General features: G+C 41.7%; 2 protein-coding genes across 5 annotated transcripts; both read right to left on the bottom strand.

Annotated features, from left to right (window-relative positions):
- Positions 1-27,878: 27,878 nt before the first annotated feature.
- On the bottom strand, positions 27,879-54,882 carry gspt1l (G1 to S phase transition 1, like). The gene is made up of 14 exons (XM_034237669.1): positions 54,447-54,882; positions 52,992-53,036; positions 40,378-40,629; positions 36,007-36,040; positions 35,812-35,889; positions 35,362-35,542; positions 33,716-33,870; positions 32,228-32,368; positions 32,048-32,141; positions 31,533-31,613; positions 31,237-31,410; positions 30,936-31,025; positions 30,592-30,760; positions 27,879-28,514 (listed from the first exon to the last, which is right to left on the bottom strand). Exons 1-14 carry the CDS (start codon positions 54,637-54,639, stop codon positions 28,462-28,464), a joined length of 1,740 nt encoding a protein of 579 aa, XP_034093560.1. The 5' UTR covers positions 54,640-54,882; the 3' UTR covers positions 27,879-28,461.
- A 366-nt stretch (positions 54,883-55,248) lies between these two features.
- On the bottom strand, positions 55,249-142,451 carry pdxdc1 (pyridoxal-dependent decarboxylase domain containing 1). 4 transcript variants are annotated; one of them, XM_034237664.1, is made up of 23 exons: positions 142,180-142,451; positions 123,247-123,365; positions 123,068-123,133; positions 101,406-101,483; positions 100,732-100,881; positions 99,686-99,875; positions 98,911-98,979; positions 98,740-98,818; positions 98,520-98,604; positions 94,340-94,388; positions 92,017-92,118; positions 90,746-90,871; positions 90,543-90,593; positions 87,476-87,536; positions 81,935-82,005; positions 81,512-81,617; positions 81,248-81,422; positions 79,465-79,583; positions 79,240-79,361; positions 78,329-78,421; positions 73,808-73,904; positions 63,105-63,203; positions 55,249-60,082 (listed from the first exon to the last, which is right to left on the bottom strand). In XM_034237664.1, exons 2-23 carry the CDS (start codon positions 123,321-123,323, stop codon positions 59,799-59,801), a joined length of 2,349 nt encoding a protein of 782 aa, XP_034093555.1. In that variant the 5' UTR covers positions 123,324-123,365; positions 142,180-142,451; the 3' UTR covers positions 55,249-59,798. The 4 variants fall into 4 exon arrangements, with proteins under 4 accessions (XP_034093555.1, XP_034093556.1, XP_034093558.1 ...); XM_034237665.1 differs by having other exon boundaries at positions 100,732-100,878; XM_034237667.1 differs by lacking the exons at positions 123,068-123,133; positions 123,247-123,365 and having other exon boundaries at positions 142,180-142,450.
- Between the last annotated feature and the right edge of the window lie 1,728 nt (positions 142,452-144,179).

Here is a 144,179-nt window from a genome sequence, read left to right as displayed (position 1 = left end):
ACACAATACACCATACAGAGCACTCTGCAACAGTACTCCGGGCTCAATTCCTACCACCGTGTGATATACGTACCACGACAGCCAGTCAGGAAGAGAGCACAGAGCATAAGAATGTTACAGTATTTATACACATAAGCGGGGAGGAGTTTGGCCGGTTTTACTTCTGGGCGAACCCTAGGCAATGAGTCAGCAGTTTGTTGATTCCATCTCCTTACAGTGTGTGTGTGTGTGCGTGTGCGTGTGCGTGTGTGTGTGTGTGTGTGTGTGTGTGTGTGTGTGTGTGTGTGTGTGTGTGTGTGTGTACCCTTAGGCAGTCCCACAGTCATGCTTTGGAGTCATATCATTTTCACAGACAGAGGACTCTTTAACAGAACGCACACTCATCTTATCATGTAGCTTATCACACAACAGTCATATGTTTTTCTTTATGAAAGCCATACTTGTTGGGGTTTAACAGTCATCATCTCATGACCTCCTCAGGACCAGCTAACCAACAAAGCTTAACTGTTCCCATACCCTAAGGCCATCTCTGAACTTCCCTTCCACTCCGAAGTCAGCTCACCCAGAATCAGAAGGACCATTGTCTCTCTAATTGTGTGTGACCCAATCGTCTCCTGCTCTTTAGGAGTCTTGAAATGAACGCACATACATGTCTCTCACAAACTAACACTTAACGGGTAATCTTTTCACTCAAAACAGAAATCACAAGTAATTCTGCATTTGACCTACTTACAGATAGCCAAAAAACCACCCTTTTGATTACACATAAAAGTGGAAGAAAAAGACTATTGCGCTAATCTACTTTTAAGAAAAAGGGAACATTGTTTCAGGAATCTATAAAAAACCTCTCTATATTTAAGAGGAAAAATGTACTGTTCCTTCAACTATTAACACACAGGAATGTATAAAACCACACATATATTAGTGATAACATGATGCAACACACCTCTTATATATGGGTGACATTAAAATGAATATACCAAAAATACGCTGTATCAAACTTTCACTTCAAACTTTCAAGTTACTTCAATTTTCCCTCACTTGCTACACAATGTTTTATACTCAATAACATTTTGACACGTTTTCACATAAAACACATTTACTGTAGCAGACACAAGGATGTACACAGGACAGAGGAGTTCATGGTGGAAGAAAGAACACTCAAACAATATAACAGAGAAGTTATCTTAATAAAGGATAAACACATCCTAATAGTTCAAAACGTTTTGGTGACCTTGTTTTGAGGGGGCAGGTCAGGCAGGGGCTTTGTGATCTCAGCATTTCTACAATCTTAAACTATGGCTGATTGGCCCACCAAACAGAAAACAGTTTGAAAGATTCAAACTAAAACCTGGAGGCAGACGCAGGTTGAGATATCCTGAGCTTTAGTCCCTGCTGTGGGTCAAGCCTCCTACACTCACACAATGTCCATTCTGTCCTAAAGTGTGAGCACACAGTTTTTAAAGCAGATCATGGGTCCTGTCAGTTCCCTATCAGTGCTGCCGGAGCTCCACTTGCAGTCCCTTCCCACGGCTGACTCTGGCTCTGTTTGAGCACGGGGATCCAGACCAGGCCGGTGACCAGGAACATGAGACCCACAGAGAGGAGGAGGGGGCCCAGCAGGTAGGGGACGCTGGCCGTCTGAGTGAAGTAGAGCAGGGACAGGGCGGTGCCGGAGCCAAACAGCAGCGCGCCCACACCGATGGCCAGGATGGGCCTGGAGTAGAGGAGCCAGCAGGAGGGAGCCTGCTGAGGGTGGAGCGGGGTGGAGGCCTCGGTGTCGCCCCCATCCTGGCAGGATGGATCCATGGTGGATATGGTTGAAGCTATGGAGAGCATGGGCCCACTGGAGGGCTGATGAGACGCACCCCCCCTGAGCTCACAGTCTGATGGGCACAGAACAGGATCATTACTTTTCCATGCCATGAAGACTCTCAGTCCACAGCCTATTGGGTAATGAGAACTTAAATGTCATAATGTATAGTTTAACATGAGTATTACAAATCTTTATCAATTTATTTTTGTACTAAAAGTTGGTCAGTCAGTCTTACACATTGCGCTAGACTCCAAGAGCCTCGATTTAGTACACATTCATATTCCTCTCAGTATGAATTTAATAATCTTTGTATATGCTTTGCCTCTTCTACAACACAGCAAATGTTAGCATGCTAGCACACATAAGGTCATAATAATTAACCTCAAATTAGCATGACATTGTCCTTGTTTGCATGTTAGCTTGCGCACATTAGCATCTAGCTCTAAACACCTTTGAGGTGAAGCCTGGTTAAAAAGGAGGTTAGATATACCCCAACCAGAAGCCCTGGATGACGAAGGAGGTCAGAGCTCTCCTCAAGGGACGAAACATCGCCTTCAGGTCTGGTGATAGTGCTCAATACAGTGCAGCTAAAGCCAACCTGAAGAGAGGCATCAGGGATGCCAAAGCAGCCTACAAGGCGGGTGTGGCAAGGTATACAGCACATCACCAACTACAAGAACAATAACAGCACAACGGTTGACGGGGACGCCTCACTGGCAGAGGAACTTCATTGTTTCTTTGCTCGTTTTGAGGTCAATGCAGTAGAGACGGATACAACAACCTCACCAGCATCCAACAGTCACACCCTCACTGTGCAGGAGCATGATGTGAGGCGTGTGCTCAGAGCGGTGAGCCCGAGGAAAGCTGCAGGCCCTGATGGCATGACGGGAAGGGTGTTGAAGGAGTGTGCAGACCAACTTACGGAGGTCTTCACAAAGATCTTCAACCTGTCACTCTCCAAATCCATCATCCCTTCGTGCCTGAAATCTGCCACAATCATCCCTCTGCCGAAAAAAAACATCATCTCCAGCCTCAACGACTACCGTCCGGTAGCACTCACACCGCTCATCATGAAGTGTTTCGAGAGGCTGGTCCTGCAGCACATCAAAACCATTCTCCCACCCACCTTCGACCCAAATCAGTTTGCGTATAGAGCAAATAGGTCTACAGAGGATGCCATCGCCACTGTTCTTCACAGTGCACTGTCCTTCACAGTGCACTGTCCCACCTTGAACACCAGGGGAGCTATGTGAGGATGCTCTTTGTTGATTACAGTTCTGCCTTTAATACAGTCATCCCGGGCAGATTGGTTTCCAAGCTATCTGACCTAGGATTTTCCCCAAACATCTGCCAATGGATTAAGGATTCCTAACTAACCGCCCCCAGACAGTGAGAATAGGCCCTCACCTCTCCTCCACCCTCACACTCAGCACCGGTTCACCACAAGGCTGTGTGCTGAGCCCCATGCTCTACTCCCTGTACACCTATGACTGTGCCCCCACTCACCCCACCAACACCATCGTCAAGTTCGCGGACGACACAACCGTGGTTGGACTGATCACAAGAGGAGATGAGTCAGCCTACAGGGATGAAGTCCAGAGACTGGCGGTGTGGTGTTCAGATAATAACCTTGTTCTGAACTCCATAAAAACAAAATAACTCATTATAGACTTCAGGAAAAACAGCACAACACCAGATCCACTGTACATCAACGGCAACTATGTGGAAAGGGTTCCCGCCTTCAGGTTCCTCGGCACACACATTGCTGAAGATCTATCCTGGTCTATCAACACCACAACATCTGTGAAAAAGGCCCAGCAGCGACTCCACTTCCTGAGGATCCTCAGGAAAAACAACCTGGAGGAGAAGCTTCTGGTGTCTTTCTACCGCTGCTCCATAGAGAGTGTGCTGGCATATTGCCTAACCACGTGGTGTGCCAGCTGCTCAGAAAAGGACAGGAAAGCCCTTCAGAGGGTCATCAACACAGCCCAGAAGATTATCGGCTGCTCACTGTTCAGCCAACGTTGCCTCAACAGAGCAGGCAAAATAATTGCAGACTCTTCACACCCTGGACACTTCCTGTTTGCTCTTCTGCCCTCCGGTAGACGCTATAGGTCAATTCAATCAAGGACAAACCGACTGAAAAACTGTTTCTACCCCAGAGCCATACGAGAACTGAACATCGTCAAACGCTGAACTGAACAGTTACAACTTGCAACTGCACTACTTTTTAATAGTTTTATTAATTTATTAACTGATCGACATCAGAGATGCCAAATATCATCCCTGTGTTTTTATATTGTAAACTGTATTTAAATTATGTGCGGGCATGTATGCATGTTGGTATGGATGTGTGAGCATATTATGTGTGTATATGTTTATATAGATATATATTTGTTCGTATTATGTGGAAATGCACTGCGAGGATTGCCTTTTTAAATGTCGTTGTACCTGGTGCGATGACAATAAAATAATTCTCAAACATCAGGAAAAGATGCAGGATTTTTAGGAGTTTAGTGTTCAGTTGTGGACACATTCTGCTCCTGTTAGTCAGGGCTGCAGGATGGTGTAGGATTGATGGCAATGTGACTTTATGGAGCTGGAGGTGATGAAACATGGCGGCCCTGTATCCAGCTGAAGGCAGCACAACTAGCTCAGACAAAACATACAAAAACTGAAGGACTATATTTGAATGAATCTCCAGTGGAATGGATTCCCCGGATTTACCGGACCTACTGCTAACAGCCAGACAACACAACAAGATTAACACTCAGCTACAGAGGACCTCAGTCAGTGCTCCTGGGCAGCATTCATCTGTAAATAATGTGATATAAACATCTAAGCATACACTAAAGAAATCACTATAATTAAGAGTATTATGTCAACAGATTTCACATAAGGTTAGTAGAAAGCAATAATATTAAATTGAACTCATTAATAAACCTACGTTTAATTTAAACCTAATAGTATTGCTTTTAACTAACCTAATACAGTTATTTGAAATGTGTCGTCATAATAAACGTTTCAGCTTTTTTAGTGTGGAATATACACACACCGCATGACATCTATCGCCAAAATAAGATTCAACTACTTGTCACAGAGATTTGTCAAAACTCTAACTGAACAGATTGAAAACGTCACTAAAGAAAAAACATCTTGGAACTGTAACTTAAAGCTTTCCCGGCAAAAGATATGATCAGCGTTCATTTGTGTACCCCATACAGCAGGAGAATAAGAAAGAGCGTTCCTGTACGATCTATACATGGACAGTTCTACACCGGCCTCACTCTGACTCCTCAGGGGCTCAGAGAAGGCTGCTTTAGAGTGAGGGTCCTGATGACTTCCTGTTACACATGGATAGAACAGAGCCCTCACCCTCTGCACAATACAGGGAGATCTAACCACAGCTGGATACACACAATACTGTTTGGTAGGATACATTTATTGTTTCTTTCTTTTCATAGGATGTGTTGGCAATAAGAACAACACAGAAAGATGGCACACTTATCTAATTATTAAAAGCACAGAAAATATAAAGTACTTTCAAACTTTAGGATACAGTTTTCTTTCCTGGTTGATGAGAACATTACTTTTCAGTAAACCTGTCTGTAAATCGGAATGGAAAACAGTCGCCAGTCCTAAACCATATCAAATATCACAATTCACATAAAACAATGAGGATCTCAGTCGAACAGCCACAGAACAAAAGATCAACTATACATGAAGGAAAAGATAGTGAAATATTAGTGTCCAGCTTACCCAGAGCCTTGCTGTGTGTCTCCCTGTTGGACCAGCGCTGACTGACTGCTGTCAGCTGCTCCATCACAGCCCCCCCCTCCACACTCATAGCTTTACACTGTTAGCCCTTTCTGCTCTCCAGCACTGAAGGATTAGTGATATCCTCATATAATATAATGTAGAAAAATAATACAATTTTGTGATCGTTTGAGAAAAAAAGATAATGTCATTAATCCTACTGAAGGGAGCAGTAATGCATGGCAACCATGGACGGTACCGGGGTACTTCAGCCTCCCCAGGAAACAGGCAGGAGGAGAGGCAAAGATGGGTCATTTTCTCATTCCTGAAACTTCTGATTTGATCGAATAAATTAATGATCAAATTAAAACAATCCCTGTCTGAAACCAGAGCCCAGTCTGCTCTGATTGGTTAGCTGGCCGGCTCTGTTATGATCGGTCAAATCGCTTAGATATCCTGCCCTTTAGCCTATCACGTACAATGTGTTGGAGCGTTAGCCAAAAGAAGCACAAGTGTTACATAGTGATGTCATTATTTTAAGTAAAAGTGGAGGGAGTGTGTGTGAGACAGGGATTGTAGCTTTTGCAGACCATCTACATACACCAAAACCTATTGAACACACTACAGGAAAGGTAAAGCTGCTGGATGGGGCCAGGGAAAGGGAGGTTTGGGGCCCTCTACTGGAAGCTTCCTCCGTGACCCGACTCTGGAGAGGAGGTGGATGATGGCCTGATGGAAGTTAACACTATCTATAACACTCACTTCTCTTTTTGGAATGTTGTATCATTTGAACTAATGGAGGACTGAGATTTCAGCAAATGATTATAATTTTTAACATACTTGAGTTTAGAGTAGTTAAAGAGGGAAAACGTCACTTTAAATGAACTGCTGACATAAAACGTGAAGCAGGGACAAAGACATGGATTTTTGTGTGAAACGCTGGTTCAATCTTTAGCTTGTGTAACTTTTTTTTTCATTTATAAAATGTTTACCTGCAAAGGAATGTACTAAATACCTGCAGCTGCCGGATATATGAGGTGAAGTAAAAATATATGATTGTCTAAAATGCACTGCAAAAGAATGCGAAGGAGATACTACAATGCTATATACTCAGTGGCGACTGGTCATTAGGGGCAGGTGGGGCACAGCATCAGCATCAGCAGCATTACAAATAAGGATTACAAAAAAATGCAAAAAAAATATATAAAATATATTTTAAGATCATGTTTAATCATCTGATTCGTCTGTACATTGCTGTTTTAGTCTGTGTTCTTGTAATTAGTGTCTACAGTGTGTGCTTATTGAGCTGTTTAGAGCCATGTGGGACAAAACCCGATCCTGCCCCTCCCTCTCACTGTCTAAGTGAACGGTGACTGTAAAAACTACACTGCGCATGCTCAGAGTATTTTCCTATTTAATGTGTGTGGCAAAAAAATAATGACCATAGAGGACCGCAGTGACGCGTCCTAAAACCCGGAAGTAAACTTCTTCCGGTTCCTTCGTGAAAAACGCAATGCAAATTCTCCATAGGATTTTGGAAAATAGCTCGAAATAAGGTCTGTGGTTGACACACATTTAAGAGAGGGATCACGTTTTGTTCAGCCGGATAATCTCCACATGTCTACCCTACTTTTATCATTTATTTTTTAATCATAAATCTAGTCACCAGAAGCAAAATGCTAACGTTATGCTATAAACGAACTACAAGCCAGTACGGCAGCAGGGTCGCACGACTTCAACGTCACGCCAACTTAAGATCGTTTCAACTGACTTGCACTGAAACTGCACTTTGAACACTTTAAATATATTAACATTTTAAACTGTATACCCCGTTTATCTAGGCCCTTTTTGTTTTATGTATACATGTCACACTGTGGGAAACGATATTTCGATATTTCTGGATGTATAACACATGTAGAATTTTTGACAATAAAGCTGACTTTGTCTTCCGCACGCTTGCATATTTTAACAAAGCTTTTCATTTTAGCCACACTGAATTTAACTAGAAGTGATGGCTGTGTCAATGACCAGTCTGATATCGTTTTACAAAGATGACAAGAAGAGTGTAGATAGAGGAGAGAACCACTACAAGTCAGGACACGTACAGCAGTGCAGCCTAGATGAAGGTGTGCTTACCGGTGTTGTCAGGGCTAGCATGAGGGACAAGGTTTATAGTGTCGGTGAGTAGTGATAGCAAGAGTACCGTTAAGCTAGAGTTCATTTATTCACATTTGTGACATTAATTCCCATCAACAAATCCATTTTATGTGTCACATGAAATCTTTATTACAAATATTACACACCAGAAAACAGAAATATCCATGAAATAAACATACAGTAGGCTATAAACAATTAAAGGGATAATTGGGAAGGCATTACAAATGTAAATATATTTTAAATAATAAAACAATCCCACCACCACAGGTATCTACAGGAGAAGAGGGAATTCTCTCCACAAAATGTGAATGCCCAAGTGGAGAATGGAAATGCAGTCATGCGGCTGCATTAGCCATCTTTGCCATCCACAATTTCAGCTGCACTGACACCCCCTGTCAGTGGAAGAAGCCAAAGGCAGCTAAACGTACACATTCAGTGGAGGAGCTATTTCCTCCAACCAATAACTCATTCAACCCGCTGACAAGAGAGCCCACCTCCGAAAATCGTGACTGGCTGAGGGATAGACTCTGGGGCAGGTTCTCAGGAATTTCTTGGCTTCTCTCCCCCGAGCCAGAAGAGGAACACTACAGCTTGGAAACACTTACTGTTCCTGAAATTCTCAAATCTGTTGGGCATCAGGGACCTGAGGCAATTGTGGCAAGCATGGCATTGTCTGAGGAGCAACAGAGGGCAATTCAGGTGGCTACCACTGGTCAACAAACCAACCCAAACTGGCATTTGTTCAGGAAAGGAAGGTTGACTGCCAGCAACTTTGGAGCTGTCCTGAGGTCAAAGCGTGTGACTGCTTCCCTTATTGCCAGGGTGCTAGGGCAACAACAGGCCCTTGATGGTGTTTTGTCTGTACAGTGGGGGACTATGAATGAATGTGAGGGTGTCAGGGCATTCACCACTGCAACCTAGATGCAGGTCCATGAGTCAGGTTTGTGGCTCTCCCAATCAGGAGTCTTGGGGGCATCTCCAGATGGTCTGGTAGGGTCTTCCGCTGTGCTGGAGGTAAAGTGTCCCTACGGAGCCAGGGAAATGACAATTAGTGAAGCATTGCAAATCAAGGGCTTCTGTGTCAGTAAGGAGGGAGAAACATTCAGCCTGCGTGAGGAGCATCCTTACTGGCACCAAGTGCAAGGTCAGCTTCACCTCACTTCAAGAAAGAAGAAGAAATTACAAAAATTGTGAATCGTTTTTAATTTACATTTACTCTCCTTTGCAATGTTGTGGTTGTTAGAGTGTTAGGCTTCCTGTCAGCTCGTCTGTTGGGAAGAATATCAAATATTAGTTTCATGGAAGTCACACCGTCACATATAAGAGCATTAATTAGACGCTCGAGATTTGTCAACGGGGGGGGGGTTACGGAAACAGTGGGGTTTTATGGAATGCCATTTAAGCCAAAATTAAATAAATAAATAAATACATAAATAATTAAATAAATATATATATATATAAATATGCCTATGAAATAAATTCTGAAATAAATAAATGAGGCAATAAATATGTATACATGTACATTTAAATACACATTTATTTATTTCATGGGACTTTTATTTCATAATGACACATTTATTTATTTCAAGAGACTTTTATTTCATAATGACACATTTATTTATTTCAGGTGATTTGTATTTCATAATGACGCATTTATTTATTTCAGGTGACTTGTATTTCATGATGAGACATTTCCATTCCTTATATGCAAATGAACGGGGCGTGGTTAGCTCACAGATCCAGAGACCCAGACCAAAGCAACAGCACCACACTGACTACTCGAGAAAAGGAAGAAAATGGAGGAGAAGGACTATAAGGCAAACTACTAAATTGTCAGTCAGACATCGCATGTAATCTGATACTCTAAATTTCACCCGCCAGAAATGTTCGCTTCTTCGGTGTAAATTGTCCGTTGGCAAACCAGTTGACTTCTTCTTCTCTCGGTTTTTTGGCGGATTGCAAACAACTTTAAGGTGCATACCGCCAGTGTGAATCATCATATCATTCCATCTCTTAACTCATGGACGTATCTATGATCTAATCCAAAAATAAATAAATAAAAAACATAATAAATAAAACAACAATCTATGATCTTTCCTGACCTAATGTTAGATAATTTTACCTACCCCAGTTTCACTAAAGGTAAACAGTGCTTTTCTGGTAGCTCTTTCTCCCTCTCCTTTTGTTCCCAAAATACCAACCACACTCCATTCCCTCTCTGCCTCTAAAACGTTATCCTTTAGTTTTTCTCTTTCAGCTTTATAGATGTTCCACATTTTCTTTAACTCCACAGTTCCTACACTTGTCACTGTTACTTTTCCCCATGACATGCAGCGTACCATTCAATGCTGTGTGATTTATTCTGAGTCTAGCTATCATCATTTCCTCCCTTCTGTTTCTTTCTTTATAAATATTTGTCTGCTGGCATAACGCAGTGTGCGAAAAAGTACACGTCCCACCGTCCGGGACGTGTTATTTACAATATCGGACAAGTAGATCTTTGTCCGGCGGACAAGTGACGTTTATCGCCCTGATTTATTGACAAATTATTGATACATTCAGTTTACAAAAGGCAGAACTCATTCACAAATTGTACGTGTCCGCCATTGTTCGTTTAGAAATGTTAGTTTCGGTTCTGTTTGTCGATCCCTAAGGAAATGCATCTCACCGCTTTCTGTACAGTTAGACGGGGGCGGGGCGGGAAGTGTAGCACAGTGGCAGGGTTGGGAAGCAAAACTCGGTTCCGAGTAGGAACAAATAACAATTGTCCGGTACCGGGATTAATAAGAGTTGTGAGGACAGGAGGCGAGGCTGCACGGTGCAGCTCTCTCTCTCTATGCTCTGTATCAGCTGATCGCTGCACGGTGCAGCTCAGCGTCTCTCTCTCTCTTTCTACACACAGCGGATCCGCTGCCCGTTTAACAGCCTCATCTTTGTCAAACTTTCTAATGTTCTTTCTCTAACACGTAATGAAGGTTATTAATCGTTTTAGCTCCTGTGTTGTTAATATTGACCGCCATTTCCTTTATGAAGTAAAGCAGCCTCCCTGTCTGTGTCCTCGCGCTGTCCTCACATCCCCGGACCCCCAGACACGGAGGAGCACAGGGATGTCAGTATTGTTTATGAAGCAGGGTATAGAAAGTACATTATTGAAATGAAAATACTATTTATTTACTTTTACAAACAGTGAGCAGCTGCAGCATGTGTATTGCAGGACATGTGTAAGCGTGCAAGCGTCTTTGAGTTGTAGAAAAGCGCTAGGCCTATAGGCTATACATCTAATGTATTATTATTATTATCAGGTTATGTCCTATGTGTTGGACATGTGTGGTTGGACTCTGTCTCACAGGCAGGTTGCAGTGTAACATCAGAGGAGACTGGGCCAATTGTACATACTCAAACTGCACCACTTAGAACTAACTAAACAATGCAGAGATTATTTTTATATAATTGTATTCAATAACCATAAGAAATTAAACAGTATGAAGTGATTTGTAAATAGGAATACAGATTTGACTTAATGTTTTCATAAATATATTTTTCTCCCAGTTTGACTTATTTTTACCCTCTCAAAGAACCGGAATCGAGAACCGAAAATAACCGGAATGGAAAATCAGAACCGGAATCGTTAAAATCCAAACGATATCAGACCAGAGAAGAACCAGTTAAGCACCAGAAAAGCACAGGAATGGTTCTTGAAACCGGTTTGGTTGTATTGGCAGTTTGCAAACCACTTAAGAGTACTGGAGTGTGAAACAAAAGCTATGAGTCAGTGTTGTGGTGCTGTTGCTTTGCATATAAGAAATGGAAATGTCTCATCATGAAATACAAGTCACCTGAATAATAAGTGTCGTCCATTCTAGAAATAAATAAATGCGTCATTATGAAATACGAGTCTCTTGAAATAAATAAATGCGTCATTATGAAATACAAGTCATCTGAAATAAATAAATATGTCATTATGAAATACGAGTCTCTTGAAATAAATAAATGTGTCATTATGAAATACAAGTCTCTTGAAATAAATAAATGTGTCATTATGAAATACAAGTCTCTTGAAATAAATAAATGTGTCATTATGAAATAAAAGTCCCATGAAATAAATAAATGTGTATTTAAATGTACATGTATACATATTTATTGCCTCATTTATTTATTTCAGAATTTATTTCATAGGCATATTTATATATATATATGTATTAATTTAATAATTTATGTATTTATTTATTTATTTAATTTTGGCTTAAATGGCATTCCATACTGCAGGGGTTGGGTTTTCAGCATGTCAACTTTTTCACTCTTGTGGGGAAATTGCAGGATTGGCACAGCGTTACAAATGTGCCACAAAACCAACCAATGGATGTACATATAATAAGACCGTCAACAGGCTAAACTCTATGGAATGCCATTTAAGCCTAAATTAAATAAATAAATAAATACATCAATTATTAAATAAATACATATATATATATATATATATATATAGATTTTTTGAAATACTAACATAAAATACACATTCTGGTACTCTCTTGAGAAGAAAAATAAATACATCTATTACTACACGACATATTTAAAAAAAAAATGAATGCCATTTTAGTTTTGTGTTACTTTGTTCTGAAAGCTGAACCTGCTGCTCCTCACAGAGAGAAGAGGGAAGAGGCTGTGAATGACTTTACATTGTGGATAAGGGTGGATAGCCCCCATTGTTCTGTGTGTCAAAATGAAAGACAGCCCACACACCTATCAATCATCAAACCGTGGAGTCTTATTTCATTACGTGTTGATTTCTATCAACACGTAATGTTGTATCGATGTATATAGAGCTATACTACCGCAAAAGTATTCTCCGTCGGGACTTCCTGCAACAACACCACGCCGTTATCTTGATTCTGATTGGCCAGAAGAAGACATTATCAAAGATGTTCTATTGAGAAGACGATCACTACGTGACAAAAGTTTTCAAAACCCTTTCTAGTCTTCGGCATTTCTAGACAAGTGGCTACTGAAATCAATCTTACTAACTGCTGTCTGTGCAATTTACTCCGCGCGAGTTGGCAGACTTTATTTAGCTTACTTTAACATCATTTTTCATGGTGGGGCTAAGCCATTTCTTGGTATGGCTGTAGCCTACCCCAGTATACCCTGGCGCCGCCACTGCACCTAATAAAACAATTAAAATGTTGTATTCAGCCCTGATTTAAACAGCGAGCTCAAATCTTGGATGGGCGGGCCCAAATCCTGGATGGGCGGGCCCGGCCCCATGGGGCCTGCCCATGACGCCGGGTCTGTCTTATGTTGCGGTCTTTTCAGCAGCGCCATCTCTAAAACGGCGATACAGTCACTACCCATCATTTACATTTCACCGTGACATGGACAAAAATGTAACGTCAGCTTACCTCATGGCACGAATCCAGACTCTCCTTTGGAAAACATTGGCCGGGAAACGATAGAACAAGCACGTTTCATGCAAAGACCTGTGGCTGCAACCCGGAGCAAAGCAACAAACCATTGCGTAGCTAACTAGTAGCGCTAGCTTTAGCTAACGTTAGCTAATGAAACGAACTGCAGAGTAAGATTGGAAAACACTGGTAATTAATTGTTCTATAATTTGTAAAACTACGGTGTTAAAAACGACAATTTCAAAAATACAGATTCTAATGGTCAGATATAGATATACAGATAGTAAAGATAGGCAGGTACTTGCTTTCAAGCAGAACACAGGGGAAAACAAACTTAGCGGGAATGTTTACGTGTTAGGCGTAATGACGTACAACGGCCTCGACAATTTCTGTAGTCCTATTCAGCCACTCGGTAACAACCATCGTTTTTCAGACACGTAAACTCTTCAAAAATCACCAGTGGGGTCACTGCTGATGTATTTAATGCCGTAGAACAAAACGTGATTTATCTCTTACATTTGTGTCAACCACAGGTCCTTATTTCAAGCAATTTTCCAAAACCCTATGGAGAAAATGCATTGCTTTTTGACGAAGGAACCGGAAGTGCTAAAAATGTTAACTTACTTCCGGATTTTAGGACTGCGGTTCTCTATAGAGCTCAAGCCCCCAGGAAGTGCGCCGGACTCAGATGAAAATATTCGTGCTGGCCAAACGGCGGTACTACACTTCCGTTTGGTTGCCAGGCCCGGAAACACTTTTTCCCATTGACTTACATGGGAAAAGAGTGGTCTGTAAATCGTTGGATAATTTTTTTTAAACTAAATAAACTACCCAGTATGAACACTTGTATAGCCCTTATTAAAAACATTCGTTCCTCAAGTTGTAATAATGTGCTAATAACGTTATTCTGAGAGTTATTTCCCTCTGCATTATGAACGCGCATCTAACCCACGGGACCGCGCTGCCCGCCACGTTCATGTTACGTGTTCAGCACTACATGCGTTTATCTTTACCCATGGATGCCCAATAACAACGGACCCATATCGCCTTACTGCCATCCCACGGAGCTGTAATAATGGATATATTGCACATGTTTGCTGTAATTCATCATTTGTAAAATATTATACTACATGGGCTATATGATTAAATCTTGTACCGTAAATGTTGTATTAAATAAAGTTAATATTACCGACGTTAGATTAACGTCCCGGTAGCTTATTATTGCACTAAGAAGTTTATTGCACTGTATATATATACAGTGCAATAATTCTTTCATGCTAAATGAAGCTCTGTTGGATATGTTACAGCGTAATATAAGTACATAATGATTGATTTGCTAGCTGCTAACTGCCGCCTCGTTAATATCAAATCCATCATTATATTATACCATACTATATACCAGGGGTAGGCAAGTAAGTTTGGCCTTGGGCCAATTTTTTGCTGAGCCACAAGATGGCGGGCCAGAACATAATCAAAGCCTAATTCAAGGAATTGATTTTGGTAAGAGGGCGCAGCGCCCGTTCCCCGGTTCAGAAAAAACTCTGATATCGCTGATAACCCTCCCCATCAACACTCTGATGCGCAGTCAGATCCGCTGATTGGTTCACTGATTATATAGGCGCCCAATCCAGAGCCTCTGGCTAGACCCGCTCAAAGGGAGGCTCGTCCTCTCTAGCCCCATTTCAGTCCCAAAGCCAGGGCTATTATCTGTATTTAAACAGACTTATCTTTTAAATTGAGGTGTATTTATTGTTCTCTTCAAAGTTTATTTTTCTCTGAAATGTTAGGGAGGATGGTCCTCCCTTTCCTCAATGGACGAGCCTCCACTGAGTAAAGTAGAGTTAAGTAGCAGTGTTATTTAACATACTTTTATTCTGATAAGTATTGTCAAGTTCTCTGGGTTTTTGGCATTTATTTGAGTGTTTGCCCACATTTGAGAGGCTTGAGGGACAACTGGAATCCTTTTTCCTTTTCTTTATTTCAACTTTTCAAGGACACATTAGAATTATTTCAGGTTGAAAACCTTTAAAAAATACCAAAGGACAAAATAAATCAATTACAGCAGTTTTGCTTTGCAATTTAATATATTATAACCTAAATTAATCAGTAACCAAGTATTTTACTCAAACTCAATGTATTTAATAGTTAAATAAGTACTTTAATTTACCTGGTTCCCCACAACCACACATTTGCCTTATGTGACCCGCTCTATCGAAATCAGTCGGAAGTCGCAACGGCTCATTTAAAAAATAAACGTGGATTTGCGTAAAAAAATAGTTTTTCGGGGTTCGGGTGTTTTGTTTGATTTTAAAATAAACAAAGTCTTGGCTTTCAGAATATGAAACTTTTATTTCCAAAATCACACAATAAATACATGTTTGAAGCTTGTAAAGGGAAGATGACAGCTCTCCCTTCGCCATTCTGCTCTTCCACAGCGCCGCTTCCTCCCCTCCAACACACTCTCACTCCATAAGCGTCCAGGAGCGACGTTTGGTCAGGGTCCCGTGGCGTGCAGTTGTGACGCTCCTAGGCTCTTTCAGCTTCATAAAGGGACGCAAATAGCTTTCAACTGATTGCAATGTATTCCCATCTGCGGCGGGATTTGACGCTCATGGAAGCACGGCATTCGTTTGTGTCGGCTGCCCTTAAAGGCAATGTGAGCCTCCATTCCCATTGGATAACGGAGAATTGTACACCCGGAAGTAAGTATTCCCCTTACTGTCGATTGATTTTACAGTGATATCTGCACTACTCATCGACTAAAAAACACCAGATTATCCTTGTTAATTACACAACATTGATTGGTTTAAATTGTGTGCAATGCTTTTGTATTTTTCCCCTTCGATTCGGAGAAACACTATTATAATAATATAATATAACAATATAAACAATAAACATATTTTTTCGGAGTAAAGGATGGCAGAAGACACTACACGACCCAGAATCCCCAGCTACCATTTAGGACTACACCATGTGCTCTGTTTGACAAACCCCGTTTTTTTTTCACCATTCATTCCAATGGCTGGCGTATGTCACGTGATCTTCAAATTTCTCCCTGCAGAAAAAAAAAACATTGCCAAACTTCGTTTTATTCTCAGTGGAAAATGCCTATTTTAAAGTTAGTTTGGCCATTAAAATGCGTTTTGATGTAATTTGATGCGAGAAATACGAGTTGTTATTTCAGATTATGTGTGCAGTGGATGTACATGATCTTTAGTTTGCTAGTTATTACGAAGATTACTTCAGGAAATTGTGTCCATAGAACGTTTTCATTGTTACCAAGGTGGTTGCTAAGGACGCTGCTATCGGTATTATTTCTGTTATGTTTTGTAACTGTTTAATGGTGTAATCTTTATTGCTACCCCCTTCCCCGTCAATGTATAGTGTTGGTCCACAGCGCAAACGTATTAGTTTAACAAAATCCGCATCTAAAGATACGTTATTTTCCCCTGTGCAATTCCAGTCTCACATCTCACAGCACATCGTCATTAACAAATACCGGAAACAGACCGAAAACACTTAAAAAAAAAATAATAGTACTTTATTCCGAGTGTGCTTGCTTTTCTCTTTGGAAGTCATCACATAACGGCATTGTAATACACGGTTCGGCTGCATTAAATATTACATATCTGCCGTAGTTCTGTATTTATAGAGCCCTGATGAGAAGACTTCTAGACAAACATGAGGAACTGAAAACGTGACGTGGATCATAAATATATCAGCCATTAAACAACATCTTACATTTATTTTCACACAATACGTCTCCTTGCAGTATCAACACTAATTCGGCTGACTTTTATATTTGATCCAATTGGTAGATAGGCTGTATTTACACCATAAAGGTGCACAGCTGATATAAAGGGACACCTAGTGGTTAAAGCATGTTATTGAATTTCATTATTTTTATTATTAGATATTAATAGAATCCCTATAAAGTATATTCATTACTCGTTATTCTCTACTAATAGTTAATTAAAGACTGTATATGACTATTTTGCACATCCCTTTCAAGATTTTCTAAGGTTTATTGACATATCATATTCACAAACGGTGTAGTTATGCAATGAATGAAAAACTTGGGTCGCAGGTTCCTCAATAGTGCATTACAAGACATCTATCAATATGTGTGTATACCTCCAGCAATGTTAACTATGTTAAAGCACTTATTTTAACTGATATTATACATATGTATTATACTCTTATAAGATGTATGTAGATATTTCATCTCCGGCCTTGTCAGGTATTGAACAATCAATAAATAAAGAACACAGAATTGTTGAATATAAAACACAGAATTTGTGTGATTATACTAAATGATTTACAAATAAACACCACTGCATATTTACAACTGTTACACATGCTGATGTAACGCAAATGTTTCCAACTTGGGATCAATAAATTATATCTTATCTTAAGCTATCGATGGCTACTGCCATATTTGCTAAATTTGCCTCTGAACCTTGACAAGTGCATGTTTCAGGCTCATCAATTAATGTAATGTAATGTCATGTTATCTATTAACAACAGAAGGGGTCACAAACATAAGACCAGCTGTTAAATAAAGCTCTTCTGACCTTAGCTGTCATGTGGGTATATATTAATGCTGCCCATTATGGGCACAAGCCATTTTCACATTTGTATTAATTACACCTGCCTGGTCTTCAACCTTCCTAAATTCTCCCACACCACGCCGCTCCTCCGCTGCCTTCACTGGCTTCCGATAACTGCTGGAATCCACTTCAAGACAATGGTACTTGCGTACCATGCTGCGAATGGATCTGGCCCTTCCTACATCCAGGACATGGTTAAACCGTACACCCCAGCACGTGCACTCCGCTCTGCATCAACCAAACGGCTCGCTGCACCCTCGCTGCGAAGGGGACCCAAGTTCCCATCAGCAAAAACACGTGGGTTTGCTATCCTAGCTCCAAAATGGTGGAATGAGCTCCCCATTGACATCAGGACAGCAGATAGCTTACACACCTTCCGGCGCAGACTGAAAACTCATCTCTTTCGACTCCACTTCGAGCAATAGAACTATTAACAAAGCACTTATATACTAATAAAGGGCTGGCTTACCTAAAGCCAGTTGAGTAGCACTTGAAATGTTTTTGCTCTATGAAGCCTGATGTACTTATATGATTCTGTTTTCTTCAAGTTTGTATTTTGTTGGTCGAACGCACTTATTGTAAGTCGCTTTGGATAAAAGCGTCAGCTAAATGCAATGTAATGTAATGCAATTATATGTTTTAAATGTGAGTGTTTCCTATCCCCTAAACCTCCAGGGATGTACACAGTTTAATACTGGCAACTTCTTATTATGGGAAATACAAAAACGTCTTTTAAAACTACAACTCCCAGTAGAGACGTGCCATAGATAGAGAACATGTTGCGAAACACAATAGCCAGCATGTGTAGTTCTGGGGACGGGGTGGGGGAGGGGGGGACGCGGTGGACCCGTTCAAATCCAGTTTTGGACAGTCTGCCGTGATTCCATCCCATTTCAAGTGCTGTTCGACGCTCGGCGTAACCCTCGGAGCACACTCTCCAATCACAGAGCTTGAGGACTATCACAGGGTTTGTCCAAGCGCCCAGGAAGTGCGCCGGACTCAGATGAAAATATTCGTGGTGGCCTAACGGCGGTACTACACTTCCGTTTGGTTGCCAGGCCTATATATATATATATATACAGTTCAATAATTCTTTCATGCTAAATGAAGCTCTGTTGCTTGGATATCACTAGATCCTGTTACAGCGTAATATAAGTACATAACGATTGATGTGCACATTAGCATAATTACTAGTTAGCCGCTAGCTGCTAACTGCCGCCTCGTTAATATCAAATCCATCATGAACGTGCGGTGCTGTTACGTGTACGCAAATTGACGTGCTTGATCTGAACGAGCATTTTGGTTAAAGTTGTGCATGCGCTATGAGCGCACATACGGGTACTTCTCAGGCATGCCGGGTAATCTGTGACGTTTCACTCTCTCAAAAGTTGGGCCATTTTATCATCATGCGCTAATGAGCAACTCTCATAGGAATGAATGAGGCCCCGCCTCCCACGCTGTATCCAGTTCTTATTATACATCCATGGGTTTGTCAAGCGAAGCGGAGAGAATACTTACTTCCGGCTGTAATATTCTCTAAAGGAAATGAGCTGCTCCGACCCTCGGTCCTGACGGACTCCAAGTTGTGTTTATTAATCAAACAAATAAATAAACACAAGGATAATAATGTGTTATTGTTGAGTAAATGGAGAATTGCACAGGGGAAAATAATGTAGGCTATCTATGCCACAATTTTAGATGCAGATTTTGTTAAACTAATACGTTTGCGCTGTGGACCAACACTATACATTGACGGGGAAGGGGGTAGCAATAAAGATAACACCATTAAACAGTTACACAACATAACAGAAATAATATCGATAGCAGCGTCCCTAGCAACAAGTAACAAGTAGTTAATAATAATAAAAGACATTAAGAAAAAGGCATTTTAAACAGTCATTAAAAAGCAACACAATCTACCTGCATTGCATTACTCTAAACGTGTAATAACTTGCTTTAACCAGTAGGTGGTTTGGGTTAAAAAGCTGTCAAGTTGACAGTGTTAAAGGTGACATGTCATGCTTTTCCGGTTAGTACCCGTCCCCTTGTGTGTTATGAAGGTTTTTATGCATGTAAACGGTCTGCAGAGTCAAAACCCTCAAAGTACACCCTGTAGCGAGTAAAACTCTAAAACAGAAAATACCTCCCCAAAACGCCTCGTTGGAGATACGTCACTGTCCATTTGATTCTTCCTGGTACATCATGACGTCATGTCGTCCCCGAAACGAAATGGACCAATCCGTGGAGCCGTTACGTTACGTCCGCGGAGCCGTTACGTTAAGCCCCCGCTGATTGGTCCAAATTGACCAATCCACGGACTTCCTCACACACTCAGTGCAGGCAGCTCTGCTGATCTCTCCTCCCTGGCTGCAGGCTGATAACAGACAGTTGGGATCGCGGCGAAATTCTCTCTGCAGACCCATTCTCTCTGCAGACCCATTCTCTCTGCAGACCCATTCTCTCTGCAGACCCATTCTCTCTGCAGACCCATTCTCTCTGCAGACCCATTCTCACAGCGTTTATCAACCTTTTTCTTACTCAATATCAAGCCACACGTCTTGTTTTTACTTCGGCTGTGACTTTGTGTGTGCTCAGGGTGAGTTTGGCTGTGTTTCGCTGTGTATCGCTAAACAAGGAAATCACACCTCCACGGAGCTCAGCGCGATTCACAACGTCCCGACTGGTCCCGACCAATCGGAGCACACTGGGCTCACAGGGAGGGGGGGGCAAGAGCTGCAACGAGCCGTTTAGTGGAGAGAGTGAATACTGCTATTCAGCAGTATTCACTCTCTCCACTAAACGGCTCGTTCATACTTTACAGAGATGCTGTATGCGAAACCAATGTGAGTTTGGAAAATTGCACAGGATAAATCTATTCTAGTAGACCTCAACAATGGAATTATGATCAGTGGAAATGGCCATGACATGGAACCTTTAACAAAATCAAATATACTGCTGTTTCTGGTTTAGTTTACGACGGATATATTTAGTTATTGTTTTGATATTTGTAACACAAAAGCGATGGAAAAAACCCACAGCAACACTGAAAAGATGGTCTTAACATGACCCAGCGGTCTAGTAGTTAATAAAAAACAATAATATCAAAACAAAATATTACTACTAACTTTATTGTGAAATTCAAACTGACCGGTAAAAGAATAGTTTCCGGTCTATTCTGAGCCCGATCTCTGTAGAGAAATAAAAATAAAGAACTACGACAGATGTGTAATATTTAATGCAGCCGAACCTGTGATGACTTTCAAAGAGTAAAGCAAGCACTGCTGAATAAAGTATGATTTTATCTTTTACGAATGGAATGCAGTTGGAGGTCAACCAATCACAGAGCTTGAGAACTAATCACGGGGTTTGTCCTATTATACATCCATGGGTTTGTCAAACAGAGCACATGGTGTAGTCCTAAACGATAGCTGGGGATTCTGGGTAGTGTAGTGTCTTCTGCCATCCTTTACTCCGAAAAAATATTTGTTTCTCCGAATCGAAGGGGGAAAATACAAAAGCATTGCACACAATTTAAACCAATCAATGTTGTGTAATTAACAAGGATAATCTGGTGTTTTTTAGTCGATGAGTAGTGCAGATATCACTGTAAAATCAATCGACAGTAAGGGGAATACTTACTTCCGGGTGTACAATTCTCCGTTATCCAATGGGAATGGACGCTCACATTGCCTTTAAGGGCAGCCGACACAAACGAATGCCGTGCTTCCATGAGCGTCAAATCCCGCCGCAGATGGGAATACATTGCAATCAGTTGAAAGCTATTTGCGTCCCTTTATGAAGCTGAAGGAGCCTAGGAGCGTCACAACTGCACGCCACGGGACCCTGACCAAACGTCGCTCCTGGACGATTATGGAGTGAGAGTGTGTTGTCCCCTCCCATAATCATTTTTCAATAAATGATTACACAAACAACAAACAACATAATTATTACATTCAAATAAACTACTTGTAGTAGATGAAGTACATTATTCAAAAGTTTACATTAACTTTGGATAATAAAACGGGAGAAACGGATCCTCCCTCTCTCCCTCTCTCCCTCTCTCCTGAGTCCTGACAGCCCGTCAGTTTCTCATGCAGCACGCTAAACAGTGGGTGGGGCTTCAGGTGATTATGCAGCAGCTGATCTGATCTCTCTCTCTGTCCGGTTACACTTCACTTATATCCATATCGATCAGATCCAGCTCTCCTGATCGGCCTTTATAGAGAGCACAGATCAAACTATTAAGAGTGAATATCAGCCGATAATGACATGGCGGCTGATCGATCGGCGCTTCCCTAATTATTACCAGACATGTTGACCAGCAGGTTTTTGAATTTACCGGTTTTTAATTAATTTTACCAGATAAAAAACGGTAATTACCGGCTAACGGAAACTCTGATGTGCGACTGTCGGTCCTATGTTGTAAAAAAACCAACAACAAAAAAACTCCAAATAATATTTTATTTTTGATTCTCAAAATTATGGGCCAAATAGTATTGCTGGCGGGCCAACAATGGCTCGCGGGCCGCCTGTTGCCGACCCATGCTATATACTATTATTATACAGCCATGGCCATAGGCCATAACCAGGGAACCCATGCGCAGCTTACTTCCGGGCTTTAGGATGCGTCACTGCAGCTCTCTCCTCTCCTCTTCACACACCACACTTTTCGCGGCACACGTACTTACAGCCAATGTTTTTAATAAGGGATATACAAGTGTTCATACTGGGTTGTTTATTTAGTTTAAAAAAAATTATTCAACGAGTTACAGACCACTCTTTCCCAATGTAAGTCAATGGGAAAAAGTGTTTCCGGGCCCAGCAACCTAAAGGAAGTGTAGTACCGCCGTTTGGCCACAACGAATATTCTCATCAGACTCCGGCGCACTTCCTGGGGGCTTGCCTATGGCCTATACATCCATGGTTATGGCTAGAAAGGATCCGTCTTGTGTAAATATGACATCACGTACTCGTTGTAACTCTTGTTGGAGCGGCTCGGAAACACATCTACAGCAGTAACATGATGCAACATACACATTAATGCAGCAGGATAATAGTAAAACACTGAAAGGGAACATTCTATTGCACCAGGAGCTATCTTGGGACTTTTACTGCGACAACGTTGACTTGCCTGTGAATAAAAAATAAACCATAGTGTTGGTGATCTACAGTGTTGTCATTCTTCTTTGAACAGCAAGACCGTAACACCCTATTTCAACAATCACACTCCCTGTAATTGACATCATTAATAGATAGTTTAGCTTCTCACCATCATTTGCTGTGGCCCACTGATGTTAACGATCGTAACTGAAAGTAGTGATGACAATTTGACACTGAAGCTTCGAACGGAGCTTCAGCCCTGGACTTCCTATTTCATAGAAGCAGTGCTTCGAAGCTTGCTTCAAATCACATGACATATGACGTCAGAAGCAGCAACTGCTTCAAATCACGTGACATGTGACGTCCGAAGCAGCAACTGCTTCATTGCCTGAATGAATCACTACTGGTTTGCGGTCCATTTACGCGATTCAATGCACTGCCTCGTCTCGATTCTGACAGGTGACAGGTTGAAACAGTTTCGAATTTGAGCGCTTCAACATTTCATGACCGCTCTAAACAATGCGCAATGTGTGGGTTGTCGTAGTTGAGTTGTATTTGAATTGTAGTATCATTATAGAGCAAGCCAGGAAGAAAGATAGGTTGTTCTGGCTCGGGAAACACTTTGAAATGTGGAGAAGTTCTGAACAAAAAGACAATTATCAGTAATATAAAAACAGCTCAATAGTTTAAGGAATAGATAGCCCAGTGGGTCGAGCCGGCGGCCCGAATGCGGCGATGTCCTCCGCGCAGCTGGTTCAAAGCCTGGAATGGATGTACTTTTAATCATTGCTTTTCAACTTTAATACTTTAATAACTGATAAAAGGCCCTCTCCGCCCAAAAACATGTCTAGCACTCTCTAGTCTCTTCTCAATAACCCAATACACACAATTATCAATCTTTAATTGCAAATAGAACATGATATTCAGTCTTAGTGTGTGTGTGCATCGAATATTTTTCAAGGCAAAGATACGTTAAACCCACTGCAGCCTTGCACTTCGCCAGGAGAGGTCGCTGTAACTGAAGCTTCGAGAAATGAACCTATTTCCGACACAATTGTCCAAGTGGTTCGACGCTTCATTCAAAGCTTCATTTTGCCATCACTAACTGAAAGGCTGCCTGCCAAACGTAAACATTCAGCCACGTGACTTGCAAACTCTCGCGAGAGTTTTACACTAGACGGATCCTTTCTAGCCATAACCGGCTTCCCTCGACAAAAAAGCAATGAGATTTCTCCATAGGATTTTAGAAAATAGCTGGAAATAAGCTCTGTGGGAAACGTACCTGTTAAATAAATGCACGTTTTGTTCAGCCGGATAATATCCACATGTCTACCCTACTTTTATCATTTTCGAATCATAAATCTATCGATAAGATTTATGATAGACTTTTTAAACTACAAGAAGATAAGGAGGACTTTTACAAAAAAGTAATAGAGATTTTAGTCCAGAAGGATAGGCAAATGGACTTCATCTTCAAGGTAAGACCGCAATTTTATTGAAAATAGGGATCTTACTAAGAGAGAACAATTCAATATTTAAATGATACAATTACATGTTTTGGGTATCCTTCTGTTGAACTGTCTGTTTAAAATTAATTGAAGCATCAGACTAAAAAAGCTTTTGAAAATAATATTACATTTTGATTTATGTCAAAATATAATATTTGTAAACCTGAAGAGTCAGTGCCAGTGCCTCACCAGCCATGAACCTCACTGCAGAAGCTTATATATAGACATCTAAGTTTGGTGTGCCCCACCACTTTTGTACATATAGAAACACCACTGTACATACTAGATACTGATGTTAACTGAAAAGAGCAAAAGATGCAAAAGCTAAGAAAACTGTAAAAGTCCTAATAAGAAAACAAAAAATCATTGTCCAGTTAACGTGATTGTTAATTGATAACAAAACAGAGAAACCAAAAGACACATCATTTTGAAATGGAGAACATTTACAGAAACATTAAATCAGGGATGCAGTGTGGAGTAGCTTTAAATGTAGCCTCTATCATTGACCAAAAGTCCATGGAAAACTAATGACTGATGTAAGGTTCCTTTCAATTCTATTATATCTCCGCTGCATTCACCTTCCTTTCAAAATAACTTTGATTTAAGCACACTCAGTGCTGAACTGTCGGTAAAGTCACTTCAAATGTGCATCATAAATGTTGGTCTGGATAAAGTGCAGGGGCCTCATTTATAAAGGGATATACGCAGGGCTGCACATAACTGGTGCGCAGGTGCGCATCCGCAGAGAGAGAGAGAGAGAGAGAGAGAGAGAGAGAGAGAGAGAAGAGAAGAGAAGAGAAAAGAGAAAAGAGAGAAGAGAGAGAGAGAGAGAGAGAAAGATATTTGCGAGTTGCATATGAACGAACTCAGGGTCGGCCCGTAGCATTGGCGTTATAGATGTTCGCCTAGGGCGCCAGATCCGGGGAGGCGCTGCGCTGGCAGCTCTGGGAGGGAAAAACTATTTTTTGACCATTGGGGCTCATCCTAATTTTCGGCCTTGATGTAACAACATTCACAATTAAGTAAATGTAACACCCTTTTCACCCCGGTTACACGTTTCATTTGCCCTGTACGATGGGCGCTGTAAGTGATGAAAATGGGGGATGTTGGCTTATCTGGCGCCCGCAGCTCACAGCCAAAGTGCGAGTGAGCGTGGGATCGAGGGACGGTGCACCGGTACCGGTGCTGTTGTTATTAGCATCTGGTGCTAGCTGCTCTAACGGATATAAGAAGAAGATGTTTCTACAATAATGTGGAGGGAGAGTCCTCTCCAGTCAGACTGAGAGGCTGATAACTACAGCTCAGTGAGGTAAAGGACTCTGAGTGTTTAGATAGTTCACTTTAGTCTAAGTTCAAACGGTTTAGTCACAATTTATGTAAACACATATTTCCAAGGCACTCCTTTATAATTATTGGGATAAACAGGTTTGAAATCATTCCAATGTATACTATATGACAGTAACCAAAAATATCCTTTAAAACTGGAAAGATAAACAAAATGCATAAATAAATAAATGTTAAGGTAAAATAAGATATGAATGAACAACAACAATAAAATAAGTTACATTCATTTGTTATTGGCTATGGGTTATTGGTTATGTTCACATACTTATTTGATTACATCCACTTGTCTAAGATGACAACAGAGACTTTCGACCCAAACCCAGCTGTTGACTTGTGGATGCAAGCAGCTAATCACAGACTCAACCAGAGAGAAAGAAGTAGGCCTACATCATCAGCTACCATGTCTGACAGAGAGGAAGACAGTGAGGAGAACAGTCAGGAGGGTAGTGATGACAGCTTGTAGGATTACTGGTCGTGCTAATGTTGTCTTGTGTTCACCTCTGCATGTGTGTTCTGTGTTCACCTCTGCATGTGTGTTCTGTGTTCACCTCTGCATGTGTGTTCAGTGCCGTGTGTCTGGCAAATAAAGACCCCCTCAAAAGTTACGGTTTATTTCATTTTAAGGATGAGCACCAAGCAACATCTCCAGGTGCTCCTTTGAGAACCAGGGCAAAAAAGTTATGTGCACCCCTGGATATACGCTCAAAAAATGGCGTACGCCAGTTTCTACGCAATGTTTGCGATTTATAAAAAACTAACTTGATGGGAAAATGTGCGGTCCTCCACGCAAACTCTAACCCATGCGTACGCACTAAGCACAACAACGGGAGAGACGAGAAACTGCGACACCGTTGGCAGAAGGAAGAATGGAGAGAAATATGTGGAAAAAATACCATAAATAAAATGTTATCTCATTTATCATATATGAAGAATTCATTTTCACAAATTCATTAAAGCCAATCTTAAAATGATTAAACAAACGCCTGTTTGAGACTCCTCAGTGCACACAAACACATAACTTGGAGAAATAAATACGGAAATGTTATTGATCACCTCATCACCCCTCGATTATGTTCTCTTGTTAAGAAATGTATTCTCATAAATGATGCGGTAAACAGGATAGAATTACTTTAAACTGATGCCCTTTTGCATTTCTATAGGTTGTATAGATACGAGCATGGTTTTATACATTACATGTTACTTGTTGTTAGACGCTTTTATCCAAAGCGACTTAAATACTCAATACTGTGGGCAATCCCCACAGGAGCAATTTGGAGTGAAGGGTCTCAGGGACACAACGACATGCTGACTGCAGTGGGGTTTGAACCTGTGACCATCTGACCATCTGACCCCAGACCAAGGCTCTATCCACTGCGCCACACGCCTTTATATACTATCATGTTGAATCATGGTTGAGATGCACAGGCTGCAGTGGAGACGCTGATCAACAGCTAGAACACAATCCACCAAATACAAACAAATAATTCAGATCCAGTCGTCATGACTCCACTCCGGAGGGATTCCCCGATCATTTCTTAGTTTCTCATCAAGGGGGGGTCTCCAGTCCCCGGCCGGTACAAACACACTGCCTGAGGAAGGTTAGGCTATGTATATTTTATTCGTCATTAAAAGGTCCCATGTCATGCTTTTCCGGTTATCACCCGTCCCCTTGTGTTATGAAGGTTTGTCTGCATGTAAACGGTCTGCAGAGTCAAAACCCTCAAAGTACACCCTGTAGGGAGTAAAACTCAGAACAGGCAAATATGGGCATTACGTAAAGCTGCGCCGCATTTCGAGTTGATTGTGATTTATAAAGGGAAACCGGCGTAGGACGTGCCGTACGCATGTTCTATGCAGTTTTATAAATCGGAAAATGTCTGCGTATTTATTTGCTTTGTACTACGTAAGCAACCTTCCTACGTGAACCCTACGCAAGGCTTTATAAATGAGGCCCCAGACCTTTGCCAACTATCAACTGATGAGCCCATCGGCTCATAAATATATTACAATTTAAAGTAGCTGAAAAATGGTTTATAAAACATTTCCCCATGTTCCCGGACAGTGTTTAAATATAAAATAATCAAATGGACTGTTTGGAGCTTCGTGATTTGTGGTAAATGTGAACATTTGAAAGTGAGATATATGAAACAGCCACTGGACAGTGCTCTGAAAATGAACACACTCCGTCTTTCCCAATTTATTATTTTATTGTCATAGTTTGCTTTAATAACATTTGAACACGCTCAAGCACACTGCCAGAACGCCACGAGAAACCAAAAGGTGGGTAAAAGCAAAGGGAGACATGTACACCCAGGACACATTTTGGTTTCAACTGGTCAAGTTCTTTCAAGTGAAATATTTTGCAAATTACTTCTGAAAATCATCCTTTATATTCCGAGCAGAAGCCTGGTCCACATCTGTTTACAGATATAACTCCCGCCATTTCTCATTGTCATTCATGAAAGCAAGAAAAAAAGTGGAAGAAAAAAACAATCATGTAATGATGAGTAGACCAGAGTAGGGGGGCTAACCCAGGAATGGCATAGCTGAGCTCTCAATATGAGAAAGCTGACTCGTGTGGACTTCATCTTGGTGCGTCATTTGCTTAAAAACTGGTTCTTTTTCACATGAGTTTTTTTCAGAAGCTGTTCTTCGACACACAGAAGGGGGGGCGGTACAGGAGGGTGCCGTCGCCGCTGACAACTGTGTGGGCGGGTTTGAGCAGGCTCTGCCCATTCCTTCTCTCCAGGATCTCAGGCAGCGCTGTGTGTTCAATCGCGCTCCGCTACCAGCTTCAGAACCTTACCGATGGCGATGGTCTTACCTGAGACACAAACAAACAAAGTCATATACCTCTCTCTTATCAATCCCATCAAGTATATTCCAACTAGGGTTGCAAAGGGGCGGAACATTTCCAGTACATTTCCATGGGAAGTTAAGCTGGGGAATTTTGGAAATATTCCATATTGTAAACTTTCCATGGGAATTATGGGAACTAACTGGGAATTGAGGGTAAAGTAATCTAATTGTATCATATCCAAGCATAAATATAAACATTTTGTTTTGTCATAAGAAAACATCCATGCAAAATGATTCATTAAAAAACATGACATTTCAACAGATTTATTTCTAAGTAGAACAGAACTAGTTTTAATTATTTTATTGAATAATCATTTGTTTAATTGAAGACCAAAAACATGAATGTTGACTTAAATATTACTTCTAGAAATCACCTGTGCATGTGATGGAGTGCCTGTAGGGGGTGTGGTCTCACTAGCCATGCAGTGAGGAATGGCATGGATATTCAAGTGTACTTGAATGGCATCTGTTTGTTTAAGTCAAGATTATGCTAAAATATACTTTCCCCAACTAGATTTAAAGTGGACCTATCATGCTATATTTGAAAAATATATTCTGGGCCATACCTATATAAAACATGTCTGTGAAGTTTTTTTCTTCAAAATACCAAACAGATCATGCATTTGAGCCATGCCTCATTTCGCTCCATTTGCTCTTTTCCAGCACTGTTTTTGTAGGGGCTGAATCTGTGACATTGCTTGAATGCAAATGAGCTGCAGCTGACCACGCCCCCCTGCAGGAGAGGGGGGCGTGGTCAGAAATCAGCTGCTGGGCTCTCAGAAGAGTGGGAGGAAAAGAGAGGCTCCGTCCTCCGTGTATTATTATATCGAGTCGTTGCTCAATAAATAACAAAGAAGACCTTTGACCGGCACTTTTCTAATTTTGTCCGGAAGATTTAAACTTTAACGGACATGTTGACCGGCTGAAACTCTGCCGCACGGTCCCCTCGTTCCTTGGAAGAGGCGGAGAGGTGGGTGTTTGTCATCTGCTGGTGGACTACCGGAGAGAATTACAACAGGAGTAAACGCTTGCCTCGGGTAGGGAGACAAAGAGCCACAGCGGAGAATAAACAGAAGGGCAACCATGGCAACCATGCGCGGGAATTCTTCTTCGCTGCTTTTGTGGCAGACTACAGCACCACTTACAGGCCTGGCATATGTACTACAGCGTCTCCAGCGCTTTCGAGCGGCCTCGTGTGAACGGACACTATTCCGGGCTGACGTCAGCTCGGATGGAATCTGTATCCGCTCGTTGTAGCCCCGTTTTTAAAAGATTTGGGTACGAAGGAAAAGAGAGGGTTTTATTTTCTGACGCTGCTTGAGTTCCCTGACGCACCGGGACACATGTTGATGTATAAAAGACATCACAAAGTGCATTTTGCATGATAGGTCCCCTTTAAGTTCCCTATGAAGAGCCAACCTTCAATTTAGAAAATTCCCAGTTTATTCCCATGGAAAGTTTCCATCTTTGAAAATTACCAGAATTTTGCAACCCTAATTCCAACTTCCCCAAGAGACAAGAGAAATTATCCAACTTAAAATGATATAATCTTCATTTGCTGTCCGAACACAAATATCAGTTTTTGCCGTTAAGTGGATTTATAGTTACATTTCATTTTAGTATGCATGTATGCTGAATTTTACAAAGTATATTGAGCGTCTTTGCACCAAAAAGGGAATGAACTAAGTTCATTCGCCCTAAAAAACTTAACTATATTATATTTGTGGTTATTTGTTTGATGACTGCTGTAAATATCATTACGAATGTTTCCTAATAATGGCAGCTAGGGTATGATTATTCTAGTTAGCAGCAGAGCTTAATTAATGTATCATAATTGTTGCTTAATTAGCAACAATTTTGATTACATTATATTTAAGTCATTTATCAAACATACACCAGAGAGTCTTAGTGACACTTTTCTATATCTCTATTTTTGGGAGTTAAGGACTAGAGACAGTTGGAGACACCGCACTGGGCCCTGTGAAATGTGACCCTGAAGTGTAACTCCACCGGCCCCCAACACCTGTGTGCAGACGCTGTACCTTCGTCTCGTAGGGTGAAGCGTCCCATCTGAGGAAAGTCTTTGAAGGTCTCGAGGCAGATGGTCCCTGCAGTGCGCAGACGGGCGATGCAGACTTGGTCCTGTTTGACGAATCGTGGTCGTGTCTTACTCTTGTCTCCTGTCTTCTTGTCTACCATACAGATTAAGGCCTGCACACAGGAGGAACAGATTATCAGCATATGCTCAGGTTAAACAACCATCCAAACAAAACATCACACTGCTACAATCCTAGCAACATGCTAAATGTGTTCAAATGCCTCTAACCAATCCTTGTCCCTGATCAGGTTCAGTCACCATGGAGGGGCACAGTTAGGTCAGACTTACTGTAATTTGCACTTCTTCAATGCAGGTGTGAATGTGAAGCACGGCGTTGTAACCCGGACAGATGATGGATTTGTGTTCAATGATGACGATCTGTAAGGTAGAAAAACATTCTTTAACTTTATAAAGCTTGCACCAGCTGAGTTTAATGATATGAAAGCCTAACAGTGTTGTGAAGTCATGTGACTGTGATGTAGTCTCTTTATAGCCCGATATAAATCTTTATATGGTGTTAATGTGTGGAGATTACCCTGCTCAACAAAATGTGTACGTTTTGAGTCTCTAGAGCTGCTCGGACACTGACCTGAGCGTCGAAGGTGCGCCCGGAGTGGCACAGGTTCTCGGCGTTACACAGGATGAAGCCGGGCAGGATCTCCTCCTCCTCGATGCCCTTCAGCCGCAGCTTCAGGTTTTCCCCCGGCTCGGCGTCGTCCGTCTCCACGTCATCTGACAGGAGACTCAACACCTCCACCGTATGCTGCAGGCACAAACATGGTGGAAGATAAATGGTCATGTTTTACATCAGAGTAGGAGGAGTTTGGATTTTGGCATCTTTCTCAGCTCGATGTGATGGAAGCAGAGGCTTGTGGGATATCTCACCCTGTTTGGCATCATGACGAGCTGCTGTGCTTTACTGATGCAGCCCGACTCCAGTTTGCCCAGAATCACAGTGCCCATGTCCTGAGGAGACAGAAGGGAGAAGAGTGTTACAGAGAGGAAACTTGCTTTACATCACAGACGGGAAGTGAGTTTGCTACAGAGCTCAGTCACAGGAGCAGTGTTGGTGGTGTTAACCGAATATTTTCCGTCTATGACGGATTTATTTGAACAATGACGAAAAAATCTGAAAGCAGTCTGTCATTTTAACAGATTAGAACAAACCCAGAACAGCGCCAAAGTTTCCCCGCAGCGAGGCTCGGGTGTTATTTCGTGTTATGCATGCCCGTCAAAAAGGAAATTATATAGTTTCCAAACCTAACTTTGTCGTACAAATCATTGAAATGTCTGAGTTTATGCTTTACGCTGTGCGCGCTCCCGCGAGGTGCAGTGGGCATGCATAAAATGGCGCTACAGTTCATGAGCTTTGGGTGCTGGTGCTTCCTCCTCCTCCTTACCTTGTATTTGTCTACGATGGGCAACCTGACTGGCCCATCAGTGGATCTGTTAAAACTTGGCAAACTGTCCAATTGTGGAATGAATGGTAACCCTCTGAAAAACATCAGATATAAAAAGTAGTTAGTAAAAAAAACCTTCAGTCAATAAAGTAAGATTTCCAAAGTAGAGAGTGGACTCACGTGTACCAGGAGCACATGTCAGTGGGCTCCTTCAGGTTGGCCCCTGTGAGTCCAGAGCACGGCATGAAGTGAATGTCTTTTTTTGGGTTGAAGCCCACCTTCTTCAAAAATGGCACTAGTTTCTCCTTACACTCCTCATATCTGAGGGAGCAACAACAGGGGTCATGTCAACATCGTCACAGGAAGAGAACACAGAGGGCAACACACTGTCTGTCTGTGTGTGTGTGTGTGTGTGTGACATAGATCCAGAGTAACTGTCAACACTTCTCCATATGGCCGTGAGCATACAAAATGGGGGAAAAATATTAGAGCACCTCTAGAGTGGTGCAGGAATGAGTCATAAATGTCAGAAGTGAGTTAGCATTTTACCACTTCCCATTCCCATTGCTTTAAGTTGAGGGGAAACTTGCGATGCATGCTGTAGCGACGCGTCGACGACTTCAAAATATCGTCGACGACATATTTCCGCGTCGACGCGTCGCTACACACACGTGGGTCACCCAAAGCAACAAGCAGTTCGCAATCGCACTTCAAACACAATGGAGACTGAAACGGCTACCACCTCCTCCTCACAGGATTGCGCACGAAGCCCCCAAACGAAAACATCTCGCCCTAGGTCTTCAAAAGCATGGGAATATTTTAAAGTTAGTCCAAAACGCAAAGATATTTATATCTCACTGAGACTGCTGCATAGCCTAGCAGAAGCAGCAGCTAGCTGTGGTGGCTACCATTAGCAGCTAGCATTTGCTCTCCGATTTTTACATAAAATGGAATTATGGATTATAAATTCAATCATTTTTGTATACATAGACGTTAAAAACCTATGGATTAACCGATTCAGCCGCGTTCTTTCTCATTTTAATGCCATTGAACACGTCTTTTGATCAGATTACGGCGGTGAGACGATCTCCAGAGAAGCTCTGTGAAGGTACGTGTTGTGATGACTGTATTTGCTTCCCCTGTCGCGAGTCCGGATCACTCAGTGATGATACTATATACCTACATAATCTGTGGAGTCTCAGCTTTAATCGGATATATTGTATGTGCAGCTACGATAAGTAATAAGGGTACTTTTATCTTGAGTTCTGTGCCAATGTCCGTTAGCATTTTTCGCTCAGGGGTCATTTAGATGCTTCTTATGAGACTTGTGTTTTGTTTTGGTAAACATGGTTTGTATCGTCAGTTAGCTGAGATTATTTCCGTTAATCTGGTATAACACATTAATAGGTTCTTAAATATTAAGATCCCCTGAGACACAGTATCGTGAACATTTTTTTTTTTACATTACGTTTTTTTTACATTACGTTTTTTATGAATTGAACAACAGAAAAATAATCGTTAGATTAGTCGACTAATCGATCAAATAATCGCCCGATTAATCGGTTTCAAAATAATCGTTTCCCCCCAGCACTAATGGTTAGCCTAAAACCCCAATAAAATCATGAACTAAGAGCTACTTGAGAAATGTGATTTTCTCAATGTGCCCACCTCTCCAGGCTCCAGTTGACTGTTGGGTCGTCCATTTTATTCACCAGTACGATCAGGTGCTTGACCCCGGCCGTTTTGGCCAACATGGCGTGCTCCCGCGTCTGCCCACCCTTCTCAAAACCAGTTTCAAACTCTCCTTTCCTGGCAGAGATCACCTGAGGGACAACACATTCATTTGGTTAGTGGTTCTGTTTACAGTGCAGCATGGAGATAATCAAACTGCATGTATGTGACTCTTTTTTTCAGTTATTTATCTCAGCAGCTTTATTTGTCACACACTAAACACGATAGATTCAGTGATAAACTACATGAGGTACAGGATCAGTGTACAAACCAAAAACAATCCTTATTATGGAATCATGGATTTCATTTTTCAAGAGTGCAGGGCTCGACAGTAACAGTTGCCAGGTTGCCAACCATTCAGAAAACATGTCAACCACTTCTTGGCCTTTGGTTGCCATCAGTGGCAACCAGTTTCTAACATAAAGAAATAAGGACAGCAAACAGCTAAATGTGCACCCCAAAATAGATAAATGTTAATTATTTGTTGTATTAAGAGTGATATTTAATTATTGTTGTGACCAGTCGGAACCTGATACTTAAGTTGCACGTGCATTGGTGTGATTACGGAGCCAGAAAGCGATGCACGTTTACTAGTGTGTTTGTTTTACAAAAAATGGCGAAGCAAATGAAGTTGTTTGACTGTGGGGTAAAAAGTTCAGCCCACCCGTCAACATCTCAAACGAATGTTCAAAGTGATTCAACTGATAAAGCGCAAGATGAACCCGAACGAAAAGCAAAGAGGAATGTTGTGCATTCACTTCTGGTAAAAGTTCCTTCAAAATAAGAGTCCCGATCTTATTACTACCAAAATAAAAGTGCAAAACGAAACTTTACCATAGGAAAATATTGGCATACAAATATAATCACTTCTATAAAAAGGTAACACATGTTAAATATAGTTAGATATATTAAAGGTAATTTACAGCATTAATAATTAATATCTAATTCTTAACTGTGAATGGTTTTCATTTATTTAACATTAGAAATGTATTCTGGCCAATCCAAGACTTCAATGCTGAAGGGCCAATGGATCTATGGTGGGGATCAGCACAAAGATCAAGAAAACCCACATTTGAAAGGGAGACAACTGTATAGTATCTTAATTATTTAAAATATAAGGTGACTAAAAATGGCAACCGTATATTCAGTTTTGGAAACCAAAAGCTGATGCCTGGTTGCTAGCCTGGCAACCACTTTTAAAGGTTAGCGTTGAGCCCTGGAGTGTCAATTAAACAGTGAAGGCTGATGTCATTGATGGTTGAATTGTGTGTCTATTTGAATGTTCCTGCTGAAAGGAATTGTGGGACAGTTGTATCTACTTTTCTTTGGTAATGTTGCTCCAGAGTTTCCCATGCTAAAGGAGATGAGAAAGGAAGCAGAAAATGTGCTTCAATGCTTCCTTTATCATCTCCTGCACCACTCTGTAGTGCTGTTATATTTATCATTCAGAGAATTTGAACAGCTCTCATAATGGATGAACCTTCAATGACTATTCAACCGCAGCCCAACACTCCTGGGTAGAAAAAGGCTACAAGCCAGGTTTTGCTGTGATGTTCCAACATGTGGTCCTCCTGTGAACTCACCAGAACAGCAAGGTCGGCCTGTGACGCTCCTCCAATCATGTTGGGGACAAAGCTTTTGTGGCCTGGAGCGTCTAGGATGGTAAAGTGCTTTTTGTCTGTCTCAAAGTACGCTCGGCCGACCTCCACCGTCTTGCCTTTGTCCCTCTCCTCTTGGTTGGTGTCTAAAGCCCAGGACAGATACCTTGGAGACAGAAAAGTGATTTGGTCACATGTGGGAAACCTGAGATGATTTCTAAAGTTTGTCATGTACACAATATTATGGATATATCTATGATAAAAACCAAAGATGAGCTAACATCTAGCTGTACACATGGCTGAAAAATAACAATTAACAATCAAATCTTAAGTATACCTAGTTGGCGTTCATTTGTTATTTCAGAATAGAGTATATTTCCATGTTGAAGAAACAATACAAGAGCCTGATAGTTCAGACAGCAGGGAGCCACTCACCAGGTTTCCCTGTTCTTCTCCTTGGCTTCTCTCTCGTACTTCTCCAAGGTTCTCTTTTCTACCATGCCTGTCAGATACCTGTGAGAGGAGGACAACAGAGAAATGTACAAAAGGTCAAAGCTCTGTTGTGTTGAAAGAAACTCTGCTTAATATAAGAAAAGACGATGAACCAAAAAAAGGAAGACCACGACTCACATGATTTGTCCGCCAATGGTGGACTTGCCAGCATCTGTAGAAGAACAAGCAGAGCGGGTTTAGAGGACATACACTGGGACATTAGATATGATAAGCTTTGGTCTCACGGCCAGAGGCGGCGTTCGTTGTGGCCGGGGATTTTAACACCGCTAACATGAAGAAGGTCCTGCTGAAGTACTAACAGCATATCAGCTGCCCGATGCGCGGGGGAAATATACTGGACTATGTTTATTCCCCTTTTCGACATGGATGGGCTCTCCCTCGCCCTCCCTTCGGCAAATCAAACCACATCTCACTGCTGCTGCCTGCTTACAGGCAGAAACTTAAACAGGATAGACCGGTAACAAAAGGCGCTTTCACACCGGAGCAGGTGCCAGTGGGCGTCCACCCCGAGAGCGGAGGGGGAATTTTGACGTGAGCCGTTCCTTATAGATACTGTCTTTTTACGTTAGTGAGCCGGATCATTTGATCGGCTCTCTTAAAGCACTGACTCTTCATGTTACTACAGTTTACCACGGAGCCTCAGTCTCGCAGCTGCGAGGCTCTGGTGCTCCACTAGCACCGCTCATCGCGAGGAGTACAGGAAATCTAGGTATGAACTCCGGAGTGCTATCAGCAATGCAAAGAGACAATACAAAGCAGTGTTTCCCCTACCATTGTCTCGGCGGGGCGCTGCGCCCTGCCAACGGAGCCCCGCGCCCCGCCTGAAATTCAAGGTGTTTTTTTATTTAAAATATATATATATATATATTAGGGCTGTCAGTCGATTAAAATATTTAATCGCATGATTGTCCACAGTTAATCGCAAATTAATCGCACATTTTTGATCTGTTCTAAATGTACCTTAGAGGAATATTTTTCAAGTTTGTAATACTCTTATCAACATATGAGTGGACAAATATGCTTTATGCAAATGTTCACTATCATTTGAACAATGACACATATTTTCATGAATATTAAACACAACAACCTGGAACCTCTCTCATACAATAATACAATACAAATGGTGTGTGTGTGTGTGATGGATCGGTGGAGCTATGTGCAACTCAAGGCATATGCTCGAACGGGAGCTGCCTGGACCAGGGTCGGCGTCATGGGGGGTTATTCGCGGGCCATGCCCCCCCAAATGAGTCACTGTGCCCCCCCCCCCAATGCAGGGCAGGCAAGCCTTGCCACTTTTTTTTTTTTTAATCATATCAGTGAAAACGTTTCCACTAAAGGTTTTTTGTGTGAAATACGTCAGAAATAAAGAATACAAATAAAAAACACAGCCTGAGGTGTGCTCACTGCTGCTCTCTGTTTGGTGTGTTGCTTGACCAATGACCCCCGACCTTTGTTTTGTTATCATTACGTGGCTGTGTGTTTAGATGAAAGCCCAGTGGCGATCTGTTCATCTGTTATACTGATTATACAGTAAAGCCATCGAAAATAATATGATATACAGTACAGTACAAGTAGCCTACTTCTGAGTATCTGTGTTTCATTCAAGCTCGGCTCTGTGTGTGTGTGGCACGATCGCATTTTGTGAGTGCGCGAGAGGGAACGTGGAATGTTGATGTTAGCATCTGGTTAGCTAGCTATGCTAACATATATAAAGAGCTGTTTCTACACCAAGGTGGAGGAGAGTCCTCTCCTGTCAGACTGAGAGGATCGTATAACCTCAGCTCAGTGAGGTAAGGACTCTCTCAGTGCTTAGATAGTTCCCTTTAGTGTAAGTTATCTCAGTGGGTCTCAAACGGTTTGGTCACCATTTATGTAAACAAGTATTTGCGAGGAATACCTTTATATGATCATATCGTTATTAAAGAATAAGAGAATAAATGAAAAACGGGTATGAAATACTATAGGACAGTAACACAAGAATACAGTTTAAAAGGGGAATGATTAGTAAAATATCCATAAAGAAAAAGTAAATCTGTGTACAGTTCTGTTTCATATGGATGCTGAGAGATGTAGACTATCCATAGATCTCTTCATTTAGCTCTCAAAGTGCACCAGATTGATGCATTTAACTTCAATATTTAAAAAATAATCTTCCCGGGGGAGCATGCCCCCAGACCCTCCTAGAGGAGGTTAGGTCCACACCCACCTAAAACATGTTCACATGGATAAGATACTAAATACATCTGCACCCTTTTTATATGGTGGCCTATGTCCATATGTTTCTGTTTTGGTGGTCGTGCCACAACCGTGCATGCATGCACAAGTCATAGGTGCGCTATACAATAGACTTTACAGCATGTTGTTTGAAGTTGCGTTGGTGTTTGTGTGTTGGTTGTTGACGGCAGTGTGTGCCCCCCCTTTGTAAATGATTGCCCCCCCATTCGATTTGTTCTAGAGCCGACCCTGGCCTGGACGCTGCAATCATGTTGCGCACTATCCGTGCTGACTTTTCGTACAATGTCCCACTGTCTGGCTTCCTGCATAAAATCAAGTGCTCGGCGCAGTTGTGGCGAAATGTCGCTCCTCTGTTTTCATTTAAACAGCTCCTTATATCCGTTAGCGCAGCTAGCTAGCACCAGATGCTAACAACAACAATGCACGTAAGGTCTCTCGCTCGGGCCACACATAAACACACCCTCCCGGTCCTCCAGATGGCCAGTCGGTGCCTGCCGGTGAGCGTGGAAGTGTGGTCTGCCACAAGCGGGCGGCAGGAGCGGGGCTGTCAGCATCAGCTTGTAGATGGTATTTTAAACTTGATGCGCTCTGAAACTACGGGGCGGCGGAGGAAAAAAAATACACATGCGTTAATCGCGTTAAAATAATTAGTGGCGGTAATTTTTTTTGCGTTAACGCGTTAACTTGACAGCCCTAATATATATATATATATATAGCACCAAATTGCAACTGAAGTAATCTATCTATGGTCACTTTTCACATTGAATATGTGCTCTTTTATTAAATAAACTAAAAGCCTATGTTATTTATCCAATGTATGTGCATGTTTCAGTGTCCACTGCTTTGCGTATTCACGTTCTCCCTCCGCTCCCCCACCCCCCCACACACACACACGAATACACACACTCACAATCAGAGACAAGAGCGGAGGAAAGGAGGAGAACAACAAAGTGTAAAAAAGTCAAACAAATCTGCATTATTGCCCCGAGCTCTGCTGTCTGCCCGTTTGTGTCCCCCCAGTTTCAAATTAGTTTATTATTATTTGTTAACCTCAAGCCGTTATCGTCACGGGAGAAGGAAACACAGCCTGCCCAGGTGGACGCGCGCGAACGCGACAACGAACGTAGCGTGCGCATTCTAAAAAGAGCTCACAGATGGTGAGCAGGTACCGCAGTTTTGAACTACAGTATTGCATTTGACAGAAAACAACAATGAAACGCCAGCAGAAGAATAGTCTACTGAGTTGGGTGAAAAAAAAGACAGGAGATGTGAGTTGGTTTATTCAGTAAATTAGCTCAGGGTAATTGGATGTTCTGTCTACACCTGTTGATGTGAGGCTAATGCAGGATTTGCTAGCTTGATGCTACCGGCATTTAGCGGCAGTGACTCAACAAATTGTCTCTTAAAATGTATCGTCAGCAATGTATGACAAGCAGACTGCTTGTTTAATGTTAGACTCACACCAATAGCTCAATATGATCATAACACGATTGCTTTCATATCAGAGATCAGATGAGGTGGAGCTGCCTCCAGCAATAGAGGATGAGGCAGAGAAGCAGCAGCGCAGGGTTGCAGCAGGTATGTTATATGCTGTAGTCAGGTGATTTCAATGTATCAATGAAAGGAAGAAGTGTATGCTACATGATAAGAAGGGAATACAGTTTGAATAAAAGCAATACACTACAGTGTAACACTGCCTGAGACACAGTTTCGTGGAAAGAAAACCCGCAGCCCCCTCCACAGGGGGCTCTCGGGCTAAACAGGTTAAGTGAAAATGACACGTTTTAAGCAAAATTAAAAAGAAAAAGAAATATATCCAGTTGTTCACTGACTGTTTGCACGCAGACACATAAAGTGATGCAATAACCAAAGCGCAATCTCAAATGATATTCCTTTAAAATATTTCATGATGAATTAGTACTTGCTTGTTTTACCAATTTAAAAAAAATTGAAATATTGTCGTTATTGTATGTCATGATATATCAATATAAGATTTCATGAATATATGATTTTATTGAAAAACCAAACGTTATGAGTGACTGCAGAGAGTGATGTAAATGTTTTCAACATGCCTTTAGCAGGTAAAAAGAAGAAATATATCCACCGCAATTAGACAAAAGGCTAGACATTTGTGTTAGTTAGGCCGCCCATCTCTAAAGCAAAGATTGCATTTCATTTGTTATTTTAATCATCCATCGTTATAGCCTGAATTATTGCCCCCCCTCACTTCAGTGGAGCGGTGTATGGACTGACCTACGTGTCCGATGAACACAACGTTGACGTGTTCTTTCTTCGGGGCGTCGGGCTGTGTGGGGGGGACTTTGGGTGCTGGTGCTTCCTCCTCCTCCTCAATGATCTCCGGAGCGACCTCCTCCGTCACAGCCTCTTCCGAAGGGCCCCGGTTCCCACAGGAGTCGCCTCCCGGCTCCTCCTCATTTGGCTCCGCCTCTTTCTGGTCCCACGGCTCCTCTGTGGTCCTCTCTGAGTCCCCGTTTTCCAAAGGAGCTGCAAAGTCAAACACAACATTTAAAACCTGTTTGAGAGCTACCTAAAACGACTCAGCAGAGTTCAATATACATAAACCTCATGTTTTACACTTTTTAAATGATCAAAGAAGAATTATACAAACACAGATCTGAATATCAATAATAAAAGCAGTGGATTTTGATCTTAGGGGTTTACAAATGATAATATCCTAATTAATACACAGAAGTTAGAAGAATCCTTTTTATAGTGAAAATTGTTAAATGTGCTCCTGAATTTAAAACAAAAAACAGTGGTGCGTCTCTTAGAGCAGGGGTTCCCAAACTTTTCAGCCCCCGACCCTCAAAATAACAGTGCCAGAGACTGGCGACCCCCACACCACGTGAATTGTCAATAGTAATAAAAAGAACAGTGTTTCCCATACATCGACATACAAACCCCACAGATCCTCAACTCTGGTGTGTCTCACTCATTAGGACGAGACACGGCAGGCAAAAACATAGTTTTTCATGCACTGGTCAATTTTAAGATTTTGTGCTATATTGATTCCATAAGATGTTTTATTTCAGGCTTTTGGAAGGAAAATGTACAAAATACACATTTAGGTGTTTATTTTACTATAGTTTGTCTATTTGCGTGAGCAAAGTTAGCATTCTAACGTAACATAAAGTACCGCGACCACTGTTTTGACCATGTGATCAGAGGTATCGCTGGAAAGCTCCGTCTCTCCTGCACAATCTCATCGGATCCAAATATGGTAATTTCCTTTGTATCAGCAACCAATCGTGAAAGTACAAAGGGGTCTTAAACCAAGAAACGAAATCTCATTGGCTGGTGTCAATTTCTGACAACGTGATTCCTTCAGATGCGTCACGTGGTGTGCTAAAACACTTCCTGGTTTAGCTTTCGCTGGAAATTTAAATCTAAAAATGGCAAAAGAACAGCGGAAAAAACGTTCACAGAGAAGACGACAACAATTGTCACTTGCACGAAGCAAGGTTATAAACAAATGACCCCGAACATGAAATACCTTCACATTATTGCCTCTGCATTGGATTATTATCGGATAGGGTAATCACTTCATAATTAACTATGTCTGAATGCAGAAGTCTAGGGCAAATAATTGCAAGTCTCTTCAGTGCGCATGTCACAAAATGAGATGCATTGTGGGACGTGTTGTTTATTTGCAATGTGCTTCTGTAAAACGGCATGTAACCGTATAATAAACATATTATATTCTTTGCAAGCTCTTATAAAATGAAGTCGCGGGCCAGATTTGGCCACCGGGCCTTGAGTTTGACACCCCTTCATTAGATGATAATTCATCAACCTTTTTATTTGAGTAAATCAGTCAAACACATAAACAAAGGCCAAATATATATTTTAAAAAAAACACAAGCGAGAAAGTTACTCTAATATTGAATCCAATCAAGTCCCATCCAATTAACAAAAAAATCCAACACTCTGTCCTGAAGACAGAACCCAGAGTAACCACTAGGGACGGGTATCGTTAGGATTGTATCGATACCGCTATATAATAACTGTATAACTTACATTAGCCTCTCAGAAGCAGACAAAAATAAATAAAATAACTTAAAGGGGCCTGGCTTATCGGTATTTTTCGATACTCTTATCGATACTTTTCAATAATTTGGTGCTCAAAATGATAGACATGAATACAAGATGTGAAGATGAAACTGTCATTTTATTGTAATTTTCTTGCAGAAATAACTGTATAACTTACATTAGCCTCTTAGAAGCAGACAAAAATAAATAAAATAACTTAAAGGGGCCTGGCTCGCCCTATCATGCTTTTTGGGATTTTCCCTCAGACAGAGGATGAAAATAGGCATTTACATTTTTTTTTTATATAACATTTGTACATCAGTTACATCTTCATCCAGACATTTCAAACTGACAACCTAGCTCGACAAGAGATCCTTAAATCATTGTCCTACAGCAGAGGTGCCCAGTACGTCGACTGCGGGGGAAATGCTGGTAGATCGAGTCATTCATAAAAAAAAAAATCCAGCTCCGTTAAAATAGACAACACAGGTTTTGATCCCTCCTCCCTTGGCCTCCCTGCCACTTAATTCAGGAGTTTACTTGATTGACAGAAAAAGCGACCTATCGCTTTCCAGTCTGTTAACCCAGAATGCAAAGCGATACAAAATCAGTCAAGTGCCGCGAAAACTCAAATTAAGTTCAAGAGACAAACAACAAAATGAGTGCGGGACCGAGCAAGAAGCTAAAGACAAACCACTTCCACCCAGAATGGGAGGAAGAATATTTGTTTGTGATGTCACATTCAAAGGTTATTTGCCTTATTTGTAAAGCAAGCGTCGCTCTGCCAAAGAAAGGTAACGTGGAGAGGCATTATCGGAGTGTTCACTAGGCATATGACAGCGACGTCCCTCCGAGTAGCGAGTTGAGAAAGAGAAAGGTCATGTATTATTGCTACACAAACATTATCTCGCAATCTTAGTGTCGCCAACTCGTTTCTAACATGCAAAAAGACAAACAAATGCGTCTATGGTCGGTGTATTTTTGATCTTTCCAAACCAGACGAGATCTCTCTCCCGTCTGTGTGCGAGGGGGCGGGGCAGTTTACACACACTCGGCTGCTACATGCAGCAACACACGGCGGGGACGGCGGAGAGAAGCGCTCCAAGGTGTGTATTTGAGCTATATCTCTGACAGTGAGGGCAAGCCTACGGACACCAAGAGGCCTGTCTGTGAGAAATGTTTTAGATCCCTGCAAACCAAGGGAGCCAACACATCAAACTTGGCTAAGCACCCGCCGACCGGCATCCAGAGCTGTTTAAAGAATTTAAAGACAGACAGGTCAGCGAATGTGATAGATAACATAATTACATCATGCTCAGCCCATGTCCTCAAATCTAAGTCAAACAAGTGTAATTTATTTTGTGACAAACGAACGTTTTCGTAGTTTGACGAGGCAATTAATGGGAATGATAACTGTCTAATATGGCTATCTTTTTAGCTAACTTACCAATGTGGCTAACATCTGCAAAGTACATTTTGTCAATAATTATTTATATTACTGTGCTATTACTAAAATATAAAGCTAACTATCAAAGAAATCACATAAACTCAAGTATAAAGAAGAGACCATGTTGTAAGAAAACACTTAACAGATAAGCTACAATTTTATTTATCATGAAAATAATAAAAGAAAAGTATCGAAAAAGAATCGGAATCACAATTCTTGACTTGGTATCGGTATCGAAACCAAAATGTTGGTATCGTGACAATACTGCAAGGCATACAGTAATAGTCCGAATAGTCGATTAATCGTTTAATTAATCGATAGATTAATCGAATATCAAATTAGTCGTTTGTTGCAGCCCTATTGTAGTTATCCCATGTATAAATAAAATTAATAAAAACACGTCAAAATGTGTCTGAAGGTTTAAACATAGAACAAAGTATTTGTTAGGGGTGCACCGAATGGGAAATTCTTGGCCGAAACCGATACCGAAAATAGGAAACAGTTGGCCGAAAACCGAATGCCGAAAATGATTAATAGAAATATATATTACATTATATATTTACAGTACATTTATATATGTCATGTATTATTGCTAAAAAACATGATATCGCAGTCTTAGTGTCGCCAACTCGTTTCTAATATGCAAAGACAACAAATGCGTCTATGATGTATTTTCGATCAGACGAGATCTCTCTCCCCCGTCTGTGTGCGAGGGGGCGGGGCAGTTTACACACACGCAGCTGCTACATGCAGCAGAGCACACTGCGGAGATGGCGGAGAGAACGCGCTCCGAGGTGTGGTTACACTTTACCCGTCTCGATGTGGAGAATACTTGTTACCATAAGTGCAATAAGAGTTTAGCATGTAAGCACGAGCAATTTGTCTAAACATTTAGCAAAAGTGCACCGCATGCAGCCGGAGGAATGTACCGGGTTCGACCGTCTTTCTAGCAGCTATGTAGCTCCATCACGAGTAACGTTTCCACGTCAGGTGTTATGTATGCTAGCAGCAACACACGGAGTTAACTACATGATACAAACATGGGTTAATGATTAGAGGAAACTGAGTTATTTAGTTTGTTAACATTTCAGCTATTCTGTTTACAGTCTGTCATCAGATTATTTAATACGATTTGTTAAAGGCTCAGGGCAATCTCGATGACAAAGGTCAATGTTCCCCCCCCTGTGAGCTAGCCGCGAGCATGGTCGCCGCGTCTTTATTACGTCATCACAACAACACGTTAGGTTACCAACGCAAGCCTGTTCTGACATTCGGTGATATTTTTTCGGTGCTAAAACCCTTTCGGCCGAAAGGGCCTTTTTAACCATTTTCGGCCGATAATTTTCGGTGGCCGAATATTTAGTGCATCCCTAGTATTTGTAGCTTAAAATATGTCAATTCCTAGAAAATGACCAACAATTGCTGAACCATACATTGAAACGTTGACCTTTAACAACATTTAAATGCAGTTTTCCAATTCACAATGACATCTGTAAGTTTAACTGGTTTATAAAGCATTCAATGAAAGGCCAAATTATTATAGGTGTAGGAGCTCACATTAAAACACTGTCAGTGTTAATAAACTAAAAAAGACAAGGCGATGTGCCTGCAAGACTGCACTCAGGTAAACAAAACATATTACCCATGCGCAGCAGCTAACCTGCCTGCGAGCCTTCGCTCAGGTCACATTTACACATGGCGCGGCTGAAGCCCACGAAAATGGCATCTATAGTTGCCGACAGTTTAGTATTTTTAAAATACCGTTACATTTGTCCCGCAAATCGTATCAGGTTGCACTGAGGAGGACGTTGTTAGTGTGCTACTGCTAGCACTATTAGCACTAGCAGCCACATTGTTTAGGCTGTCAAATACGCTGCACCGTTTTAGATTCAATGAGTGTCTCGTTTGCAAATGCTTCATTAAGTTGCGTGTGTTACCCCCTTTACAAGCAACTAATTGAGTATATAGATTGCACCTTGCACTATCGCCATTACATTTTTAAAAGTGCACCCAGACCTTCGATCGCTTCGCTCTGTCCGCCATGCCTGCGGGAGCCTCACAACAATAATAAGAGCGCTGTTGAGAGATGACGAGTGGCCAATCAGAGTGGTCTCAAACCGGATACATCACACGGGATGAGGGTTCCCAACCAACCAGAATGGTTTAAAGTTAAACTAAGGAAGTGGACGTAACACATATACCGATAGCAGCACCGTTTGTCCAGCGGCTTAACGGCTCCAATCAGGTACCGGTATTGACTTAGTACCGGTTCTCGATACCCATTCCTAGTAACGACAGTCTGTAACACAGTCAGGAGACCTTTACAAACTATTTTTTGTATTGGTTTTTCAGTTGAATTATATTTAAAGTTCAGGGTAATCAACGGTTACAAATATAGCGTTACATTTTTTTTTCAATAAATGGATGTTTTCAAAGTAAATGGATAATCGTTTTTAATAATCGTGATATCAATTATTGACCCAAATAATCGAGATTATGATTTTTGCCATAATCGAGCAGCCCTATGTCATTGTACATCACTCAACCCACGAAATACACTCAGTAAATAGCTAGTAGGGTTGCCAGAAACTGACCATGATCAAAATCGATTATTCGGCAGCCCTGGTGAATAATAATTTGAAAAAAAAAAAAATAATAATAATAAAAATATATATAAATAAAATCGATTTTTAAAAATAATATTCGATTATGGAGACTGTAACGAATATTCGAATAATCACTGGCATCCCTAATAGCTAGACCCGCACATTTGTGGGCCAGGAATACACGGGCACAGCTGTAGCTACGTACTGTGTGTGTGTGATAGTGTGTATTTCGCAGGTTGCTGAATGTTTTGTGCGTGTGTGTTTATGTTGACAAGGAGGTTTAATAACTGTGGGCTACACAAAACGTGCAGTCAGTTTCATTGCCGTCCATAGAATTTAGCAGGGTATTTTTATTTTAACTCTCGTCCCAAATTCGTCCAAAAAAAATGTTGTATCCTCCCAGACCCTATTTTTTTCCGACGACGGGACGTCCTTAAGCTCGAGCCATGACTGCTACACGCAGTACTCTTATTTTGGTATCTGAATAGTAGGGGTGTAACGGTTCACAAACATTTCGGTTCGGTACGTACCTCGGTTTTTTGGTCACGGTTCGGTACAGCAGAATTTTTTTTCACAAAACATATATATATATTTATTATTATTAAACTGTGAATAATGTATTCACTCAAATAAATACAAAATATAATAAAATAAACATTAAGGTGCAGCATTTCGATGAACTGAAATAATCTGTATTTGAACTTTACTGTACTAGTACTCACAAAACATAAACTATTAGTTTTGGGTTTTTAATTATTATTAAACTGTGAATATTCACTCAAATAAATACAAAATATAATAAAATAAACATTAAGGTGCAGCATTTCGATGAACTGAAATAATCTGTATTTGAACTGTACTGTACTAGTACCTAAGCAGCCAGCTTGACATTAGGACTTGCTTGTCATTGTATTTTCATGTTGTTTAAAGAAAGATGAACTTGTCCACATTGCTTGCTGAAAGTGCAGATCTGCTGGCACTAACAATGTCTCCTGCTGTGGAGAACACCCTCTCTAGGGACAGAGGTAGCGCTTTGCTAACATGGCAACATAAGGATACTTGGTGTTTGTAATAGCTTTGGCTCGGTCTGAACTCTTTGCGATTGGTGGAGGCTTACATGCTAGTGGGAGTTGGGTTTGCACTTCAGTCTTTTTTCTTTTGGTACCGGTGATATTCACGTTCGGGTGATGCCTCAAATGAGTGTGCAAGTTTGATGTATTGCCAGCCGCGTAACCAATGTTAGTTGAACAATGCCGACAAACAGCTTTGGTTCGGACCACCTGTCTTTGTCCGTCATCCTTGAACGTAACTGCGAAACCAAAATGTTCCCAAACCGGAGACTTCAATGATGCTGGAGGATTTTCGAGCTCAACTTTATCTGCGTTCGCCATTAATTTTCGACAGTTCCTCAAATTACTGACTACATTTGAACGCATCCCTCTGACCAGTATAGTATGCCTCTCATCCAATGAAATGACTTGCTCGCTCTATGACGCGTTGAACCCAATGTGAGCAAATGACTCTGAATGCTGCGACGCAGCACCTGAGATTACTTCCAACAAGTTGTTCACGTTCTCAATTTTTTACGTTTAACGTTATATTCGTTCGGTACACTTCGGTACACACCTGTACCGAACCGAAGGGCCCGTACCGAATAATTTCGGTACGGGTACGTGTACCGTTACACCCCTACTGAATAGGTTAAGGGGCCTTTGGCTCTTCTTGCCGGAGGGTAGGGAGTGCGGTGCCCCCACAAATAGAATCAAATTCTGTGGGAAACACTGTAGACTGCATGTCTACTGTCATTGGATAAGATGTTATGTTTTCCAGCCTATAGTTTCTTAAAAGGTGTAAATGTATGGTTCTACTGTCGCAAGGTTTATATGTTCATTTGGCGATATAATCCAAACAGTCTCCAAATTAAACCATTTCCCAATTTGTGATAAGAACATCTAATCTTATATAAGACTTATTTGTGAGCTGGCAAGGTAAGCTTTCCACACTGTTGTGAATGCAGGAAGTTATCACCATATATTAATCGCTACTTGGTTTAAGGGTGACTTGAAAACATCTGTCCAGGTACTACACATAAAAAATAACCCTGGAGCATTTTCAGGAACATATAATGTGCACTGTCCCTGTTGAATAAATGTGTACTTCTCATTTCCCATCTCACACAGTAGCAGAAATTTAGTAATTTAAATGTTTTGGCTTGTTGCGATTTATATGAAGATAACATCAGTGTTTCCCTTTCCATTGTCTTGGAGGGGACACTGCCCCGCCAACGGAGCCCCGCGCCCCCCCTGAAATTCAAGGTGTTTAAAAAAAAAAATATATATATAATTTTTTTAAAAATATATATAGCACCAAATTGCAACTAATCTATATTTACTTTTCACATTGAACATGTGCTCTTTTATTAAATATACTAAACGCTTTCATTTTAAGTTGTGAGTTTAGTGTTTTTGACCCTAAGAAACACTGATGCATTAATCAATAACAATAATCCACAGCTCCTCTCTCTGCTCCAGAGGATTTAAAAAAAATATCCCAATGCTGTATGTATGATAAGGTAATGTAATCAATGTTAGTTTACAACTATTTGTGTAACTATTAACATAATCGAAGGAAAATAAATACCCTTTGAAGGAGCTCACTTGTAAAAGCACTAAAAGAAGCACATATATCATAACTAGTGCTGTCAAAATTATCGCGTTAACGGCGGTAATTAATTTTTTGAATTAATTGCGTTAAAATATTTAACGCATTTAACGCATGTGCAGAATGGCCCGCCCCATACGTGCCACCAGTGGCAGCGCCAGGGTATGGCTGGGGTAGGCTACACCAGAAATGGCTTAGCCCCACCATGAAAAATGATGTTCAAGGAAGCAAAATAAAGTCTGCCAACTCGCGGAGTAAATTGCACAGACAGCAGTTAGTAAGATTGATTTCAGGAGCCACGGTTTTGAAAACTTTTGTCACGTAGTGATCGTCTTCTCAATAGAACATCTTTGATAACGGCGTGGTGTTGTTGCAGGAAGTCCCGACGGAGAATACTTTTGCTGTAGTACAGGGGTGCACATAACTGGTACGCAGGTTATGTGCGTAATCTAAAATGCGTACCGTCACTTGTGTCACAAAGCGCATTTGCGTACCGACGTACTTGTGAAGCTTTTCCAGAAGGCGGTTAGATCACCGGACGACAGAGTCGGTCTCCGTGTGCACAGACAGGGCTGCTGTTAACGTCGGTCTGTTCAACGGAATTGTGCCAAAACTACGCCAACCGGCTGCGGAGGGAGACTCCCCCCCCTTCACTGGAGAACTGCGCTAAAACAGCTGATCACAACGTTCACACTCTGTGGTCACGAAGTACTCCACTAGCCGCCCCCCTCTGTCGACTTTCCTGAAGTACTCCCCCGTTGATAGAAATCAACACGTAATGAATTAAGACCCCACGGTTTGATGATTGATAGGTGTGTGGGCTGTCTTTCATTTTGACATGCAGAAAAATGTTATAATAAACATACATACTGTATGTTAAATGGATATATCCGCCTTCTTTCCATTCCCACAACAATATACATAAATAAATGGCATATTTTGGAAAATAGTTCGAATAGTGATTAATTAATTTTGAAGCTGTGATTAATCTGATTAAAAATTGTAATTGTTTGACAGCCTTAATCATAACAAATAGCATCTCAACTGATTAAGTATGCTGAATTAGTCACAAGCCTCTCTAAAATGTGAGATTATCGGCCACTGAAATATGGCCATGTGTGTTCAAAGTGATAATAGTTCCTGTAAATGTGTCAGAGCAAGATCCAGAGACAAAACAAACATGTGCTAATCTACAACTAAACTCACTATTCAGGGCAAACACTGTGAGCTCAATCTTAATCTGCAAGAAGGCCCCTTGTGCAGGATATAGATGTAGAGTCTATACTAGGGATGCACGATAATTATCGGCCTGATAATTATCGGTCCAATATTAGGAATTATGACGTCATCCCGATAAACCCGATACCAGTATTAATAGCCCCGATAATATAAAATATATTTTTTGGGTAAAAAAAAAGAAAAAAATACTGCGGTGTGGGTGGATTGGGATGAGGGGCGCTTGTTTTTCACTCGGCTCCTCCCGTTTTGCCAGTACTGTGGTATTAGTGGTTTAGGAAGAGGGGAGTTTTTCACAAATCCAGCGCTCCCCAACTCGTGCCTGGCTGTGACGTAAATGGTGTGCAGCAAACAAACATGTCGTCGGTGGTATGGGACTAGTTCAAAGTTTTAGAGTTGGAAAGTTCGCTTGTAACAAATGCAATGCAGAAGTTCCACGAGGAGGGAAAAAGGCAACGAGCTATAATACTTCCAACCTGATTAGTCACCTGAAACATCGCCATCGCTACGATGGTGTGTTAAAAGCGTACGAAGACGCCTGCGCTGCTAAACTAGCGGCAAATCCAAAGCCAGCTGCAAAGGCACCGGGGCTTTTACCTATCCACGAGGCTTTTGAAAAAGGCAAGACGTTTGCCAGAGACGACCCCAGGGCTAAAACAATCTCTAACTTCATCATAGAAATGATGGCGCTTGACGACCAGCCCTTCTCCCTCGTCGAAGATAAAGGATTCAGTCCGCTAGTTAATCATTTGGAGCCCAGGTTTATCATTCCAAGCCACCGCCACTTTTCAGACGAGTGTTTACCAGCCAAGTATAATGAGATCGCCACACTCCTTCATACTCTGATCGATAACGATATACGGGACATAAGTTTCACCACGGACATATGGACCAGTGATGTTAGCCCCGTTAGCATGCTAGGTCTGACGGCGCAGTGGCTGGACAAAGACTACAAACTGTACAGAGTGGTGTTGCATTCTCAGGAGCTACCAGGTTCACACACAGCTGATATGATCCGTGAGGCTTTTGAAGCCATGCTTCAGCAATGGAACATTAGTAAAGAGATGGTCCATGTTGTCCTAAGAGACATGTTGACCATCCTCGATCCATGTGAACAGCTGACTAGAAATATTAGCAAAACTACAGCCACAACGGCAGACGTAATGCCCTCCATCCAAGCCTTAACGCGCCTGCTAAAACAAACTGTTCCAACAGACCACGGAGTGAAAACTTCAAAGGAGACCCTGTTAAAAGCAATCCAAACGCGTTTTTGTGACATCGAGGAAAAGCCCTTGTATTATCTCTTAACGCTATTGGACCCGAGGTACAAGGACCGCTACTTCACCCTTGCATAAAAACGGCAAGCTATAGAAATGCTGCGGGAACAGCTGCACAGCGTCGTCGAGAGAGACCGCCGTGCCACAGACACCCCCGGCCCCCAGCCAGACGAGCCACCGGCAAAGAGCAGCAGGGGAGACGAGAACAACAACTCCTTCTTGGGCATGTTTGAGGCAATCCTCGAAGAAAATACAGATGCTGCAACTGAACACCAGGAAAACAGCAGAGTGGATGCGAACGTAAGTGTATATATTTTGTTTTAATTGTTTTATGAACACAATGTATAACTTATGTTACAAATGGGACCGGATATTCAGAACATCATCATAATTAGATTTTGTTCTTCTGTGTTTTGTTTTTTACTGAAAGCTCCAGTCATATCTGTCGGAGGCCACGCTTCCCATGTTACTGTGAGGAATGCACCTTTTCAGTTTGTTTTTCAATTTGAATCCTTATGCAAAGATTTGCACTTTTGCAGCATCCCTTCTAGAGGAGTAGAGGCCTTTATTTGTATATCACTAAGTGATGCACCTTGCTATGGCAAATGTTTACATTTTACAATCTATTTGACAGGTTGTCAAATTGTTTTTGTTTGATTTCTTTTGGCAAATGTTTGATAGGCTTGTTGTCCTATAAATGCCAGGTAATAGTTGTTTCTCATTGTTCACTCATTGTTCAGGGAAACACATTGTCATTGACTGATTGACTCAATTATATTTATTTGGGGAAATAAATATGGTCACTTTGAAGAGTCAAAACTGTTCTCTTGGCTTTGTTTTGTTCATAGTAGTAATGTTCATGTCATTTGCTCACTACTAGTCTTTTTTTACCACCAGGTGTGCAAAAACTACAGATTTTTCGTACAATGTCCCACTGTCTGGCTTCCTGCATAAAGTCAAGTGCTCGGCGCAGTTGTGGCGAAATGTCGCTCCTCTGTTTTCATTTAAACAGCTCCTTATATCGATTAGCGCAGCTAGCTAGCACCAGATGCTAACAGCAATGCACGTAAGGTCTCTCTCTCGCTCGCGCCACACATACACACACCCTGCCGGTCCTCCCAACAGCCAGTTGGTGCCTGCCGGTGAGCGTGGAAGTGTGGTCTGCCACAAGCGGGCGGCAGGAGCGGGGCTGTCAGCATCAGCTTGTAGATGGTATTTTAAACTCGATGCGCTCTGAAACTACGGGGCGGTCGAGGACAAAAAATACACCTGCGTTAATCGCGTTAAAATAATTAGTGGCGTTAATTTTTTTTATTATCGGTTATCGGTATTGGTCTTGAGAAGCAGGAAGTTATCGGTATCGGTTTCAAAAAACCAATATCGTGCATCCCTAGTCTATACTGCTAAAATCTTAAAAAGGAGGAATGAATAGACAAGGCACACTCAACTTCTGTATTTTGGTCTCAGTTACCCATAAAGCCAAAGGCACGTTAAGCTAATCCATGCATTCAGTGTGCACATGTCCGGACAATGAGGTGAGCAGTAACAGCACGAGAGATTCTCAACACTAAACAAACGCTGCACACATACCAGCACTTTCCAACACGTCCATTGAGGATATCTTCTCCACAGCAACTGAAACAGAAAAAATGTAAAGGTTAATCTTTCAGGTGATCTTAAAAAAGGAGCATGACCTGTTATTGTAGTTTTAGGAAAAGTGTGGGAACACAAGGAATATCTAAACCGACTGGCTAAAACAAGTTTGTTTCGCCATGTTCCAAGCAGCTTTCACTACCAGAGGCCACCTTAAGTTCAGGCAGGAAAACAATTAAGATAAATGTGGAGAACATTGACAAATCCTCTTGCCAAGTCCATCCTTACATAGGGGCACACACATTCTTTTGTAAAATGATCCAGGAATAGTGTATATGGGGCAGAGGTGGGAAGTTTACTCAAATACTAGTACTTAAGTACAATTTTGAGGTACTTTACTTGAGTATTTCCATTGTATGCTACTTTATAGTTCTACTCCACTACTATTTAAAATGGAAGTATAGTAATTTTACTCAACTCAATTTATTTAACAGCTTAAGCTACTTTTAACAAAATGCATCTCTAACAATTAAATGAGTGGACTAACTTTTAAGTCACAATACAAATTGTTTGAATATTTCACAAAAAGTCAATCAGTACTTTGTCACAGTACAATGCTACAACGATATTATCTAGACATGTCACATATAAATATAATTTCATACAGGCAATATTTCTGCACAATTAATTAGTTTATTTGTTATTCTTTATGTACATTTTGATGATTGTATTTTTACTTAAGTACGAGTTTGAATGCAGGACTTTTAATTGTAATTAAGTATTTTGACAATAATGTATTGGTACTTTTAATCGAGAAAAGGATCTCAAACCCTGTTCCCCCACTGATACAGGGATGAAACTGCTGTGGTCAGAAGTGCCTTCATGCGGTTTCCGACCTATGACACATGTTACTCCTCTGTACCGGCAGTGCGTCAGAAAATCCACGTCACAACTAACACTCACGTTTCCATTATTTTATTTCCAATCAAGTGCTTAGCTTTAGTTTTCAGGTGAAACTGTGAAAACATTGCGGTTTGGCAGCCGCTCATTTTGTTTGGTTCCATTTACTTTTTCGAATAAATAGTAACAAATCTAAAAAGGCAAAGACTCAACTGAGAAACCACAGCAGCTAACCAACATGCTAGCTAGCGCCGGTTTGTTGTAGCATGCTCATGCCGGCTGGGTTGATTACTTTAAAAAACTGCTTTGACAGGGCACTACAAGTTTTAACAACACGATTTAGTCTAGCGCCTAAGTAACATATACATAATTAATACGTTGTAGTTAAAGTTGCAGTGTCAGGTATATAATGTTAATTACTGCTACACCAAACAGCTAGCTAGTTTTGTAGCGCTTCAAGAACGCATGTGAGCTAGCCACTCAGCCCCGGCTCCTGTTAGCGACTAGCTAACTGCTAGCTAAAGTAGCCCCCCAACGTGTCTGTGAACTTACCGACAGAATCGAGATTTTCCGAGTGTTCATTCATGGGAAAAGTCGGAACAAATTCGACGGCATTCACGTTGGGCACAAATGGTTTAGCGTTCACATTAAAGGCTGTGAATGCTTCTTCAAGTTTTCCGTCGATTGTGGCCTCCACATCGTCCTCTTGTTCCCAGGAATCAGGGGCAGTGTCTCTCGGGTCCATCGTGGGTCTTAGATGTTCACAGCTGTGAGATTTAAGTTAACGTTACGCAGTTATTTGTCAACACAAGTGTCCGCCCAAAACCCGGCGTTAAGGTCCCCCCTTGAAGTAATTGAGAGCGTCCCAACTCGAAGTGTAACGTTATGTCTCCGATTCAGGTGAATAAAGCAGCCGGTTTCTAACGGGGAGAGGATATTCGACTCAGCACTCCCAGAGACAGTCAGCGTGAGCTAATGCGTCCCGTCAAGCGACGTGCTACACGTAGTGAACCCTGGGATATGAAGTCTTTTTTCAAAGCGGAAAACGTTTGCCTTGAAAGACTCCTGGGGGCAAGAAAACTACGTTCCCCAAAAACGTGTAATAGTCAGTTTACGTTAGTAGTTTCTAACCTTTTTCAGAACTGCAGATTCGATTCGTTGCGATTTCACTTTTATGTTATGTTTACGTAATTAACTTACAATATAATATGTATTGATGAGACAAATGTTACTTTTCACAGTGAAATTCCTATATATTCTGGGATTTGCAAACGTTGTGGTCACGAATACTGTAACAATAATCATTATTCAAAACGTTTTTCCGCTACCCCAAAAAAGCACGCCAAAACAGCAATTTACAGAGCTTGTGATTTAATAAAAATGAGAGGCTTTTCAACACAAAAATATAAAAAACTGTTAATTATCTAAATTCAATCCCTTTTATTTCCTTTCATTTCACACATTAATGTATTTCATCTTTGGGCACATTAGGCGTATCACAGCTTTGTAATCATACATACAAACTAAACCGAATACATCTAAATAAATCAACATAGTATATTGGTTGAATGTCCTCATCAATCCCCACAAATATGATACACACCTTTTCCCATACAAAAAGTCCTCTGGGATTATTTCTGTTAAATTAACTGAAACACATTGTGTTGCTTACAACAATCTCAGAATGTAGGCATTACAGTGAACAAATAATTACTTAACAGTTCTGACAATATTAAATGAAGTAATTATTACTGCCACAACATAATATAATATTGGAGGTGAGAACAGATACTGTTTTGCAAATCACAAATAATATTAATGAATCATTTTAATGTATTTTCAAATAAATAAAAAACACAATGCAAATTAAGTAGAGCCTAAACCATTGATATTCAAAACTCTTATTCTCCTTCTATTATTTACTGGTGAGACTGCTGTTTTTTTTATTATTTTGTTGCAGTTGTCAAGGCTGCAGTTTGCAAGAAAGTGACAAATGTAGATTTAATTTCAGTCCAACATGCCTCAAACAAAGAGAGTTTTAGTTTTTCACATTCTACAGATTACTCAAATTAATTTCTACTAGCCTCTTTATAGTTACACTTAAGTATCAACTCTTTTTTCTTGTCATTTGTCAAATTCTGTTACAAAGCCTTAAATCGCATTTAGACAGAACATTTCCATATTGTAATTTTCTTTTTTTTTCATAAATGTCCTTTTTGATTTGAATACTTGGCATTGTTTTTGTTTATCTTGTTACCATTTGTTTATTGCTACACCTGCCAGAAATCTATGTCTCATGTAAAAATACAGACTTAAAGAATGTACTGCTCAACTGAACCACCAAGATGCTAGCTGCACTGAATAACCAATTCCCATCATTACAGAGGAAGAATCAAAAACATAAGCAGAGCTGATTTGACAAATCTAACTGAACCACAGACAGCTGTGGCCTCATGTTAGGGCTAGAACACTTTGAATGTATTCTGTTGAGAGACAGACTTTATCCAAAATGTCAAAGCGTTTGTGCATTTTAGAGTAAAGATATAAAATGTTCTGTTAAACAAATGTAATCAATAACTCAGACAGTGATAGAGGACGGTTCAGGACATTTCACTGTATCAAATCAAAAGTTGTATTGATTTGGCTTTGCATTATATTCACATAAAAATAAACAACATTCTGCTTCATTTACACCAGGTTGTTAATTAAATAAAGAACAGTAATAAATCAATTATCTACAGAACAAGTACAATTACGCTGAGATTATTTTTGCAATAGTTATCCTCACTGTGTTAATTCCCTCATAAACCTGTATTCAATCCACATTTTACAACTCTTTACAGTAAACATTTCAAAAAATTTTTTTCAATGTTGACACCTTCATGAGAGACATTCTAAACCATTCTGCCAAACCCATAAAGGCTCATTCACCTTCATTAAATCCCAAAACGCTTAATATCCCTGTTGCATCAAAAGTGGATATCAGGCGACAGTCTGGTGGTTCAGACAAGTTGCTATCATGTTAAGTGTGACGTCATACACACTTCCCATATTTCCCCATATTTTCATGTCCAAAGCAATGTCTAAACCCATTGGTGATACATTAAGGCCCCTACACCAAGCTAATTCTTGAAGTTGCCAAACGGGGGTACTACACTTTCATGTTGGTTTGTGACGTCATTCTGCCCAAACAAACTTTTTCCAACTGACTAACATTGGGAAAGAGGTGTCTGTAAATCAGCAGATATCTCTTTTGAGCTAAATCTACTACCCACGATGAACAATGAAAAGCAAAGGTCCCTAATGTTTAAAAAGCATTAAAAGCCGAATCCATAGTTATTTTCCCTCTCAATTCATTAGACTGAGCAGAGAGTGGGCGGGATGTTGGAGGCGGGGCTTGAGGCTGGGAGGCGGGGTTTCAAAACTATGCAATTTAAAATGCTCTATGCACCCAATGGAAGATCAGCGGAAGAGCTAGTGATGATCCAGGTACATTTGCAATTAAAGTCAGGACACTTCGGCTTCATCCACCACTGAGCAACTTTCATTGGAAAAACTGCCCGCCGGCAGCGTTTCCAGTTGTCTTCATTCATTCACTGGCCTACGATTAGTTATAATGTCCTGTGGGCAGTCTGTCCTGTGTCACACCATGGTGTTAATAGTTGGTTGTAGCAGCACTCACATTGAGAGTTTGCTTGTACATTTCTGACCCTGTAAGAGTTTTTGAAGCAGGTTGTCTTTGGTTCTCACAGAGAAGTCTACAGTTTGAATTGCCAGCCACAGATTTCACCACATCTCTCTCACAATCGACTGATAGCTGACCCGTCCTTTAGGATCTACCCAAAAAAATGAAAACATCATCAGCATGTTATCTGTGATGATTTATACCGAAAGACGTCAAAGGGACTAGTGCAAAAGACGAGACGTTAGTGTCTCCAAGCCCAGCAGAACGGTCAAACTAAAGAACAAATAAACAATAAAAACCTTTGGCCCTTTGATATGGCACTGGAAAAGGTTTAAATGCTAACCCTGGACACGAAGGACTTTGACCCAGGTCTGGCAGGATGTTTTAGGCGAAAAATAATTATCTTTACAGGAAATAAACCTGTGAGAGGACGTTGCTGAGGTTCCATAATCGACACAAACAATAATACATTTAGATATAAATTAAAAAACATTACTCTGACCTGGTTGCATGTGCAATTTCAAAGGGCATTTGATTTTGATCCACAAAGCTGTGGCCGCAGTTTATAGGGCCACTGTTAGTGCACAACCTTGAGATTATTACAGTTAATTCATATTAATTCAGCAAAAGTCACAAAATCAAAAAATAATTGATATACTAAAGAAGTCATTATATCATGGGAACAAAGTCTTAATATTCTGAAAATACATTTAAAGTGTACCACGATAAAAAGTATTTTCATTACTCCTCTGTGTAAATCGTTCTAACAAATGTGTCTTTATTGCTATAAAATCATAACTTTTTTTTCTTGTGAAGTTACCACTTTCAATATTGTCTCATAATATGCCTTTTATCACATTCTTAACCCTGTACTTTATTTCCTTCTTAATATGTTAAATTATTTTGTAATCGTACAATCACATATTTGTTTTTGTAATACTCTGACTTTTCCTCAGGATATTAAAACGTTATGTTCATGGCATTGTGACTTTATCCTTATTGAGATGTATTTCAGTGCAAACATGAAGGGAGTGTTTGAAGCGGGAGAGCAGGCTACAGCTACTATCAGCAGGTCATTTTTTTATTAAATAGATCACTATACTTATAAATAATTATAGTAAGTAATTTCCTGGGTTAAATATATAACTTCTGTGTAGAATATTTACAGTGGTAACTCCGCTGCTCTGATGAGATCAGGGTGTAAAACTCACCGCTGGGCAGCACGGCCCTCTGAAAGGGAAAGATCCCCCTAAACACTTCTCTGCTGTTTAGTGTACTCTTGTTTCACATCCTTAAACATCAATGTGCAGCTGGAATAATGGGGAGACCCTGCAGAGATGAGGCAGGGGTGCTAATTTCACTAGGGGTATAATAATTCATGTTTTTGTATGAAAGAAAGCTAATGATTCATCTCATGTTCACTTATGGGAGTAAGTCTAGTTGCGAGCTCAGAGTCCACAGTGAACCCGGGAATGTTTAGTACCCCAAAGCTTTATGATAAAAATGTAGAGTTTTCCAGAAACTGCCGGATGCTAACCTGCATATGTTGGTCAATTAGCACAATTAGCACAAGTTGCATTAATTGGCATATGGAACCATTTTGGAGTGGTTTTGGGAGTAATTGAGGATGCTGAATGCATTTCTGCCATTTTCAGGATACAAAATGGTAAAGATAGTGGCCATATTTATACTCCAGGTGGGCTGATTTTGATGAATTTTGAGTCAATTTTAAAGTTTTAGGGGACTCAAAACTGCCATTGTTGATCCTGAACATTTCAGAAAATGAACTCAGCTTCCTCAATAATCCTCAATAATGCATATGCCTAATAATGTTAATTAATGCAACTTGTAATAATTATGCACATTGCCCAACATATGCAAGTTAGCATCCAGCCGTTTCTATGTGCTGGGGACCCTACTATACATTTAACTTTGGGGTAATCAACGTGTCAGGGTTCTCACTGCTGGCAATTAGACTAAGTGGTTAAAAGGCATTCTGAAAATGATAGGAAACTAATTCCTCAGAATGCTGCAGCAGGTAAAATATGGAATGACTAAAAACTAGAATGCACTCGGAAGAGATCAGGGGTGGATGTCCCCTTTGACAAACAGACCAAACAGCTCCATCAGCATCCCCACACTACTGGAAGAGTTGGATTCACAACATAAGAACACCTCTCTTAGGCTGGTAGCATTCAGAGGACGGCTGGAGGACACACCTATCTCCCGCTCTGCTCTGCCTCCTGGCCTTCAGGCTGCCTCTCCTCCTCTTCTTCCTCCTCTTCCTCCACCTCCATGTGTGGGTGCTCCTCCACAGCAGGCTCCTGGGTTTCCTCTGCCACAGCATCAGCGGCAGAGTGTGAGTCCTCCTCAGGGGGAGAGGAGGGTGGGGGGACGCTCGGAGAGCTGCTCCCCTCCCTTGGTGTCTCCTCAGCTTGTCCGATGGAGCTGGTTTCACTGAAGGAGTCAGAGCCCCCCCCTGAGCGCCGGAATAACCTCTGACCTGTGAGGACATCGAAAGACAGGAAGTGTATAATGTGAGAGAAAGTACTGTCCACTAGTTTCATGTCAGGGTCACACTTCAAATCGCAAACTCCTTCATCACCTATAACCTGAAGCAAGGAAGGAGAAAAACCATGTGACATTTAGAAATAATAAATATAGGATTGCTTCCTAATTTGAAAATTAGGTTCCTTTCCTCCTTTTCAGGAGGGAAATGTTTCTACACAGAATATACAGAGATTGAAAGTTACTAAGTACATTTACGCAAGTATAGTACCTAATTACATATTTGAGGTACTTTACCAGAGTATTTTCATTTTATACTACTTTATACTTCTACTCTACATTTTGGAAACAAATGTTGTACTTTTTACTTATTTCATAGATTGATGTTTAGTTAGTAGTGTTGTAGTATACTCGAGACCGGTCTTTTCTTGGAATCGACTGCATTTCTACTCGGTTTTGTCTCAGTCTCAGACCTATAGGAATCAAGATTTTATGTAAAGACCCGTCAAGACCACGGCTGGGGCTGGGGATGTGACTAGATGTAAATCGCCATGTTTCAAATGCAACCAATCACGTGACTTCACTGACTTCAAGCACTCATCAGACTCCGAATCTTAATGTCTGTATATTTCCTCCCGTTCAAACATACTCAAATGCTCTTGAAGTGAACGTGTCGGGAAATTCAACGATAATTACAATTGGCTACACAAACCACAAAAATGTAAACTGCGAAGAAACACTCAAGAAAAAAACACTGGGCATTGTGTAAATTATGTCATGTGACCCTCACAGAGACGGCTGGCACTACGTCCAACTTTTCTAGACATTTGAATAACCTTACAATTTACATTACAATGTTTTATATTAAGATCTTACCAATTTACTGTTTTTAAATGAAAATAATCACTTTTTGAATTAATATGATGAAGTTAAATGTATATCTTACTGTTTGTATGTGGCTCTTTTTATGATGATGTGGATCTTTCAGATCAAACTGACTATGGTATCTTCCACATTTTATTGTAAGTGCATTATGTAGTGTTGCATTCACACTAGTCTGGTTCCGGTCTTGATTCGGTCTCGCCTGTCTTGGTCTTGGTTTTGCTAAGAAGTTTTTCCCATATGCCTAAACCGCTGCCTAGAAAGCCATTCTGAATCCAGAGTCAGTCAAACATTCAGGCAATGTCCTCTCCTCTGTCTCCCCATTTCAACTCTATAGATCTCAAATAAAAGTAAAGTAACTGAATAAATGCACATCAGTCACAGAGCTCAACTTTGACACACAAATGAGTAGGTTGACCAACAGCAAACTGGATTGATTAACTTGAAGGAATGGGTTTGCGTTCATTTCAAGCAATGGAGAGCCAACATGGATATAACCATCATAGCTTATGAGCTTTGTTGAGTATAGATTGCTCCACAGAAGAGGAGTAATGGTTTGCAGGCAGCCATGAGAGGAGTTCATGTACACATTTATCTTGAGAACGATGAAAACACATTTTTCTGGGAGTGACTGCGTTAATAAACTTCCATATTGATAGTTAGCTTGTTTGTTAATTGACACTTAACCTGTTAAGCCCTGAGCCTGTTTTTCAGGTTTTTCAGGTTGACTGTCTTAATGACATAAAGGCCTAGATGGCGCTTAACTTTTTAAATATAAATGACAGCAAAACGGAGGTCATTGACCTGGGTTCCCTGCAACCGTATGCAAAACCCATTGTCACTAATCTGGGCATCAAAATTGACAGTGCTTTTAAATTGGATAAACAAATCAACTCAGTTTTTATCACTTGAGGCTCCTGCCCAAAATTAAACCAGTTTTATCCTTTTTAGACTTTGAGCGTGTTATTCATGCCTTTGTTTCTACGCGTCTAGATTACTGTAATGCACTTTATGTTGGCCTAAACAAGACCTCGCTGGCACGCCTGCAGCTGGTACAAAATGATGCGGCTCGGCTGCTTACAGGAACACACAAGCATGAACACATCACACCTATTCTGGCTTCCTGTCCATTTTAAGATTTTATTATTTGTTTTTAAATCGCTTAATGGGCTGGCCCCAGAGTACATCTCAGACCTTCTACAGTGTCTACAGTCTTTTGATCAGATTGACAGCTGGGGTGAAACGATCTCCCTAGAAGCTCTGTAAAGGTACGTGTTGTGATGTCTGTGTTTGCTTCCCCTGTCCGAGTTCGGATCACTCAGTGATGATACTATATACCTAAATAATCTGTGGAATCTCAGCTTTAATCGGATATCTTGTATGTGCAGCTACGATAAGTAATAAGGGTACTTTTATCTTGAGTTCTGTGCCAAAGTGCGTTAGCATTTTTCGCTCAAGGGTAATTTAGATGCTTCTTATGAGACTTGTGTTTTGGTAAAAATGGTTTGTATCGTCAGTTAGCTGACATTATTCCCGTTAATCTGGTATAACACATTAATAGGTTCGTAAATATTAAGATCCCCTGAGACACAGTGTCGTGAAAAAAAAGTACCCGCCGAGGGGGACCTTGGGGCTTAACAGGTTTGAGAGGAGTTCATGTACACATTTATCTTGAGAACGATGAAAACACATTTTCTGGGAGTGACTGCGCTAATAAACTTCCATATTGACAGTTAGCTTGTTTGTTAATTGACACTTAACAAGCTGAGGGAGCTTTTTCCCACTCTAATAACTGTTCATTGAATGAATTTATATATAGTTCCAGAAAACAACATGTCAGGAGGAAGAAACCCTCCCAGTACAGAGAAAATAAGAAAGCCCCCAGAGTTACTGTTTTTCACCTGACAGCGCTAGCATGTTAGGCATTAGCCTCACCAGCTACAATCATATTTTGGCAGAGATTAATTTCTCCGTGCCACTGTCCTTGTGAAGCCACTTCAGTACGGTAATGTTAAACATCTTTTGCTTCATGACCTTTGACATAAAACAAGAGCATATAGTCTCTTTCTTAACTGGCAGACCGTAGTTTAAAATGTGTGCAGACAGAGCTCAGTCTCTCTGAAAGACAGTCCTACCTGGATGTTTCTTTGAGGAGGAGGTGGGGGTCTCCTGCTGGGACTGTCTGCCCGCCTGAGCCTTGCTTGAGTAAGTCCCCTCTGTGGAGTCCAGGGAACCTACAGACACACACCATTTACTTTCATGTTACCCACCAATACTCAAACATTTACAGTGGGTATAAGTATTGAACACGTCACCATTTTTCTCAGTAAATATATTTCTAAAGGTGCTATTGACATGACATTATCACCAGATGTCGGTAACAGCCGATGCAATTCAAGGAAACCAAAATCAGAATCAGAATACCTTTATTAGTCCCACAGAGGAGACATTTGCATCGTTACAGCAGGAAAGAGCCACAGACAGCTTAATGTTACATATGTTAAAAAAAGTTCAGAAATTAAGTTATGTGTAATAAAATGGAATGACACAGGGAAAAAGTATTGAACACATGACAAAAGCGAAGACACCAGCTGAAATCTAGCAGTAATCAGAAAGCAATCCTGTCCCTTGAAGAGGCAAATTAATATCAGCTGGTTCAGTCCCGACTGATGGCCTACAAAAAGAAGTCTCATTACCAAGGAGTCACACAAGAAACCTCTCATGGTGGGGAAAAGCAAAGAGCACTCTCAAGACCTTCGCAACCTTATAGTTACAAAGCACACTGATGGCATTGGTTACAGAAGGATTTCTGAACTTCTGAATGTTCCAGAGAGCACTGTTGGGGCCATAATCCGGAAGTGAACAGAACATTGTTTCACCATAAACCATCCACAACCAGGTGCTCCTCGCAAGATTTCTGACAGAGGATTGAAAATAATTATCAAAAGAGATGTATGGGCTCAGAATAGTCTCATAATACACACATGCACACAGAAGGATTCACACTTGTATTTCCGGATCCACCAGACCCGGCGCCAGAACAAATTTAAAGGGAGGGCATATGATTTTCATGGGAGGGCACACAACACCGTCACGTGCTGCGGGCCTGCGGCACAATATCAAACAGCAAGGCCAACAGCATTGCGCAAAGACGCACACTTATCGCAAATACATACACAAATAAAGGGCAACATAGAAACCACTTTTGAAACATTGTGTGCGTGGCAGCACAAACACTGGTAAATCACGAGCAAGGCACACTGGTTAAGGATGGCAGCTTCCTCATCGCTGCACTCGGAGAGAAATAGTAGAGACGGAGACGATGAGCTGCTGTTAGCTCTATTATGGCGTTTCCAGTGGCAAAAACCTTTGACAGTAAAAGCCGCATCAGATGAAGATGTATTGACTTTAAACGGTCTACAGGGGAAACAAAAGGCTGCGTCTGCTTTTAACGAATCTTCAAGCCATGGTCTGTTGTGTACCGTGCGCTTCTTTCCTGAAAACAATCTCCCTGGAAAACGATCCAGTTTCACCTGTTGGGTTTATTAACCCCAAGATCATCTGGGGCTGTTGGTCTTTGAGCGGTTGCTGTCCCAATAGTACCTGTTGATGTGATGCAAGGTAGCGTCTGTAGTGGAGGCTCCGGCACGACGGAGGAGGAGGAGGAGGAGGAGGAGGAGGAGGAGGAGGAGGAGGAGGAGGAGGAGGAGGAGGAGGAGGAGGAGGAGGAGGAGGAGGATGCTGGCGGGTGTGGTACAGGGTGTGGCAACGCAGGTGGTGATGGTAGGGGCACAAGGAGCTGTGCCTCGGAGGAAAGCGTTGGTGGCGGCCGCCTTGATGAGTCAAGGCTTGGGCTCGCTAACTCAGCTCCGGGGTTTGCCGAGGTCAAGCTTGTGACATTAAGGCGTGCTGCTGCAACGGCAGGTGCAGGGTCGCCAGCAGCTGCATCGGCTGCAGTTCTTTCAGCGCTATTTCATTTTAATAAATCTTTTGAGCCAATTTCTGATGTCCATTGTGTAATTCAAACAGAAATGGGAGTCTACAGAATGCACAATAAACAAATCCAGAATAGGCAGCAGAGTGTGACGCTGTGATTGGTCTAAATGTGGACGATTCACAAATGAACACATGAATTTATTTGACGTAGCCAGCGATTTTTTTGTTTTAGTTACTATCGGACATACATCGTAGCATAAAAGTTCACTGTTTATTTATAACAAAAAAAAAATATATATATATTTTTTAATTTTTATAAATAATAAAAATCGTGTTTATTGGGGGAGGGCAAGAATGTCAAATGGGAGGGCCTGGCCCTCCCACGGCGCCGGGCATGGGATCCACACTTGTGTTTTTCAATGCACACACAAATGTATTCCGTTTCATATACATGTAAATAAAATCCAAATACAGAAAAAAGTTTTACATATGTATTTTTGATCCTCACATATTTGTTTTCCGTTTAAATCCCCTGAACCTGCAAACACAAACAGCTTTCTGTGCACGGATCGCTGTGCATTTGTGTGTGTTTTTTTTAGACTGCCCTGACGGTCAGCCGATTCGTACTTGTAATTGTTTCTATCTATAGCCAATCAGATGTCTCCTCAATTCTAAGCCAATCACATGAGCGCGCCCCCACGAGTGTAGATTTCTTGTGTTCATGACGTAGTGCTTCATGTACGCATTTTGCGCTGTCCGGAGCTGACAGGTCCATGGAGCCTGCATGCAGGCGCTAATCTCAGGACACCCTCCACTCTCAGTACAGCGCCACTTTCCGAACAGGAAATGCACGCAAATACAAGCCTTTATATTATTAAGGTACAGCGCCACTTTCCAAACCATTGATGAATGCTTGTGTACACAAAAACGGCAGGCAAAACCGTTTGAAATGTGTGTTTCCTGTATGGCGAATACAGCTGCTTTATTTATGTCTGTATGAAGTTGTTGTGAGTGTGGAGGGAGCAGCTACAGGTTAGCTTAGCCTAATCGATCAGTGCACTACGAAGCCAGTGCTAGACAGTGAACTGTCAACGGGGGGAGCCCCGCCGGTCATTATCGGCCGATATGCACTCATAATAGCTTGATAGGTGCTCTCTATAAAGGCCGATCAGGAGAGCTGGATCTGATCGATATGGACATAAACGTGTTACAGGCTTGGCCTGTCACTTTAAAGGTCCCATGTCATGGCCATTTCCACTGATCATAATTCCCTTGTTGAGGTCTACTAGAATATATTTATATTGTGCAATTTTCCAAACTCACATTGGTTTCTCATACAGCATCTCTGTAAACTACGTGTATTCACTGAATTTCACTCTATGCCTTTAACGGCTCGTTGTAGCTCCAATAGCTCCAGCCCCCACCCTCCCTGTGAGCACAGTTTGCTCTGATTGGTCGGGACGTTGTGAATCGCGCTGAGCTCAGTGGAGGTGTGGTTTCCTTGTTTAGCAACATCGAAACACAGCCAAACTCATCCTGAGCACACACAAAGTCACAGCCTAAGTAAAAACAATAAGTGTGGCTTGATATTGAGTAAGAAAAAGGTTGATAAACACTGTGAGAATGGGTCTGCAGAGAGAATGGGTCTGCAGAGAGAATGGGTCTGCAGAGAGAACGGGTCTGCAGAGAGAATGGGTCTGTAGAGAGAATGGGTCTGCAGAGAGAACGGGTCTGCAGAGAGAATGGGTCTGCAGAGAGAATGGGTCTGCAGAGAGAATGGGTCTGCAGAGAGAATGGGTCTGCAGAGAGAATTTCGCCGCGATCCCAACTGTCTGTTATCAGCCTGCAGCCAGGGAGGAGAAATCAGCAGAGCTGCCTGCACTGAGTGTGTGAGGAAGTCCGTGGATTGGTCAATTTTGACCAATCAGCGGGGGCTTAACGTAACGGCTCCGCGGACGTAACGTAACGGCTCCACGGATTGGTCCATTTGGTTCCGGGTACCGCATGACCGTATCGAGTCATAGCTCTGGGCGTGGTTACTGGCCATTCCTACGTCACAATACCCAGGAAGTAAACAATGGACAATGACGTATCTCCAACGAGGCGTTTTGGGGAGGTATTTTCTGTGTTAGAGTTTTACTCGCTACAGGGTGTACTTTGAGGGTTTTGACTCTGCTCACCGTTTACATGCATAAAAACATTCATAACACACAAGGGGACGGGTAATAACCGGAAAAGCATGACATGGGACCTTTAAGAGTAGCAGCCGCAAGGGGTCGTGGGTTTTTGGAGTGCGTGTGTGTGTGTGTAAAATGTGATGGCCAAGGCGAAGTGCGGAGATATTTAGAGAGAGACGAAAGTATAGAGAAAGTGGTCAGAACTGGAAAAGTAACTAGTCTGTATGTATGCAATACAGTGTCAATGTAACTGATTAGTCTGAAGAATGTGAATAAACGGAGGTTCTTCCCACGGCACCCGAACGCCCCGTTTGCATCCTTTTTCCCCTCGAAATGTCTGGGCAGCTGGTTACCGGCTGACAACGAGCCGAGTCAGAAACCACCGGTGTGTAACCGAAACGACGGTTTCGGTGCCGAGATACCGTTAGTAAAAAGGTAACAAACGCGAGTGAAGTATAACCGGACGCGAGAGAGAGATCAGATCAGCTGCTGAGTCTGACGGAGACACGCAGCTCTGCATGATCACCTGATGCCCCGCCCTCTGTTTAGCGAGCTGACCGGACAGCGCAAAATGCGTACATGAAGCGCTACGTCATGAACGCAAGAAATCATACCCTCGTGGGGGCGCGCTCATGTGATTGGCTTAGAATTGAGGAGACATCTGATTGGCTATAGATAGAAACAATTACAAGTACGAATCGGCTGACCGTCAGGGGAGTCTCAAAAAACCCACACACGAATGCATAGCGATCCGTGCACAGAAAGCGGTTTGTGTTTGCAGGTTCAGAGGATTTAAACGGAAAACAAATATGTGAGGATCAAAAATACATATGTAAAACTTTTTTCTGTATTTGGATTTTATTTATATATGAAACGGAACACATTTGTGTGTGCATTGAAAAACACAAGTGTGGATCCGGAAATACAAGTGTGAATCCTTCTGTGTGTATTATGAGACTATTCTGAGCCCATAGTGATATCCAAGAGCCAAGGAGCACTTGCGGAGAGCTTCCGAGACCTGGAGTTAGCAGGTACAATTGTTTCAAAGAGAACAATAAGTAATGCAATCACCACCATGGCCTGTATGCACGCTCACCACACAAGACTCCATTGATGAAGAAATACTGGGAGAATATAGTCTGGTCAGATGAGTCCAAAACTGAACTCTTTAGGCGCTTTCACACCGCAGTACTTTTCCCACAAAGGCTCATCAGAACTTAGTTCTCATGAACTAAGTACAGATCGCGTTCACACCGGAATAAGTTCCTGGGGAAGGATTAGGCAAATGAAGCCGCTGACGTCACTTCTTCTTCTTCTGCTTTGGGTTTACTGGCAGGCCGCAAACAACTTCAAGGCGTATACTGCCACCCGAAGTCCCCAGAGTTGGGCAAGGCTTCAGTAGAAGCTGCTGGGACTCCCAGCAGCTTCTACTGAAGCCTTCCGAGTAAATCGCCGGAACGCCGACACCTCCTCATCTCTACCGCTCCCATGTTTTTTTTTGTGTTGCCATAAGTTAGTCTCTCTGAGTTTGTGCGCTGGGCTAATGCTAATGCTAATAATGCTAATGCGAGGATAATAAAATGGCGGCTTCACAACACTTTTTGGGAGTTTTACGGGGCGTGGTTTGCATTCCGCCCAGCCAATCAGACATAGGAACCTTTTTCTCCCGCGAAAAGGGGGTAAAAAGGTTCTCATGAACTAATTTTAATTCTGGATTTTTTAGATGTGAACTAGGGATGGGAATTTGAAAGCAAATGTATATTCGAATATTCGACCCACCAAAAAAACGGTTAACCGGTTAACCGAAATGTATATACATGTTCAAATAACTGTAGAAACCAAGTCGAATTTGTCAAATGTATTGAACTGGTGATCACAGTTTGACAGCTATAGGCCTACAGCTTTCATGTGTGGAGGCGATTCACAATCAGCCCAGCTGTAGAGAAGACCCTCTCAGCTGGAACGGAGGTTGCGGGTATAGCAAGGTATAGCATGTATATATAAGTTTAATTTGGCATAGTTTGCACTCTACACCGCACTCACTAACCTGGTCGAAATATTTCCACACATTACTCCTTTTTGACGCCATGTCTGTTGTGTAGGACTCTTCTTAGAGTGTAAATAATTACCGGACTATGACTGGTAAAATATGTTGAATACCGGCAAAACTAAATCTCTCCAGTCAAAATGTCTATGTACTTTGCCGCCACACACGGTTGCCAAGCAGCGCTTATTGTTGTTTAGGCTGGCCACTCATGTGTCGCGAGTGTTGACAGGGGGCGGGCGAGCACACTCATGAACTGTTAGCGCCGGAACCTCGCAACGGCTGCGGAGCGCATTTGCGCCGCATTTGGGCCTAAGATGAGGTTTGAGTCTGCGTGATCTGCGTGTAGGGAGGGGCAGCAGCCATACCATTGGCTAGAACTAGCTAGATCTGATGGATTTGGACATAAACACGAGTGAAGTATAACCGGACGCAAGAGAGAGAGATCAGCACCTGCAGCTCTGCCCGCTGTGAGGGCATTTATAAGGAATCATTCTGTAAACTTTCATTGTTATGCGGATGATACTCAACTATATTTATCAATCAAGCCTGATGAAATTAATCATCTAAATAAAATTCAAGACTGCCTCAAGGACTTAAAAACATGGATGACCTTACATTTTTTTATGTTAAACACGACCAAAACTGAAGTTATTGTACTCGGCCCAAAGAATCTACGAAACAAATTATCTAAGGATATATTAACCATGGATGGCATTAATTTGGCCTCCAGTGAGACTGTAAGGAATCTTGGTGTTATATTTGATCAGGGTTTATCCTTTAACGCCCACATAAAATCAATTTCAAGGACCGCCTACTTCCATCTACGTAACATTGCAAAAATCATGCATATCTTGCCTCAAAACGATGCAGAGAAACTAGTCCATGCATTTGTTACTTCAAGGCTGGATTATTGTAACTCTTTATTATCAGGGTGTACCAAGAAGTCAGTCAAGTCGCTTCAGCTGATTCAAAATGCTGCAGCTCGTGTACTAACCAGAGTTAGGAAAAGGGACCACATTACTCCTGTTCTGGCTGCCTTACACTGGCTCCCTATTGAACACAGGATAGAATTTAAAATTCTTCTTCTCGCCTACAAAGCCCTTAATGGGCAGGCGCCATCTTACCTTAAAGAACTCATTATACCCTACTGTCCTACTCGGGCATTGCGTTCCAAGAATGCAGGGTTGTTGGTTGTTCCTAGAGTCTCTAAAAGTACAATGGGAGCCAGAGCCTTTTCTTATCAAGCTCCACATTTGTGGAATCAGCTTCCAGTTTGTGTTCGGGCGGCAGACACCCTATCCGTTTTTAAGAGTGCGCTTAAGACCTTCCTTTTTGATAAAGCTTATAGTTAGGGCTGATTAGATTCAGCCCCTAGTTTTGCTGATATAGGCTTAGTTTGTGTGGCTTTTTGGTGTCTATATACGCCGGGATCCGGAGTCATGGATGATCCTGCGGTCCTGTGTCCTGGATCGCGAGCCCTGGATCTTGAGTCGTGGCTGTGGTCCTGGATCATAGGTCCTGGATGGATATCCTTGTGGATTCATCTTCCTATTATACACACATGCATTTCCAAACATTTGGACTACCTATGTTGCAAATGTATTATCTTTTCAATTTACACACAGCATCTATTGCACGTCTGTCCGTCCTGGGAGAGGGATCCCTCCTCTGTTGCTCTCCCTGAGGTTTCTCCCATTTTCCCCTTTAAACTGTGGGTTTTCTCCGGAAGTTTTTCCTTGTACGATGTGAGGGTCTAAGGACAGAGGGTGTCGTATTGTCATACTGATATTCTGTAAAAACTGTGAAGACCACTGAGACAAATGTAACATTTGTGATATTGGGCTATATAAATAAACATTGATCGATTGATTGATTGATTGATTGATTGATTGATTGATTGAGGGACCGGTGAGCGGAGCAAAACACACCTTTAGACCTCAACTAACACATTTAACTATGGCACTGACGTATATATACATATACATTGAATTATTCAATTTGATAATATGTAATCAACTTAGACATCACTCCCAAAAAAAAAAAAAATATATATATATATATATTCATAACTCATATTCGAATACATGAATAATTATTCGAATACCTGAATCATTTCGAATATTCAATTAATCGTTCCCATCTCTAGTGTGAACGCAACATTTCGGAACTATATCGGAACTAAAGTGGGAAAAGTACTGCGGTGTGATCGCGCATTTTGGATGCCATAAAACACACCATGTTTGGAGGTCAAATGCCACTGCACATCACGCCAAAAACACCATACCAACGGAGAAGTTTGGAGGTGGGAACATCGTGGTGGGGGTCTGTTTTTCAGCATAGGGCACTGGCAAACTTCTTGAAGGACGGATGAATGGAAAAATTTACAGAGACATTATTGATAAAAATCTGCTGCCATCTCCCAGGATGATGAAGGTGAAACGAATGTGGACATTTCAGCAAGACGATGATCCCAAACACACAGACAAGGAAACTCTCAATTGGTTTCAGAGAAAGAAAGTAAAGCTGCTAGAACGGCCCATCCGATCACCTGACTTGAATCCAATATAAAATCTATGGAAAGAACTAAAGATCGGAGTTAATAGAAAAGGCCCACGGAACCTTTAAGATTTGATGACTGTGTGTGTGGAAGATTGGGCCAAAATCCCACCTGAGCAATACATGAGACGAGTTCCTCCATACAGGAGGCGTCTTGAAGCTGTCATTAAAACAAAGGCTTTTGTACGAAGGATTAAATACATTTCAGTAAGCATGTTCAATACTTTTTCCCTGTGTCATTCCATTTTATTACACATAACTTAATTTCTGAATGTATTTGTTTTGGTTTCTTTGCATGTGTGGATTGCATGGGTTGTTACCGATATCTGGTAAAAATGTAATGTCAATAGCACCTTTAGAAATATATTTACTGAGAAAAATTGTGACATGCTCAATACTTATTGTACCCGCTGTATATACTTGTCTTTTATAAGAGATTAAGTGCTATGGTTACAGCCCTGTATATAGCAACAAACATCAATTAAAAGGACAATTCATATTCATGTGTATTCAGTACGTATGTCAAAAATGTGGCACATTTAACATAGGTATACACTGAACAAAAATATAAATGCAACACTTTTTGCTCCCATTTTTCATGAGATGAACTCAAAGATCTAAAACATTTTCTACATACACAAAATATCCATTTCTCTCAAATATTGTTCACAAATCTGAAAAAATCTGTGATAGTGAGCACTTCTCCTTTGCCGAGATAATCCATCCCACCTCACAGGTGTGGCATATCAAGATGCTGATTAGACAGCATGATTATTGCACAGGTGTGCCTTAGGCTGGCCACAATAAAAGGCCACTCTAAAATGTTCAGTTTTATCACACAGCACAATGCCACAGATGTCGCAAGTTTTGAGGGAGCGTGCAATTGGCATGCTGACAGCAGGAATGTCCACCAGAGCTGTTGCCCGTGAATTGAATGTTCATTTCTCTACCATAAGCCGTCTCCAAAGGCGTTTCAGAGAATTTGGCAGTACATCCAACCGGCCTCACAACCGCAGACCACGTGTAACCACACCAGCCCAGGACCTCCACATCCAGCATGTTCACCTCCAAGATCGTCTGAGACCAGCCACTCGGACAGCTGCTGCAACAATCGGTTTGCATAACCAAAGAATTTCTGCACAAACTGTCAGAAACCGTCTCAGGGAAGCTCATCTGCATGCTCGTCGTCCTCATCGGGGTCTCGACCTGACTCCGGTTCGTCGTCGTAACCAACTTGAGTGGGCAAATGCTCACATTCGATGGCGTCTGGCACGTTGGAGAGGTGTTCTCTTCACGGATGAATCCCGGTTTTCACTGTTCAGGGCAGATGGCAGACAGCGTGTGTGGCGGTTTTCTGATGTCAATGTTGTGAATCGAGTGGCCCATGGTGGTGGTGGGGTTATGGTATGGGCAGGCGTATGTTATGGACGACGAACACAGGTGCATTTTATTGATGGCATTGTGAATGCACAGAGATACCGTGACGAGATCCTAAGGCCCATTGTTGTGCCATTCATCCACGACCATCACCTCATGTTGCAGCATGATAATGCACGGCCCCATGTTGCAAGGATCTGTACACAATTCCTGGAGGCTGAAAACATCCCAGTTCTTGCATGGCCAGCATACTCACCGGACATGTCACCCATTGAGCATGTTTGGGATGCTCTGGATCGGCGTATACGACAGCGTGTTCCAGTTCCTGCCAATATCCAGCAACTTGGCACAGCCATTGAAGAGGAGTGGACCAACATTCCACAGGCCACAATCAACAACCTGATCAACTCTATGCGAAGGAGATGTGTTGCACTGCGTGAGGCAAATGGTGGTCACACCAGATACTGACTGGTTTTCGGACCCCCCCAGACCCCCCCAATAAAGCAAAAGTGTTGCATTTATATTTTTGTTCAGTGTATATACATTTTAGACATGTATGATTTACAACTCTCCACTCATAAATGTGGGCGACTTCCAAAAATACAATGAAACCGCTGTGTGGGTCGAAGTTTGAAAAACTACAATAATATTCACGAGACATTGAGTTACACTTTATCTCTTGATTGATATGACAGTGTCATCACTCGTCATTGTGATCATATAATAAATATAAGTCCCACTGTACCTGCAGCCAGGTTGAAGGTGCGGCCCTTTATGGAACTCTTGGATGGAGAGAACCAGTTTAACACGGAGCCCACCAGAGGCAGCTGTCTCAGAGCCCCCTGCACACAAACAGACAAATATGTGTATCCTTACATGTTCACGCTCACACACTCACACAATCAATTAAACAAGAGGGCAAATAAGGCAATCCTTTCTTACCCCAGACCTAATTCTTTATTATCCAAGTATGAATCCTTACTAATTTAAGGAGTGGAGAACATCTTTGTCATTTAACCCTCCTTTCGTATTTGTTTCTCCCACCTTACTTGGGATTCCCGGTAACATTTGACTCTTACATTAACACAAAAACCCTTAACCTGTTAAGCCCCAAGCCTGTTTTTCAGGTTTCAGGCTCGAAAATGACATTCCCAGAACAAATGACCATATCTTCCCTTCTAAAAGGGTTAAATTAATAATCTTTTTTCTCAAAGTAATGATAAACCTGTGAGTTGGATGTAGAAAATCAGTATCAATATAGATGTTTTTTATTTTAAAGAAAATTCAGATTGAACATGGTAAAAAAAAACTGTAAATTATAGTGTCCGTCCAAAATATATTTTGTACTTATAGTGAAAACTAACCTTGGATGATGGGTTAGTAGACTAAAAGCTTTAGGAATCCAAAGTACAACATATAATAAGTACCCTGTATCAAGATTGATGCAAAACAAGTGATATTTGACCTTTTTAGACAGAAAAACCTCTTCTGGGGCCATTTGGGTGGATTTGACCTATCTCTGGCCCCCCTTGCTCGATTTTGACATGTAGGGTTGCCAACCGTCCCGTATTAGCCGGGACGCCCCATATTTTAGCCAAAAGGGGCGTGTGCCGTACGGGACTTTGTTTGTCCCGGTCTCCCGTGTAAAGGGTAAAATAAAAAATATTTTTCTGTTTGCGCGCAATGCAGTGTGTCTGGCTGCGTGCCTGTGTGTTTGTGTGCTGTATGCGAAGGGCGCTAGGACCGCTCAGTTGACAGGGCAGGCACAATGCTCGCACGTGTGTGTGTACGTGTGTGAGAGTCAGTCAGCTGATTGATGGGATAATGCTGGGAAAATGGTTGGTTGAAGGATAACATTACGTCTAATAATGATGTACCGTGCATGTTCACATCATGTATACTTTGCATTACTTAATACCATTTTTCAAATATTTAATTTTTTAACATTTTGGACAAAATAACCAATTGTACATCGAGGTGCCCAGATGTCCCTAGTGCCCACCTATCCGATTTGAACATGCTGATGTACAATGTGATGTAGTAGCCTAATGCAGGTGTAAGACCATTGTGTTTGTATTGTGTTATAGGTATGCATAGTTTTCTATGCATTTTGCGTTTTTTTTCACAACACGTACCTTTACGGAGCTTTTACGGGAGATCATCTCACCGTAGCTGTCAATCTGATCAAAAGACGTGTTCAATAGCATTAAAACGATAAAAAAACGCGGCTGAATCGGTTGAACCAGGCGGCGCGTGAGGCTCAGGTTTGGGAAGGCTAAATAACTTTTTTTTTCACATAATTTATGCAGAAGTATTATTTTAAGCAACACATTAAGTTGACTAAACACTCAACTCAAATGTAATTCAAGACAGATCCACTCGTGTCTTAGACGGGGCAGTGATATCATAAAACTGTTGTACGCTTTCAAACACTCGGTAGGTATTTTTTAACCAGTTGTTCTATATTCACCTTGCAGGTGCAACTATGTGGCTTGTATCCTGGATTATATGTTTAAGTCATCATGGATGTTTAAAGTTCATATTTGTCTAATATTAGTTCACTTTTCATTAATGAAGTATGACGCTGCGCTGTCCCTATTTGTGATTGGTCAAATGTTGCTAACCCCGCCCCTTTCACGTGAACGCGCTCTCAGCTGGTGAGAGAAACCCTGGCTTGATTTACCGAGTTGATATTAACCAGCGTCGTGGACCGCTTAGCGAGATCTCGTTTGTTAGGGTTAGTTAAGATAACTCAAACATATCCAGGGTCTGTTGAACTGGCTTCGTGGTACAGGGCACAGGTGGCTGCATAGCAGCGCTAATGTCAAAGACACAAACATTATACATTATTAGTGGTGCACGATAATTATTGGCCCGATAATTATCGGTCCGATATTAGGAATTATGACGTCATCCCGATAAACCCGATAAAAGTATTAATAGCCCCGATAATATACAATATATTTTTTGGGTAAAAAAAAGAAAAAAATACTGCGGTGTGGGTGGATTGGGATGAGGGGCGCTTGTTTTTCACTCGGCTCCTCCCATTTTGCCAGTACTGTGGTATTAGTGGTTTAGGAAGAGAGGAGTTTTTCACACCTAACTCATGCCTGGCTGTGACGTAAATGGTGTGCGGCCGTGAAGCCAGGACAGTAAACAAACATGTCGTCGGTAGTATGGGACTATTTCAAAGTTTCAGAGTTAGATAGTTCGCTTGCTATTTGTATTAACAAATGCAATGCAGAAGTTCCACGAGGAGGGAAAAAGGCAACGAGCTATAATACTTCCAACCTGATTAGTCACCTGAAACATCGCCATCGCTACGATGGTGTGTTAAAAGCGTACGAAGACGCCTGCGCTGCTAAACTAGCGGCGAATCCAAAGCCAGCTGCAAAGGCACCGGGGCTTTTACCTATCGATGAGGCTTTTGAAAAAGGCAAGAAGTTTGCCAGAGACGACCCCAGGGTTAGTTTTGTTCATAGTAGTAATGCTCATGTCATTTGCTCACTACTAGTCTTTTTTTTACCACCAGGTGTGCAAAAACTACAGGTACATTTAATATATATATATATTATATTATTATCGGTATCGGTCTTGAGAAGCAGGAAGTTATCAGTATCGGTTTCAAAAAACCAATATCGTGCATCCCTATACATTATATTTTTATTTTACCAGGATGCAGTGACACAAATATTTGGGAAGCCTTCCCTAGCCTACAGCACCCACCGCCCCTGACCATAGGTTGATAATGTATCTGTGGCTTTGAAGCAATAATTCATAATCCATAATTCCATTTTTATGTAAAAATCGAGCAAACATTTTAGCTGCTAATGGTAGCCACCAGAGTGTATGCAGCTTCCGGTTTTGGCTATGCGTCACTCACACTCCTTATTTGTTCATGTGTTGGTGTGTGTAGAACTTCCCCTCGATTCCATTGGCTCTAGCGGTTACGGCCCGTCCACACAGCGGCGTGCGTTGACGCTTGCCGGCGGGCGTGTCTGACACTCGACCAACAACCAATCACATGAATCTCCCGCCCCAGACACACAAGCACGCGGTTTGATTGGCTAGAGCTTGTACTGGCATATGATTCGATTGGCTGACGACGAGGCGTCGAGGCGTCAAAAGTTGAACATTGCTCAACTTTTGAAGCGAGCAACGCCAGCAACGCTCCACGTCGCTTCCCAAAATGCAGTGACGTCACCCCATTCAAAGTGAATGGGCAGAAGCGTTGGAAGCTTCAACGCACGCCGCTGTGTGGACGGGCCGTTATAAAGACAAAATCCACCCAAATGACCCCAGAAGTGGTTTTCTTTTGCTAAATCTCTCTAAAAAGGTCAAATGTCACTTGTTTTGCATCAATCTTGATACAGGGTACTTATTATATGTTTTACTTTGGATTCCTAAAGCTTTTAGTCTACTAACCCATCATCCAAGGGTAGTTTTCACTATAAGTAAAAAAGAATTTTTGGACGGACACTATAATTTACAGTTTTTTACTATGTTCAATCTGAATTTTCTTTAAAATAAAAACATCTATATTGATTCTGATTTTCTTCATCCAACTCACAGGTTTATCATTACTTTGAGAAAAAAGATTATTAATGTAACCCTTTTAGAAGGGAAGATATGGTCATTAGTTCTGGGAATGTCATTTTCGAGCCTGAGACCTGAAAAACAGGCTCAGTGATTAACAGGTTAAAAAAAGGAAAAAAGATCAGTTAACTGAGTTTCTTCCTGTTACATGGATATAAAACATTCATAGTTTATTGAATATTAAGATGCCCTCAGACGCTGTTTCCTGCAGATGACGCATTTTTTCCCCCGGTATCGGGGATGCGGTGTAGAACAGGTTAACACCCTTTAACTACTGGTCACATGAATAACTGCATCGAATATACAAATAATAGACACTGAAAATGTATTCCACATTGACATGGTTGTCGATTTGTAGGTGTATCATTTGATATCTGGGGATAATAGGGTTAACCATGAATTTCCTATGGCGCTCATTTGTGACTGGGAACAGTAACAAAGTTGACTAAACCTCTCAAAATTCAATCAAAGTGGTGATCAGCAAGTTTATAAGTTCAAATCCCTACTGTGGAGGATATCATAAGGCCTTGAGACAATCAGATGTAAAACACAATATTTATGATTGATGAAAGCAGTAAATCGGTCAGATTTGACCTGAACACGACAGGAGGCTTAATAGTTCTTCATTAATTCTAACAACACATCCGTGCACCAGCAGGCGCGCACACACCTCTTCCATGAGTTTCTCCTCGTTGGCCTTCTGCAGCTGCAGTTCCGCCTCCAGGATGCCCTTCCTCACCACCTCCGTCATGTTCTCCAGCAGCTTCAGGAAACATCACAAAAGTCACACACATGATAGACCACGAGGTAAACACACTGTACACACAATCACAATCATCATGTGATTCAATCATCAACAGCAAAAATTATTGTGTATTTAATAGTTCTGAAAATTATGGTGTCACTAGCCGCTTTCACACCAAGTACTTTGCCGTACTTAGTTCCCAGCACTTAGTTCCCAGCACTTAGTACCCCCATGGAACTAAGAGCTGATCACGTTCACACCGGAATAAGTTCCCTGAGGGAAGATTATGCAAATTAAGCTGCTGACGTCACTTCTTCTGCTTTGGGTTTACTGGCAGGCCGCAAACAACTTCACGGCGTATACTGCCATAACGCGTATACTGTATAATCGCCAGAATGCCGACACCTCCTCATCTCCACCGCTCCCATGTTTTTTTTTGTGTTGCCGTATTATTCTCTCTCCGTTGGTGCGCGGGGCTAATGCTAATAATGCAAATGCCAGTAAATACAATGGCGGCTTCAAAAAACTTTTCTGAGTTTTAAGGGGCGTGGTTTGCAATTCGCCCAGCCAATCATAAATTGGAACTTTTTTCTCCCCAGGAAAGTACCACAGCAGGCACTAAAAAGGGGGTAAAAGTTCTCGGAACTAAGTACTCTTATTGGTGTGAACGCAAAATCCCAGGAACTATCGGAACTAAACGGGAAAAGTACGGGGAAAAGAGCCTATTGTGTTATTTTGCTACTGCAGAGCGTAACATATTTATTAATCTTTGATGAGACTTTTTGCAACTACGCCAACCTTCCAGTATTCTATACATTTATATTTATAGCAGTTACCCTTCCGCTCTCCTCTATGTCCCTCCCGAGGGCAGCTACTGTGTCCACCAACTCTGAAACATCCACGTCCTCGGTCACCATGCCAACAAAGATACATTCCTCCTCTGTCCCAAACTCAGGGCCTGTGAGGGGACAGGAGACAGGAAACGAACACACCAAACCAATCAATCTTACTTCACGGAAACATGTACGTCTCACAGGCCTCTGAGATGTGCGAGTGCTCACCAGTGGAAAAGATGATGTCAGAGTCCAGTTCTTGAAGTTTGTTCAGCAGCTCACTGTTGATCTTCTGCAGCTCCTCCTCCCTCCTGCTCTCATCCATCCCCTCAGCCTGAGGCTCGTACCTGCACATCGCAATCAGAATTCATGGGTCACACAGAGGGAACGTTCACATGATGATAGAGACAAAATAAGAACAGTATTTAGTAAAATGAGCACTTTAAAAAATGTGAAATCAAATAATAATTACACATTCCAAGTACAAAAAGGTAAGTAGCAACATTACAACAATTAAATGACAGTAATGAGGAAGTTGCAGCAGGACAGTAGTAAATTCCATAATTACTATTGAATATTGACTGAAATAAGGTCTGTGGTTAATACAAGATGAAGAGATTTTCACATTTATTTCGCACACATCAAATATGTCAGTAAATACCCCACTGGTGCAGGTCTGAAGCTGCTATTTGTCATAAAACAGCTGCTGCTAACAAGTGTCTAAATGAGACTACTAAACAACATCACGCCGAACATTTGCCGCCCTTACAGTAGCTTAGCGCTGGTGTTGTGAAGTCATGTGACTGTGCTGTAGTTTGTTTATAGCCTCACTTATTGAGATTTAATCTACACTATCTACAAAAATCAAAAGTGGTGTGAAAATGTATCATAAATGTATGTTTGCCACAAAGCTTATTTTTTTTATTCCAAAATTATTTGGAACAATCCCATTGTTTTTTGTCGAGGGAGCCCTTGGGATGCTAACTTCTGGGTTGGCGCTAAATATACGTCACCACTGCACGACTATTATGATCCAAACCATACCTCTATGGCAGTGTTTCTCAAACGTTTTCATACCAAGGACCACTTAACCAATAAAAAAACACTCGCGGACCACCTAACGCCACAAATATCCCAAAACACATCGTTTTTCTAGAACAGATTATAAATCGCCTGAAAATGGTACAAACAAGTGACAACATGTGTGACGAAGGTGTTGCGCTGGGCTTTATCATGCAATAGAAAACTTAAGCTCGTTCCATTGCGGAGATATTCCCGCGAGAGTGCGGAAAACTTAAATGTATTTATTTATTTCAAATGTGAAATGTTACCAATATACTCACGGACCACTAGGGGGCGCTCACGGACCACCAGTGGTCCGCGGACCACCGGTGGCCACTCCCAGCCACCCCCCAGCTCCGCCACTGGTTTTCATACGTTTCGGGCAGAAATCATGTATTTGTACCATAGGTCAACATGTCACAACAGTCACAGGACTAGATCAATTCTCAAATCCAACACATTACGAAATATTTAATAAGTATTTTGATATTGCAGGTATACAGTATAATTCAACAGTTTTGCTTTTCTTTCTAAAGCAGCATATTGTGGCTGCTTCACTGAAAATATTAAAGAACATTTAACATATGTTGTAACACAATTTTCCTTGTAATTGCACTTGTCTGGTTAATATTACAGTTAATGTAGTAGTAGTTCATTGCTGGTAATGTGATGCTCATGTTTATATAATACGAAGATTGTTATTACCAATGAAGAAGTTTGTCCTAATAATGTCCAGAAGAGACATGAATTAATGTATCTAAGGTCAAACATGTAAGTGTGTAACTAAACACCTCTCATGATATTTGTAATATGAATGTCAGAAAATAAATTGATGCACTTGATTTTTTGCACTATTTGGGGTTGGGGCACCTGTTGGAGTAGCTTTGGATATCAGCGTCAGATTAATGAATGTGATGCGACAGCAGGCCCTCAAAGCCTCCTCTCTTACCAGACAGCGCCGAGGCCAGGCCAGCTCAGCTGCTCTCGGTACGTGAGCGAGGGCGAGTGTCGGTGGACCTCCTCTCTGAAGTCCTGTCTGAGGCTCATGGTGGAGCACATGGAAGGCACCAGCTCCGACAGCTTCTCCACCAGCTCCTCTGTGTTCTCCTGCTGCGTGCCCAGGACTGGACACAGGCAGAGAACCATGGTGTTGTTTAACCCTTATTACAGTATCTAAGATATCTCAAGGACACTGTGAGTGTGTGGAGGCTACCTGCAGCAGTCAGGAGGGGGCTGAAGCGAACACATGTGCCCTCATCCTCCAGCTCCACCACATCTACTCCACTGGAGGGGACCCACTGAACCAGCTGTTCTCCTAACTACACACAGAGGAATAAACACATCAACTGTGTGGGGTTGCTCATAGTTCAGTTTTAAGAAGAAACACTTTTTTCTGGAGAAAGATTGTTCTGTGAACAGTTGGAAAAATGTTTGCCACGTCTCTTTTTTTTTTGTTAGGGCGTTTGTTGTTGTACTTATTTTGGACACAAGAGCCTGAAGTGCACCACTACCCAATGCTCTAAATAGATGAAGAACTTCTTCAGTCATTATAGTTGTATTGACATATTATTTATTGCAGCTCTAAATAGCATAGGCACATAAATACAAAGAACAGGTTGTGTACTACAGAACTCACCCATCTGTTGAAGGCATCGAGCACCTCCTTCTCCCCCGCACAGAAACCTTCCACTGAACCCCCACTGGATGCTAGTGACATAGAACAGAGGGAAAGTAAGAATACAACAATGTACTTTAAATATTTGTTGCTTGATAGTGACATATTATCCTGGTTCAATCTCAGTAACCCCTGAAATGTTCTATCCGCAGGTCTCGGGGTTACTCTGCACCACGGAACGAGGAGGGGCTGCACTCTTAGGTCAACAGAACCTCCAGAAACCAACATGCTTTTGGGATGACGACACAGCTGATGGGGAACATGTGACTCTGTTGATAACTAGTAAGTGGTCCTTTGAGTTAATAATATGGCATTACACTAATCCCTTTTAGTTTGAGAACTCAAATAACTGCCTTGCCCATACAGTTTAAATCCATATCCTTCCAAAATGTCATTATAGAATGTGTGTGAAATTGTGATTATAAGCATATGGAGCTAGATTTGCCACAATATTATTTGAGTGAACAGAAATCGACAATCCGTGCGTAAATGTGTAATCTACGGTGGCCGGCAGGTGCAAACGCGGAACAACGGCCAAACACGCATACCTAAGCCGGAAACAGCTGCAAATAATGAAATGAAAAACAAACAAACCCTGAAAATAAAAACAAACAAACCCTGCTGCATTCACAGAAATGATGCAAACTAAATACAACACACAAACCCGGAATACAAACGCAACAGAAACACGCTGCAAATAGAAAAAAGATATGCAAAGTGAAAAACACATACAAACACACAATGCTCCAGGCCTCTAGGGGGCGCGTTACATGGAACAGATTGATGTCTGACCAGAAATAGAGAGAACGAACGAGAGTGATGGAAATTGAAGCCGGAGGAAACAAAGTTGATCGAAAGTCGATATATAAGAAGGTAAGTTTTGTTTTGTTGTTATACAAAGAGCTTCATATTTACGCTGCTGGCGTTAGCGTCCCTACAGTAACTACTACACAAGCTGAGAGCTTCCCCTGTAGAGAAGATAAAGTGAGGGAAGAACATTGTTAAAAGAGATGACAAATCGAGATCTGGGTTGCGTTCCAATAGTCCATTTAGCTTAGGAACCTTCCTAACCGAGTGAAATGACCCGGAAGTCCCTCAGTGGCAGCCATGATAAGTGCCGTTCCAATTCTCCAAATGAAAGGAAAGGAGGTTTCAAACTTCCTTTATAACCTCCTTTAGCTTAGGAACCACTGGACCTCCCTAACCGAAAAGAGAGGAGAAAATGCTGCCCCACAATGCATTGCAGCCGCAGCATTTGCCGTCACTCAACAGTCGGCCGTTCAGGAAAACAACCGATTATGACGTAGAAATGATATCATGAAAGTTACGGTGCTTATTAAGCATTTTAAAACGTATGTGGTAAGTTGCCAAAGTGCTTTGTTTTGAACGTTCATCAGTATTATAATCAAAAAGAGAAATATAAACGTTAGTTTTTACTGAAATGATCAAATAAAGTCAACATTTCACAGTCTTTACTGAGCTGTGGGGTTGTTCAACTTTTAAAAGATGTTTGAATGGTGATATACACAGTGATAGATGTTAAGGACTAACGTTTATAATAAATACATCTGTATTGATTTTAAGATCTTTTCATCAATCATACAATCATACGTATTGGGATCATTTGTATTAACGTGGACCGGAGGGAGAGGGTGACAAGCATAAGTTTCACTTTCCTTTTTTATTTCAATTCCAACTTTGGTCCTGAAGAATATGTTTCTCTGTTGTCCACGTTCATAAAGCATAAAGCAACAGCATCAGAGCACGGTGCAGAGTCTCTAGATGAGTTTACAGTAGTTCCTCGTTCTTATTAAACATCCATGTTGTAGTCCTCTGTATAGAAAACTGTAGTTTCCATAGTTTCCCCACAGCAGCAGACGCACATTCATGACGTCCGCTGGCGCATCATAAACACGTCGGATAGTGAAAGTGCATTCGGATTCTCTAAAGTACCGCAGTCTCTTCTCCTAAATCCTTTTGAATTCTCCTATCCACTATCCCTTAACCCCGTGACGTTTCACTCAGAGGTCAAGGAATAGGAGATAGGGTTAGAATTTAGGAGCTGATTTTTGGATTATCGGAACGCAAGTAAATAACACGGGCCATAGTGAGTACCGCGGAAACATTTCAAGAGAGAGAGAGACATTCTTAGCAGTTTGTTTATATGTATGTATTTGTGTATAGATCATGTTGCAACTATACAGAGCTTTAGCAATACTATATGTAACTATGGTCAGTGGAGAAGTGATCAAATGTATGCATGCAGAGCTGTCATTGGCATAAGTCCGGCCGTCTCTTTGAAACATCACTGTTGCCGGAAATACATCCACGGAGGAGCTGTGGAGGAACCATCACGGGGTGTTTCTCAATGTCGAGTACGCTTGCTTGATAGCACATGTCTTCCGAGTCACTTGCTTCAGAAGCGAGGCAAGAATAATACTTCCTGGCATTCGGAAAACCAAGAGTGGAACAGGCTAGTAGAGATGGGCGAGTCCTGATTCATCCGGATCATTAACCCGGATCCTAGAAATGAGCTGGTCGTGACGAGTCTCCCCTCTCCATTAACCCGAGTCCTTTGAGTCGTACACCTTGTGTGACGTACAAATTAAAACTATAAATTGCGTCACTCGCTACTCTCCTTATAACATGTACAATAACATTACAACGTACCCCAGTCCATCTGCCTACCCTAGCAAGTAGGATAGCTTCCAGAAGTTATCGTTTGGCTCAGGGGAGGGGACGCGGATCAGTGAAACTTCCTGCAGACTCGTGGACTCAGAGGAGCCGTAAGTTACGGCTCCTAACCGAAATAGCATAGCAGATCCAGAGATCCATACTCGTCATGTGCACGAGCATAGCCGCGGCTGGGAAGACATTTTACTTAGGGGGTGTGGCCAAAAGTGGGGAGAGATTAACAGTAACATGTTGCAGCCCCTCCTCCAGCACCCGGCTCCCGCGACTATATTATGCACGAGTCAACAGCAGACTCAGAGATTCGCAAATCCTGACTCACTGTGCAAAACACAGCAGACTCGTGCGGACTCAGAGCCGTAACCGTATAGCAGCAGATCCAGAGATCCAGCAGACTCGTCGTCATGCACGAGTCAACAGCAGACTCAGATTCGCAAAATTACCCTTTTTTTTGTGATCAATTTTTTTTATTAAAAGCAAAAGACACTGTGTAGCGGAGGTTAATGTAACGTCAGTTTAATATGCTCTTGAAATGCATCAACTTTTCGGTTTCACCGATAGGATTTCTATGCTCTTGGTGATGCTGACTCATATGACTCAAATGACTCGTATGATCCGGATCTCTTCAATGACTGACTCAGAAGACCCTGAGTCCGTAAAAGGATCCGGATTTGCCATCTCTACTGGCTAGCAAGTGTGCAGGTGTGCGTCATATGAGAGGCCCCGCCTTACATTTTCCGCCACAGATTTGGGGAAATTGGTCCGCAAAGCATTGTGGGGATTTTAAGACTGCGGAGTCTACACATGTGCAGCCTCGCAATTTCTCGCTACGAAGTACGCCAGGCTCGGTAGAATTCAAATTCAAAAGCTTTTATTGTCATTGTACAGAATACAACGAGATTTATAGTCACTGCTCCAGCGAGTGCTTTAAAAACAGATTAAAAGGTCTGACCGTTACGACCAGCAAGTAGCGCACACAGCTTTGGATGGTCATGTAGATGACCAGGATTAATAAATAAATAAATACATGAATAAAATAGAATTATGATAAAATATATATGATAAATATTACAGTATATACATAGAGACAGACCATTGCACAGTGGGGATATGGGGAGATTTGTGTGTGTTTAATGTCCTAATGGCCCATGGGAAGAAACTGTTTGTGAGTCTGGAGGTGCGCTTTCAGTGAACGGTAGCGCCGGCCCGAAGGCAGCAGGTCGAACAGATGACGGGCTGGGTGGGATGAGTCCTTCAGGATGGAACTGGTCCTCCTGAGGCAGCGAGAGCTGGTGATGTCTTCCAGGGAGGGCAGAGGGCAGCCAGTAATCCTCTGGGCCGTGTTAATGACCCTCTGCAGAGCCTTCCTGTCGGCAGCCGAGCACCCTGCATACCAAGCAGAGATGCAGTATGTGAGAACGCTCTCAACTGTAGGGCGATAGAAGGTCACCAGCAGCTTCTGATTCAGATGGTTCTTTCTGAGCAGTCGCTGCTGGACCTTCTTTATCACTGCCGTGGTGTTTGTGGACCAGATGAGCTCCTGGGAGATGTGGACTCCCAGGAATTTAAATGAAGAATTCCAAGTATGCTGGACATTGGAACAGTCCTTCTGCGGCACTCGATGACGTAGTATGCTTGAAATAGTGGCTCTGGAGCAGCTTTACTCGACATTGAGAAACACCCCGAGTATCCTCGGTTATAGCTCCTCCAGAGAGCCTCCTCGATCCTCGGTCCTCGATGTGCATTTAGAGAAATAAGATGTCCTTCAACATGGCGCACTGAAATCCATTTCCGGGTCACTACCGGAGGACCGAGGAGTCGAGGAGGGGAGATTAGAGAATTGAGAAGCCTTTTATGTCTGGTCAGACATCAATCTGTTCCATGTAACGCCCCTAGAGGCCTGGAGCATTGTGTGTTTTTGACTTTGCATATGGTTTTTGTTATTGCAGCGTTTTTCTGTTGCGTTTGTTTTCGGGGTTTGTGTGTTGTATTTAGTTTGCATCATTTCTGTAAATGCAGCGTTTTTTTGTTGTATTTATTTTCAGGGTTTGTTTGTTTTTCATTATTTGCAGATGTTTCCTGCTTATGTATGCGTTTTTGGCCGTTGTTCTGCGTTTGCACCTGCCGGCCACCGTAGTAATCTGTATATGTACAAACACTTTCCACATGTGCAAAACATTTTTTCCCAAATAAAAATACAGATCTACAAATACATCAAATTGAACAGGAAATGAAAAAGCAGTTGTGAATATCGTTCTAACATTCTCAACCTTTGATCAGGGATTTGTGAATCTGAATTTATTTTTGTATCTCTTTTCTCTGATTGTGGATTTGACACACATTTTCATCCGATCTGAAATAATATCTATTTGTTTCCCTCTGCCTTTGTTGGATATCATGTGATGTGCTGATGACAGGGCATTGCAAGCATGCAGTCTGGTTACTGCTGTTTTCTTTTTTAAACAAGCAGCGGTTAGCAATCTGCTTTCATTATTTTATTATGTAATTATGACTGTGAGTATAAGTGTGTATTCAAATGTTTTATGTATATTATCTAGCACACATTTTCTTGTCCTTGACATTTGATCACAAAATTCTAATCAGTTCATACTTGAGCAGCAAGTCTGCCATTCTGACCCACAATCCTTTGTTCAGCGAATATAAAAACAAGAGGGTCAAAGGTCAAGGTGCCATGTTGGCACAGAAGCACAGTTTACACTTAATACGTATACCATAGAGCTGCTTTCCTTTATTATATTACTGATTGACAAACAGTCTTTATCAAAAGTGCCATGTTTGTGTGACCCTCACCAGCACTCATGTCCTGTGAAAACTTGAATAGCACCACAGGAGAGCTGAGTTCGTCCTCCACCTGTTGGACACACAAGGACACGCATCAGCCGTCTGTCACACAGGGATGCTTATCATCATACTGAACAGTGATCTGCTGTATGGCATGCAAAACACAGATCTTCAGTTGGAAGGGTGCGATGTTAACGTTTCAGATGTTGCTTTGTGTCCATGCCTAATGAAGATGCGATATGTTATGTAACTGAATGTCACACACAAGTCAATATGGAAGAGATGGGCCGAGTCCTTTCCTCTCATCACAGCTACAGCTCCAGTTCACAAGATTTTACTAAAATACCTTAAGTATGAACTGATCAATAAGTGGCATTAGGCGTTTAGACTACTCCATTAAAGACATTTCCAAAGCAAGGCTATGCGCCATGCAATAGGTCACAGATGCAGGCAGCACCTGGACACATCTGTGCTGCTGAGGACATCACCGGGGTTACATCATGCCTGGCGGGGGGCTGAGATGAAGGCTAGTGTGTCTGGGTGTTCATGTGAGGGTCATGAATAATCCACAAGTATGTCTGCGGTTGTCAAGTTAGAAAACCAGAAAAAATATTCTAAAACGTTTTATCCATAATAAGAGACAAATATAGCTGCACCCAGGGCAGGTTTCAAAGCTGTAGCATGCTAATGTTAAGTGATACACAGGTCTTGCTTCCTGTCTGAGTCCTCCTTTACGATGGAGGACTCACCCCAAGGCACATATTTGCTAGGTGTGAACTTTTGCAGGATTTGATTTGCTCTCTTTTTCTATTCTTCATCTTTCTATAACTGCAAGAACATGCACTAAGTTGGGCAACCCTTCAATGCCTTAAGGATAGACTGCCCAAAAATGTGTGCAGTAAACTCCTTTTGATCAAATGATCATATCTTGCCCCTCTTTATGATGCATTCTGTTCACCATGATGTGGACAGAGGACACATTGTGTCACATAGTTGATGTAAAGCCTACTGAGAATTTAGTTTTTCTATTGTACACAAACTGTTGGAGGGCTGAGCAAAAGTCACCAGCTCCACAGTGTCCTCTGAGGCAGCAACATGCTGTATTTAACCAAGCAGGAAGAAGAGGCAGCAATGCAGACACAGATCTGTTCAGCAAGAACAGAGCAAACAAAGGTTTACCCGTGGGAGGCCTCTACGTGTGTAATGAAAGTCAAAGCAAACACTATGTTACAAACATGTGTTGTTTAAATAAAAGGAGAAGTATAGCTTTAGCAAAAAAGCTTAAACACACAATAATCAAGACAATCCAAACATTTTTTATGTTTGTTCAATAGTATATACTGGTTAACATGAAATGGTTGTTATCTTTAAACTACGTTAAGAGCACTGCTATGGGCTTCTGGATACCAAAGACATACACTCAACCCTTACTGCCAAGGATTACATGTCCAAATAAAACTCAACCCACAGCACTACAGAACTGACTCATTATGGCTGAATTTAAATGTCAGTCACATAGTGGAGGGACTTTACAGCTCTTTAGTCCATTCACATGATAGGTGTCACATCAAGTATAAAATATAGGTGTCAAATGGATTACTCTGGTTGTTATTGTTTGATTCAAGTAATGAGATGCAACAGCATTCATGAATTATGAATGAGAGAGGCATTCTCTGAAGTACCTCATATAAAATGCCTGAGTGGTCCACATCCTAAACAATTAGGAAGAAGTGAACAGTCCATCAGCCAATGGAGACCCAAATACCGCTGAGTTACAGGAAGTAAGAAAGGGAAGAGAATGGAGGAAAAGGGGGAAGTGGGGAAGACAGGCAGAGGCTTGGTCCCACCTACAATAGAGAGCATGAGAGAGCCCAGAACGTCCCGCAGTGAGGCCCCGGAGATGGGCGGGATCGGCGACACCACGCCCTGGAACCAAGGCCATCCACACTGACTAAAACCTCCGCCATACACACACACACACACACAGACAAGAATCACACTTCTTTCTCCAAGCCACTGGTTTGAGTTTGAGTCCCCCTGTGTAATGGATCTGATCCCCAGCACTCTGATTGTTCACTGCATTTAAATTACACTTGTGTTCATGTATAGTAATATTTTCCCCAGCCCCTCTGCTGGCATGAACTCACATCACACTACATGTCTGTGACTGTATGAATGCCAGTGAACAAGCCTCCCCCTGAGCCAGTTAGTATCATCACTACTCTGCTTTACCATTGTCAGAGCCTCAAGGAGAGAGATCTCTGTCTCAAGCACATCCTACAAACATAAAGGCATTTTGTTTTTGAACAGCTGGAGGTCATTTCTTCATGAGATATTAGTTATACATCTTATTTATTAATACACGTAGAGCTGTTGACTCTTGAAACAAACCGACACATTGCACCTGAGCTGTCTTTCATTAGGCATCATTTCAATGTTGATAAGGCTATGTGTTGGAATTTCACCAATGGGTGATAAGAATATCATATAATAAATGATGATGTACTGGCCACGCTGTGTGAGTGGTCCACCAGCCGGCTATGTGAAGCATGAAACTTACTTCAGTTAACTGTATCAGCTGCCATACATGTTTTCGTGTACATCATTTCTTTAAGCTGCTTTTATAAAGAGTGAGATATTCTTAGTTATCTTCTTGTCAACATTCCATGGTCAACCACTAAATAATATTCCCATTACAATCAGTTTGGATTTCATTTCATTTATAGTAGGTTTAATAGCTTCATATCATTATTAATCTATACTTTTTTTTAGCATATCTAAAACATCTTGGATGACCTGTTTCTTCAAGACTAACCATCCAAGGTATGGAGCAGTACTATGAAAAATACAGTTGGACTCTTGCTGTACTGCAAAGTCATAGGGGCACAGGAATATTGTTTTTTGGATATTATGTGTAGGGTTGCAAAACAGTAACTGCAAAGATTTGATTTGATTGATATCGTCACTCGCATTGGGCTTCTGTGACTGTGACCGCTGTTCTCACAATACATTTGATGACCATTATTATGGGAGTCCTGAGTTTTTGTTTATGGCAGAACATTATGAGAGCACCTACCGATGTTTTGATGGAGGTCAGAGCTTTGAGCCTCTGCAGGAGGTGCTGGCTCTAGAGGGGAGAGAAATAAAGGTGAAATGACTGACTTTCCATATCTAGAGTATATCATTAGATTTTATTGCAAACTCCATAATATGACATTTAATATCTGCCAATATTCAAATCCAGAGTTTGTGGTTAAGGGGAAGTGAAGTGGTGCTCACCAGAGCAGTGGCGTGTCTGATCTTGTGGACGATCCCATCGTGTCCGAGGTGCTGCAGGGAGAGCCAGAGGGGCAGCGCCCGCAGCCTGGCCACCGGCTGGCTGGAAGTCAGGCCTGCTGCCAGAGACTGACACACAGCAAGTCATTCAGACACAAACAGAGAATAGAACAGAACAATCAGAATCTGAATTAGACATCCTTGATTTGTCCCACAGTGGGGACTCTAATGCAGTTCTATTATGTCACATTTCCACTGCAGCGGGGTAGCCCCGTTTAAGCGTCCCTAAGCGTCCTCGCTCAGGCCTCGGGCTGCCTCGCTGGCCGTCCGAGGCGCATTGCCATTACAGTTTAGGACCTGGGGTAGCAACGCAGTGTAGGCGGGGCGATCGGCTTCACATTTCGAGTTGTTCCGTCGAGCTCCCGCTGGATTTTATCATCCCCAATGAGATGTAGGAGCGTTGTCACCTCCTCGGTCGACCACGGTGTGCTTTTCTTTGACGTTGCCATTTTTGTAGCTCCTCCGTTTACAAAATGCTGTTTATAAAAATGCTGCAAGCTTGCTTCTAGATATATATGCGACGCTAGGGATGATCTCGCGCGCGATCTTGTGACGATTCTCTCTGACCAATCAGCAGTCGAGAGTGTTGACGTCACTAGTTCAGCCCTGGCCTGATAGAACCACGATGTTATGGGGCCGGAAAAAGAGGGGAAAAGTACCCGCTAGCCGGTGCTACGCTATATGGAAAGGCCATCAAAAACTGGCCTGGCCGCTTGAGGACGATTAAGGACGCTTAAACGGGGCTACCCGCTGCAGTGGAAATGCGCCATAACAGTGTTACAGCAAGAAGACAAGAATAAGATGAGTAGACTGACATATTAAATAAAGAACTAAGCACACAGTTAACAATATCTAATCAAATAAGACACATACTCTTTAATAATCAAAAGCAGCATTATATAAAAGTGAGTAAACATATAAAAGTAATGAGGTAGCAGCATGTAGCAACATTATTAATTGTAAAAACTGTAAACTGCACACATAAAAAAAATATGAAAAGTGTACTGTATATTACATGTAATACAACCAAACTTAATGATTTGGAGAGAAAAATCTTAACATAGATAGTTTAAATAGTGACAATTGTGGGAAAGGTTAAACAAGTGTGTGTTTGATTGCTGAACATTTCCTCAGCGAGGATCAGCAGCAGGAGGACATCCAGAAACATGGTGGCTCTGTGTCGGGAACATCTGTAGAAAGTGATATGAGCGTACCATGGCTGGGTCCTCATGTCTGTAGAGGGTGACAGCAGTGACAGCAGGCAGGCCCAGCCACTGACCTGGGGTCAGAGTCATACTGTCACTCCTGGTGGCTGCCTGCAGGGGGGAGGTCAGAGTACACAGAGAAACACACGTCAGAAGAGAAAGTAAGATGGCTCTTTGTGTGTGTATTGTCTGGCATATACAACCTAAATGAGGTTAGCCAAAAATACTTGGGGGGGGGGTTGGCAGGTGTCAAAGGTGTATGTGGCTGCGGTTGAATATTATTTTTCCTTAGGAAGGTTTCTAACTGAGTGAAATTACCCTGAAGTGCCTTAGTGTCAACCATGATCAGCCATGATCAGCTAAGATCAGGCCATGATCAGGCCATGATCAGCCATGATCAGCCATGATCAGGCATGATCAGCCATGATCAGGCCATGATCAGGCCATGATCAGGCATGATCAGCCATGATCAGGCCATGATCAGCCATGATCAGGCCATGATTAGCCATGATCAGGCATGATCAGGCCATGATCAGCCATGATCAGGCATGATCAGGCCATGATCAGCCATGATCAGGCATGATCAGGCCATGATCAGCCATGATCAGGCATGATCAGGCCATGATCAGCCATGATCAGGCCATGATCAGGCCATGATCAGCCATGATCAGGCCATGATCAGCCATGATCCGGCAGTGGCTCAGTCAGCAGGGGCTTGGACTGTGAGCCGCAGGGGCTTGGACTGTGAGCCGCAGGGGCTTGGACTGTGAGCCGTAGTGCCGCCGGTTCAAGTCCCCGTGGACTGTGTGGACTGCTACTTGGAGAGGTCCCAGTTTACCTCCTGGGCCCTGCCGTGGTGCCCTTGGGCAAGGCACCAGACAACCCCCTTCCCCCCCCACTCCCATTGCTCCCCGGGTGCTGTACAATAGCTGCCCACTGCTCCTAGTACTAGACTCCTGGTACTAGGATGGGTTAAATGCAGAGGCCAAATGTCACTGTGTGTGCTGTGTGCTATGCATGTGAGACCATCAAAGAGGGGTTTCATCCCTCCCATTCTATTATATTCTATTAGCTCTTTGAATGACCTAGAACAGGGGTGTCCAAACTACAACCGGGGAGCCGACTGATTGTCCACTTTTAGTTGGCCCTCATCAAATTCTAAAAGTATAATGGAACATGTCCCACACCTGTAACTTGAGCTTTTCCTATATTGTACTTCTTAAACATATATGAACATATATCACACAGTAGTATTCATGTGTTAATAAGCCCACTTTTCAAATACATTCAGTCAATTAAAGTTGAAAACATTTTCTCACAAATCTTAGTTGATAAAGCTTGAAATATCCCCTTCATATGTCCCCCTAATTATCAGCAATTTGAGGCTTCCGTTTTAAGGGATGAGCTGCAACACTGTTTGTAACACAATAAAGTAAACCCTCTGGAGAGCTGTGAAGGAGGCTGTTTGTTTTCTTAAAGCATTTTCAACTATCAAGCATAATTGACCTTCATGTGATTGCTTTTTCTAACTTATGACTTTGGTGTTACTTACTGAGCTGGGTGGTGTTTCTTATGTTATTGTTTGAAATGTTGGAATGACGATACCCACTGTCTTGGTTTAAAACATATATATACATCCCAGAGTCGGACCAGAGCTAATAAGGCTTAAAGGAGTCCAAACAAGTTGGTAATATCCAAAGTAAGTCATGATAAACTAGTTCTCGCTTCATGTCCATTTGCCACAGTTCAGCAAGCAATCTGTGCAATCTCCAATAGGAACAGTGTGACTTTGGAAGATATCCACTTTATATGTTTACACCAGCTAAAGAATCCTCATGTCAGCCTCATGTAAGGAACAACTGGACCAACAACCTTCCCATACACGTTTTAGCCTGTTGGTAGCAATAGTTCAATTATACTACTTTCCCACAGTTTGTGTAAAATGGTAAGGTAACATCTAAGGACTACAAGAGGCTAGGAAGGGATAACAAAAATAAGCAACCACCAGCTGGCACTGGTAAAAAATAAATGCCATCAGTAATTTCTTGTGAATCTGTTATTCATTAAAAAATATAGACACTGAGCTATTACTGTGCACACTCCGCATGCAAAAATATAAATAGACTGGCCTTTTTTAGAATTCGGATCTCTGTGAAACTTCATTTTTTTCCCATTTACAGAGCCAGGACTGTATATATATATACCTTGTTTCTTTTCAGCGCACGCACAGAACAGAGAGCTAGCTATTGTGAGGAAATATTGGTCGAATTAGACTAAGCATGTATTGAATTAGAATCCACATTTAAGTAGACGGGAGTATTTTTTACATTACCATGATGGCAGAGGAGGCCTGACCCAGAGCCAGCGTTGCCAGGTTGACCCTGGAGAACAAAACACAATAACATAATAAAGGTTAATATTTCTCTAGCGGAACAAGGACTTCATACTATACAGAATGATCAGGGCCAGCAATCAGAGTAATCTGCAGCAGGTCTTTGCAGGTCTTTCCAGGCCCCCGCTCATTGACTGCCGTTCAGTTTTGCTGAAGGATGCTGGATTTATTAACAGAATGACTGAAGTCTTTACTTCCCTGAAGTCAGCATGCACAATCAGATACTGGAACAACAGCACTCGCCTATTTGAAAATCGGTGTAGTACCACAAGTAGCCTACTGTACTAAAATATCATTTTGAAATACTTGTACTTTACTTGAGTGTTTCCATTTTATGCTACTTGGTACTTATAGTAGAATTCAGAGGTAAATAATGTGTTTCTACTCCACTAATTATTTGTAATACTTTAGTTCCACCTGGAGTAAATTCACAAGCTACCCTGCAGTATACAAAGTCATTCACAAATGACATTCTAATAGCCTCTGACAAGGGACTTGTCTCTATTCTTGTTTTGCTCGATCTCAGTGCTGCATTTGATACTATCGACCATGATATCTTATTGCAAAGACTAGAGCACTTAGTTGGCATACAGGGAACTGCTTTAGGCTGGTTTAGGTCCTATCTATCTGAACGCTCTCAGTTTGTACGTGTCAATGATGAATCTTCCACGCAAACCAAAGTTAGCCATGGAGTGCCACAGGGCTCAGTGCTCGGACCTATTTTGTTCACATTATATATGCTTCCGTTAGGCAATATTATAAGGAATCATTCTGTAAACTTTCATTGTTATGCGGATGATACCTGATGAAATTAATCATCTAAATAAAATTCAAGACTGCCTCAAGGACTTAAAAACGTGGATGACCTTAAACTTTTTGATGTTAAACACGACCAAAACTTAAGTTATTGTACTTGGCCCGAAGAATCTACGAAACAAATTATCTAAAGATAAACTAACTATGGATGGCATTCATTTGGCCTCCAGTGAGACTGTAAGGAATCTTGGTGTTATATTTGATCAGGATTTATCCTTTAACGCCCACATAAAATCAATTTCAAGGACCGCCTACTTCCATCTACGTAACATTGCAAAAATCAGGCATATCTTGCCTCAAAACGATGCAGAGAAACTAGTCCATGCATTTTTTACTTCAAGGCTGGATTATTGTAACTCTTTATTATCAGGGTGTACCAAGAAGTCAGTCAAGTCGCTTCAGATGATTCAAAATGCTGCAGCTCGTGTACTAACCAGAGTTAGGAAAAGGGACCACATTACTCCTGTTCTGGCTGCCTTACACTGGCTCCCTATAGAACACAGGATAGAATTTAAAATGATTCTTCTCGCCTACAAAGCCCTTAATGGGCAGGCGCCATCTTACCTTAAAGAACTCATTATACCCTACTGTCCTACTAGGGCATTGCGTTCCAAGAATGCAGGGTTGTTGGTTGTTCCTAGAGTCTCTAAAAGTACAATGGGAGCCAGAGCCTTTTCTTATCAAGCTCCACATTTGTGGAATCAGCTTCCAGTTTGTGTTCGGGGCGGCAGACACCCTATCCGTTTTTAAGAGTGCGCTTAAGACCTTCCTTTTTGATAAAGCTTATAGTTAGGGCTGATTAGATTCAGCCCCTAGTTTGCTGATATAGGCTTAGTTTGTCGGGGGACATCTTACTTCTTCCTTCTCTCTGTCTATACCTGTGTACTCTCATGTTCCGATTAACCCAGCTTCCCCAAATGTCTTTCTTTTTGGTGTCTATATACGCCGGGATCCGGAGTCATGGATGATCCTGCGCTCCTCTGTCCTGGATCGCGAGCCCTGGATCTTGAGTCGTGGCTGTGGTCCTGGATCATAGGTCCTGGATGGATATCCTCGTGGATTCATCTTCCTATTATACACACAAGCATTTCCAAACATTTGGACTACCTATGTTGCAAATGTATTATCTTTTCAATTTACACACGGCATCTATTGCACGTCTGTCCGTCCTGGGAGAGGGATCCCTCCTCTGTTGCTCTCCCTGAGGTTTCTCCCATTTTCCCTTTAAAACTGTGGGTTTTCTTCGGAAGTTTTTCCTTGTACGATGTGAGGGTCTAAGGACAGAGGGTGTCGTATTGTCATACTGATATTTTTGTACAAATTGTGAAGTCCACTGAGACAAATGTAACATTTGTGATATTGGGCTATATAAATAAACATTGATTGATTGATTCAAACTAGCTGCACCTTTACCATCTTTGAGAACACTTTCATGATCAATCATTATAAAACATATCATATATATTATTCTGAAATGGACCAATCTGCACAATGAATGACAATGACTACTTTTGGTACTTTAACTACATTTTGATACTATCCATCCATCCATCTTCTCCCGCTTATCCGTGGTCGGGTCGCGGGGGTAGCAGTTCCAGCAGAGAGCCCCAAACGTTATTTTCCCCGGCCACATCAACCAGCTCTGACTGGGGGATCCCAAGGCGCTCCCAGGCCAGCGAAGATATATAATCCCTCCACCTGGTCCTAGGTCTACCCCTTGGTCTCTTCCCAGCTGGACGTGCCTGGAACACCTCCCGAGGGAGGCGCCCAGGTGGCATCCTTATTAGGTGCCCGAACCACCTCAACTGGCTCCTTTCGATGCGAAGGAGGAGCGGTTCAACTCCGAGTCCCTCCCGGATGACTGAACTTCTCACCTTATCCCTAAGGGAGACACCAGCCACCCTGCGGAGAAAACCCATCTCGACCGCTTGTATCCGCGATCTCGTTCTTTCGGTCATGACCCATGCTTCATGACCATAGGTGAGGGTAGGAACGAAAATGGCCCGGTAGACAGAGAGCTTTGCCTTCTGGCTCAGCTCTCTTTTCGTCACAACGGTGCGGTAAAGCGACTGCAGTACCGCTCCAGCTGCTCCGATTCTCCGGCCCATCTCACGCTCCATTGTTCCCTCACTCGAGAACAAGACCCCGAGATACTTGAACTCCTTCACTTGGGGTAAGGACTCATTCCCTACTTGGAGTGGACAGTCCATCGGTTTCCTGCTGAGAACCATGACCTCAGATTTGGAGGTGCTGATCCTCATCCCAGCTGCTTCACACTCGGTTGCGAACCGATTCAGTGAGTGCTGAAGGTCGCAGACCGATGAAGCCATTAGAACCACATAATCTGCAAAAAGCAGTGGTGCAATCCTTAGTCCACCAAACTGCAGACCCCCTCCCCCACGACTACGCCTCGAAATCCGATCCATGTATATTACAAACAGGATTGGTGACAAAGCGCAGCCCTGGTAAGGGCAACCCTCACCGGAAATGGGTCCGACTTACTGCCGAGGACCCGGACACAGCTCTCGCTTTGGGAGTACAGAGATTGGATGGACCTGAGTAGAGACCCCCTCACCCCATACTCCCGCAGCACCTCCCACAGTAACTCCCTGGGAACTCGGTCATACGCCTTCTCCAAGTCTACAAAACACATGTAGACCGGATAAGCTTACTCCCAGGCCCCCTCCAGGATCCTTGCGAGAGTAAAAAGCTGATCCGTCTTTCCACGACCAGGACGGAATCCGCATTGTTCCTCCTCAATGTGAGGTTCGACAATCGGCCTGACCCTCCTTTTGAGTACCTTGAGTAAACTTTCTCAGGGAGGCTGAGTAGTGTGATGCCTCTGTAATTGGCACACACCCTCTGATCCCCCTTTTTGAAAAGGGGAAGCACCACCCCGGTCTGCCACTCCTTCGGTACTGTTTCCGACTTTCACGCAACGTTGATGAGACGTGTCAACCATGATAGTCCCTCAACACCCAGAGCCTTCAGCATTTCTGGGCGGATCTCGTCCACCCCCGGGCTTTGCCACTGTGGAGTTGTCATTTTGATACTAATACTTTTCAAATTTTACTTGAATAACTTTTTGAATGTGAAGTATTTGTATTGAAGTATTATACTACTTTTACTCAAGTACAAGATCTGAGTACTTCTACCCCAGCATAGAAATAGAATGACACAACTTGGAGATGCGTGCTCACGACCTTAGGAAGCGCCATGTGTGAAGTTGTTTGGATGAGCGGTTCTTCAGGAAACTGGGGCAGCAACAACATATGTATTACACAGAGAAAAGGAGTTGACCCACCCCTCCACATGCAGCCACATGCTGTGCTGATCACACAGGTCTCTCAGTCGGGACAGCTTGTCTGTATGTCCTGCCCCCGGAGTACCTGGGGGAAAAACACACAACAAGTCTCATGAGCAACTCATCTGCTTGTCTTAAAAGATGTTCACCTCCAATAGTGTACCACCTGTGCATATAGTGGAAAGTAAATAAGTGGGTTTAAACTGTAGTTTCCTTTCACCTGCGTTGGCGATCAGCAGCAGAGGAAGCTTCCCGGCTTCTACGTCCTCTTTGATCAGTTTGTCCAACAAGGCCACATCCTGACAGTGAGGAACAGGATATGAGTCAAAACGTTTTATTAATTATTATCTGAAAGAGTGTTCTCAAAGTTCATTCATTCAGATTCTCCTACCATTTGGTGCTGGGATCCAAAGATGGTATTACATGGGACTGTGCAAAGGCTGGAGAGAGGCAGGCCCAGCTGAAGACACAGAGACATTACAACCATTTTCTATTGTGCCGGAAAAAATGCAATCTTATCTCTATTATACAATACCTTAAAAAGTATATATAAATATGCAATAATTACGCAAAACTGAAGGAATACAATTATATATTTTTATGAAAAGAGAAATATCAATCTGCACAATGACTACTTTTACTTTTGAGCTCCCCATTGACATCAGGACAGCAGAAAGCTTCCACATCTTCCGGCACAGACTGAAAACTCATCTCTTTCGACTCCACTTCGAGCGATAGAATTACAAACAAAGCACTTATATACTAATAAAGGAGTGGCTAATCTAAAGCCAGTTGAGTAGCACTTGAAATGTTTTAGCTCTATGAAACCTGATGTACTTATATGATTCTGTTTTCTTCAAGGTTGTGTCTTCCTGGTCGAATGTACTTATTGTAAGTCGCTTTGGATAAAAGCGTCAGCTAAATGCAATGTAATGTAAAGTAATATCATATAAAAGTGTGTGTCTGTTTTTGGCAGAATATTGTTATGTTGTCCAAAAGAGCAACGTAATGTTGTCAATATTTTTGATTTTATTTGCACCGCTAGCTTTTTAAGCCCCGTAAATTTGAATATTTTATTTCAGATCCAAGCGATAGTATAGGTCTCTCCAACATGATATATTCACATGCCATGCTGGCACACAGGGGCTTGAATCCCCCCCCCCTACCTGGCTGCACAGATGCTGGCCCAGGCCGGGCCTCCCGGAGGCGCTCTGGTAGATGACTGGCTGTTTGGAGCAGAGCACTGCATATCCCTCAGAGGAATACTCTTCATAGCGGGCGTTGATGACCAGCCGACACACTTTCACCAGGCCGTCCCTGTCATCCTCGTGGAAGTAGGCGGAGCCGTTCTCATAGCTGAGGGACACATTGAATTAGTACACAAGCAGAAATTAACATTAGAGGAAGTTTTTGATCAAGTTTGCTAGAAACATAAATGAACATTTGAAGAGTCTTTGCAGTTTTTGTGTTGATAACAGTGATGTCAGTGAGATATGGTTAGGTCCAAGCTTTTGGATATCAATCTTAACAACTTAACCTTTCTCCAACTCATTAACTATAGGTTATGATCTTCTTTTTAAAATATAATATCATTCGTTATCTTATTGGTATCGGCCATGTGTGTGAGGACTTTATAGAGCGGTGCAGTGATAATATAATGGATTTTGGAATATTGAAGAAAATAAAATCTTTGGGTAAAACGTTTATGATACTCACACGTTCGTTGTTTGTTGTTATTAACATCACTTTAGGATTTTTGAAATATAAATTCATCACCAGAGGTTAAGCGCCAACGTTAAATTCAAAAGAAAGTACATCACACATTTCACAACTTCACCACCGCTAAGCTAAAGGCGGCTAATGTTTGGTGTGAGAACTTTTAGTAGTCTCATTTGGACACAATTAATATATCTTTTATGATATATGGAACCTTCATTCATTCACCAGTGGGATAGTTACGGACTGATTGTATGCTGCAAAACAAAACACTTGTGTTAACCAAAGATCTTATTTTAGGCTTCTAACCAAAAACACGTTCACAAATCGTTGTCATTGAGAGGAGGGAACGGGAAGTGGTAAAATGCTAACTCATTTCTGGGTTTTAGGATTCATTACTCACCAATCTACAAAGTGCTGCTGCTTTTTTTACTTTGTAATAATCAACACAACCCGAACAAAACGGAAGTGTGTTTTCCATCCACAGCAGGCGTACCTGAAGAGTCTGCAGAGCCACAGCGTGGTGTCGGACAGGATCCGGGTGGTCAGCTTCCTCAGTCTCTCTCTGTCCAGCACAGAGATGTAGGCGGCCAGGCTGTGACCCAGCAGAGCCATATGACCCTGTTCCCCAACATTCTGCATCCTGCTGGAGACATCGCAGAGCGGCGTTATGACCCCATACTGACAGCTGTCTAATCCCTCTGATCATAACGTGTGGAAATAAGGAGTGTGATCTCTGCTTTCAGATAAACTAGCTATACTCTGTGAAGTGTCTTCACCTTCATTTGTTTATAGCTAATTCATGTGTTTAGTCCACATACTCACATGTTATTACCAAAAACTATATTTTTATTTTACTATACAGTATTTGTGTACTTTCTGTTCATCTTATTAAAGTTTACCTATTTACTTATTCCTGCTGTTAACTTCATCATTGTGTTTCTTGCAATATTTTTGTGTTTTCTTCTTTAATGTTTAAGGTATATTGTATGTTGAACCGTTGACAACCAGTCCTCCAGATGTGTATTGCCAACAATTACACTGTAGCTATTGTGTAAATGACAATAAAACCATTACATCTTGAATATTTATAGTTTTAACAGTTTTCCTCCCAGCATTTCCTTCCTTGTTTCCACTGACAGTACTATGATATTTCTCAGTTGTGCTTACGGTTGGCTTGGCTTGTCCTCATCCTCATCATGAAGGAGGTTGTGAACTAGGTGCAGCACAGTGGCAACATCCTGACCCCTGCACAGGAGACACAAAGAAACAAGTTATAAGCTTCTGTAGCTTTCTCAAAACAAAACAGTTAACTTCCGTGCTTTGTCCTCACTTTGTATAAAATGTGCATTGATTGTGTCCCCTCTTATTCAATGTACCAATTCAAATAAGCAGATAAGCTCAGTAAGCTTCAAACTGCCAAGAGAGCTTCCGATTCTCAGTTAGATCTACTGTTAGTTAGTTCGTTTTATTAGATTTAATGTACTGTTTAGCAGTGGTGAACCGTCAGGGCCTTCAAGGTATTCAGAGAATACCCTGGAACACTCAGATAAAACAAACAAAAAATCGATTTAATGATATAAATAAAATGTAATCAAATGTATATAAAATGAATAAATGAGAATGGTATCTGTGTTGTTGATCTGTAATATTACAGTGTTACGTTGATTTGTTTGTCCTTCTCGGACCATGCACTACGCATTTCAGTGGTTTTGTGTTAGAAAAGAAAGCAACCAATCAGATCTTGTTCTGGGTCTCTGGGTAGAATATCCTTCAACCAAGGTATTCTACATCCTTGATAGAATGCCCTGGCCGTTGCACTGAATGAGAGCGTACGTTTGGACTGACAGTTTGATCAACCAATCATATATTGATTTGTAGCCAATGGGCGTATTCTTTCAGAGTTCCCCTCGGTTCCAGGGTGTTCTAGAAGGCCCGCTAGTTAACTGGCTCGAGACAGATGATCTAGATTAATGCGACGAAGCAATTCATGCCGTTTTATTGTTTTTAACGTTGAAATGACAAGTGCAACAGGTGAAGCATCTGGACCTGGAGACGACATTACCTATTGACGCAGCAACCACTGTAAGTTATATTCTTGTTTAATTAGACTTCTCGGTTTCATTTATTCGACTCTGTATAATTGTTATTGTACCTTAAACGGCTAAATCGCTTTTGAGAGATTTTAAATCTCAGATCTGCTCAGGCGAAACCTGCTTCACAGGTCTCAGCACTCAAGCCTGCATTATTAATATAGGCAGGGCCAGTCTATTGTCGCCCATCAGCTGTAGATAGTTAACTAATTAACTACAGCTGTGAGAACTGAGCAATCAGGCGTCCATTTTAGGTATCACTTTCCTGGAGCGTCAGCTTCAGCGTCAGACAGGCTAAGACTGACAAATACATTAGAGTCCTACAGGAGTAAGACTGACAAATACATTAGAGTCCTACAGGAGTAAGACTGACAAAGACATTAGAGTCCTACAGGAGTCACGAGGGAGGCAAAGAGGAGGCAAATCCTACTTTGATTGAGCTAAGTATCGTTGGTGTTTTTAATTTTGTTGTTTAGCCCCTCATGCTATAATCATGTGTATTTTCTCCATTCCTGTTCATGTGTCTTCTCGCAATTATCACTGGCCCCGTGTATCTCGTAATCGATATAACCGGCCTGCTCTCGTCTATCCCACGTGCTCCACTGAGATCCAACATCTAGTTTCAGGTGGCCTGTGGAACTGCCAGTCAGCTGTTCCTAAGGCTGACTTCATCTCTGGCTACGCCTCCCTGCAGTCTCTGGATTTCCTTGTTCTCACTGAGACCTGGATTACTCCATCCAACACATCCACCCCAGCAGCTCTCTCCACTGCATATTCCTTCTCCCATACACCCAGACCCACTGGCAGAGGAGGTGGCACTGGTCTCCTGCTCTCTCCCAAATGGAGCTTTTCCCTCTTCAAGCTACCTAACTTCACTCCTTCCACCTTTGAGTTCCATGCCGTCACAGTAACCCATCCTATACAGTTAACCATTGTTGTTCTCTACCGTCCACCAGGCGCCTTGGGGGACTTATTGGAGGAATTAGATCATCTCCTCTCACACATCCCTGAAACTGGCCCTCCCGCTGTACTTCTCGGAGACTTCAACCTCCAGACGGGGAAGATAGACAAACTAACATCTCTGTTAACCGCCTTTGCTTTCTCACTGTCTCCGTCCCCACCGACTCATAAAGCTGGCAATGTCCTTGATCTCATATTCTCAAGGAACTGCGCTACTTCTAACCTCTCTGTAAACCCGCTCCACACATCCGATCACTTCTTCATTTCATTCTCTCTATCCCTTTCCAAACATAACAAACTAATCTCTTCCCATCCTACACTTGTCCGCCGTAACCTTCGCTCCCTCTCTCCCTCTACCTTTGCCTCGTCGGTGCTCTCAGCCCTCCCTTCCTCTGATTCGTTCCATCTCCTGCCTCCAAACTCTGCTGCAGAAACTCTCCTCTCTACTCTCTCATCCACTCTGGACTCGCTCTGTCCTCTGACATCTCGGCTGGCTCGTCAGTCCCCTCCGGCTCCCTGGCTAAATGATGCACTGCGTGCTAATAGAACCGTCCTTAGGGCAGCAGAGCGGAAATGGTGGAAATCCAAACACCGTGACGACCTCCTAACCTATCAAGCTCTCCTCTCCTCTTTCTCTGCTTCAATCTCTCAGGCAAAAAGCACTTTCTTTCAAGATAAGATCCAATCTTCCTATTCCAATCCTAAAAAACTATTTTCCATCTTCTCCACCCTCTTGGACCCTCCAAAAGCTCCTCCCCCCTCCTCACTTCTGTCAAGCGACTTTGTTACCCACTTTGAAAAAAAGGTTAATGATATTCGCTCTTCTTTTTCTGACTCACCTTTACTCACCGCTGGGTCACCAGACCTTCCTTCCACCAACACACTAACCTCCTTTTCCCCTCTCTCTCCAAGTGAGGTTCTTACCCTCATTACCTCTGCCCGCCCTACCACCTGTCCTCTGGACCCTATCCCTTCAAACCTCCTTCAGACTATCGCTCCTGATATTCTACCGTTTCTCACCCATTTCATCAACACTTCTCTAACTTCTGGTCACTTTCCAAACAGTCTCAAGGAGGCAAGAGTAAACCCTCTCCTAAAGAAACCCACTCTCAACCCGTCTGATGTTATAAACTACAGGCCTGTCTCTCTCCTCCCGTTCCTGTCTAAATCACTTGAACGCGCTGTCTTTAAACAACTCTCCTGTTATCTCAATCAGAACAACCTTCTGGATCCGCACCAGTCTGGTTTCAAGGCAGGTCACTCCACAGAAACTGCTCTCATTGCTGTCACGGAGGAACTGCACACTGCCAAAACTGCCTCCCTCTCCTCTGTCATCATCCTGTTGGACCTGTCTGCTGCATTCGACACGGTGAATCATCAGATCCTCCTTCGCACTCTCCAAAAACTTGGAGTTTCAGGCTCTGCACTTTCCCTCCTCACCTCATACCTGAAAGACCGTACCTACAGGGTGACTTGGAGAGGGTCTGAGTCCGACCCTTGTCAATTAACTACGGGGGTCCCTCAGGGCTCTGTTCTTGGTCCCCTCCTCTTCTCCCTGTACACAAACTCGCTCGGATCAGTAATTAGCCCGCATGGTTTTTCTTACCACTGCTACGCTGACGACACCCAATTAATTCTGTCCTTTCCCCGCTCAGAGACCCAGGTCGTCGCACGCATCTCTGCTTGTCTAGCTGACATCTCTCAGTGGATGTCTGCTCACCACCTCAAGCTCAACCTTGACAAGACTGAGCTGCTCTTCCTCCCGGGAAAAGATTGTCCAACTCTTGACCTGACAATCAACATCGGCACCTCAGTTGTTTCCCCGACTCAGACTGCAAGGAATCTGGGTGTGACCCTAGATAACAACCTGTCCTTCACTGCAAACATCGCTGCTACAACCCGTTGCTGCAGATACACGCTTTACAACATCAGGAAGATACGTCCCCAGCTGACTCAGAAAGCGACTCAGGTTCTGGTCCAGGCTCTCGTCATCTCACGCCTAGACTACTGCAACTCCCTCCTGGCTGGTCTACCTGCATGTGCCATCCGACCTCTGCAGCTCATCCAGAATGCAGCGGCTCGTCTGGTTTTCACCCTTCCTAAATTCTCCCACACCACTCCGCTCCTCCGCTCCCTTCACTGGCTTCCGGTAACTGCTAGAATCCACTTCAAGACACTGGTACTTGCTTACCGTGCTGCGAATGGATCTGGCCCTTCCTACATCCAGGACATGGTTAAACCGTACACCCCAGCGCGTGCACTACGCTCTGCATCAGCCAAACGACTCGTTGCGCCCTCGCTGCGAGGGGGACCCAAGTTCCCATCGGCGAAAACACGTGGGTTTGCTGTCCTGGCTCCAAGATGGTGGAATGAGCTCCCCATAGACATCAGGACGGCAGATAGCTTGCACATCTTCCGGCGCAAACTGAAAACTCATCTCTTTCGACTCCACTTCGAGCGTTAGAACTATTAACGAAGCACTTTTATACCAATAAAGGACTGGATTACCTAAAGCCAGTTGAGTAGCACTTGAAATGTTTGGCTCTATGAAACCTGATGTACTTATATGATTCTGTTTTCTTCAAGGTTGTGTCTTCCTGGTCGAATGTACTTATTGTAAGTCGCTTTGGATAAAAGCGTCAGCTAAATGCAATGTAATGTAATGTAATGAAGATGAAGTTGTTGCGGAATTGTTGTGAGTACCCTTTTCAAGACGACAATTCAGTGAAAAGCGGTGGCGGGGGGTGTGTGTGTCTACAGAAGGTCCAGTTGTGATAGACACGGTTCGCCACTGCTGTTTAGCAGTTTTAAAATGACCCAGATTACTGACACAACCTCACCAGTTCACAGCGTTGCAGCCAGCAGTCTACTCTCACTAAATGTGATACATCCTTTAAATCAGTGATTTTCAACTACTGTGCCGTGAGAGATTGCCAGGTTAATTGTTCCAAACATTTTGGGGTTGTTGGAGTGCCGCAGGATTTTTTAAATGTAAAACATACTGTGGCTCAAAAGAGGTTGAGAAACACTGCTTTAAATAATGAGCAGGAGATTTAGTCCTGTACACATTGCTGACCCCGATGTGACAAGAGTGAAATGCTAATGGTGCTTTGAATTGTAGTAACAAAATGTGATGCAGATGAAAGTTTCCGTTGAATTATATTGTGAGTTCAATGAAATCCACTGTTAGACCAACATGTTTTGTAATATGAAATAATGAATGCATAACCTTTCAAAGTGAGAAAAAACCTGCTTCCTTATAAATAAAAACTGCTGAGCTCTCTGTTTTTATCTTTTCATAATTGTATCATCTTTTATCAAAGAGGGAGTAATAGAGTGTGTGTGTGTGTGTGTGTGTGTGTGTGTGTGTGTGTGTGTGTCATTTCAAGTTTTCTGTAGGTATCTTTTTTTTAAGTGTTTCAGTGTACTTGCCCAAAGGAACTTCTGGACCTGCAGAAAATCAAAGTGTTTTTGATGAAAAGCGTAAGGATAACCTCTTTATGTCGCCTGATGGTTTCTAAATTGAGAATTCAAGAAGGAACAGGAGATTCTTCAGAAAAACTGAACAGCTTTAGAAAAAGTTCATAACGATAATAAAGATTATCATGGGTAAGTTAGGATAGCTTATTTATGTTGCATCTTGGGCTATGAAGCTTTGGAATATCCCAGGAGACGTGAAAGGAAAACTCATTTGTGCAGTGTGGCTAATAAACGTTTGTCATGTATTGTTAACACTTTTTAATTGTTCCAATTATGTCTCTTTTTTTAAATGTTTGAACCTGCTATCTAAATCAAATGACAAAATACAGTTTTTAACTAAACAGAGGAGAGGGACAGCAATTGTTGGTATGAAAGAGAGGGAATGACATCTAGAAATCAAATCACAGATGTTGTTATTACACTGTATGTGAATTAAACAGCTGAATAGTTATTCATATCAATATTATTATAACTTGTGAAAAGGGGAGGGACTGTGCATTTTTGAGTGGAGTTGCTATTGGTAACACATGGATTGGAATGACATCCATACATTCTGTAGTTCTAGAAGTTTTACAACAGAGAGAGAGTTCTATCTCAGGTCTATCACAGTCACACTGCAGTTTGAGACAGGTTCCCTTTACTCTCCACAGTGAACACTTCACAAAACTACAGACACTGAATTACAACCTTCTCACTGAGAAAACCCACACACAGAAAGCTCAGAATAAGAGAAAAGAAAGACAAAGTCAACCAAACTTTAAAGAGACATAATCAGTAGGGCTGTCAGTCGATTAAAATATGTAATCGTATGATGTCTATAGTTAATCGCGATTAATCGCACATTTTTTATCTGTTCTAAATGTACCTTAGAGGAATATTTTTCAGGTTTTTAATACTCTTATCAACATATGAGTGGACAAATATGCTTTATGCAAATGTTTGTTTATTATCATTGGAACAATGACAAATATTCTCCTGAATATTCTCAATACAACAACCTGGAACCTCTCTCTCTCTCTTATTACAGCACTTTGGCTCGACCAAAAATCGTTTATAAATGTGCTATATAAATACAACTTGATTTGATTATGGCGCATTTCCACTACAGGGCCTCGCTCGGTATGGCTAGGCCTTGTTAGGACTGGCTCACTTTATGCTGTGTTTCCATTACAGTTTAGTAGCTGGGTCAGTAACTATAGTAACGCAGTGTAGGCGGAGCCGTGACGTCATCTTCAATGAGAACCACAAAACCAAAACATCAGCCGTTAGCTCTTAGCACTCAGAGCTCACAGCTCTTCATATCTGTTCAGAAACTAGACAAAAGTTAAACAAGTACAAACCACAGACTGCCTGTGTCATGGAGAATACAGTCGCTGGTTTATTTATGTCTGTAGGCCGTTGTTGTGAGTGTGGACGGTTGGAGCATATACTGCGTTAGCTTAGCCGATCTCCATTCAGAAAACAAGCATTTAAAAAGGTTTTTCGCTTGCCGTCTGTCTGCAGACTTGTCAAAGCATTAATTCATGGTTTTTACTAACCGGTATCAGTGTGTTGTTACTTCGGCATCATTTTGAAACGTGTATTACAATTTAAATTACGGTCAAATATGTTCATCTTGTTGTAGTTGTAGCCCCCTTGCCAGCGATTCTCTCTCTAGTTTAGCATACTCAGCCCGACTCAGCCTGGTTGTTCCTGGCCCTAGAACCACGATTTTATGGGGCCAGAAAAACTGTGAAATAGGACCCGCTAGCCGGAACTACGCCAAGTGGAAATGCAACCAAAAACGGCCGGGCACGGCTCGGCACGCTTAAAGCGAGCTCCACGCTGTAGTGGAAATGCGCCATTATACTCTCTCCCAACCTCTCTCTCTACTTCTTTGCACTGAGCCAGTTGCTCAAACAGACAAGCCTGTTTACAGTTGTCGGCAAAATGCCGCTGATCTGTCTTCATAACAGTCAAAGCATGAGACTGAAGTTCCCACCTAGGGTCAAAATAATGCGCTGTGTTGTGCAGTCGACACGTTGGATGCGATCAGAATGATCTCACACAGTCCCTCGTCCTCCACAATGTGAATTGTCCTGCAAGCTGTAGCCACCGCCACCCATTTAGCTATCGCTGCTATCTTGACAGCTCTAATAATCAGTGAAGGAAATTGTGCGAATAGCATTTAGTGAGTTTTAGGTTGAGATTAAGAACAAACAATGTAACAGCAAATATATGTTGATGTAGCCCAGTGGTTCTCAAACTTTTTCTGTCAGGCCCCCCCTTTGGAGAAAAAAAAAAGTCGGGCCCCCCCCCCAACACAAATAGTCAGGCTCAGTGGCGGCGCCAGAGATTTATTTTGGGGGTGCTGTGGGGTAGCTTGACGTTTCATAGAGGGTGCTCAAACATTTAGGGTTTCCCATTAATGTACCGGGCGCTACAGAGGAATTTTCTACTGCAACAATCCCCACGCATATACACAGTGTGACAGTTACAATGAAGGCTCGATAATCAGCTCACGGCATATAGGTGTAAGCAGGGGTAAAGTGCTATTTTTATAGGTGGTGTGGTTTATTTTTAAATATTGAAGTTAAAAGCATCAATCTGGTGCACTTTGAGAGCAAAATGAGAGATCTATGGATACATTTCTCATCCAGATGAAACAGAACTGTAAACAGATTTACTTTTTCTTTATGGATATTTTCACCCTTTTAAACTGTATTCTTTTTTTAATTATAGTATTTCATACCTGTTTTTCATTTATTCTCTTATTTTTGTATAACTATAATGATCATATAAACGTGTGCCTCGGAAATAATTGTTTACATTAATGGTGACCAAAACGTTTGAGACCCACTGAGATCACTAGAATAAATTAAATACATGCCACCACGAGTACATGTGAAATGTTTTCCAAAAACCACAGATGCTTATAAGTAAATGAAAACAAGCAAGAACACTGTTTTACATATCCACAGATTCCTCATTCAGACAACATGAGAAATGAAGAGGAGAACATGGAAGGACTCTCCATCTCTCCTGCATTCTCAGACCCATCAGATCACATTACTGTCTCAGAAACCTTTGACCAGACTCTTGCGTATCTCGACGATCTTATGAAATATGAAGAGGTCCCCAGGCCATGGTCCCATTCAACCATGAGTGAGGACAGCATGGGAGAGACTTGGTGTTTCGACAGTGATTCAGACATCTCAGATATGATCACACAATTTGATCAGAATCTGAACAAGGTGATATCTGCAGTATGCCACAGCTACTTGTTTCCAGAAGATCTGGAGACAGAGGAGGATTATTTTGAGGAGACTGATAAGCCTCTGCATTATACTGATTCTGCTAAGACCCTGGAGGTCCCAGAGCCCCCCAACACACTGGAGGTCCCTGTGCCCCCCAGCACACTGGAGGTTCCAGAGCCCCAACACACTGGAGGTCCCAGAGCCCCCCAACACACTGGAGTTCCCAGAGCCCCCCAACACACTGCAGGTCCCTGAGCCTGCCAACACACTGGAGGTCCCTGAGCCCGCCAACACACGGTCCCTGAGCCCCTCAGCACACTGGAGGTCCCTGAGCCTGCCAACACACTGGAGGTCCCTGAGCCCCTCAGCACACTGGAGGTCCCGGAGCCTGCCAACACACTGGAGGTCCCTGAGCCCCTCAGCACACTGGAGGTCCCTGTGCCCCCCAGCACACTGGAGGTTCCAGAGCCCCAACACACTGGAGGTCCCAGAGCCCCCAACACACTGGAGTTCCCAGAGCCCGCCAACACACTGGAGGTCCCTGAGCCCCTCAGCACACTGGAGGTCCCAGAGCCCCCCAACACACTGGAGGTCCCTGTGCCCCCCAGCACACTGGAGGTTCCAGATCCCTAACACACTGGAAGTCCCAGAGCCCCCCAACACACTGGAGTTCCCAGAGCCCCTCAGCACACTGGAGGTCCCTGAGCCTGCCAACACACTGGAGGTCCCTGAGTCCCTCAGCACACTGGAGGTCCCTGAGCCTGCCAACACACTGGAGGTCCCTGAGCCCCTCAGCACACTGGAGGTCCCTGAGCCCCTCAGCACACTGGAGGTCCCTGAGCCTGCCAACACACTGGAGGTCCCTGAGCCTGCCAACAGCAGCCGACTTCTCCCGCTTCTTCTGCAGTATCTTCTCAAAGGTAGGTATTCACTTACATTCTAATCAGTCAGACAAGTTAAACAGTACACAATAATAGAGTGTACCCGACGGGACCAGATAGGATTTCAAATGTTATCAATGTTGAACTTCTTTTCTGCTGGCTTCGCTTCCTTTTCTTTCTCTACTGATTTTTTTACTTTTTAGATTGAGAAAGAGAACATCATACAGCCTGCTTTTTGGAAGAGACTGGTGTGCTGCACTTGACAAGTGAAGAAATGGATTAGGACCAGCTTCAGCCACTGGCCTGACAACAACTTGTCTTTTGTTTTAAATGTAATGTCAATAAATGCAAAAAAATATACATTGCACTGTGTTTTAAAAGTAATTCAGGGACAGTTTCCTTTGAGTGTGTGTTTGAGGACCGTGTTAAAAGGAAACCCAGGGCCACTGGCCGCTGATGTAATAAGACAAGACAGGAACTTTCACTATTTATGTACAAACCAGACTGAGTCACAACAGCATGTGCGTTGCGTGCCGTCCTTACCCATGGGGAGTTTCTTGCAGACAGAAGAAGCAGTTAGTAAAGAGCTCAGCCATGCACTCATATTTTATGAGCTTAATTAATGATTGTATCCACTTTGAATATCAAGTGCAGTGTGATGCCCCTGTGGGTTCATCTTGAGAGAGGGTGTGGCTGTGCTGCATCCAGCCGCCTTGATTGCAGTAACTCAGGGCACCTGGGTCTGTTGCCCTGCAGCTACTTAAAGCCTCTCTGCTCCTCTCTGTCTTCCCTCTGCTTTCCCTTACAGGCACCTGGTTCTGGTTGAGTATCTTATGCATGGGCGTCGCAGCCATTATATGAGGGTGGGACAAGTCCCCCCCACTTTTTCAAAGGATTAGTTTAGACCCCCCCACTTTTACCATGTGGAAAGTCCGTGAATCGGTCTCTCCACTCGCCACACTTTGTAGAGCGCTGTGTCAGTGCTTCATTATCAAATCCATTCCACTTGCTTATTGAGAGAATGCCCAAATCAATGAAACTCCGTACCATGTTTTCACTGCTACTTTGTACCAAGGCAGATTCTCACATAGCGTGCATGTTCAAGGAGTGTTGTCATAGTTGGACAGCTCAGATCTGTTGTATGAAGCGATGCCGGTAGCGGAGGTAAGGCACACACACCAAGTGTTCAGGACATTGTTAATACAGCGAAAATCAAAGCTGATTTTTTTCAAAGAAGAGGAAAGTAAGTCCTCAGCTGGTAGCAGTTAATCAGTTAACAGTGATGGCGGCGGCGGCAAAAGCGTCTCACTTCTGGAGAGGAGTTTCGTCTTTATGTCATGATAGAGATACAAGTACTGAATAGTTTAGATGAGAAAAGGCATCGAAATGCCAGGTCACTAGTATTTATCACGTAAACAGGGAACATGAATAACCCGATCTCTCTCTCGCATAGCCCCACCTAGTGTCAGCAGAAAGTATTAAAATAATGATTACAACAAAATGCAAAAAATAAATTAAAATATATTTTAAGATCATGTTTAATCATCTGATTCGTCTGTACATTGCTGTTTTAGTATGTATTCTTCTAATTAGTGTCTACAGTGTGTGCCTATTGAGCTGTTTAGAGCCATGTGGGACAAAACCCGATCCTGCCCCTCCCTCTCACTGTCTAAGTGAACGGTGACTGTAAAAACTACACTGCGCATGCTCAGAGTATTTTCCTATTTAATGTGTGTGGCAAAAAAATAATGACCATAGGAGCACTGAGCTGCCATCCCCACCATATGTCATCTCACCTAATTCAGAGCTGATTGGCTGTAACGGAGCTAACACACTACAGCTTCAAAAAAAGCTTGGAGCTGGGCGTGTCTGAAGATTGGGGATTTTATTCGAGCAATGCGACCAACAACCAATCAAATTAATCTCCCGCCCCCGACATACAAAGCAAAAAACCCTGGGGATTTTATGCGAGCAATATATATATATATAAAATCCCCAAACAGGCAAAAACCTACCAGTTTCACCCACTGTCTCTGTCACCTCCCTCCATGACTGGTTCTTCCGGTTTGTATCCCGGTAGGTGAAGAGGGTCTGGTCATACAAAACCGGGTGATTTGCTACGGCGATAATTAGTTTCTCCTCCATCTTTTTTTGAAATATAGAAATGAACGGCGGGATATCTCTCCCTGCTTAGACGCGGTTTGATTGGTTGGGGCTTGAGCTGTCAGATTTTCAGAAACGGGATTTGATTGGCTGGCGCTGGCTTCTCCGGCGTCAGAAGTTGAACATTGTTCAACTTCTGACGCCGGAGACGGACCGCTATGCTACCCACAATTCAGTTCGGCGAAAAGCGAGGCAACGTGAAGTCACCCCATTCAAAGTGAATGGGTAGACGCGTTGGAAACCGTTTTTGAAGCTGTCGAAGCTGTAGTGTGGACGGCCCGTAAGTACGTGTGCCGCGAAAAGTGTGGTGTGTGAAGAGGAGGAGAGAGACGCGTCCTAAAACCAGGAAGTAAGCTGCGCATGGCTTCCCTCCACAAAAAACCAATGAGATTTCTCCATAGGATTTTAGAAAATAGCTCAAAATAAGATCTGTGGGAAACGTACCTGTTAGATAAATGTACGTTTTGTTCAGCCGGATAATATCCTACTTTTATCATTTTCGAATCATAAATCTATCGATTAGATTTATGATAGACTTTTGAAACTACAAGAAGATAGGGAGGACTTTTACAAAAAAGTAATAGAGATTTTAGTCCAGAAGGATAGGCAAATGGACTTCATCTTCAAGTCAAGGTAAGACCACAATTTTATTGAAAATGGGATCTTACTAAGAGAGAACAATTCAATATTTAAATGATAAAATTACATTTTTTGGGTATCCTTCTGTTGAACTGTCTGTTAAAATTAATTGAAGCATCAGACAAAAAAAGCTTTTGAAAATAATATTACATTTTGATTTATGTCAAAATATAATATTTGTAAACCTGAAGAGTCAGTGCCAGTGCCTCACCAGCCATGAACCTCACTGCAGAAGCATATATATATATATATATAGACATCTAAGTTTTTTGTGCCCCACCACTTTTGCACATATAGAAACGCCACTGACATTACATAGACTAGCTAATATTCTACCTACTGCTTGGGACTTTGAGTCTTCAAAATGTCTAATGTCACAGACTGGGACTTACTTTAGAGTCAGTTGTATTAACATTCAGTATGACTTGTTATGATTCAATGTGAAAGAGTATACTGCTCAATAAATAATGATCACTTCACCACCTCTCTTGACATCTAGGCGCTTGAGAGTGAGTCAGAGGCAGAACACAGGGACAGTGGAGAGAGGTCCGTTGCTGAGGTGAGTGATGAAAGGGAAATGACAGTTTAGAGTAAATTGTGATGTGGACTCTCATCCCAGAATGTTAAGGAAATCAGTGGGGATATTGAACAGGAAACATTTCAGTCAAGGGGCATCATGTGACCAATATAGACAGAAGAGCAACATTTATTTGAACATCTAAGTCAATGATACCATTCCTAGGTGAACTTAACATCTGTATGGAGTCAGATCAGTCTCAATATTAATAAATGCTCACAGAAGGATTCACAAATGTATTTTGCGATTTATATATAAATGACTCTCCACAACAATATCTCTCAATGCACTCAAATATTTATTGTTGTATATAAATGTACAAAAAATGGGCATTTAAACTGCTTTTTATTCATTCAAAGACGGCTCTGAATTAATAATCAAATATGTTTCTTTACTACTGGATGAAATTACAAAATGTACCCATCATTTTCCTCATGCTAGTATAGCCACATAAAAGTATCAAACCACCTGTCAAAATGCACCAGAATACAGGAAATCTATTTTTTTTCGTGGGGGAGGACCACCACACCCCCCGTTAAAAGTGTCCCCCCCACATTCAGGATGCTTCCTACACCGATGATCTTATGAGTTTTCTCAGTTGCTTCACTTTGTGCACTTCAACACTCTCACACTCATACATGTCCATGCAATCCTCACCCTGCATTTACACTACTGATACCACTGACATCCACACCTCATGCTTCATTTGTTTTGCACTTAATTCATTTGAACTACTTGCTTTAATAAACATATTTTGTTAAACTGTTGATATGGTGTGTCTCCTCTTTGTTGTGGCCTTTTGAGCCAGGTCATAACAAATGAGGGCTCGTCCGGCGGGTTATTTGTAGAAAGTTTGGTTAAAAGTTTGTGTAGTGCTCAGAGCACATGGTGTCATTGAGCAGCTGATTAGTTGATATGGTCCATCTGTGTGCTGGCTTGGCGCTGCTATTGGGAGACACATCATGTCTTTTGTGTTTCAGGAAGCTTGAATGTTTGACAGGGCGGCAGGTTTTGTGTGCCAATCAGAAGGTGAGATGTTGCTGTTTGAAACACTTTTGTAAAGGGATTACCCCGCTAGGCTTAAGTGGTGTTTCCGTGTTAGCCCGGTGGGGTAGTAAGTCTCCTGGTTCTGGCTAACTAGGGGACTGTCGGATTTTTACTTGCATTGATGTTATGGTACCTTTTTGTTTTTTGTGGGAACCCCTTTGGGGTCTTATGCGGGGGGGGGGGGGGGGGTGAGATGCCCCTGTGGGTTCATCTTGAGAGGGTGTGGCTGTGCTGCATCCAGCCGCCTTGATTGCAGTCACAAAGGGCACCTGGGTCTGGTGCCCTGCAGGTACTTAAAGCCTCTCTGATCCTCTCTGTCTTCCCTCTGCTTCCCCCTACAGGCACCTGGTTCTGGTTGAGTATGTTATGAGTTTTCTCAGTTGCTACTTTGTTATGGGCTCAGAACAGTCTCATAAATACACACATGCACACAGAAGGATTCACACTTGTATTTCCGGATCCACACTTGTGTTTTCCAATGCACACACAAATGTGTTCTGTTTCATATACATTTAAATAAAATCCAAATACAGAAAAAAGTTTTATATATGTATTTTTGATCCTCACATATTTGTTTTCCGTTTAAAACCTCTGCACCTGCAAACACAAACCGCTTCCTGTGCACGGATCGCTGTGCATTCGTGTTTGGGTTTTTTGAGACTCCCCTGACAGTCACCCGATTCGTACTTACCAATGTAATGTACTTGTAATGTTTTCTATCTATAGCCAATCAGATGTCTCCTTCATTCTAAGCCAATCACATGAGCGCGCCCCCACGAGTGTATGATTTATTGCGTTCATGACACTTCATGTACGCATTTTGCGCTGTCCAGTCAGCTCGCTAAACAGAGGGCGGAGCATCAGGTGATTATGCAGAGCTGCGTGTCTCCGTCAGACTCAGCAGCTGATCTGATCTCTCTCTCGCGTCCGGTTATACTTCACTCGTGTTTATGTCCATATCGATCAGATCCAGCTCTCCTGATCGGCCTTTATAGAGAGCACCGATCAAACTATTAAGAGTGCATATCGGCCGATAATGACCGGCGGGGCTCCCCCCGTTGACAGTTCACTGTCTAGCACTGGCTTCGTAGTGCACTGATCGATTAGGCTAAGCTAACCTGTAGCTGCTCCCTCCACACTCACAACAACTTCATACAGACATAAATAAAGCAGCTGTATTCGCAATACAGGAAACACACATTTAAAACGGTTTTGCCTGCCGTTTTTGTGTACACAAGCATTCATCAATGGTTCGGAAAGTGGCGCTGTACCTTAATAATATAAAGGCTTGTATTTGCGTGCATTTCCTGTTCGGAAAGTGGCAATGTACTGAGAGTGGCGGTGTCCTGAGATTAGCGCCTGCAAGCAGGCTCCATGGCCATGTCAGCTCCGGACAGCGCAAAATGCGTACATGAAGTGCTACGTCATGAACGCAAGAAATCTACCCTCGTGGGGGCGCGCTCATGTGATTGGCTTAGAATTGAGGAGACATCTGATTGGCTATAGATAGAAATAATTACAAGTGCGAATCGGCTGACCGTCAGGGCAGTCTCAAAAAACCCACACACGAATGCACAGCGATCCGTGCACAGAAAGCTGTTTGTGTTTGCAGGTGCAGAGGATTTAAACGGAAAACAAATATGTGAGGATCAAAAATACATATATAAAACTTTTTTCTGTGTTTGGATTTTATTTACATGTATATGAAACGGAACACATTTGTGTGTGTATTGAAAAACACAAGTGTGGATCCGGAAATACAAGTGTGAATCCTTCTGTGTGCATGTGTGTATTATGAGACTGTTCTGAGCCCATACTTTGTGCACTTCAACACTCTCACACATGTCCATGCAATCCTCACCCTGCATTTACACTACTGACATCCACACCTCATGCTTCATTTGTTTTGCACTTAATTCATTTGAACTACTTGCTTTAATAAACATATTTTTTTAAACTGTTGATATGGTGTGTCTCCTCTTTGTTTTGGCCTTTTGAGCCAGGTCATAACAGCAGCTTGAAGCAGGCATTAGTTAACCAACATTGCACACTTCTCCACCTTCATGGTATTTTCTGTTGACCTCTTTTATTATGAAGGTAAACATGGTGCAAAATGCGAGAGCGTGTAAAACCTGATGTGAGCACTTGCAGAAAAATAAATCTAAGGTGCAGTACCGGAGTCCAACAGAGAGGTGCAGCTGCGGGACAGTAGACTACGTACTGCGAAACCTTCCCTGCCTTGAAGAAGAAGTTATCCCTCGTTGTGAAGAGTCTGCTTTGTGTGCTCCGCACCACAGCAGTAGCCCTGCTGCGGGACAGTAGCTTAGAAGCAGGGTTGGGTTGTAACGGAATACATGTAACGGAATACATGTAACGGCGTTACGTAATCAGAATACAAAAATCAAGTGTATTCAGCTGGCGTTACATTTGAAAAACAAGTAATCTGATTACAGTTATTTTTTTGTAAACCTGAAGTGAATACATTTTGGAATACTTATTGGAATTATTGGTGGAAAAGTTTCCTCACAAAATGTAATATTCATTACCGGCAGACCTGTGTGCACACTGCACAGCGCTGCAGCATGTCTGTGAGCGAGAGAGATGCAGCGTGTCTGTGAGGCCCCGCCCCCGCACACAGATGAGAGAGAGAGATCTCTTTTAAAATATATTGAAAGTTAGAAACGGAGATGGTTAGATAAAATGTGCAAGATAACGTTTATGTAGCATTTATTTATTGTCGAAATGATGACATTTATAACGGGATAAAATCAAAGTGAATGGCCTGCTGCTGCTGAATGCATGGGGCAAGCGACTGGAAACAGTTTTAAAAGTTATTACATCATTTCAGATAATAAATAATAATGATAATTCATATTTTATTTTTTTATTTTGGCCCTTGGACAAATGTAGTTGGTGATCCCTGGTCTAAAGCATTTGTTATTTTCATTTTCCCCCTCTCATGTTCAGTGTGGACAGATTGAGACAGCGTGGTGTCCAGAGAGCTGCAGAGACTTCAGGGAGAAACCTCCGTGTGATGGATGGATTGAGACAGCGTGGTGTCCAGAGAGCTGCAGAGACTTCAGGGAGAAACCTCCGTGTGATGGACGGATTGAGATAGCGTGGTGTCCAGAGAGCTGCAGAGACTTCAGGGAGAAACCTCCGTGTGATGGACGGATTGAGACAGCGTGGTGTCCAGATAGCTGCAGAGACTTCAGGGAGAAACCTCCGTGTGATGGACGTCCTGTCTGTTGGTTTGGAGAGGACTGAGGGTCTTTCCTCAGCGAGGAGGACCAGGCCTGATGGAGGAGCCCATGCTGGGCAAAGCTGATACCAACTGCACAGGCCTAGTCTGTCACTTTATTTGACTAAATGTGTTTACTTATACATTTAATAGGTTTACACCTTCTGTCCATATGTGCTTTTTATTTAAAACATGTTTGATTAACTTTTGGTTCACATTTCAATACATTGTATTTGTATTTGCACTCCTTTTGTCCATTATTCTTACTGAAAATGTTAGATTACACATTCACATCTGACTGAAGATTGGCCCCATTTATTTGTGACATTGCAAACTCTGCGGTACAAGGCACAAGTGATGTGAAGCTCATAAAGTGAGGCAAATAGAAATAATCAGCTGATGGAGTGTAGATGTGGAAATAGCTGCATTTGATCAGCTGACTGTGTTTTCACAATAAAAAGTAGTTTCTTAGTGAATGTCCTGTACTGGTCTTAAAATTTCATAACATCAGCTTTTAATGTTCCTCTTGGATGTTCTTCTTGACCCTCAGAGAAGGAGAAAATGTCCTGTCTTTCAGGCATCTCCTTTCCTAACAAAAATGACAGGAAACATAAAACATAAACAAGAACAAGTGTGTTATTTATGAAAGCGGTGTGTTTGTGTGTTTAGGGGCTGTAGATATAATTATTTTGTAATTGTAATGTTTTTTTTTATTTCAACAGTGAGCTACAAAGACAATCAGATTATGAATGAACAGTATGAAGTTCATCAACATTGAAATATATGTTATTATCAAAATAATATTTAACTGTTATCAAAACGTAGTGCAACTGTAGAAGCTTGCTCTGTTGTCTCACTGAAATAATCACTTTTACCACGTTTTTGACAGACAATATTGAGAGATAAATAGTAGCAGTTCTCACTATGTGTTAAATATCTTTGCCTTCAATACATTAAATTAGAAAGCTGACAAAATCATATTGCTTGTTAACATCTAAATGTAACTTTTGGCATGGAAAAAACCCTCAACTTAACTGATGTGTAGGTGATCTAGTATTTAGTATTGTTTAATGGAATGTTAATCCAGGGGTACACATAACTTTTTTGCCCTGGTTCTCAAAGGAGCACCTGGAGATGTTGCTTGGTGCTCATCCTTAAAATGAAATAAACCGTAACTTTTGAGGGAGTCTTTATTTGCCAGACACACAGCACTGAACACACACACAGAGGTGAACACATAACACACACACAGAGGTGAACACAGAACACACACACAGAGGTGAACACAGAACACACACACAGAGGTGAACACAGAACACACATGCAGAGGTGAACACAAGACAACATTAGCACGACCAGTAATCCTACAAGCTGTCATCACTACCCTCCTGACTGTTCTCCTCACTGTCTTCCTCTCTGTCAGACATGGTAGCTGATGATGTAGGCCTACTTCTTTCTCTCTGGTTGAGTCTGCGATTAGCTGCTTGCATCCACAAGTCAACAGCTGGTTTGGGTCGAAAGTCTCTGTTGTCATCTTAGACAAGTGGATGTAATCAAATAAGTATGTGAACATAACCAATAACCTACCATAGCCAATAACAAATTAATGTAACTTATTTTATTTTTGATGTTCATTCACATCTTATTTTACCTTAACATTTATTTATTTATGCATTTTTTTTTATCTCCAGTTTTAAAGGATATTTTTGGTTACTGTCCTATAGTATACATTGGAATGATTTCAAACCTGTTTATCCCAATAATTATAAAGGAGTGCCTTGGAAATATGTGTTTACATAAATTGTGACCAAACTGTTTGAACTTAGATTAAAGTGAACTATCTAAACACTCAGAGTCCTTTACCTCACTGAGCTGTAGTTATCAGTCTCTCAGTCTGACTGGAGAGGACTCTCCCTCCACATCATTGTAGAAACATCTTCTTCTTATATCCGTTAGAGCAGCTAGCACCAGATTCTAATAACAACAGCACCGGTACCGGTGCACCCTCCCTCCCTCGCTCACTCGCACTTTGGCTGTGAGCTGCGGGCGCCAGATAAGCCAACATCCCCCACTTTCATCACTTACAGCGCCCATCGTACAGGGCAAATGAAACGTGTAACCGGGGTGAAAAGGGTGTTACATTTACTTAATTGTGAATATTGTTACATCAAGGCCGACAAGTAGGATGAGCACCAACGGTCAAAATGTTTTTTTCCCTCCCAGAACTGCCAGCGCAGCGCCTCCACAGATCTGGCGCCCTAGGCGAACATCTATTACGCCAATGCTACGGGCCGGCTCTGAGCTCATATGTATCATAGGTTCATATGCAACTCGCAAATATATTTCTCTCTTCTCTCTTTTCTCTTCTCTCCCTTCTGTCTCTCCCTCTCTCTCTCAATGTTGGTACGCAAATGCGCCTTTTTTCAAATGACACGGTGCTCTTTTTTTGGCGGAGGTGCGCATGCGCACCAGTTATGTGCAGCCCTGTGTATATCAGTATATCATTTATTTAAACCAATATATTTCTTGATTCTTTGTACAGTAAGAAAATAGTTTTTATACCTGTGCTGAAGTTCACTGCTGTGAGGAGTCCAGTTCTGTCTCTCACTCTCTGGTCCAGCCTGTCTGCATCACCTGGACACCTTAAACAAACAGATATATATGTAAAGTACCATGTGTACAAACAATATAACTGATTCTCTTCTGTTGAACATGTTGGATTGTGTATTGTCCGAGTCAGGGTCCTTTTTATTTTACTGTAACTTTGGAAGTTGTGTTACCAATGCTTACTGTTTATTTGATACCCATTTGGTAATGCAATTAATAAAAACAACAAGGTTTGGATTCGTTCTTCAGATGACTGTGACGTTAACGTGTAAGCTCAATAATGAACTCCAGCTCAACCAACCATATTGTAATATCTAAGTAATCATCTTGAAATATGACATTAATAATTGTAATATACACACATCTTATTGTGAGGTTGATTTCACATACACTATTTCGACATTAGCTTGTCTACATACTTGAGCATAGCCCATTTAAATTAACGTTAGCGATGCATACAGTTCCTAGCTACATAATAAAATGTCTCTCTAAGTTACAAGGATGACCTTATTTTATCAACCTCAAACAGAAGCCGTTTGTTCTACAGTATTATCCCACTTAATGCTTAACACTTGTCTATTTCGTTTTAACCTTTATATATACAGTCTATGGTTTTAACTTGGAGGCTACGATTAGCATCGTTAGCATCGATGTAGCTACCACTCGCTACACGCTAACCCAAGCCTTAACATTCATTACGTAGCTGATTAAAATCATTAACACATAAATAAAGTACTCGAATTTCACTTACCGCAAAAAACGCATTCATGCACCGTCTGTTTCAACCGCAGAGCGAGTCACAATAGTCCGATATATAAGCATGAAGAACAAATAAACACGGCCGGGGTCAAGTTGTGTTCCCTGGATGAACTGACCAGACAGAGTCCCTGTAGCTAGCTTCACGGAGCAGCTAGCAGAGAGACCAGAAGCTAGCAGCAGCAGTCACTTGACAGAGACTCAATGTGACCACGCCCTAATTTATGCAAAAACTTTAAGACCTAATATAAATAAAAGGGTCGTGTTAGAAAATAATTCACTCAACAATTCCTAATCATGAAGGTGGAATCTAACTATATCCTGAATAATTGTATTGCATCCAGATGTAGAAACATGTTTTTTTCTGCTGTAAAGTTGGGCATTTTAACATGGGGGTCTATGGAAATTCCTCCTTTCTGCAGTCATCGCCTATCGGCCAATAGATGAACTACAGTTTGGGGCACTTCCTTCCTTATTGGCGGCCCGGCTCCCCAGAGTTAGCAGCTTGGACTGACCGAGCTTGCGCCTCGTCGTCCAACCCCCCTCCCTCCCCCACATCTACAGGTGAAAATTATTTTTGCGACACATTTATCGCAAGAAGTGTAGCAAAAGTCAAGGCCGCAGATTCGTCGATTTATACTGCCACAGAGCAGATTCGTCAAGTTGTAATGACTGATTTGAGAGGTTGTAATAACCAAGTTGCAGTTGTAATGGAAAATATATTTTAAAAAGATATATTTTTCTGCAAGTGAACATTTCATCACAAAGTTCATTTTTTTCTACAAGCTACAACACTTTTTTTTTTTCTAATGTGACTTTAAATTTAGTTCACAGATACGTGGATATTTTATACAAGTGTAAATGTATGCACACAAGCTCAGATTTTTTTTCTGCAAGTGCTCACATCAGGTTTTACAAGCTCTCGCATTTTGCACCATGTCTACCTTCATATTTATAGGCCTAGTTATTAGAAATTATTGATGGATGATATTTTCGGTGGACTTTTGGGTAAATAAAAAAACCCAGTTCATTTAAACCACTCCTGTGTCCTGTTGCCAAACTGCTTGGTCCCTGGCTCTGTGTGTGTGTGTGTGTGTGTGTGTGTGTGTGTGTGTGTGTGTGTGTGTGTGTGTGTGTGTGTGTGTGTCTTACTCTCCCTGCAGGGGTCCAGGGATGCAGGCTCTGAAGCGCCACCTCTCTGGTCCTGCCTCCGTCTCTCTGAACAGAAGCAGAGCACAGACACAGAGATGTGTTTATTGGTTAGAAACTCAACACAAGACAGACATAAAGGGGTTTATATGTTTTGCTAGTTGTAAATTGTCTCATCTTACCTCTGGCCGTCCCCGAGGATCCTCATGGCTTCACTAAGGTTCTTCCCCACCAGAGCAAACGTGGAGTCCACCATCATCTAAAGTGTGTATCAGTGTGTGTGTGTGTGTGTGTGTGTTAGCTGAGAAAAAATTCAAGAGGATATATTTTTATTATTTTAGTCAGAACTTTACAAATGTTGCAACAATTACCAAGTTTGCAAACATGTACACACTGATGATGTATTCACAGCAAACAGTATATTCTACGGTGGCCGGCAGGTGAAAACGCGGAACAACGGCCAAAAACGCATACATAAGCAGGAAACAGCTGCAAATAATGAAATGAAAAACAAACAAACCCTGAAAATAAATAAAACAAAAAAAATGCTGCATTTACAGAAATGATGCAAACTAAAAATACAACACACAAACCCCGAAAACAACAGAAAAACGCTGCAAATACAAAAACGATATGCAAAGTCAAAAACACACAATGCTCCAGGCCTCTAGGGGGCGCGTTCCGTGGAACATATTGATGTCTGACCAGACATAGAGAGAACGAACGAGAGTGATGGAAATTGAAGCCGGAGGAAACAAAGTTGATTGATGTGGAAAAAGTCGATATATAAGAAGGTACGTTTTGTTTTGTTTTGATACAAAGAGCTTCATATTTACCCAGCTAGCGTTAGCTTGTTTTGTAAAAGAGTTTGCAAGTCAAGAGACAGCACTGTGCACCTAAATGTAACTCTTGACATCATATAGATATATTATAGGTGCAGAGAGGAGTTGGTTTATTGTGCCCCAATGTAAATCCTAATGTGAGAGTCAAAGGACGCTCAACAATATAATGTACCTTGGTCAGTTTGGATTTATTCTTAATTAAAGTGATTTTATCTTATTTCAGTCAGTCATTTGTGTGTATGCAGGTGTGGGACATTCCAAATGTTCCAAAAGTGAGCACTCAACTGACAACAGTTTACCTGGGTAAAATAAAACATTTTCAACATATTATTTTGTGCCACAAGAAGCAGAATGTTTTAACAGTACAGTAGTTTGAATATTTGTTGTTTACCTTTATCAGACCTCTCAGGCACCCACAACCAGCGTCTGATCGGGTAAGACTAATTACAAATGTAATTATACCATGTAGGTTTGAATTTGTGAACATGAAATCAATAAATACCTTTGTGTGCACTTATTTCCTGGGTAAAAATAGGATGGAGCACCAACCCCATTCCAGGAAGAGGTCCAGTCTGCCCCGGGTCAGAACCACTTCTATAGGTAAATGAGGTTGACAGTTGCATCGTGACACAGTGGTTTGGTGTGTATCTTTATTTTACATTTGTTTGTTTGTATAGCCTCCAATCACAGTGGGTAACATTGCCAGGAAGCAGAACAATTATACTTTCATACATTTCCAAATGACACCCACAACATCCAACATCTTAGTGAAGACGATACAAAAAACACCCACAAATATTTTTCAAAGGTCAGATATTGTTTGTTGCATCCATTTAAAATGTTTACAAGGATTGTGCAGGAGTATGACAAAGTGCTGTTGTCAGTTTAGAACCCAATGTATTGAAAACAGGAAGAGGATCGACATCCTTTTGTAAATATGACTGTCATGCATGTATTAGAAAATAATTATTCAACTGTCTTCTCACTGCAGCAACTACACACATGTGTATGGACCTATCATTATTGATAGCCAGTCTGAGCCAGAAGACAAAATGGAGCAACGGTATTAATTGTTACTATTACCACTTAATTGTTCTATTCTATACTGTAAATCTTATTCATCAATCTTCATCATTTAATATTACAATACATCACTTTGTCTTTCCCAGCACAGAATACCTGACTGCGGAGGACATTGTTGCAGAACTCTCTGCAAAAAGAACAAATACATCTTGCAGCAGGTTCAATATGAATAGAGCCAATGTGTGGGATGGAGCAATCCGCGGCTTCAAAGGTGCCTCATTCGACCCCTCTCATGAGACGTCAGTTAAGTTCACTGAGGATGAGGGACACACTGAGGATGGAGTGGACACTGGTGGTCCCAAGCGTGAGTTCCTGACCCTCCTTATGGAATGCCTGAGAATGAAGAAAACATCACGTCAGCAACTGTTTGTGCCCCATGGCGGTGTGACTTTCCAGCCGCTCACTGTCTCAAAATCTGATTCTAAATGTATAATGTTCTCTATAAAGATAGAAATAATACACAATTATGAAGGTATAATATAAGCTGTTTTGTGTATTTAATCATGCATTGGTCTACAATTGAATGATGGCTTCTACATATTTCACATAAACAGACAATGAAAACATTTGGGGTGCTAGCGAACTGTCAACTGTGAAACGGCGGACCTCTGTCGGTGCAACTTCAATGATGCCTTTTAAAAACATAAAAAATTAAGGGCGGTGACGGCCGTCAGCGAATCGAGCCGGCCCTTGACGACCGTCGTTCTGTGATTCTCCAGATGGCCAGTCCGGAGGGTGGACAATACATACCGGAAGTAAACAAAGACGTGCAACGGGACGGTGTTCCCACGGGAAACAAAACTTAAAATATTAAATGAAACAATCTCATTTCTTAAAATTCACAACTTATTATGAATTAAACATTCACAAACTTATAATTATGTATTCACATGTTTAACTCTGTTACATATGCACGCAACGAACAGAAGAGCGTAGGGCAGCATTAGGAGGGGATTCCGTCTCGTAGCGTTTGTGCACCGTTTTGAAATGCCGGTCTTGTGTGTGTGCGGACTGTCACTCCTGTTGACACGGACAACGTCAGCTAACTGCCCACTGCCCACCAGCCACGCCCCGACACATGGGGTCACGCCAATCACAAAGCTTTAATGCGTTCAAGTACATTATTCTGGCACAGGAAGATTATGTTATAGGAGATTAACGATAATAGAATATTGTTGTTCTATTTTTAGACACATCTCGCGATCAACTGGGAATCTCCATCGACTGGTTGGGCACCCCTGATGTAGTAAATCCATTTAATGAAGTCAATCAAAAACACAGTCGAAATAGTGGTTAGCTAAATAAATAGAAAGATACATCATGTTTACCGTTGAATCTGTGTTTTGTCTCTCTCTCCTTGAATGTCTTCTCTATATTTGTTCTTGAGCATGTTTAATGCAAACTACTCTCCTGTCATTACTTTGTCCCTCTTCACATTTTATCACTTCTCCACCGACCATAGTTACTTATAGTATTGCTAAAGCTCTGTATAGTTGCAACATGTTCTATACACAAATACATATATAAACAAACTGCTAAGAATGTCTCTCTTCAAATGTTTCTGCGGTACTCACTAGGGCCCATGTTATTTGCCTGCTCTCGATTTGTCATCTCTTTTAACCTGTTAAGCCCCGAGCCTGTTTTTCAGGTCTCAGGCTCGAAAATGACATTCCCAGAACAAATGACCATATCTTCCCTTCTAAAAGGGTTAAATTAATAATCTTTTTTCTCAAAGTAATGATACACCTGTGAGTTGGATGTAGAAAATAATCAATATAGATGTTTTTTCTTTTAAAGAAAATTCAGATTGAACATAGTAAAAAACTCTAAATTATAGTGTCCGTCCAAATATTATTTTGGATTTTTAGTGAAAACTAACCTTGGATGCTGGGATGGTAGACTAAAAGCTTTAGGAATCCAAAGTACAACATATAATAAGTACCCTGTATCAAGATTGATGCAAAACAAGTGATATTTGACCTTTTTAGACGGATTTAGCAAAAAAAAACTCCACCTCTGAGGTGATTTGGGTGGGAATGGGGGTTTTACCGTTTCTCTGGAACCCATTGGTCGATTTTGGTGATTGACATCTCTTTCTGACCGTTAGAGCCAATAGAATCGAAGGGGAATCTCCCCACTCACACACATGGTAAAACAAAAAGGTGGGGGCTTTGCGCATGCAGGTTTGCACCAGAGTGAAGCTGTCTCTAGCTATGACTTCTGAAAACCGAAAAGCAGGTTTATTGCTCATGGATTATCAGAAATCATTCAAAGTGACAGACACATTGGATTAACTTCAACAGCGTTTTTATCATTTGAATGCCATTGAAGACCGCTTTTGACCAGACAACGACCAAGGTGAGCCATGTTGCCGGTTTTAGCTACCTAGCGCCACATGTTTTGATGTCTGTTCTTGTTAATAGCTTTGCGAGTTCTTATCATGGAGTGATGATGTATGTACCTATCGATTCGGTGTCATCTTACGATCAGATCGATGGGTTGGACGTGCAGCTACGATAAGTAATAAGGGTATTATGAGTAGGGATGGGTATCGTTTGAAATGTATCAATTCCGATTCTGCTTATCGATTCCGGTTCTTATCGATTCCCCATTTCGATTCCAAAATTGTAAAAGAAAGAGGTCAAACGTTTTAAAATATTTTTATTCTTTTAAGCTTTAACTGACATTTTTACAAATAAAAAATATACATGCAATACAAATGTATTGCACAATAGCTGTGCTTTATTTTAACTGAGCTATGCCTGTGGCAAGCTATTAACAGGCATTACACTGTGCCTTGTCTTTTTTAGTGTAGTGGAGCCTCACTTCAGAGCAGGGGTCTCCAACCTTTCTTCATCTGAGAGCTACTTTGAAAAAATGAAAGTGGCCAAGAGCTACTTGCATCACATCACTTGCATTTATTCACATAGCACTTATTAAGCTACTTTTGTGCACGTGTGAAATTGCAATACCCAAATATGGAGTCAGATTTGGGTCAATATTCTAGCGCGTAAAACAAGCTACTCACGAGCGGAAAATGTGCTTTTACACGCGCATTAAATGACCCTCACGCGCAGATTAAACCCCTGCGAGCGGCTATGCGCTCGCTCGCGAGAGAGACAGCCTCACTTGCTCGTGGAGTCTACGCGCGTGAAAAGTTTCTGGCACTTTGGGGCAGAGCCACTGGACTTTGATTGACAGCTGCCAGGAAGCCCGGAGTTGCCAGGTTTGATAAATGCCTGAACTACCAAGAGCCGAGGAGTGACAGCTGCAAGATCAGTTGGACGAGATTGAATGGTAAAGTATATATATATATATATATATCTTAATGAATTTTATATAAAACAATATATTTTTGAGTGGGCTGTATCTGTCGAAAACTGCTGTCTGCTGTATGCATCTCCCTTACAAAATGAACTATAAATGAATTATAGTATTACTATAGTATACTATAAGAGTTGTATAGTGTCCTTTAGTAAGTTTGTAGAGTTCTGTAGTATTTTTCACCAGCTATTGTATTACTATAGTTTTTTCTGTAGTGCCATTTTATTAGCTATAGTAGCCCTATAATATTTCAATAGTAATACTATGTATCTAGATCTTTGTAGTATTCCTATATTATTTTAAATAGTATAATTATAATTAGTATAAGTATAGTATAATATATAGTGTTTCTGTAGTTGTTTTTTGAACACAATATAGAACACTCCTATAGTAATAGTATGATGTTGTCATAATGAATGCATATTATTACTATAGTGTTTGTAAAAGTATTGCACTCCTAGAATTAATGTGTAATTTTTTTTATATCAAATTAATTTATATATATAATATATGTAAATATATATATATATATATATATATATATATAAATATATATTATATATATATATATATATATACATGTATTAATTAATTTGATATAAAAAAAATTACACATTAATTGATTAACTGATGTGTAGGTGATCTAGTATTTAGTATTGTTTAATGGAATGTATATCAGTGTATTCAAGTCAATACTTCATTCATTTAAACCAATATCTTTCTTGATTCTTTGTACAGTATGAAAAAAGAGTCTTTGTACCTGAGCTGAAATTCACTGCTGTGAGGAGTCCAGTTCTGTCTCTCACTCTCTGGTCCAGCCTGTCTGCATCACCTGGACACCTTAAACAAACAGATATATATGTAAAGTACCATGTGTACAAACAATATAACTGATTCTCTTCTGTTGAACATGTTGGATTGTGTATTGTCCGAGTCAGGGTCCTTTTATTTTACTGTAACTTTGGAAGTTGTGTTACCAATGCTTACTGTTTATTTGATACCCATTTGGTAATGCAATTAATAAAAACTTCAAGGTTTAGGTTCGTTCTTCAGATGACTGTGACGTTAACGTGTAAGCTCGATAATGAACTCCAGCTCAACCAACCATATTGTAATATCTAAGAAATTGAAATTAATAATTGTAATATACACACATCTTATTGTGAGGTTGATTTCACATACACTACTTCGACATTAGCTTGTCTACATACTTGAGCACAGCCAATTTAAATTAACCTTAGATGCATACAGTTCTACCTACATAATAAAATATCTCTAAGTTACAAGGATGTAACCTTATTTTATCAACCTCAAACAGAAGCCGTTTGTTCAACAGTATTATCCCACTTAATGCTTAACACTTGTCCATTTCGTTTGAACTAGGGATGCACGATAATTATCGGCCCGATAATTATCGGTCCGATATTAGGAATTATGACGTCATCCCGATAAACCCGATACCAGTATTAATAGCCCCGATAATATACAATATATTTTTTGGGTAAAAAAAAAGAAAAAAATACTGCGGTGTGGGTGGATTGGGATGAGGGGCGCTTGTTTTTCACTTGGCTCCTCCCGTTTTGCCAGTACTGTGGTATTAGTGGTTTAGTAAGAGGGGAGTTCTTCACAAATCCAGCGCTCTCTGACTCATGCCTGGCTGTGACGTAAATGGTGTGCGGCCGTGAAGCCAGGACAGTAAACAAACATGTCGTCGGTGGTATGGGCGTTGGAGCTATGTGCAACTCAAGGCATATGCTCGAACCGGAGCTGCCTGGATGCTGCAATCATGTTGCGCACTATCCGTGCTGAGTGTGCTGACTTTTCGTACAATGTCCCACCGTCTGGCTTCCTGCATAAAGTCAAGTGCTCGGCGCAGTGTCGCTCCTCTGTTTTAATTTAAACAGCTCCTTATATCCGTTAGCACAGCTAGCTAGCACCAGATGCTAACAACAACAATGCACGTAAGGTCTCTCTCTCGCTCGGGCCACACATACACACACCCTCTCGGTCCTCCAGATGGCCAGTCGGTGCCTGCCGGTGAGTGTGGAAGTGTGGTCTGCCACAAGCGGGCGGCAGGAGCGGGGCTGTCAGCATCAGCTTGTATATGGTATTTTAAACTCGATGCACTCTGAAACTACGGGGCGGCCAAGGAAAAAAAAATACACATGCGTTAATCAAGTTAAAATAATAAGTGGCGTACATTTTTTTTTATTATCGGTTATCGGTATCGTATCGGTCTTGAGAAGCAGGAAGTTATCGGTATCGGTATCGGTTTCAAAAAACCAATATCGTGCATCCCTAGTTTTAACCTTTGTATATACAGTCTATGATTTTAACTTGGAGGCTACGATTAACATCGTTAGCACCGATGTAGCTACCACTAGCTTACATGCTAACCCAAGCCTTACCATTCATTACGTAGCTGATTAAAATCATTAACACATAAATGAAGCACTCGAATTTCACTTACCGCATTCATGCACCGTCTGTTTTAACCGCAGAGCGAGTCACAGTAGTCCGATATATAAGCATGAAGAACAAACAACCACGGCCGGCGACAAGTTGTGTTTCCTGGATGAGCTGAGCAGGCAGAGTCCCTGTAGCTAGCTTCACGGAGCTGCTAGCAGAGAGACAAGAAGCTAACAACAAGCTTCTGTCTCCGTGAGGAGGGTGGGTCATATATTCTCAAGGAGAATCACCCATACTGGCACCAGATCCAAGGGCAGCTGCACATCACAGACCGGAGTCTCTGCTACTTTGTTGTGTGGACCACGAAGGAGGCGATCATCATCCCCATCCCCAAAGACCCTGCATGGCATGGAAATCTCCTCCTCCTGGAAAAATTATACACCCAGCATATGCTCCCTGTGTTGGCCAGTAGAGAGGAGGACATTTAAATAAACATACTCTTAACACCCTCGGACTCTGCGTTGTGTTTCGTATGTGTGATGGGGTGTTATGCAGAGGGGAGGAAAACAGGACACAGCAGATTGGGATTGTGGTGGAGATGCTGAGCAGTCATTTAATTATTGCATGTAATTATTATTATACTACGTGCTTCTTAGTTATTCCATATTTTGCTGTAACATGGATCTGTATGTAACTCTATATTTACTTGTTATCTACCACACTTCCTTCTACATCATACACCATCATTATACATGATGGTGTATATAGGATATATATATATATATATTTGCATACATCTCTGTAAATTGTATAATTTTATTTTTCGTATTTGGGATTGTTGGAAACGTCTTTTTGATCTCTGTCTATAAACACAAACTGAGTAAGATTGACAATAAAGTTGAATTTGAAAAATATATATATTCTTCTTTATGAAAATAGTTGACTGTTGTCAAATGAATCCAAATGAAAAGTTGGACTGAACTACGCCTTTAAATCTCTACGGACTGTTTTACAGTGGGATGGCAAGTTCCTATCTTTAAACATTTATTAGTTTTTTCTCAGAACAGATTTGATTTTCTGAAGTTAATTTAACTTTGCCGACCATGTAAGGTCATTATTAAAAGGTACAATCAATTTGTTTAGGGTTGACTAAAATAATGAAAAACATTTCATTTGGATAATTTACTGACAGAATAAGAAACTCAATGATGCTCTACTCACCTGTTCCTTTTTTATAAAGTGAAACAGTTGAAACGATAGATTTTAGTAAACTTAAAAACAACCTTCTCCAAAAGCTATCAAGGAATATACCGAATACTTGTTTTAGAACTTTATTACATATTTTTATATAAATAGTTTGAATGATCAATAATTGACAGAAGCTTGTGTTTACACTGACCTGTTACTCATATATTAATGTCTTTGTAACTTCAGTAAACCACTACCTCACTAATTTCTTTCATTCATCACGGTTCAGTAAACTATGTGATACATGAACCAGTTTAATCATTATAATAACGTAGGATTGCAACTCTTTGAAACTGTAGGTGGCTCTTAATAGAGCCGTTGTGTTTGGGTGTGATGGTCTCAGGTCAGTCTAATCCCTCTCTCCGCGGATGCGGCGGGCCAGCTGGATGTGCTTGGGCATGATGGTGACCCTCTTTGCTTGGTTCATCTTACTGGGGGGCAGCTACATGGATGTCGGTGCAGTCCACAATCATTGTGCAGTTGAAGGCAGAATGAATTTATTATTGACTCAGAATGAAGCACAACTTCATGTCATACAATACATTGACTTTATTTGTAATTGTGTAAAAAAATATGAGCATTGATTAACAAGCAGGACCTGCAGGAAAAGAGAATGGTGATGGATGGAGCTGGGAAGAGAGAAGAATAAAGAAAACAGATCAACTTTATTATCGGATATTAAAAATTCAATTTCAAAACAAGTTGCCGCTCCTACAGTTTTCTAGTATGTAAAGATGATTTCACATGACCTATGCAAAATATCACACTCAATACATGTGTGTCTCTGGGGGGTGCATTGTGCCGTTGATGTATATAAATAATATACCATAACCAAATACTATTACGTACAGTGGAAGTCAGGTTGCCAGAGCAGGTCAGTGTGCATGTTCCTCAGGGTCTCAGCAGTTACAGGTGAGGTAAAGAAAATAAAAGAGAAAAAGGTCAGTAACAACAATTTAAAGTAACAACACTTTGAATAATTATCTCTTTTAATAATTTTCTCTCAGTAATCACTCAACGACTGTCTTTCCAACAAACAGATTGACTCACCCTCACTGTCATCACAATGAAACACGTCCAGAAGAATGTCATGCAAAGCTGCCTGCCTGCCTTCGACTCTCCCATAACTGCCTGATCTTTTCATGTTCAATGTTAACCATTTGTGCAGATAGCATTAAGTAGAAAAGATCGCCGATGCTAATGTGCCGTTAGCCTACCTCCGGCCCCCTTAGCACCTGGTGGAGGGGGAGATAGGCTACTCTTCAAATGTTTCACAAAATACTTACCATCATGACTACTCTTACCGTTTAACATTTTGGTTTACTTCATGTTAAGGCTAATACAAATGACAAGGCTAAGTAATGTGATGCTAACTAACGTGCTCGCTACTAGCTAGGTAGCTAACTTGACTATGTTCCACGCAAAACATGTATATTACCTGATATGTTTGGTCCAACGACTCCTGGTCCTTTCATCAGACGGGAAGCGATAGAACGAGTAAGTGGTATGATCACTTTTGTGATTCCAACCTGGTACAAAGCACACAGGCATCTTGTAAAAGTGAATTTATTGGAGCAATCTCTTATATTTATTGGAGGGAATAAATCAGTTATGAGATCTTCTTCTTTGCTTTAATTGCGAGTCGCAACCAGTCTTGGAGCATTATCGCCTATGACATCACTTACGCGACCCAGAATGGGATTTGGGATTTGTAGTCTTTCTAGTTGCGTATTTTTCATAGTCTTATATCTCAACAGTTATACGACAAACTGTGACTTTTTTTACATGGAAATTATTGTTTAAGATTGACAAACATCATATGTGTAGTTCGTGGCACAATTCAAACGGGATCAAAAGATACGTTTTCTCTCTCCATTGAATTCAATGTATAATTTTTCGCTTCCGGGGTCCCATGGACCGGAAGTAGATGGGCGTGACTTCGCCTCTCTATATAAATAAAAGGGTCGCGTTAGAAAACAATTCACTCACAGATCCATAATCATGAAGGTGGAATCTAACTATATCGATAATAAAATGTATGGAGCCAGGGGTAGAAACATGTTTTTTTCTGCTGTAAAATTGGGCATTTTAACATGGGGGACTATGGAAATTGCTCCTTTCTGCAGCCATCGCGTATCGGCCAATATATGAACTGCAGTGTGTGGCACTTCCGTATTGGCTTCCCGGCTCTACCCAAGGCCGGATTAGTACCTCCAGGGGCCCCTGGGCACTGAGCGCTCATGGCCCCCCCCCCCCCCAACCCACGTACCAACAAGTAACACCACGCCTACCCAATCATACCAACATGACCAATATTTAGAATTTTCAGTCAATCTGGCATGTCAAATCGCACACCCATTTGTCAAAAGCAGGGACTCAGCCACATAGTTCAACCAAAGTAGGTCTAGCCTTTTGCCCTTTCAGTCAAAAATCACAAGACAACGATACAATGGATAAGATCCCAAGACAGTGTATGGCTCAGGAATACCTAGGTAATATCACTCAAAACCTCAGAGCAGCACCCCACTTAATGCCAAAATATGACTGGCTGGCTGTACAAGTACACAAGGAGTTTTATTAGTTAAGAACTTGCCGGGCAGCGCGGTCCCGTGGGTTAGATGCGCGTTCATAATGCAGAGGAAAATCACTCTCAGAATAATGTTATTAGCACATTTTACAACTTGAGGACCGAATGTTTTTAATAAGGGTTAGGGTTATGAACAAACGTTCATACTGGGTAGTTTAAAAAACAATTATCCAACGATTTACAGACCACTCTTTCCCAATGTAAATCAATGGGAAAAAGTGTTTCTGGGCCCAGCAACCTAACAGAGGTGTAGTACTGCCGTTTGGCCACAACGAATATTCTCATCAGAGTCCGGCGCACTTCCTGGGGGCTTGAGTGACAGTACAGAGACGGTTTAGAAAATATATTAATTTGACCCTATAGAAAAGCTGTTATTTATGGCGAAGAGTGAGTGTCATTTAAAACAATGTATGATGAGTGAGGTTGTGACAGAAAAAAAATTATAATTTAAATAATTTTTTTTTTCATCTCGTCACTGAGGGCCCTCTTTGCTCAAGGGCCCCTGGGCAATTGCCCAGGTTGTCCATATGGTTAATCCGGCCTTGGCTCTACCCCACAGTTTTCCGCTTGGTCTGAACACAGCAGACAACAGGAGTATTTACAACAGCATATACAAACAAAAATAGTGCATGTGGGTGCACACTTACATTCTCTGTTTTACTGTTGCATAAATCCCATGAATGTATGAGATTAAATTAGCTTCATTATATCTCAATCAGTGATTAAGTGAATAATAAAGTTTCTATCAGGTTACTATCAGCCTGTCACTCATTATTTTAAGGGGGGGCGGGGTTTGGAGGAACAGTGGAGACGGTGATCGCGGAAGCTTTTTTCCTCCTGCCTTCAAACATTTTACACAAGTATTTATCAACTGCAAATAGCAAGAGGACATTCATACTCTGTAATCCAAGACTTGATTAAATCCACCAAAAACCTGACATGGTGCTAACGCGAGTATTTTGTGTGTGTCTGAGCCGCAGCGACACGGACTGATTCAGGTGCATTTATTGTCGTCTGATTTTTTCTAAACAGTCTGTGAACCGCGAGCGGCGAGCTACTGAAAAGCTGCCCGCGAGCTACCGGTAGCACGCGACCGACATGTTGGAGTCCCCTGCTTTAGAGCGTTTACCGCGATCCATCTTTGGTGTTATGAAGTGACTGAGCTCGTGAACTGTCTACTGGAGGGCGGGGGGAGCCTCGCTGCGGGACAACTGTGGACCTCTGTCGCCTGTCAGCGCAACTTACACGATGCCGTTTAAAAAAAATTAAGGGCGGTGCCGGCCGTCAGCGTACCGAGCCGGCCAGAACACACAGATGGCCAGTCCGCCCTCACCCTGTATTCCACCGGGTCACCGCGGTGCCACGCGCAGACGGAATACAGGGTCTACTGCGTTTAGGAACCGTTAAGCAGAACCAAAATTGTGTATTTTGTATGGGTACCCGGCATTTTCTTATCGGTTCTCATCTGGAACTGAGTTTCGGTTCCCAACCCTAGTTATGAGCAGTGTTGTGCTAGTTACTGAAAACCAGTAACTAGTTACCATTACTTGTTACGTTTCAAAAGTAACTCAGTTACTTTACCAATTACTTACACCAAAAATTAATGCGTTACTGTGAAAAGTAACTTTTTAGTTACTTAGAAAAAAGGGCTCCCATTAATGCCCTTATAGCCTTCATTTCAGTACTGTTATTGCATTGGAGAATAATACAATCTGTTGATCAACTTGACATGCATTATATGCAATCTGGATTGCATCGATATTAGCTGGCTTTCCATTTTTGTATATTCTTTCTCCAGGTAGTTGTAAAATGTTTTGCGTCCCATATGCCGTGTGCTGCCCGGACACGCTATCATGCTAACTAGCTCCCTGAAAGCGGGTGACTCCACTGTAGCAATAGCCTGCATGTGTTCTACAACATACCGTGCAATGGCTTTATCCACTTTTCCCTGGATAGCAGTCCTTTGGTTAAAATCCAGCCACTGTTGCTTAGGTGGAGGTGGAGTGGCGTTGGATGAGTCTGGGTCTGTGCCGGTCTTAGTTACTAGCTTCGTCCCAGCATGTTGTTTTTGCAGATGTTTTAAGAGATTTTAATGACTGGTTTGGGCAGTAGATAGGATCTTTGACCCGCCAAGACACAACTTACATTTAACAGAAACGTTCTTTTCTTTGTGCTCGACAAAAGTGAAATAGTGAGAATATCTCCAGGTGGAGAATCTAGACCTGAGCTCCGCCGCCGCCATGATAGTCTTGTTAGTAAACAACACAAACACGCCCACAGCCCGTCTTCGAATGTGACACAGGAAGTATCTAAGTACATTTACTCAAGTACTGTACTTAATTACAGTACTCATCTCTGTTCGCCTGGCTGTTGACTATATAATAAAACTAACGCAGTAACGGACCATGTAGTAACGGTAACTGAGTTACTGAATTTAAAAAGTAATGCGTTAGAGTACTAGTTACTGCCAAAAATTAAAGTAACGCGATACTTTGTAAGGCGTTAGTCCCAACACTGGTTATGAGTGAGTTTGTGCAACATGCCGTTAGCATTTTTAGCTCGTGGCTAATTCATAGGCTCAGCGCTAGCTTTGTGGGTTTTAAAAAATAAAATAAAAAATGATCAGTTAGCCGAGTTTCTTCCCCGTTGCATGGATATAAAACATTCATAGTTTATTGAATATTAAGACGCCCTCAGACGCTGTTTCCTGCAGATGACGCGTTTTTCCCCCCGGTATCGGGGGTGCGGTGTAGAAGAGGTTAACAATGTTCTTCCCTCACTTTATCTTCTCTACAGGGGAAGCTCTCAGCTTGTGTAGTAGTTACTGTAGGGACGCTAACGCCAGCTGCGTAAATATGAAGCTCTTTGTATAACAACAAAACAAAACTTACCTTCTTATATATCGACTTTCGATCAACTTTGTTTCCTCCGGCTACAATTTCCATCACTCTCGTTCGTTCTCTCTATGTCTGGTCAGACATCAATCTGTTCCATGTAACGCGCCCCCTAGAGGCCTGGAGCATTGTGTGTTTGTATGTGTTTTTCACTTTGCATATCGTTTTTCTATTTGCAGCGTGTTTCTGTTGCGTTTGTATTCGGGGTTTGTGTGTTGTATTTAGTTTGCATCATTTCTGTGAATGCAGCAGGGTTTGTTTGTTTTTATTTTCAGGGTTTGTTTGTTTTTCATTTCATTATTTGCAGCTGTTTCCGGCTTATGTATGCGTTTTTGGCCGTTGTTCCGCGTTTGCACCTGCCGGCCACCGTAATATTCACATATACTACTAATACAGTACTGTACACAACAGTATTTCCCATACATTGATTTATTTGTGGCTGGCCGCCACAAATAAATCTCGGCCGCCACAAATGGATCTCATAAAAAAATGTTTTATATTTATTTATTTTGGTGGTCTAATGGATAGTGAGGTGGGCTGATGATCGGAAGGTTGCGAGTTCAAATCCCACCTGCAATCTAAAAAATGATTCATGGAGTTAGTAGATTCCACTTTTTAAAAAAATACTTTTTCAACAGAACATTTTGTTTTTTACCTCAACTTATTTTAGTTAGTTTACAACTCATTTTAATAAATCGGTCAAACTGAAAAAGGACAAAACAAATGTTACTTACAAATATAATGATTTTGAAAAAATATTTCTGCGTTCACTCAACTATAGGGATATATTAAGTTAGAGTAACTCATAGCTATTGAGTTTCAACGGTATAGTTTCAAAACTGAGTCCTAGACCGCATGTTGAGTTGGAGCAATCTGCATTCATCCTGGAAGCAGAACACTTGATAGCAGTGGAACAACCATAGGGGAACAACAGGATTTGAACCTAATAATCTATCAAGTTAACTGGTAAATAGCCATTTTTGTTCAGCTGCTTACTGCATATGTGTTTGTATCCTCCTGTATCCTTTGTTTCACTTTTGCAGTCAAAGTTCATTATTTGTAATACAGTATGTATATATATATTTTTTCTTGTTAGAATTAACGTTACATTTGATAAAAACTCATTTAAAATAAATATGAACAGCAACTGACAATGCCCAGCATGTTCAGTTTTTTCAAACAAGCCTTTGTTTTTCTTTCTCAACATTCAAATGTTCTCCTTTTAAGGATGATTCGGTGGAAAGAATAAAAGCGGTTGCTATCCGGTGCGTCTTCGTGAAAAGGAGGATCTCTTCAAGGAAAACTTAAGTAAGTAAAGAAGATGCTTAAATCATACTCTAACTTGTGTTAACCTGAAATACAATGCAATGTTTTCAAATCTGATTGCACCAAAAACACTGAAATGTATTTTCTAATGCTGTCAAAATTATCGCGTTAACGGCGGTAATTAATTTTTTGAATTAATTGCGTTAAAATATTTAACGCAATTAACGCATGTGCAGAATGGCCCGCCCCATACATCCCACCAGTGGCAGCACCAGGGTATGGCTGGGGTAGGCTACACCCATACCAAGAAATGGCTTAGCCCCACCATGAAAAATGATGTTAAAGTAAGCAAAATAAAGTCCGCCAACTCGCGGAGTAAATTGCACAGACAGCAGTTAGTAAGATTGATTTCAGTAGCCACTTGTCTGGAAATACCGAAGACCAGAAACGGTTTTGAAAACTTTTGTCACGTAGTGATCGTCTTCTCAATAGAACATCTTTGATAATGTCTTCTGGCCAATCAGAATCAAGATAACGGCATGGTGTTGTTGCAGGAAGTCCCGACGGAGAATACTTTTGCTGTAGTACATCTCTATACGTCGATACAACATTACGTGTTGATAGAAATCAACACGTAATGAATTAAGACCCCACGGTTTGATGATTGATAGGTGTGTGAGCTGTCTTTCATTTTGACACACAGAACAATGTTATAATAAACGTATGTTAAATGGATATATCCGCCTTCTTTCATTTATCTTTCCATTCCCACAACAATATACTTAAGAAATGGCATATTTTGGACATAGTTCGAATGGTGATTAATCATGATTAATTAATTTTTAAGCTGTGATTACAAATTGTAATCGTTTGACAGCCCTATATTTTCTAATCTACTTATTCCAGGATGGTGAAGTGGAAGTTAGCAATGAGGTGCTGAAGATTGTCTTGCTGCGGATGCAATAGTGCTTGAAGGAACAGAAGTCCTTCAAATCTCGGATGCGACCAGAGCCTGTGCCATGCTAATGGGGCTAATATACACACTCAACCGGAACTACCTAAAAGAGATGTTAAAAACGTTGGAAGCAGGTTCCTGCCTTTATTTTCATTTTTGTATTTACTTTTATTTCATATTTGAGAACATTTGTTATAAAAAGGTCCTTGTGTAACGAACATTTTAAAATAAACTGTTAACAAGTGGAACTTAAATGTGTATGTTATTTTTGACTCAAATAAATGAGTTTCTAATACTCAAACTAATGAAGGTAACAATTTGCATGGACATTTTTGAGTAGTATGGACTTAAATAAATAAATTACAATAGCTTAAATTAAACAAAATGCAACTTAATATCACTCCATCTTTACGATTAAAATTAAGTTGGTTCAACTTAATTTAGTTTTTAAAAGGTGAAAGCAAATTATGTTTGTAGGACTGAACTAAATTGAGTTAATCAGATTATAAATGGGTACTCGGATGAACTTAATAATCGATTAAGTTGGAAATACTTAAAAAGATCAACACAAATTGTTACCTCAATTTATTTAAGTAGAGCTGGCGTATTTTTTCTTAGAGTGTGGAACACCACTACTAGTGTTCCCTTGAGTAAGGCACTCAGCCCTCAGTTACTTCAGGGAGAATGTCCCTGTAATTGGTCATTGTAAGTCGCTTTGGAATAAGGCGTCTGCTAAATGCCTAAATTGGAAATTATATTATTGGGAGAATAAACCCCACAGATCCTCAACTCCGGTGTGTTTCACTCATTAACAACGCAACACAGAGCAACAAGAATGTTGTCTATAGTAGCCATGAACTCGCATGTATTTTCTTATTTGAGGGGGGGTGGATGCGTGGGCCACCCGAATGGGTTAAGGGGCCTTTGGCTTTTCATGCCAGGGGGTGCGGTGCCCCCACAAATAGAATCAAATTCTGTGGGGAACACTGCACAGTATATTGTAGTACAATGTGCACATTTTTACTTTAGATTCTAAGCTTTATATCAATAAGTTTACTCTATTTTAGATTTAGTTGGACATTTTAAATTTGATTCCATCTAAACATTTTTTTTTATTGTATTTCTCTTTAATTTTATTGTATTTTGAAAGGGAGCAACTGTCAAAAAGCCCAAGTTGTGACACCAACTTAGTGGGGATACCTACCCTAGCTTTTCATGTGTAAATAATGTTACGTATTTTATTATTTAAAGTGTTGTTTTTATACTTTATTGATGAATTTTAATATCTATCTTTGAGCACCTTTGTAAAGGGCTCTATAAATAAAATGCATTATTATTATTTATTAATTTAGTATTCGGTTGGCCAAAGAATCATATCACACATTGGTTAGGTGATTTTGTGAAGGAAGCGCCATCTGGTGTTGACAGCCTGTAACTGGATAAATGGGAACAGTTACTGAAGAATAAAGACACACTTTGTCAGGTAGCAGGAGAAGGGGGGGGGGGACCATAAACCACAGTGTTAGCATTGCAGGTCTAAGCATCAGTCTTATTTTCAGTTTACAGTTCTAAATTATCCAATTTAACTCGGTAGAAGGAGCATCTTTTGGTTGGGAATACAATTATATTTATAATAAAATTCCCAAATACAAAACTCAACTACTCTTTTCCAGCCTGACACAAACTGATGGAGTCTTCACACTTGATGGCTGTAATGTCAGGCCTGAGTGAAAGGGTACCGTGGAGCATTATATGGGTGTGGACACTTCATTTGCCAATCACTGTTTACTTTAGACAACAGCTGCTCGGAAACCAGTGACACAGGTTCTAGAATTAAAATCAGGGAGTAATAAGCATAACTCTATGATGAGAGCGATGGCACTTCAAAGAGAAGTCTGTTGTCATACGCTGCCAGAATAATACAATGACTGTGGGTACAGAAACTAAAATATTGTAATACATAACATATTCTGATGTGTGTTTACATTTTTAGCAGTTTGTGATACTCAAGTGAATATCATCATTATTTACGACACTTTTTCAACCCTAAAATACTGTTACATTATCAATATTAAAGTGTTAGTTTAAAAGTATACTGATATTTGTTTTTCTTCATATTGCCCAGTCCTAAAATATAGGAGATATATACATATATATTGTTAGACACTGTTAAATGCAAGCAGTAAGTAAAACATACGTTATAAGGTATATTTCTTATTTTAATGTAACATGTAAGAGCATGTTGACAGCAGGACCAGAGGAAGCGCGCTTGCGCACCTCCCCCCTCCCTCCCGACAGAAGCAGGTCAGCAGGGGACACAGTGAGAGAGCATCTCCATGTTACACTGAGAATATTACAGCATTCATTTATAAATATAGTCTACTCTATAGTTTCATACAGCTTCCTCCAAAAAGCTTCCGGTACAGCTCAAGAGGACAGCGGGCACCGGAGAGCGCTCAGCCCGGCACAGGGCGGACACAGAGGCTAGTTAGCACCTGACTCCTTACCTTCAGTGCGGAGCCCGGCAGCCTCTGCTGGGGGGCGAGAGGGACGGACACTCAGCGGCAGGGGCCTACAGCTGTGTCCCTTCGGAGGTGTTCGGGAAAGCGAGCTGAAATGGAGACTTCGACACGTATTCACCGCTCGGACTTCTGTCTGTATTATGCAGACCCGGACCGGACAGTTTACTTCCTGATTGGAGAGCGACGTGCGTTCCACGCTGGCAGCTGCTACGTCACGCTCTGTCAGAGAACCACCCAATCAGGTGGCAGCTGATGATGAGGAAGGATCTTTTTTTGATGAATGATTTATTTATATAGAGAGGCGAAGTCCCTCCCTTTCCGGGGGAGCTCCATGGGACCTTATTTCGGAAAAAGTATGTATTGAAGTCAATGGAGAGAAAAAGATTATCTTTCGATCCCGTTTGAATTTTGCCACGAATTACACATATGATGTTTGTCCATTTAAAAAGATAATTTTGCAAGTCAAAAAAATTAAAATGTGTCGTAAAACTGTGAAGTAACACATTTGTTTGTGTGAAACCGCTCAATGAACTACATATCCTGTCTCGCACCACACACCAAGACGCCCGTCACGTTGAAACATTTCACTCCTTTCTTTCAGAATGAGGCGAAAAGTATTAAACAAGGTGAAAATCTCTAAAAGTCAGACAGTGGCGGCGCCAGAGTATTTTTGTTGGGTAATCTATGGTAGGGATAACCCATACAGTGGTGGGGCTCAAGTCAAGGCCGGATTAGTACCTCCAGGGGCCCCTGGGCACTGAGCGCTCATGCCCCCCCCCCCCCAACCCATGTACCAACAAGTAACACCACGCCTATCCTACCAACATGACCAATATTTAGAATTTTCAGTCAATCTGGCATGTCAAATCGCACAACTATTTGTCAAAAGCAGGGACGCAGCCACATAGTTCAACCAAAGTAGGTCTAGCCTTTTGCCCTTTTAGTCAAAAATCACAAGACAAAGATACAATGGATAAGATCCCAAGACTGACTCAGGAATACCTAGGTAATATCACTCATAACCTCAGAGCAGCACCCCACTTAATGCCAAAATATGACTGGCTGGCTGTACAAGTACACAAGGAGTTTTATTAGTCACAAACATTGAGAGTTACAAAATTAAAATATGTAGTGAAATGGTGTGGTTGCTCAACTAAGTGATCAGTATATGTGATGGAATATAGTGTGTGTGTGTGTGTGTGTGTGTGTGTGTGTGTGTGTGTGTGTGTGTGTGTGTGTGTGTGTGTTTGTGTGTGTGTGTGTGGTCTAGCATTACTATACTTGTGGGGACCTAAATCTGTTTACATAGTCACGTGTGGGGACTGGCTTCCCTTAATTGGAGGTCCCCATGAGGGGAATCATTAATTTTAGGGTGAAGACTTGGTTAGGTTTAGAATTAGGGTTAGGGTAAGGGTAAGGTTAAGGGTAAGGGTTAGGGCTAGGCATGTGTTGGTTATGGTTAAGGTTAGGATACGTCTCCAGGAAATGCATGTAAGTCAATGTAATGTCCCCTGAAGTGATGTATACATGGTGTGTGTGTGTGTGTGTGTGTGTGTGTGTGTGTGTGTGTGTGTCTGTGTGTGTGTGTGTGTGTGTGTGTGTGTGTGTGTGTGAGAGAGAGAGTGAATGAAGGAGTGTATGAGAGACAGTGGATCTTACCTTTTAGAAGTGTTTCTTCCTTGCCTTTCTCTTTGAAAAGTCTGTGATTAGGTCATCAAAATCCAGATCCCTCACAAGATCAGACTCGATGGCCATCAAAGAAAGGGCTGAAAGTCTCTTCTGAGCCATGGTTGTCCTAAGTTCATTTTTGATGCGTTTAAGCTGTGAAAAGGACCTCTCACCCTCGCAGTTGGTTACAGGCAGTGTGAGAAAAATCCTGAGCGCAACAAAAACATTGGGGAATGTTGTCTGTAGTCCATGTTTAAGCACCACCTGCAGTCTGTTTGCAGGAGTTTTATCTGGCTCTGTGCTGACAAAAGCCCTAA

This window comes from Gymnodraco acuticeps, unplaced genomic scaffold, assembly GCF_902827175.1.
Source record: "Gymnodraco acuticeps unplaced genomic scaffold, fGymAcu1.1, whole genome shotgun sequence".
Lineage (NCBI taxonomy): Eukaryota > Metazoa > Chordata > Actinopteri > Perciformes > Bathydraconidae > Gymnodraco > Gymnodraco acuticeps.
This window is presented reverse-complemented; position numbering and strand designations above follow the sequence as displayed.

Excerpts from the sequence above, each read along its gene's own strand:
- gspt1l (XM_034237669.1), bottom strand. The coding sequence starts at position 54,639 with ATGGACCCGAGAGACACTGCCCCTGATTCCTGGGAACAAGAGGACGAT. Across the intron at positions 32,369-33,715 it reads GTCAACTGGAGCCTGGAGAG|ATATGAGGAGTGTAAGGAGA; the intron begins GTGGGCACATTG and ends TTGCTCCCTCAG. Across the intron at positions 31,026-31,236 it reads GGCGCACCTTCGACGCTCAG|ATCGTCATCATTGAACACAA; the intron begins GTCAGTGTCCGA and ends TCTACCTTACAG.
- pdxdc1 (XM_034237664.1), bottom strand. The coding sequence starts at position 123,323 with ATGATGGTGGACTCCACGTTTGCTCTGGTGGGGAAGAACCTTAGTGAA. Across the intron at positions 100,882-101,405 it reads GAGGACAAGCCAAGCCAACC|CAGGATGCAGAATGTTGGGG; the intron begins GTAAGCACAACT and ends CGATGTCTCCAG. Across the intron at positions 78,422-79,239 it reads ACATAGAGGAGAGCGGAAGG|CTGCTGGAGAACATGACGGA; the intron begins GTAACTGCTATA and ends TGTTTCCTGAAG.